The sequence below is a fragment of the Schistocerca americana genome, chromosome 5, assembly GCF_021461395.2.
Source record: "Schistocerca americana isolate TAMUIC-IGC-003095 chromosome 5, iqSchAmer2.1, whole genome shotgun sequence".
NCBI lineage: Eukaryota > Metazoa > Arthropoda > Insecta > Orthoptera > Acrididae > Schistocerca > Schistocerca americana.
In genome coordinates this window covers 354,412,766-354,556,944 of record NC_060123.1, presented here as the reverse complement: position 1 = coordinate 354,556,944, position 144,179 = coordinate 354,412,766, and the positions used below count along the sequence as shown (strand labels likewise).

Below are 144,179 nucleotides of genomic sequence, written 5' to 3'. Positions count from 1 at the left end.
GTTTTTGGAGGGGTTGTGTGTGGCTATTAATACACTTGTGATTAGCGCTAATATCCGTGACCAACCATTACTGGTAGTAATGAGGGTTCTTGGGGTCGGCGCATTCTAACTTCCTTGGACTTCACACATAGAAACGTTTTTCTTTGGGATTCTACTGCGGACCGCCGAAGACAGAAGACATGAAGTACAGACCAGAGATCAGTCAAGTTAAGAGTATTCACTGTCTCAATAGCCCAGACAGAGTTTTTGTAGGAAGTGATCGGGATCGCCGGTCAGCATAGCTCGAGTTCGATATCGCATTACCACTACGGCCGCAGGTTCGAATCCTGCCTCGGGCATGGATGACTATGATGTCCTTAGGGTAGTTAGGTTTAAGTAGTTCTAAGTTCTAGGAGACTGATGACCTCCGATGTTAAATCTCATAGTGCTGAGAGCCATTTGAACCATCAGGAACTCTCTCGAATACGAATCTACATTGTTTCACAATTGTATTCTGTTTTATGGCTAGAAATTTGGCTCCTTCAGAAATTGATTTTTCAGATTTTCCAAGACACAACAACAATAAATTCTCATGAATCTGAAAGTGTGTTCATGAATTCCTGCGTTTATTGGCTTTTCGGTTAAAGTTTCTTTGTCACTCATACACTGAAGGAAGCTCATGCCCATTCCTTTCCAATCCCAGACCGACCAAACAACATACATGTGTAACAATACAATTTATTTGGTAGACAGCAAACTATAAGCCAAGGATACTTTTTATACCATGAAAGTTGAAATTTTCTGATCTGTTCCCATCAGATATTTTAATGTCTAAGTGTGGTATGAATTTATTTTCTTTATAATCGCACATTGTTTCGTAACTCCACCTTCAAAACAATTTGTCATTTAATTCGCGAAGTAAACGTACAGGTATTCCTTCTGCACAAATCATAATGCAATCAGTTGTCACCTGCCCTTACGAATTCTACTACTGAAATACGTTTTGTTAAACCAGGACTCAACATCGAGCAAAATAACATACAATGTCACGGCTGAGGCAAGCCCCACTGCCACGCTCCGACGACACACGTGACTGCCTGACGCTTAGCCTGCTGCAGCGTGGAAACATGGGATTATTTCCGGAAGACGCCAGTCAACTGCTTAATGCGATAGTGTGCATAACGCAGCAAACTATTAACTCACAGACATCGAATGAAGCTGTAGCGACATAGAAAACAAACACTGTTTCCAACGCATTGTTATATTCTGACTCAAATTACACGTTTTATTCAAATTTTTGGGCATGCTAAGCCTCAAAAGCTTCTGAAGAGCTTCGCCACTGTTGAACATTTCAATATATTTGCCTTGATGAACTTAGTTCTTATGTGCCGAAGTTAAATTGGTATTGCTAATTCGCGATCACTCCGCGTGTACTAATTGGGCAGTGGGCTTACGCGTAACAAAATGGGAACTCATAGGTTGCCAATACTTAATTGAATGCGAGCTGATTACAGCGTAGTACATTACTTTCTGTAAGTTCACTCATATTATCCTCTCATTAAATACTAAATGGTTTACAGTTACCAAAGAACTTTGTGCGGCGAATACGGTGTTTCTGTTACTGGTCGTAATCCTAATTGCTGTAATTGTTGGTTTGAGTATCCCTATGGGGATGTAATGACTTTTACTTACATTCAGTTACACTAGCCTGTCTTCCTACGTCTTTCCGAGTTACTGCAAAATATTTTATATCATTCTTTGTATTATGCCACTAGTGAGTGCCACGTTGCTTGGGCAACGTCGTGTTGATGGTTCAAATGGCTCTGAGCACAATGCGACTTAACTTCTGAGGTCATCAGTCCCCTAGAACTTAGAACTGCTTAATCCTAACTAACCTAAGGACATCACACATATCCATGCCCGAGGCAGGATTCGAACCTGCGACAGCAGCGGTCGCGCGATTCCAGACTGTAGCGCCTAGAACCGCTCGTCCACCTTGGCCAGCCGTCGTGTTGAAACTTGAACGATAGCGCAACGGTCCACAATCACTCAGCAATATTGTAAATTAGTTAATGAACTCCGATTCAGTAATTCACAATTATAAGCGAATTTTCTTTGCATGCTATTAATTATTAGGTGCTGATCAAGTTAGGTCGACGGATACTGTTCTGCTGATGATTTACAAACACTGCGCTATGTAATCTGATTCATAAATGGGATATTATATACAAATGAAAATCAGGAAATACATGTTCACTCAGTTGAAATAAGTATTTTTTGATACCATCTCTAGTATCAGAAGATTGAGGAGCCATCTTCTTTGTATAGATGGACGCTGTTAACGGAAAGCTGACACATGCAGTATACATTTATTAGATATGCAGGCCGATTTGTTTTCGCTATGCAAAATTTTTTGAAAGTATGTGTGTGTAAGCATGTGTGTGTGTGTGTGTGTGTGTGTGTGAGGGAGAGAGAGAGAGAGAGAGAGAGAGAGAGAGAGAGAGAGGAGACTATTTCTACAAAAACACTCAATGGTCTGGGCAGCCACAGATCCAGGAATATATCTTGGTCTGTGGCAAAGCCGGCAGGGTAGCTCAACGTGTTTGATCAGATGGCCGAGTGCCCTCTGTATTAAAAGCAAACTGAGTCACGTTTTGAATAATAAACTTGAATGGATGTCATCTGACGTCCTCCCACACCAAATAACCAAATGACCACAACAATAATATAAAAAGCGGTAGGGTCTTTGGCTGCTGATCTAGACCTCTTGGGTCCTGGGTTCAAATCCAGACACTTCTTAAATTGTGAATAAGAATCATCAGCAATGGCTGCAAAGACCTCTGGCATAAGGAATCCCCGTCGTTCCGCCGACCTCCTTGTCAAAGAGAACGTAGAAAAGGACAGAGGTTCAGGATACTCATTCGTCCTTGCAGAAGTGGAAAACTGCTCTTAAAATGAGGAAGAACCATCAATGATTAGTTGCATTAGGATGCAGAAGGCAATGGCAACCACTGCATTAAATACACATAATGCGAATACACAGGATACGTGGCCAGCAAATTGGGAAACGTGTCATGATGATCTCTCCATTGGCAAATGATTCCGGATAACTTCCCCAATCCGACATCCATGTGGAAACTGCCAAGAGGGAACTGATTATGAGAAAAAGATGAAATAACCAATGACGTGATAACGTTCTCCAAGCCGTAATTTGCAGTGTTAATTATTTGAACGTTATCGTAAGCTAGAAAATCTGGAAAGGACAAACAAAGGATAGGTCTAGGTGAAGTGAGAGCCAGTGAAGTGCAACGGAAATAAGACGAGGTATTCCGGTAAGACGGACATAGGGTAATATCACTAGCAACTGGGAATGATGTTACAGGAGCAGGATTCGTTATGAGTAGGAAAGTAGTGAAGAGTGTGAGCTACCGTGAACAGTTCGTTGATAGGCTCATTCTTATCAGATTCGGAAGCAAACCAGGTGTACATGCCAACGTCACAAGCAACAGCTTACGATACCAGGAAACTATATGAAGATACTGAATGTTTAATTCAGTATGTAAAAGGAAACGAAAATGTAATAGGTGGGGGAAGGAACAGAAGAAAGGGTTACGGTAGAATATGGGCTTGGCATTAGGAATGAGAGAGGAGAAAGACTAACTGAGTTCTGCAATAAATTTCGGACGGTATCAGCGAATATTCAACTATCACAAAGAGAGGAGTTACACTTGGAAAATATCTGGAGATACAATATGGTTCCACCTGGATTACATCATGGTGAGACAGAGATTTCGAAAACAGATATTGGATTGTAAGGCATACCCAGGTGCAGATATCAACCATTCAGACCAAAATTTGGCAACGATGAAGCCGAAATGATCAGTAGAGGAGGAAGTTGGATAATGCACCAATGAGGAACGACGAGTTTGAGGTTCACTAAGGATAGGGGTACTTCCACATGGAGCACCAGAGCAGGCAGTTCAGTTGAAGAGTATTGGATAGCTTTAAGGGGAGACGGAAGGCAAGTGGGTTTCAAAAATTCGATTTTTAGATTTTAGCATATTGTAAATACCTGGTATTTCCTGCGTGAAACAGTTTCGGTTTTATATAAATACGGCAATTTTTCTGTGAGATATGATGGTTTTCCTGACTCTCTGTGCAATCTGGCATTTAAATGCCACGCCTTCTTTTTCACTCCATACACTGATAATGCACAGCATTCTTTTACTCCTTGTGTGTTATTTCATGCTTCTATTGTTTTATCGCTTCAGTGTTTCCTACCCTATATCTACTATCGATACTCGTTTTCCCGATCGTGTTTGTTATTGTTTTCGAGCGTTAATGGTTGTGCTTTGTGAAGTTTGTTGTGAGTGAAGTACGTGTTGATTTGTATATTTTTGGTTACGTGTGTTTTCATAAAAATATCGCGAATAAAGGAACTCTCGCCTAAGTTAAAATTCAGAGGAAATAAACACGTAAAGGTAAATGCGGTTAGTTGGTCAAAGGAGCCAAGAATGTTGACAAAGTAAATCAGCACACCAAAAAAGAAACTGCAGTGTCTTCAAGGCATTTCCTCCCAGCCAGCTTGTGGAGATGAACATTCGTTTGGAAATATTATGGTAAACCTCAGCGTGCTCTGTGATTTTATTTCCAAAAATACTGTGTGCAGAATATGTGATCGTGACGTATCTTTGGGTGAGAGTCAGTTTCTTCGTAAAGGGACTTTGTCAAACCTGACACTGAGTTGTACAAATTGTGGCTCAGTTGCTACAACAACGACATCAAAAATGGCAAATAATAATTTATAGACAACTAAACAAGGCTACTTCATGGTCTCAGATATATTGATAAAGGGATAGAGGCAGGTAAACTCTTATGTGCATTACTTGACTTTCCAAATCCTCCTGTAAAATTTATGACTTACAATACATCTCAGATATAAAGTCCCATAGTGTTCAGAGCCATTTGAACCATTTGAATTTACAATAAAGTTATTGGCACTGCTGTTGCTGAAGTTTGTATCATCTCAACGAAGGAAGCAGCTGAAGAAGCACTCAAGAAATGTGATGACAGTGAAGGTGGTGATATTTGTGCATGTTTTGATGGTAGCTGGCAGAAACGTGGACACACTTCACTAAATGGTGTGGTGAAAGCTACATCATTTGATACTGGCAAGGTAACTGATGTAGAGATTCTAAGCAAGTACTGTAAAACTTGTGGCAGTGGAACCGAGAACGAGCATCAACATAACTGTCAGATGCATTATACTGGTCCAAGTGGTGGAATAGAAGCGGCAGGAGTTCTCAGGATTTTAAATCGTTCAGTGGCAAACAGAGGTGTCAGATACACACATTACTTAGGGGACGGTGACAGCAAGGCACATGACCGGGTATGTACAGATCAACCCTATGGTCCTAATTAGAGTGCATTGGGCATGTCCAGAAGAGAATGGGGTCCAGGTTGAGAAGATTATTGAAAGGAAAGTCAAAAATAGTATTGTAAGATGGTAAGAAGGCAGGTGGTGAAGGTCGCCCGACAAATGTTGAAATAGATCGATTACAGAATTATTATAGCTTGGCCATAAGAAGAAATGTAGGGAAATGTAGGGAAAAAAGCTGTATGGGCTATCTTTTTCCATAAGCTTTCCACAAATGAAACTCCAGTGCACGGCCTTTGCCTGAATGATCCTGGCACTTGGTGGAAGTACAGGAGAAGCGCCAGATATGACCACAAACATTCTTTACCTGCATCAGTAATGGGTGATGTTATGATTCTCGTCGTCAGTTGTTATGTTGACAGGTGGCCAGTGCTAAACAGAAACATATATTGCAGGTTTGGCAGTGAAGTCGGTAAGGAGCTGGTTGCATAGTTTGTATCTGCAACGACTGAAATAATTAGTAGTCAATGGTAAAAAATAATACATATTTTATTTAACTTGTGGTACAGGCTTCTTCATATGCTGTTGAGGAAAAGACAGTAACATACCAAAATTAAATTAAGAGGAGCTTCAGGACAGCGTTGGGGAAATGACTGCAGAAAATATGTAAAGAAATAGAAAAAGGAAAGATCATTGGGTCCACTGACACAATATATAACAACTTTAGATGAAATTACAAGCCAAGATGACTTTAAGAGTGCAGTGAGAACATTGCTGTTAAAACAGGAGAGAGCAGAATGATGGAAAGAGTACATTGAAGGTGACAATGACCGGAACGACTTGTCTGATGACGTGATACAAAAAGAAATTTCAGTGGACATGAATGATATAGGGGATCCAGTATTACAGTCAAAATTTGAGAGAGCTTTGGAAGACTTGAGATCAAATGAGGCAGAAGGGATCGATAATGAGTTGCAGGACGAAGTATGTTCTACCCCACTCTGCATTGCTCCGAAATTTATTCAAGATGGCGAATCCAAGATGACGGCCTTAGATGTCACAGTGACATCATGACGGAAGTTCAAATTTTGGTGGGAAAATATCTCAATCGGACTACCTCCACTAATATAATCCTGTCCCGTCCCCACCTTCCTTTCCCCTCACCATTTGGAAGTTGGTGGGAAAAGAACTCAGTCTGTGCAGAGCTGAAGGGTAGGATGGACATAAGTCCTTTTTTTGTATGCATTGATCCCATCCCCATCCCTCCCCCACCAGAAAATAGGCATAAAAAGGACTCAGTCTGTGCTGGATGGAACCGATGTAAGTCTTTATTTTGCATGTATTACTAATTAAAGCAATTTGAGTCGTCACATGGATTAGCTCCATCCAATGTGTTTACCATGAAGTCCAGAGTCCAACTCACCTACCTCACAACACTGCCACTAGAGGGCGCTGTCGTCCCTCCCCCTCTCCTCTCTAATGACGTAATCAAATATGGCAGTCTGGGAAAATGGCGGGAAAAGACTCAGTCTGTGTCTAACTACTGGGCTGGGAGGATGGACGTAATTGCTTACTGTGTTCAATGGACCATATGTCTGAGCTGGAGAAGGAGTATTTTAGCATATGAGGACTGTGATGATAGCATTGACATTTGGTGGAGACGAATATGAGCTAAGTTCTGTTTCGTAAATCATACTGATAAAGTGTGGGCTGTAAATGTAGATCATTCGATAAACGTCCACAAATTTAGTCTTCTGATGCGGAAGAGGCAAGACGTTCACCCACACGGGCACATGGCTTCTTCAGTGGGCCCAAGGACTTCGGAGGCAACGTGCCGGGCTAGCTGCCCCAGGTCTCTGCACCAGCTGATCCCACAGTCACGCAGTAGCCATTAAACACTTCCTGTCGCGTTGGAAATACCCACGGGCTCCCCCTTCCTATCCACGGTGCACGGGTACCCTTTGTCGTTGAACACGAACCGTTTCAGATGTTATTACATCTTATGTTGCGGAATACTGTCACATACATAGATTGAAGGTATCACAGTAACTAAATGTACCATTGCACAAAGAGAGAGAAAAAGAGAGAGCTTTGCAGATGATGTGAGAATATTTAAACAATTACGCATTTTATTCCAAGGAATACCACCACTGCCAAACTTGAATGCTGACTCTAAAAAGATCACGACAGAGTTGTGAAACCGTCCCAGAGACACTTCGCCAGCTTTTTTGGGAAAAACACTTGTCTTTGAACGCGAGCTGCTTCCGGAGTTACTAAATCCGACTGAATTTATTTCTAACTGCACTTTCAAAAAGATCGATGCCCAGTAATTACCTCAATTTTGCGATTTATACCGCCACATTTGAAGACAGACTCTAAAAACAGATTGCAGCACACTTGTGAAACCATCCCTGACACGCTTCACACGCTTTTGTAGGAAATACACTTGTCTGTCTGCAAAAGCTCCTTCAGGAGTTACTAAATCCAAATGAATACGTCTGTATATACACTTTCAATGAAAAAGATCGCTGCAGAGTAGTTTATCTCAATTATGCGATGTACGTCACAACACTTGAACACGGACTCTGATACAGGTAGCGTCACACTAGTGAAACACCTCAGACATCCTACACTACACCGGAATGATTTCAAGTGTAAACAAATTAGGTAAAGCGTGTAACGCCTCAATACATTTGCAGATTTTCCTTTAAACAATTTGTATCAAATACACTCGCACACAGAGCACTACACTGTCCTCTTAGCAGAACATGGAATGGTAAAATTTTACGGCAATATGCACTCTAAAAGGAAAATACATCGCCAAAATAATTGAGTCCAGATACACCGCGTCGAAACTCTGAAGACGATCCTGCAAAGTATTGTTGGATACACCATCATAGTAGTTAAAATCTTCTGGGTTATTAGGCCGCCGTAAGTGCCGTCGAAACATCCTTGTTTCGTCTCCCGAAGGTGCTGGCCGAAGAAGCAAGACAAGATGTGTCGATAGTTCTACGGAAATCGAAATCTTCGAAAAGCATCATAATGGCTCAGGAAAGGAAATCTCTGATTGAACTCACGAGAAACGAAAGCATCCTTGTAACAAAATCGGCTAAGGGGCATGCTTCTGTTGTTTTGGACGCTGTGGGTTATCACAGGAAGATGGAAATGCTACTAGTTTATCCTGTGTATCGCAAGTTAGAAAGCGATCCGACGAACAGAATCGTTCGGAAAGTAAAAAATCTGATATCGGACTCCAGACTGGACAGCTCTATTACACCTCGAATACCTGTCTCACCCAGAATGTATCGGCTACCCAAAATAAATAAAGAATCGGTTCCTTTAAGGCCTTTCGTCAGTGGGATTAACTCACCGACTTATTTTTTAGCACATCATTTATCTGCTAGACTGAGACATCTAGTAGGTAAAACAAATACTTTTATCAAAGATTCGAAATATTTTTTAGAAATTATATGCACACTGAAGATATCTGCAGGTGACATTCTTGTTAGCTCCGATGTGACATCGTTATTTACTAACGCCCCAGTATCAGATACAATGGAGATCATAAGGGAGAATGTTGCTGCAAATTTTTCTGACTTCACTGAATTATGTCTTCGTTCGCGCTATTTTAAATACAATGGTGAATTCTGTGAACAGGCTGACGGCCTTGCTATGGGCTCACCCACTTCGTCAGTTGCAGCTGACGTTTTATGGAACATTTAAACAACAGGCATTAAGAAGTGCTCCTTTGAAGCCTTCTTGCTGGCTCCGTTATGTGGACGATACATTTCTTATATGGCCACACAGCGAAGAAGAACTTCATGCGTTCCACAATTTCTTAGATAGAATTCACCCCAACATCAAATTTACCTTGGAGGCTGAGAGTGAGGTCGGTCTCCCGTTCCTAGATGTGTTGGTATACAGAAGATCTGATAACACTCTTGGTCACAGAGTGTACAGAAATCCGACTAACACAAACAGGTATTTAGATGCCACTTCGGACCACCCAGCCCAGAAGCAAGCAGTACTCAACTCTCTGTCTTCTCATGCTTTCCGTATCAGCGATGACTAGAACTTGGAATCGCGGTTGATTCTCTTAAAGAGGACATTGAAGGCAAATGGGTATGACAGTTATTCAATCGGCAGGGCTTCAAGCGGAGTATCTATAACGCTAATAATAATAACGAGGAACTGCCTTCTCACTCCGTTAGGTTACCGTTCGTTTCTCAGGTCACTGAACGAATAAGTAGAATTCAGACATCTTTCTTTAGTCAAAACAAAATAAAAGATTTTTTCCAACGGAAAATGGATGCATCTGATTGCCTCCACAATGCAGGCGTCTATCAAGTGACATATAGCTGCGGCAAAGTGTATATAGGCAAAACAGGAAGAACTGTTATGGAAGGCATTAGGGAACACGAACGGCACATGCGGCTAAACCAAACTGCAAAATCGGCAGTAGAGGAACATCATGAGAACTGTGGCTCTGACATCGATTTTAATAACGTTCGTGTGCTGGCTCAGGAAACAAACATTTATAGAAGAGAGGTCCGAGAAGCGGTTGAAATTTACGAGAATGCAGCTAATTTCAATGGAGAGGACGGCTATAGGGTTGCAGCATCGTGGCTGCCCGCCATCAAGGAAGTGAATACGCGGCGGTGGTGTGCGAGCGACAGAAACAACGCGCTGCAAGTCACCTCAGCGGAAAACAATATTTTGAGTAAACATTCCTCCTCTCTTGCTCTGTCCTTTTCGAATGTAGCCAATGATGACGGCAAACCAATAACAGTAGCAGGAATTTCAACCAATGACCCTTCTCCAGCGAAAGTGTGGAATATTGCCGTTATATCCAATGACGTTTGGCCACCAATGGTATCAACAGGCGATTAGGCAACAACGCCCCTTCATCTGCATCAGAGAGCGAATATTAGCCTATGACTATGACCCACTAATGGTAGCCATAAGAATTTTAACGAATACTATCAATTCTCCACCACGAACGCGGGAAAACTCCCTTTATATGGGGACGCGACACTCGTCTCTGACCGTGTTCTAGCAGTAGTGGATACCACAAAATCTTGAGGAAGGTCCCAGCAGAGGGATCGGAACGTCGATCATTTTAGAAGAAATATGACACGGCCTAATAACCCAGCAGCTTTTAACTTCAGTGGCAACGGCCACGAAAGCCTGCAGAGTTACGTAACTATCATGGTAGCTTGGTACACGAGGCACGGCCGTAATTGGGGGACTCACAAACTGGCAGCACATCCACCAACAGCTGCTGCTCATCACTGAGTGTGCTGCATACCAGAAGCTGGGACCCTCCTGGATGGATCCATGAGTATGTGAAAACCATGGCTGGCACCAACTTGTCACACGTGCTCTGACAAACATTTATTTGCAGGCAGGGTAGAATGTTGCACTCCTGTGAAACTAGCTGTGACACTTCACACACTTTTGTGGGAAACAGATCCCGAAACCTATATCGGATGCAATATCAGAGTTCTACAGACCAAAACGAAAATATTTGGAAGTCGAAATAAATATCTCTGTAACTGTAAATAGGACGCTCACCACTTTTCGAATTTTAGCTGCGGGTTTGAAGGCGCTGTCAGTGAGAGAGAAAAATTTCTGTGTCCTATAGCTATATTTTTTTGAAACTATGAGTGTGCTTGGTTTATATTTGCTGCCGTTGGTGTCAGGTAGACTTTTGTCCCTTACATCTCGAAGCACTCGCTGGTGTCTAAGGACACACGTGAAACCACAGCAATTACACAAACAGAATTCGAAGCACTGTCCGTCAGATGAGGGGGTCTGGAGATGGTCTAAAGCCACAATGGTAGATGAGGGACAGCATCCCACCGGAGCAGGATGGTCTGCTTGAACTTGTCTCTGAACAGTCGAACAAATAAGACATCACGTGACTCTCAGACATCATGGAACTTTCAGTAGAACCCTTACACCTGTGTTGTATGACCCAGTCTGTAGAGGTTCCAGTGCCCCGCACAAATGATGTCTTGTGAATAGAGCAATGTGATTGGTTCTTTATGAATTTAGCCGCTTAACTGCTGCTACTGCTAGAGTGGGACCACTGGTAGCCATTCCGTGCAGACGAGACTCTCAATGTGATCAATAGTTCATGAAATATGGAAAGACAATTCATTAATTGAAGTGCTCTGCTACTGTCGCGGAAAGCTTGAATATTTCTGCGTGAAACCGAACTGTTGTAAAACGGATGGCCGGCCGCTGTGACTGAGCGGTTACAGGCGCTTCAGTCCGGAACCGCGTGGCTGCTACGGTCGCAGGTTTGAATCCTGCCTCGGGCATGCATGTATGTGATGTCCTTAGGTTAGTTATTTTTAAGTAGTTCTAATTCTAGGGGACTGGTGACCTCGGATGTTAAGTCCCATAGTGCCTAGAGCCATTTGAACCATTTGAACAAAGGTTGGGCTGGTGCTCCCCAGCACAAAGATGTTATCGTTTCTGGACCCGATCTGATCCCTTACGTGCCTTCTACACCCATCTCGAGACTCTGGAATTAACAGAACGTGTATATTTTCACATGATTTGCCTGAAAATCATATCTTTTACGAAATAGTTCTTAATATCAACATGTAGCATTGTGCTACCCATCGATTTGCACAGTAATCCAGATAAAGACTGGAAATTATATCTCTAGAAACCTGAAGCGAGGTGGAACATGCTGGAAACCACTGAGTAACTAGAAACCTATCTTGTCTGTGAAGGTATTTATTCGAAAACTCGAAAAAATAGAGAAACCTCATGCTTCCACTAGCGAAAACCGATGTCATTACTATAATAGATTCCAAATCGTCCTTCCCACTTTACAGAGTCAACTGACATGTTTCCATTTCTTGAGAGCCAGAAAACGTTCCTTCACCCGTCTTTCACCATCTAGGTACACACAGCACACACCACAATCGATGTTCTCTCAACCAAATAAAGTAGGTAAATGTGCAGAAGTAGTCAGTCGAACAATTTATGTCGAAAGGAATAATAGTCCAAGGCAAATACACGTAAATATTGAATCTTCTCCAATATCCAAGGAGAACACATGTGGTCACCAAGGGTGCCCAACACAAACTAAGTATTAGTTCTCTTTTCAGCCGTCTAGATGGCGACATTATTTGGTCAGCTATATTCCTGTAACCCAGTCAGGATTTCCATTCGGATGGCCCCTGCCGCAAGCTGGAAATGTCAATCGTTCTGTCGACAGGCCACTGCTGCCGAGCGCTCTGCACCCAAGAGAGAATCGTCTTAGGAAAGCAGCTATTTATATTTTATCAGTGTACTTACAATTAAATATTACGATTGCACCATCAATCTCACAACATTCGACAATGAGTGAAGTACCGAAAATACCGCCTCCTGACAGCTGTTGCTCTGGAAATATAAATATCTGGACCATTCTTACTACTGGATATAATTTTCCATGTAAAAGAATCTTTCATTTCCCTTATGGCTACAGCACTTTTCCACGTCAGATCCATACCTTCCCTTTCGTCAGGCCAAAGTCATTTTCTTTGCACATGTAGGAACACACACATACTTTATAAGCCCTGTGATCACAGCGAATCTATCAGGCATCCCCTATTACTAAGTATAATACTTCGCCAATAACTGAGTGCTAGCGAGAGAAAATGTCCGCAATGAGTGGACATGTCTCATTAGTTTTTCTTGTGAGTGGTACCAGCGTGTCTTAGGAAGAGAGACGTAATCGTCTTACAAGCCACCAGATAAGAAACACAATCGCAACAGCCATGTTACTGCCAACACTTGATTGAGGTCGTAAGAAATGTACACTATCTTTTCAGATCTACAGTGTTATGCTTCCCTGTAGAAATGTTGACTGTGATTTGGAATTATGTCTTTCGAGCGTATCTGCTGCAGTAAAATTCCAATGTGGTTTTAGACAGTCCGTATACATCTTGCAACTGTTCCTGAGAGTCTGCCACTCCATCCCTGCAGCTTTGTGCATCTGATCGTTCTAGTTTATATTGGGACTTAGGAGAAGTCGGTAAGGGGTATATTTACCACCTACTGCAGCCCATGCAGAAACAGGATGAGCTGAGTTTGCGACAGGGCCAGTTTTTGACCACTCGATGGAAATACAAAAATGTTGTCGTAGCTCTGCCAACGGTGTACAATGTGTAAGGTCAGCCCAAAATGATGACTACTACTGCAACAGGAGGTAGTATGAAAGACAGTAGAAGCAGTTATGGGAACTGGGAAAAGGACTAGGATTTTGCTACTGTATGTGGTACATTTCCAAACTACATACAGGTACTGCAGTCTGAAGCAGATGCGTTTCTCAGTGTCCATTCATGTCCGTCACCCGAACATTCTCTCTGTCATGTACCACCCAACAGAGATAAAATAACTGCAAACTATAGAAAGCTCCACTAACTTCGCCCCACAGAGAACTCAACGTATATACTGCTCTGTGCAGGCGGCTTAGTGGATCGATATCTATGTATTTAATTGATATCGGCTCATGTGTTCGATGCCAGCACAAAGACAGTATATATATATATATATATATATATATATATATATATCGTGCCATACCTCATTTGACATCCAGTTTCTACTGTACTACCACCTCGTTATCTTAATTCCAATTACTGGTGTCACTGAGTTGCCGCCTTGCCTGCCCGTGAGCGGCAGCAGCGGCGTTTGTCAATGTAAGCCCTGGCGTATTATCTTTGCTTTGCTGCCCACACCCAAGTATGCATAAGCTGTCAAAACTACACACGTGTTGGACAGCGACAGCACGGTGAGGAAAGGACACTGCCTGAAGATTACGTCAGTGGCCAGGGCAGGTAACCAGAATGCTAACGGCCACAAGGGAGAAAATATCGCTGGTGCACTTGGACTTCAAATAACCAAAATACAGTTAAACTCCACCGGATGGCGGCCAAACTTTTGCCAATTCGAACTCTTGCTGTTGCTCACGGGAATATCCCCAAAAGCCAACCATGAAAACCAATGGCACAATGTGAACAGTCTGGCTTAGATAATTAAATAACCACTCAACTTTGGTGTCTTGGGTCGGTGAGCCATGAACCCCGTAGCAATCGAAACAGCTCTCACACACTCCGACGCTGCGTAGAGACTGCCAGCGGGCCTGGCCCACTGCCTCGCGTGGAGATTTCCTTGCTGATCCAGACCAACCGACTGACTCGGTACACAACAGCACGCCGACAGCATTTGAAATAAGTTGTCAGTCGAAATCACACAAAGAACACACAGTTCCACGAACACTTGCACGAAGAATTAGACAACGGGAATGATAATTCAATAAAAAAGACGATTCACGAGTCAGCACATGCTGCCAACCCACAAGCGATTGCCGGCCAACATACACGTCGTCCGACAAGACGACTGACCGACGACCAACCAAGGCGGACCATACTCCAGTGATACGTATCAGCAACCATCAGGCGAGTCATGGCTGTTCGGACCTCACTGTAGCCATGCCCGGACTGAAATTCTGCCGCACACTGCCAGGTCCGAACTCCATTGCTAGTGCGTTACAGCTGACTGCCAAAGCCAAACTAATTCCGAACACACGACAAGCGGGAAGTAATAACAGTCAGCAAAGATAATACGCCAGGGCTTACATCGATAAGCGCCGCTGCTGCCTCTCAAGGGCAGGCAAGGCGGCAACTCAGTGACACCAGTAATTGAAATTAACATAACGAGGTGGAAGTACAGTAAAACCAGGATGTCAAATGAGATATGGAATATATAAGCATTCCGTCTTCAGGCCACGAGTGGCCTAACAGGACCATCCGACCGCTGTGTCATCCTCGGTGGAGGATGCGGATAGGAGAGGTGTGGGGTCAGCACACCGCTCTCCCGGTCGTAAGATGGTATTCTTGACCGAAGGTCGAGTAGCTCCTCAATTGGCATCACGAGGCTGAGAGCACCCCGAAAAATGGCAACAGCGCATGGCGGCCTAGATGGTCACCCATCCAAATTCCGACCACGCCCGACAGCGCTTAGCTTCGATCATCTCACGGGAAGCGGTGTATCCACTGCGCCATGGCCGTTGCTCATTAATTAAATATACAGGTATAGATCGACTCAGTTGCCTGCACTGACCAGTGTGAAGTGTCATCACGTGTACTGTTGCAGACATGAGGAGGACCATATGCCACAGACTATCAGTTCCAAGAGAAGGTCCCTGAGTCTCTGTATTGTTGTTGAAACATTGTTTCTTTCTACTGTAACATGTCCAAGCAGCGTATGACAGAGCTTTGTAAACTGTCATACATTTTGGTTTTTTCCACGACAACAAGGCCTGCGTTAGGTTCTAAGCTGACATTAACACATTTCGAGCCACTGATTCCAACTGAAAACTGGACATCACACAGAGTTAATCATGATGCTGCTGCTCCCACAACACATACACTGGAAAGTGGAAGAGTTTTGCCACGATGCGGAGCTTTTCCAAACAAGTGTCCATAGCTGATTGATGACCTTTACATTTAAACTCATACTTCACAGTGACGGGATATCAGATGGATTGGTGTTCTGTATTAACTGATTCCTCATATTGCAGTCATGTACATGATGACTGTTTTGGTGCTGGCTATTCCTAGAAAATGTTGTCCCTCCACCAAGACTCTTTCCCCATCTCAAAATAGTGATGTCAGTCAATCGTATGTGGTAATCAACAGCATATAAGTGGATGGATGGAAGAGACAACATCAATGTACTGTAATAACAGATATCACAGTTGATAGTGCAAACAATTTTAGGAATTTTACCGTAATTTCAGCACCGACCAGTGACACAGCAGCATGCTTCCCAATTTCTGTATCATCACTAAACTGCCGCTTCACTACTTTGCGTGGACCATATACTTGATTGCGAATTTAGATAGTGCAGTATGTTCATTCATTGTTAATTCTTGAATATATATCAAAGCATACCGTACAGTAACCTACATATTTCATGCACTTCGATCATTGCCGGCCAAGTGGCCATGCGGTTCTAGGCGCTACAGTCTGGAACCGAGCGACCGCTGCGGTCGCCGGTTCGAATCCTGCCTCGGGCATGTGTGTGATGTCCTTAGGTTAGTTAGGTTTAATTAGTTCTAAGTTCTAGGTGACTGATGACCTCAGAAATTAAGTCGCATAGTGCTCAGAGCCATTTTTAAATTTCGATCGTAGCAGGTAGTTTGTAATCTTTCCCTATGTGGATAGAGGTCGGAGAGCATTCTCTACATTCTTAGGATAAAGTTAGGGATTGAAAGATCTCCTATCTTTTATCAAAACTCCCTACAGCACTGTCACCAATTTAATCTGCAGTAGACTGCTACATTCCACATCACGTGAATGAATAGAGGGACCCAAGTCTGTAACTCCAATTCTTCAACAATCTTGCTCACGGTATCCATCCAAGTTCACAAGATTTCTCCAGATGTGTGCACGTTGAGGAGGTTAGCACCCATTAGCGGTGTATAGTAGTACATACGAAAGTGTTATGATGTAGTAGGAGACGGTTAAGAGAAAGTAGAAGTGGGTAATCTTTACACATGGTGGAGCTCCAGATGGATGGGGATTGAAGTATATTATGTAAATCAATTGTGCTATCATATTTAAAGTATTGTTATAGTATCTGATACCAGCACTAAGAAGAAACTGGTAAGAGAGAACATTAACACATACACTCCTTAGGCTACACGGTTCTGCATTTAAAACACTCTATAATGTTAGAGATGCGTGGTTTCTGACCTATTAGTCACGTGGAATGCAATCTGTTAATATTGCAAAGTAAGAAGTATATTTCCAGCTCCTGACATACATTCTCCTTGTAGAATTGCCTACGATAAACTGCGGTGACAAATTGTTACTTCCTTAAATAATCGATTCTTTGTGATACGTGCAGGATATAGCTTTGCAGAAATGTGTAGCGCTCACTGCTCATTTCCAATATGGTTAAGAAATTATACTAGTGTCAGTCCTACATAAAATGATCGTTAGTAATGGAGAATGCCTCTTACAGGGAAAAAGACAAACGCATGGCGGCGGAGTTTGACATGTGAAATTACACATCATGCCACTACTAACTCTGTAAGTACAAAAACTGGCAGGCAGATGTAAGTGTGGAGATTGCGGAACCTCACAAACACAACGTCGCTAAGTAAGGATCACCGTAGTTATGAAACTGAAGACTTGATTTTATGCCCAAGATGAAGCAGCGGAATGGAGTAAGCCGCATAAATCGTTCGTCTAGAGAAAAGCGCCGTAAAAGGATGGACATATTTCAACATCACCACAGATAGATCGATGTCCTCTGATTACTCAGACATTTACTGTTAACTATAGAGGGTACATAATGTTCTAAATCACACACGGAACATGCAGTTGTATACGATAGAACAGCAAAAAATGGTTAAATGACCTGTTGAAGCATCTCCCACTTTCTGTCTAGAATGCACCGTAAGTCTACCATTAAATAGTACCTCGTTGCAACTCCATCTCAACCGATCACTCCGTCCACTTTCTGCCATCCTTTAAGGCAGAAGCAAGCAAGTGTAGAGGGAGATGGTTCTCTTTTTCCAGGAAAGCATGAAAGACAGCAGTCAACGCACGTGTACCGCTATCACCTCAACAGACATTCAGTAGAATGACGCCATACAACAGCTATTTGTTAGCTGGCACGGAAAGGTTGTGATTGGCAGGGAGTAAGGGGAGCACATTGTAGATACTGTGTGTTAGAGTTTGAATCACCTAATCATTATTGTAGAAGGTCAACCACGCAATCCGTTCTGTAGTTGTATATTAAAGTCCCGCAACACTAGTTAGCTAAAGACACATAACACGTTAAATATTCTATTCTAGCCGTCTCGTCGATGGCCACGAAGAAATGACTGTTTCCCTAGTTCCCTGTGATTCCATGTCAACTGTTCCTCATATTCCTCTGGCTGTCACATTCAACAATTTTCTTGCACCAAGCAGAACACAAGCAAGTACTCTCACATTTGTGCGTATTTTTTCGTTCAATTTATACGTAATTTTACGTCACCTCGGCCCACACAATATTTGCAATGTGCTTCTCTGTACTCTTTGCCAATCACAACCATGCTGTCTCAGCTAACAAACAGTTGATGTATGGTGACATTCTAATGTATTTCTATTGAGTTGACTGTGATGCACGAGGACTGACTGCTGTCTTTGACGCTTTCCTGGGAAAAAGAGAACCATCTGCCTCTAAACTTACTTGCATCTGCCTTAAAGGATGACGGAAAGCAGATATACTAATCGGTTGAGATGGAGTTGTATTGAGATATGATTTAAGGTAGACTCAGGATGCATTCTAGAGCGATAGGGGGAGATGTTGCTGTAGATCATTTAACTATTTTTTATTTTTCTGCCTTGGTGCATCAGTTGTCTCTTTTCTTTCTCCAATGTTAACGATCATTTTATGTAGGACAACACGAGCATAATACATTTTCTGAACCGTGATCAGATGTGAACAGTGAGCGCTCTACATTTCTTCAAAGCTATAAGCTGCAAGTATCACAAAGCATCGATGTCTTAAGGAAGTAGTTTTTTAATTTTACAGTTTGTCACCAAAGTTTATTGTTAAGAAACCTGCAAGAAGAATTCAAGTCAGCCACTGGAAATATTTATTACATTGGAATATTAACAATGTTGTATGCCACGTGACTAATAGATCGGAAACCGCGGCGCCCTAACATTATAGCGAGTTTCAAGTGCACAACTGTGTAGCTAAGGACTGTATGTGTTTATGTTCTCTCTTACCAATACCTTCTTGGTTCTGCTTCCATATACTAGAACAATACTTTAGAACTGAAGGCGTATTTGATTTACGCAAAGAAGTTCAATCTCCATCCGTCTGGACCTTCGTCATGTGCAAAAACCACCCGTTTCTTCTTCTTAACCATTTGCTATTACATCACAACACATCCATTTGTACTACTATACATTGATAACAGGTGTAAATTATGCTCTATAATCGAAGTGTTAGAATTACGTGGATCACTGTATGGTATATTTTGGTGCATATATTCAAGAATGGACATACACCACAGTCATTTATCTACATTCACAATCAAGTATATGGTCCTCTCAAAGTAATGAAGGGGCGGTTTAATGATGATACAGAAACTGGGAAGCATGCTGCCGTGTCATTTGTTGGTGCTGAAATTACAGTACAATTGCTAAAATTGGTTGCAGTATCAACTGTGATGCTTATTACTACAGTGCATTGATGGTATCTTTTTCTCCCCATCCATCCACTGATTTGCTGTTGATTACCACATACAATTGACTGATATAAATTTTTTGAGACGGAAAAAGAGGCTCGGTGGAGGGACAACACCTTCTGGGGATGGCTAGCACTAAAACAGTCAACGTGTACATGACTGAAATATGAGGAATCAGTCTACATGGAGCACTGAGGAATCTGGTACCCCATCGCTGTGAAAGATGTGTTTTGTGGGAGCAGCAGCAACATGATTTACACCATTCAATGTCCAGTTTTCAGTCGAAAGCAGTATCTTTAAATGTGTTAATGCCAGCTTATAACCTGATACAGGCCTCGTAGTAGTTGTGGAAAAAACAAAATGTATGGCAGTTTACAAAACTGTGTCATATGCTGCGTGGACACGTTCCAGTAGGAAAAAAAAACAATCTTTCAACAACAACACAGGGTCCTTCTCTTGCAACAGATAGTTTGTGACTTATTGTCCTTTCTCCTACAGTACAGGGGATGACACTTCACACTTTTCTGTGGAGGCAACTGCGTGGATCAATAACTGTATTGTGAGCTTTTATGCTCGATGCCTGCACACAAACGATATATATATATATATATATATATATATATATATATATATATATATATACATTAAAACGTAAATTTGCGCCATCCTTTTTGATACACCCTTTATATACGGTATATAGGCTGTATCAAAAAGAATGGCGCAAACTTAAACGGCTTAAAGTACACGATAATAGAAGCACAAATGTCAAGTAAACATGGGCTCTAAAACGCATACCTTAAGAGCTATGAGATATTCTTGATTTTCAGTATTGTGAAACGAATCTCTTGTACTGTACGCTCTTTGCTTTCCATATTTTGGGAAGAAAAAAAAAAGTCCAGTAAACATGTGCTCTAAAATGCATACCTAGAAAGCTATGAGCATCTGTTCATTAGATGAGCTGTATTCCAAAGTACCCAAGCTGCTAAGTATAGATATTCAAAAACGGTTTTCACCAGCATGAACTTATGGCAGGGTCTTAGGAAACCAAATACTAAGCGAAATTTTGAAATGTAAACAAATACTATTTTTAACAAAAACTCGTGTATTTTTAAATGGACACCCCGTTTATTTCGTTTGTAATCAATAGTATGAAAAACCACAAAAGTAATGGCGTTGGTTGCATCGCAATATGTCAATTACATGCGGGAAATTGCGAAGCGAATTTGACGCTTGAAATAAATGAAGTGCACTGTTAGCGCACGTCCTGAGACTCAAGCGTGCTCCTCATTCTGCCGGTAATCGTGATGTGATTGGCGTACTACGTCAGTGGAGTGTTAATGCATGGTGTGGTATTGGCCCATATTTCATTGATGGCACTCCTAAAGGAGGATAGTTTAGCCCCTTCTTGAGCTGTACCTTACTTGAACCGGTCCACCTCTAATAATGTGTCAAATAATGCGGTATCATAATGATGGATATCCTGTGCATAATGTTTATTGTTGAGAAATGACAACTAGAGGTACAGTTAGTGGTAACACACTTGGTTTCACATTTCTAAACCTCGTAAGTTCTGAAATACATCTCGGTGCACCAAGAACTGTACGGGAATGACATTGAATCCTACATTGCAGTCTGCCGTTTTGCACTTTAGCAGTTGAAAGGTAATCCAGTATTCCTAAGCAATACGTTGTTTACGGACGAGGCTTCATTTACAAATCGTGGTAATGTGAATCTGTGGAACATGCACTACTGGTCCGTGCAACATCCCCACTGGATTCGCCAAGTTGCTCATCAACGACAGTGGAGTGTCAGTGTTTGGTGAGGTATCATTGGTAACTGTATTGTAGGTCCCTATTTTTACCGTGGAACACTGAATGGACAGTGATATGTATCATTTCTTCAACACACACTAGCGCTCCTAATGGAGGATCTAGGATTGAAAACTCGTCTATCAAAATGGTTCAAATGGCTCTGAGCACTATGGGACTTAACATCTGTGGTCATCAGTCCCCTAGAACTTAGAACTACTTAAACCTAACTAACCTAAGAACAGCACACACACCCGTGCCCGAGGCAGGATTCGAACCTGCGACCGTAGCAGCCGCGCGGTTCCGGACTGAGCGCCTAGAACCGCTAGACCACCGCGGCCGGCAAACTCGTCTATCAATGTGGTTCCAAAATGATGGATGTCTCTTACACAATGCGAAAGTTACCAGAAACGATCTAGATGCGACATTTCCAAATAGGTGGATGGGGCGGGGAGGTACTGTGCGATGGCCAGAACGGTCCCCCGACTTGACGCAATTAGACTACTTTCTCTGGGGCGCAGTGAGAGACAGAGTGTATCGAAAACCAACGACAGTAGAGGATATGCAACATCGTATTACTGCGGTGTGTGCGGCGATATCTGCAGAAACTATACAATCTGTGCAACACTTTCTCGTTACCCGTCTGCAAACTTGTATTGACGCAAACGGAGGCCAGTTTGAAGATATGTTGTCGTGGCAGAGTTTCGTTGGTCAAGATGTGAGTGTATTTCCTACGCTGGATTTAATACACAACAATACAATTTCTGTGGGTGACAGGGCATTAGTAAATGTGTTTAAAAAAGTGAATTCAAGTGTGTTATCTCTAACTGTAGCTCTAGTTGTCCTTTGGCTGGAATAAACATACATTTACAATTTGAAAAACGTAACTTTGCGCTGGACGTGTTACTTGTTTATTTTTATGGATTGTGCGTACCTTCCCATTGTATGAGCCCCTGACACAGGCAGCGTAAGGTGCACGCTTGTGTCTCAAGACGTGCACTAGCTGTGTGCTTCATTTAGTTCTAGCATCAACTTAGCTTCTCGGGATGTAATTGACGTATTGCGATGCAACCAACGCCTTTATTTTTGTAGTTGTTCATGTTATTGATTGCATACGAAATAATAGGCGGTGTCCGTTTAAAAATACATAAGTTTGTGTAGAAAGTAGTATTTGTTTACGTTTTAAAATTTCGCATAGTATTTGGTTTCCTAAGCCCCTGCTGAACGTTCCTGCTGGTGAAAGTCGCTTTTGAATATCTATTGTTGTTCCAGAGACATTTGAGGTAGCATAGTTACATATCGAGTTAACTGCTGGGCGAAGTTAGCAGAGCCTGTTATAGTTTGTAGTTTTTTATTCTCTGTAGGGTGGTACATGATAGAGAGAATGTTTGGGTTACAGAGAGAGATGATGATCTGCTTCGGACTGCAGTACCTGTAGGTAGTTTGGAGACGCATCCAGATGCAATTTCCTTGTCCTTCTCCCAGTTACTGCAACTGATTGTACTGTCTTTTATACTACCTTGTGTTGCAGGAGCAGGCTTCGTTTGGGGCTACGACAAGATGTTCGCATTTCCACCGAGTGGTCAAAATATGGTCCTGCCGCATTAACTCAGCTCAGGGTGTTTCTGCGTTGGTTGCAGAAGGTGCTAGCTTTAGCCCTCTCCGATTTCGGTTCAGTTCCGGTCTAAAGTGGAACGATTGCATGCACAAAGGCGCAGAGATGGCGGGGCAGAGTCAAAGGAACAGTTACAACATGAACAGGGACTTTCTAAAAGCATGTTGGAATTTTACTGTAACTGGTAGGTTCGAAAAAGGTGAATCATTTCGAGATTTGAGAGTGCCACGAATATGATTACCTAGTGACAGTAATCATTAAAAGACATCTCCATAGAATCCAATGCATGTGTGTGGTCAGATGGAAATACTTGATTCGAAATCACTGACAGCATTTCTGCTGGAAAGCATAACACTATAGACCTGAAAACTTAGTGTACAACTCTTACGACTTTAATCTAGCGCTGCATTTTTTTAAAAGTGATTTGTCGCATAGCACACCTGCTACTGTGCGTGAACATTCTCAGTCAGACACCGTCTATAACCCAGCGGATATATCACAGAAGCTGCAGTATGCCATCAGGACAGAATGCATTACCATCTATAGCTGTGGCATGAGGGAGTTGCAAATACCAGCTTCATACCTTGTTCCTTAGTCAAATCGCTTTCTAAATTCGGTGACTTTATTACAAGCTTGCACCATCGGCGACGTGTACCTGCACTGTCAGTCTCTTTATACACACCCCGGCGATCGCCGTCTATTTTCAATGTCACGGTATTTGTGTGGAAAACCATTCGGAGGCAATGTCACACCTCGATCTATAACACTTGTATAGTTTTTAACATGGGTATCGTTAGTGATACCTGTGTGCACGTGTAGAACCAAGACCGCTTATGACAGTAACATCTGATGGCTTGTAAGACGATTATGTCTCTTTCTAAGACAAAGTGGTACCACTCGCAAGAAAAACTTGGGACACGTCCACCTACCGCTGATTTTTTCGCTAAGTATTGTTTCGTATCTCCCGCATTCACTTATTGGTGAAGTATTACACTTTGTTGTAAGGGATGCAAGATACATTTGCTTTGATCAGTGGGCTTATAAAACATGTGTGTCTTCTGACATGTGCAAAGGAAATAACTTTGGCCCATTGTAACGGAAGGTATGGATTTGATTTGGAAAAGTATGATAGCCGTAAGGGGAATGAATGACATTGTTCCTTGGAAAATTATATCCAGTCATAAGTATGGCACAGATAGTTACCCAAAGCCGTCAGGAGGCGGTATTTTCGATACTTCGTTCATGGTCGAATGTCTTCAGATTGAGGGTGCAATCGTAATATTTAATTGTGATAAAATATGTGGCTGGTTGCTTATGGCGATTCTGTCTGGGGTTCGAGGCGCTCGGCTGCAGTGGCTTGTCGCCAGAACGATTGACGTTTCTAGTTTATAGCGGGGTCTGTCCGAATGGAGAGTCCGGCTGGGTTACAGCAACGTAGCTGTCCTAACATTGTCACCCTCTAGACGGCTGAATAGCGAACTAATACTCAGTATGTGTTGGGCAGCCTTCGTGTTCGAGTGTGTTCTCCGTGTTCGAGTGTGTTCTCCCAGAAAAGTGATGAACACCAGAGCAACTTAAGAAATAAAAATTTTTTCTTTCCTTCTGGCAGCGCCTTCAAACCCGCAGCTAAAATTTTAAAAGTGGCGAGCGTCCTGTTTAGTTACAGAGATATTAATTTCAACTTCAAAATATCTTCGTTTTGGAGTGTAAAAATCCTATATTGCAGCTGATATCTGTTCCTGGATTTGTGTACCACAATAGAGGCTGAAGTGTCACAGGGAGGTTTCCAGGAGTGCGACATTCTACCCTGTCTGCAGATGAATGTTTGTCGGAGAACGTGTGACGTGTTGGTGCCAGCCATGGTTTCCGCATTCTCATGGATCAATCCAGGAAAACCCCAGCTTCTGATCTGCGGGTGGATGCGCTGCCACTTTGCGAATCCCACAATTACGACCGTGCCTGGTGTACCAAGCTACTGTGGTAGTGTATTTAGCAATATGTTGCAGGCTCGTCTTCAGTCAATTTGCGTATTTGCACCCAATTATTTCAGTGATGTATTTTTCTTTACGAGCATATATTGCCGTTATGTATTCCCATTCCATGCTCATCTGACAGGACAGTGCAGTGTTTTGTGCGCGAGTGTAATTGAAACAAATTGTTTAAAGCAACATCCGAAAATGTGTTGAGGCGTTAAACGCTTTACCTAATTAGTGTAGCTTAGGAAGACTGAGAGGTTTCACAAGTGTGACGCAATCTATTTTAGAGTCCGTCTTCAAGTATGGCGGTATAAGTCGCAAAATTGAGGTAAACTACTCTGCAGCGACCTGTTTCATTGAATATGTATTCACAGGCGTTTTCAGTTGGATTTAGTAACTCCTAAAGCAGCTCGTGCTCAAACAGAACTGTTTTTACCACAAAAGCGCGCGAAGTGGCGCTGGGACGGTTTGACAACTGTGTCGCGATCTTTTTAGAGCCCACGTTCAAGTGTGGTGGTAGCGGTATTCCTCGTGGATTTTTTAAAATATTCTCACATCCTCTGCAAAGCTCTCTTTTTAATGTATGTTACAATATTCAGCACATCAGATCTAATAAGTCCTGAAGCAGTTCGTATTCAACGACAAAGGGTATGCATGGGAATGGGGAGGGGGGGGGGGGGGAGACGGTGGGCATTTACATTGCGACAGGAAGTGCTTAGAGGCTACCCCGTGTCTGTGGCGTAAGATGGCGCTGAGACTTGGGGCGGGTAGCACAGCACGTTGCCTGCCTCAGAGTCCATTGGAAGAGGCCGCATGCCCAGAGGGTGACCTTTTTGCTTCTTGCACTTTGGAAAGCTGACTGAGTGGACTTTAATTGAATGATCTACATTTAAAGCACACGCATTTATCAGTGTGAGTTGTGATGTATAACTTACCCCATATTCGTCTTCGCCAAATATCAATGCTATCCAAACAGATATCAGATGCCAATATGCTCCTCCTCCACCAGGCAAAGGCACCTTGTCCACTGAACACAGTGAACAATTACGTTCATCCTCCCAGTCCAATAGTTAGACACAGACTGAGTCCTTTTCCCGCCATTTTTCCTAGACCGCCATCTTATATTACATCATAGGAGGGGAGAGGGGAGGGACGACAGCGCCCTCTGGTGTTGGTGTTGTGAAGTAGGTCAGTTGGAGTACGGACCTCATGGGGAACAAACTGGATGGAGCCACTGCGTATGACAACTTAAATTATTTAAATAAACAATGCATGAAACATAAAAACTTTTGTTCATCTTGTCCAGCAGTTCAACCTTATCCCAGCCTCGGTCCTTTTCCCACCAATTTCTAGATGGGTTGGGTGAGGGAGGGTCGGATGGGGAGGGGACGGGGCAGGCTAGTGAAGGTAGCCCAGTTGACCTATTTTCCCACAAAAATTTGAAGTTCATGTGATGACATCACTGCAATGTTGTCACTTCTATGGCTGCCATTTTGGATCCGCTATCTTTAATAAATTTGGCAACAATGCAGAGCTGGGCAGAACATAATTTGTCCTACTACTACTCTAATGTTTCACCAGGATTTCTGAAATCATTAGAGGAAAAGTGGCAACTAAACGACTTTGTAGAACCTATGTGACTGGCGATGTACCATCAGGCTTTCGGAAAAATTTCATCTACAGGGCTTCGAAGATAGCAAGGGCAGACCATGTGCGAAATGTATCACACAACCAGCTTAACAGCCGATGCTTCCAAGTTGTTGACAGGAATAATATACAGAAGAAAGGAAAAGTAATTCGAAGATCTGATAGATGAGGAGTAGTTTGGGTTTAGGAAAGGTAGAGGCGCCACAGAGGCAGATCTCATGCTGCTCTTGATAATGGAAGACGGCTGAATGAAAATCAGTACACTCGTTGGATTCTTGGATCTAGGAAAGCTATTTGACAATGTAAAGTGGTGCAAGATGTTCGAATTTATGAGAAGAATAGCAGTAAGCTATAGGAAGAAACGGGTAATATACAGTTTGTACAAGAACCAAGAGGGAACATTACCACTGGAAGACTATGAACGTACTGCTCAGATTAAAAGGACGCAAGACATTGATACAGTCTTTCGTGACTACTGTTTATACATCGAAGAAGCAATTACAGAAATAGAAAGAAAAGAATCAATAGTTTTCGATTTATAATTTACATCACCAACAGGTCTTACGCGCCATGATGGCGGCTGATGTCAGTGGACGGAGCACTATCTGTAAGAAAACGTCCTGCTCTTACGAGTGTTGCTCTGTCTGCCACCACTATCCACCATTATGGGACATCCGTCCCCTTATGGGTGTTACTCTGTCAACTGCCACCGGCCACCATCATGGGACATCTCTGCTCTTATTGCTATTGGTCCATCTGCTGCCACCATGAAACATCCATGCTCTTATGGGTGTTGCTCCATCCGCCGCCACTAGCTACCATCATGGGATGTCTATGCTCATATGAGTTTTGCTCCATACACCGCCGCCAGACGCCATCATTGGACGTCTTTGCTCTTACACGTATTGCTCCATCCACCGCGACTAACTGCTATAATGAGACATTTGTGCACTTACAGGTGTTGCTCTGTCTGCCGCTACCAGTCACCTTCATGGGACATACTTGCTCTTACGGACGTTGCTATGTCCACTACCATCAATTGTCGTCATGGGGTTTATGGCCTAAAGATGACCGACATTATAGAATGAAACCAGTTACCAACATAAATAAACTTCTGTTGCGATAGAGACTGTTTAGCTAAATCTTATCATTTTGTACCAATCACTGTTGACGCTCCATTGATAGAATGTTTGCTAAAATTTCATTATATTTTGCCTTTGATTAATCAGCTATGTTGTCCCGTTAGGTTACAGTAGTTATGGCTTCTAACAGGCTCACATGGCTGCTTATAACCGAGTCCCCTTACTCTGGCCTGGCCTGTCTAGTCGGTTTCTTGATCCCACGCACTCAATGTTCTGCCAGAGTGCAGCTTTGGTTGTTCCATATACATAACATCTGCGTTTTACGTTCTGCATGTTTTTTAAAGCCACACTTCTTCAGTATTTCAGTGGCTTCTGGTTAGTCTGTTGTTCTACATCTACTCTAACCCTCCACCCCCACTCCCACAAACCTCTAGCCCGCCACTCTCCAACTTTTTTTTCGGAAAAAGCATTTTGTCCAGAGAGTAGTGATTAATCATTTTGTAAAACTTTTTTGTTTGTTTATAGACGCAATAACATTCTTATGACACAGTCATAACCAATTTCGGGCACAGCATGACCATCTTCAGATACTAAAGGTGCATACACTGAACACAGGTTCATGCGTTGTCAGCTGCTTGCCGTTCTCTTACGAGTACAATCTCTATCAGGAATCATTCATCGTCGAAACTTCGCAAGACCCGTAGTGGTTTTTCTGTGATTAACGTGGCTGTGTTTCAGAAATGCTAATGGCGGGAACTTCACCCACTTTGACTTTTCTGGGGATAAAGGTGCAGTGAGCAATTTCGGGAAAGTGTATGCTCAAATGACAGATTCGAGTTTATATTAAATGTCAGGGATGTGATTTGGAAGTTAATTTTTTAACATTTGCCCTCTTGAATGTTGAAGTGATATTAGGGACCGACTTCACGAGTTCCCACAACATTATTATTGATTTAGCTGGAGGTGTCATGAAGTTAAATGTCGAGGGAAAACCAGCGGATATAAATTTTAATAATTATGTGTTAATAAATGAGTTGGAAGCGAGCTGCCTGAGATTCGTCGTTGAATCGGAATCGCGAACGGATCCGGAGATCCTCGTCCATTACAAGAGTGGTGTAGGTTTTCCGTCTTCCACGTATGTGCTGAATTAAGTTTTTGTGAACATTGTGGAGAAAAGCATTGTTAGTGGGCATGCTGCGTCGGAGTTCGTCCGAACGGGATTGTCTAACAATCATTCAAAGGTGTTTTCTGAAGGGCCTGGTGGAATTAAAGGTTTCATTTATCAGAAGGTTTTTGTCAAACCATACTCTTTCCCGTTAACATACTGAGATAATAAAAACATTGGAAGAGGGCGACACTGAGAGAACCGTAATTTAGTTTAGTTCCCCTCGTTTGGTCATACCGGAACAATCACGGTAAATCATACCAGAGGATCTATTTCAGTCAGGGTGTGCTATCTTGTTCGGCATTATTTCAGTTATGTAACACAATTCATTGTCCAACAGCCACGTAACTATGGGAGAGTGCTTTGTCCAAACTATGTCTCGTTATAGTTACTGCGAGTCTTTTATGGCCGAATGCATGGGATGTTATCTGTTTGTCCCGTTAGGATTATTTTTCCAAATAAATTTTTCCAGAAAAAATTTAAAATTCATTTCACGAGTTCCGCGTTTCTTGTAAAGTGTGATTTACTAATAATCACCAATCGCTTCTGATGTGGCACACTGCAGTCTTCAGCTCTGTACATCTGATCCTTCTTCCTCTTATTCCTTTTTACAACCTTCTGTGGGTGTGTATAATTTTCCGTTATTCAGATAACGTTTCGTGCGTTCTGCGTTAATTGGTGTAATTATTTAACTCGGACTTGGTGTGCCTACAGCTCAATGTTATTATCCATTCATGCTACTTTTTCAAACAGAATTTCGAATTGTATTAATATTAGCTTTTATCCTAAACATTTCCACATTCTGCGTACCTCCGAGATGGAGAATGTCTACATGAGTTATCGACTATGCGGTTGATCAGTGAAATTAACATTTCTCAAGCCCATCATCCTTTCAATCTTGTGTATAAATGTATTCAAACAATTTCTTATTTCTGTCTGTGTCTCGTAAGGATAAGTCGCTTTGGGATGAAATAAATAGAAGTGCAGGGAAACTGAGATGAAATGGCTGCAAGCAAAATGTGAAGAAATCTAAAAAGAAATGACTGTCGGAAGGGCTGACTCAGCTTACAGGAAAATCAAAACAGCCTTCTGTGAAATTAAAAGCAAGGGTGGTAACATTAAGGGTACAACGGGAATTCCACTGTTAAATGCAGAGGAGAGAGCGGATAGATGGAAAGACTACACTGAACGCCTCTTTCAGGGGAAAGATTTGTCTGATATGATAGATGAAGAAGAAGCAGCAGCAGCAGTCGATCTAGAAGAGATAGGGGATCCAGTTTAGAATCAGAATTTGAAAGAGCCTTGGAGAACGTAAGATCGAACAAGGCAGAAGGGGTAGATAACATTTCATTAGAATTTCTAAAATTATTTGTGGAAGTGGCAACAAAGCGACTGTTCACGTTGGTTTGTAGATTATATGAGCCTGGCGACATCCCATTTGAGTTCCGGAAATGAATCATACACACAACTCCGGAGAATGCAAGAGATAACAAGTGCCAGAATTATCGCACTAGCAGCTTAACACTCATGCATTCAAGTTGCAGACAAGAATAATGCACAGAATAATGAGAAGAAAATTGAAGATGTGTTAGACGACGATCAGTTTGCCATTAGGGAAGGTAATGGCACCAGAGAGGTAATTCTGGCGTTGCGGTTGATAATGGTAAAAAGACTAAACAAAATCAAGACACTTTCATAGGATTTGTCGACCTGTAAAAAGCGTTTGACAATGTAAAATGGTGCATGGTTTTCAAAATTCTGAGAAAAATAGCCAAAGACGAGTAATACACAATGTGTACAGGATCCAACAGGGTAGAATAGGAGTAGTCGACCAAGAACGAAGTGCACGAATTAAAAAGCGTGTACGATCGGGATGTAGTCTTTCGCCGCTAGAGTTCAATGCGTACACCGAAGAAGCAGTTATGGAAACAAAAGAAAGGTTCAGGAGTGGAATTAAAACTGAAGGTGAAAGGATTCGCTAATAACATTGCTATCCTGATTGAAAGTGAAGAAGAATTTCATGATCTGCTGAGTGGAGTGAACAGTGTAGAGAATATGGATTGAGACTAAATCGAAGAAATACGAAAGTAATGAGAAGTAGCAGAAATGATAACAGCGAGAAACTTAATATCAGAACTGATGGTCACGAAGTAGATGAACTTAAGGAATTCCACTACCTAGCCAGGAAAATAACAAATGACGGACGGAGCAAAGAGGACATCAAAAGTAGACTAGCAATGACAAAAAGGGGAGTCTACTTGTATCAAACATAGGCCTTAATTTTAGAAAGAAATGACTGAGAATGTACGTTTGGAGCACAGCATTACATGATAGTGGAACATACGCTGTGCGAAAACCGAAAAAGAAGAGAATCGAGGCATTGAGGTGTAGTGCTACAGACGAATGTTGAAAATAGATGGACTGAGAACATAAGAAATGAGGAGATTCTGCGCATAATCGGAGAGGAAAGGAGTACGTAGAAAGCACTGACAGGGAGAAGGGACAGGATGATAGGACATCTGTTGAAACTTCCATAGTACTAGAGGCAGCTGTAGAGTCCAAAAACTGTAGAGGAAGACGGACATTGGAATACAACCAACAGCCGGCCGCTGTGGCCGAGTGGTTCTAGGTGCTTCAGTCCAGAACCACGCGGCTGCTACGGTCGCACGTTCGAGTCCTGCCTCGGTCACGGATGTGCGTGATGTCCTTAGATTAGTTAGGTTTTAGTAGTTCTAAGTCTAGGGGACTGATGACCTCAGATGTTAAGTCCCATAGTGCTTAGAGCCATTTGTACCAATACATCCAACAAATAACTGAGTACGTAGATTGGAAGTGCTACTCTGAGATGAGGAGGTTGACAAAGAAAACTAATTCGTGGCGGGGCACATCGAACCAGTCAGATATTTGATGACTCAAAAAGAAATAAATAAATAAATAAATGTAGCGATGTTTGTGTATGTGTGTAAATGAGATGAATCCTTCCTTTTACGAAAATGAGGCCCTGAGGCCCTTCCCACACTTTAAGATGTAGTTATTTGAAAAAGCTACTGTTTTCCTTTAGTGGCCATTACTCTTCGTAACAGAAGTTATTATGTGATTTTCTTCGTGAAGAAATATTAAATGGTTTCTAAATTGTGTGCCTAACGTTACTGGTGCGAACCGTCTAAATTAAGTTTGGCTCCCTCGCTTTTAATACGAAAACTTTGTTTTGAATTTGATCAAATGCTAGTCAGGTAGATAACATTCCAGTGATTCAGTCTAATCTTAATTGATTTAATTACTCATCAACCCACAAACAACTAATTGACGCTTACTCCATTCAAAAGAGCATTAGGTACTATTTCAATCTAATCATCTGTCTGGATGTGTAGTGGACGATGGATATGCACCATTCACCACGTTATCATACGTGAATATATTTTTAAACTTCATATGTAGTGGCATGGCCATCAGCTCAATGGCAGGTTGGAATCTTACTATTAAGTACTGACCTAAGTAAAGTGCCAAAAACAACGTTCCCATCTAGAAATAAGTTATCGAAGTACTCAAAGATTAAAAGAGTGGAGAAAGAATATCTGTCCTCAAGGTCACAGTCATGTATATGTGTAACTATTCGCAATCACGTCAACTGCATGTACCAAAACAAACTATTCATTCATTTCTCCCATTGTACTTGAAATGAACATTTCCAGTTACTCATCTAGATTTCCACGTATTTTCCTCAGTTGCCAATGAAGGATACCGCTCTCTAGGATTCTACATACTTTGCGCTTTTCATCCTTTTCAAATATCCATCCACTCAGAATATTAACAAACTTACCTTACACATCTCGACATATGCTCTCATTATTCCGCTCTGATTCATAATAGATACCTCATAATACACTTATTTTCTTAGCTGTACCAAACAATTCCATCGAACTTCTATTCAACATATATTGACACTTTTCCTTCTACATCTGCCCATAAATACGCACTAACACTCTTACCTCGTTGTACCTCTGCTAAATAAAAATAAATTTAAAAAATTAAAAAAAGAATTATGCCGTTAATCACGGCATAATTATGATGCAGAACTTGCATCATTCAGACTTTTTAAGCCCGCCTCAGTTACTGGAAGATACGCTGTACAAAAATCACTTCTTGTACTATCCTTACGGACAGGTAGAACTAATTCGCACTTTCATTATGAGTTTACCAATGAACTTGCACCACAACATTGATGACATAGAGGGATTTAGAACCATGCTACAGAAATTGCAATACGTTGCAGGTGATGGGCACGGTATAGCGGATCATATTCGCATGGACAGATGTGTCGCGAGCGCAGTCACTGCCGCAGCGAAAACAGGAGACGGGACTGCACTGAACGCGCCGAAAGATGAAAACAACCATGCATGAGCAGCGCCTATTAGACGGAGGGGGTCCGACACCGATCGGTTCCAGTCATTCCTCCAGGAACGAGGTATACGGCTGGTGTTGTCTGTGGTTCAACCAGACCTAGACGGTTAATACCGCGGTTCGATTGCGTCCGCATCATCACTTTGTGCCAGGAAGGGCTCTCAACAAGGGAAGTGTCCAGGCGTCTGGGAGTGACCAGAGCGATGTCGTTCGGATATGGAGGAGACGTTGATGACATGCATGGCTCAGGCCGCCAAAGGGCTACTACTGCAGCCGATGACCGCTACCTACGATTATTGCTCGGAGGAACCCTAACAGCAACACCACCGTACTGAATAATGCTTTTCGTGCAGCCACAGGACGTTCTGTTACGACTAAAACTGTGCACAATAGGCTGCATGATGCGCAACTTCACTTCCGATGTCCACGGTGAGGTCCATCTTTGCAATCAAGACACCATGCAGCGCGGTACAGATGGGTCCAACAACATGCCGAATGGACCGCTCAGGATTGGCATCATGTACCCTTCATCGATGAGTGTCGCATATGCCTTCAACCAGATAATCGTCGGCGACGTGTTTGTAGGCAACCCGGTCAGGCTGAACGCCTTAGCCACACCGGCCAGCGAGCAAAAAGGTGGAGGTTCCATGCTGTTTTGGGGTGGCATTATGTGGAGCCGACGTACGCCGCTGGTCGTCATGGAAGGCGCCCTAACGGCTGTGAGATACGTGAATGTCATCCTCTGACCGATAGTGCGACCATATCGGCAGCATATTGGCGAGGCATTCGTCTTCATGGAATCTTGTGAATGACTTCCTTCAGGATAACGACATTGCTCGTCTAGAGTGGCCAGCACGTTCGCCAGACATGAACACTATCGAACATGCATGGGATAGATTGAAAAGGGCTATTTATGGGCGACGTGACCCACCAACCACTATGAGGGATGTACGCCGAATCGCCGTTGAGAAATGGGACTATCTGGACCAAAAGAGCCTTGATGAACTTGTGGATAGTACGCCATGAGGAAAACAGGCATGCATCAGTGCAAGAGGACGTGCTACTGGGTATTAGAGGTACCGTTGTTTACAGCAAACTGTACCACCACCTGTGAAGATCTCGCTGTATGATGGCACGACTTGCAATATCTGGTTTTCATGAGCAATAAAGAGTGCAGGAATGATTTCAGTATTCTGTACAGTTTCCGTAACTCTCGGAACCGAGGTGATGCAAAACTTTTTGGATGTTTGTAATAATAGGGAACATAGGTATGATTCCGGTAATCAATAAAGTTATGTTAACAAACAAAATTACGCTAACAGACAGAATAATGGGAACTGAGAAAATGATGGAAACAATGACGATTACGGAAACTGGAATTAACGTAGTAGACATGACAACCGCCGCCGATCTCGTGGTGAAAGACGTGCTAACAACAGTGTATCAGATCCGTCTCCAGGAGTCAACATCAGGCAGGCAAACTCCAGGACAACCAGCCGTGCACCAACGATCACAATCAGGAATGAGGATTAGCAGATGAGGAGGATAAGGCTTTGGAGCAGACCGTGGCAAGGCCACTCAGACTTGTATATACGAAAGAATGACGTCAGGGAAGAACATCCGCAGAAAGATTCCATTGTGAAGATTACAGCAATCAGCCCGGTAGTTACAATTACGATTATGGAAATGCAACTTGAGTGCATTATCAACACTGGCAGCCCCTTCTCAGTTACCAGTCAGGCAGCATTTCGGAAATATGAGGAAGGCTGTGGTTGGTCTATTTTTCGGTATAAGGGATCAAAAGTAAAGGGAGCAATACACAGAGAGAGCATTGAAATACGCAGGCAGACTCGACTTCACATGCCAGGGGAAAGAATTTGAGTTTAATTTTCATGTTGTCCCTCTATTAAATGTGGCTGTTATATTGGGAACACACTTTATGCATACCCACCACGCAGTGATTGACGTGGTTGGAGGAACTATGATGGTCCAGACTGATAGTAAATTTGTCGATATGTATTTAATGAATGTGTACTGGGTCATGAATCTGCAGTTTTCGTGTTGAATCTGAGGCTCGACTGGGTCAAGAGGTCCTAGTTTGCTGCATTAATTGGTCGAGTTGCTCGAATAACGAACAGGAAAGAGGTGCTGTTCTGGTTGGTTATTTGAGTTAGAATGTTGACAATGTGGGTATCACAGTCGGCGCAGGAAAGAAGTCGTTTCTGATCTGGGGGGAATACGAGCGGGATTTCTCCGAGGCACCAGGTACAGTTATAGTATTTGTTTACAAGATTAGGGTAAGGGAACATCATAAGTTATTAGTCCTCCAGTATCCGATTCCCTTAGCATGTAAGAAGCAGGTTGAGCGTGAACTAAAGAATATGCTGGGCGATAGTGTAATAGAGCATAGCAGAAGTTCCTACAATTCTCTACTCCTAGTTGCACCAAAACGCGATGGCGTTGTTCATCTTGTTTTGGATTACAGAACATAGTTACTGTCGTCATACTGGAGATGGATAGGCTGAAGATCCTGGACGAATTGTTACAGCGCTTCGATGGTGTAAGACTTTTATAATCGATCTATGTCTGTGCAAGCTTGTGGCAGATCCTTTTGGATCTTTCGTGTAAACAGTGCACGGCCTGTCTCGGTTAAGGTAATTGTTACCAATTTCGGCGCCTTCCGTTCAGGCTGATCGCATCTTCAGCGCATTTTTAAGAGGACTAAACAACATTCTGCCAGACGTTTTGCGGGTATGGGTTACACTTTATGTCGATGATATTCTCATCACAGAAAAGTCATAGGAAGAACATGACGAAGTGTTACATAGACTATTGGAAGTTTTCAAAAATGAAGGTGTTACTGCAAATTTAGAAAGGTCTCAGACAGAAATAAACTTCCTAGGGCATATTCTATCGACTGATGGAAGGCGACACTACCCTGAGAAAACTGTGGTCCTAACGGTGTAGGCAATACCGCTAAATAAGGAGTTGAGAGCATATGCAGGCCTCTACAACTTCTGTAAGCGGCTTGTAAATATGACTGTACTTGCCACCCCTCGTCTTTACTCGTTGATGGGCAAAAACACCGTTTGGTATTGACACCATCAGGCACAAGAGGAATGTAACAAGAATGTAACAAGATAAAGAATGCACTAGCAAATGCACCCCTTCTGTCACACCCTGATCTGGTGAAGGAATTTTTTCACATGACAGGGAGTTCTTTGTCTCGCTTAGGTGCAGTTTTTCAAACAGATGGTGAGAATGACCTGTCTTCCTGGAAGAATATTTCCTGAAGCAGTAGTGCGCTCTCTTGCTTAGAGAAAACCTACTCTGTCACGTAGCTCGAGGTACTTACAATCGTCTGGGCATACGAGAAATTTCGAAATTTTTTGTTTGGTAGAACGACTAGAGTGTTCACGGGTCACAGCACTCTGCAAATTTTAATGTGAACTAAAAAGGGGTATGGGAGATAGTCCCACTGGACTTTATTTCTCCAAGAATTTGATTTTACTATCAAGCTTATCCCTGGAGAAATGAACGTGATCGCAGACACGTTGTCGCTCATGCCGTTAGGATTATACCATGTGGAAGAGGATGAGCTTGGAGAAAACAACTTCAGTGTTTTATGCTTGAAGAACGTTGCTTTCAAAAACTTCGTCTCCACGTTCTTGAGTAAGTCAGAGAGAGGCAGGACAAGGACAATGTATCGAAAAACATGAAGAAGAAATAGCATAACACGGGTAATGTGATTTGTCTGCGTAATTTAGTTCGGAACGGGATCTTGTTTAAACGACTTGCCCTGGACGACTCCAGGTGGTGGCTAAAATTCCTGGAGGAACTAATGAATACACTGGTTTGGTACCTGCATTTAACCTACGAACTTTCTGGCGCAAGTAAATGTTTCCTAAAGCTGCGGAAAACTTGCTACTTCAACTATGGACTGCGTCGTATTCCAAAAGTAGTTAGAGGATGCAGACCCTGAAAACCAGCAAAACCGCCCACACAGTCGTAAGCTGCACCACTGCTGCCCATTATCCCAAATATACACCGAGATCTAGCTACAATGGATATTTTCGGTCCTCTAGTGCGCTCTATGCCAGGTTTTAAGTATGTCTTCGTCGCAGTGGAGCTCACATCGAAATTTGTGTGCCTGGCCCCACGACGCAAAGCCACAGGGAAGGCAGTGGCAGCTGTATTCTCCAATAATTTCCCGCGAGAGTTGGGTATAGTGAAGATAGTCATCTCTGATAATGGACCACAATTTAGGTCGAAGTTTTGGGAGCGTATGGTGTCCAGCAGAAAAATTAGACCAGTGTGTATCTACTATACCATGCTTTCTCTAATCCTAGCGTACGCTGGATGAAGGAAATTGGGAAAGTTTGTCGTATATACTGCAATCGTGACCACCGGTCGTGGAACAAACATGTAAACAAATTTCAGGAGATAATGAATGAGTTGCCGAACGGGACGACTATGCTCCCTCCTATTTTGGTGCTCAAAAACAAAGAGCCACTAAGTGACGTAAAGGACGTAGTTCCTTGCCTTGCTGAACCGAGGTTGAGGCGTACTGAAATCGTCGACTTTGAAGTGATAAACATTAAACGTGCAGCTGAGACAAGAATCAAAGCTTACAAGAAAAAAAGAAATAAATTAGAAAGATTCGATTTCATATTGGGCAAAAGGTTTACATCCGGAACCATTAACTGTCCAACAAGCGATTTGCAAGAAAGTTTTCAATTTGTACAGTGGTCCATAGCCCGGGAAATGCATCCCCCATGGAAATGCACTGGAAGGAAGACGCTCCATACACGAAAGTTGAAAGGCTTCTATATCATTTCTAATATTAAATCACTTAACAAGTGAGCAGTGCAGCAAATATGCAAATATGGGAGAGAACATGGTAATTGGGGGTGGGGGTTATATATGTTGCCAGTTTTTCACGTGTTTATTTACAGTGACGTCTCCATGTATTGTGCATTTGAATTTTTTATGTATGAACAACCATAGTCTTTGCGAGATATTTAAATACAGGGGAACAGTCAAACAAACAATGGTACGAGGATGGTTTGAAAAGTTTTCGGAACGGAATGGAAAAAAAAGTAATTACATTACTGACACTTTTCTATTTTTCAATGTAGCCGCCTTGTAGATTAATGCACTTGGTCCAACGATGTTCCAGTGCCTTGATCCCATCTCGAAAATGAGTTTCCTCCAGGTATGCATAATAGTTGCCCAACTCCACCTATCACTTCTTCGTTTGAAGTGATACTTCGTCCACCGAGAAAATTTTTCAGTTTTCAGAAGAGATGGAAGCCTGCCGGAGCCGTATCAGGTGAATAAGGTGGGTGCGGCAACAATTCATATCTTTCTTCGTGTAATTTTGCCATGGCGGCGGCATGCCTTTTAGATCCAGCGTCAAGAGTCGCGGCAGATAATTTCTTCAGATCTAATTCTTCAGTTAAAATCTAATATACCCTTTCGATGACGTCTGGATACCGTGAGCAATTTCAGACGCTTTCAATCAACGATCCTCCATGATCATTTTGTGCACTTTTGCATGGTTTCTGGAGTAGTGACATATCTTTGCCGACCACTGCGCAGATCATCAACGAAGCTGTCCAAACCAAATTTAAATTCATTTGTCCGCTTGGCAACACTTGAATATGAAGGAGCAGAGTCCCTCAGTGTATGATGCAAATCGGCATGAATGTGCTGTCATACCTTTCTTTATGAATCTCTTAATCACTGCGCGAATCTCGATTTTTTCCACCCTCGCAAATCACTAAGCAGGAGCAACAGCAGAGCCACATCAACAACACGGCTCTCATCCAAGAGCACTGATGTGGCACTTGTTTTCAGGCAACAGTCCAATTAATATCACTTGAGTAGTAGAGCTACAAGGATACTAAGCCATCGTGTGGGTTGCCTACATCAGGGCCAGGTATCAACTCAGGGGCGAACGCATTGTTCTCCTTTTATTGATAGGTACTTAACCTATTGTCCTGTTAAGTGCTTTTCCATGTCACCCCCAAATTCCTTTTGATTAAAGGTACTTAACCTAGGCCACACTCCCCTGCCACACCCCGCTGGTGGGAAGTTCAAATTCCATCAGGACAATGCAACCTGCACCAACCTAAGAAAACGGCAGGGAAAGAAGGGCACTTCCACTAACCTAAGTCACCTGACTGCCACCTCTTCCTAGGAATTGGTGGGGAAAGACACAGTTGATCGATCATTTGGACAGTATTCGATTGTAGTGTATGGAATATCGTTTAAACAATTTAGACACTGTTTATTTAAACAATTTTGGGGATTCAAGGCATTGTATGGAATATATGGGAATTGGTGGAGAGGAAGAATCTCACAGCAGGAAATTCAAGGGTATACTGAAAAAAAAGATCTGTTGTGGGGGTTGGATTTCTCTTACTGATCATTCCTTGCTGTCTGGAAGCACGTAGGACTTCTAGGAAGTAATTACGTGGAGCAAACATAATGCATAACGTAATGTCTGGCTTTTGAATGCTATTTCTGGCGCGTTCTTCGTTGCCACACAAACCCCCTTAAACTTTTCTACTGCGTTTTACATAAAAATTATGCAAATTAACATGGTGTTATGCTCTTAGCCTGCTGTTCAGGTACATTTCGCCCACTCATGCATTACCTCCCATTAAGTACTTTACTGCTAACACCACACTGATATAAAAAATATGCAAATTAAATTGGTATTCTTCACATGTTTTTCTTAATTTGCAGCATCCTATTGGTTTGTGAAATCCATGGAATAGTCTTTAAACAAAATATTGCTAATAGAAAAAAAAATCCTACCACATGATTCATGACGCCACTGCTGCCCCTGCCACAGCCGCCACAGCCGGCGTGAGCCACCGTCAACGCAAGCCAGCATAAGCCATCAATCTCACACAGATCCAGGTGAAAGTTGGATCCATTTTCGTGTATACAATTGGAATTCTTCAAGTGTTATACTGACATCACAGAACTCCAATCTGCGCTCACACTGGTCCCATACGTGATGACACGTAGCTGTGGTACGGTCCAGCACTGAGAGAGATGTTCCAATGCTTCCCAGAGTAGCACAGGGCGACATGAGACACGTATCTATCCCTGCTTAGCCAGCCTTGGTGGCCGAGCGGTTGTAGGCGCTCAATCCGGAACCACACGACTGCTACAGTTGCAGGTTCGAATCCTGCTTAAGGCGTGGATTTTGTGTGATATCTTTAGGTTAGTTAGGTTTGAGTGGTTCTAAGTTCTAGGGGACTGATGACCTCAGATCTTAAGTCCCATAGTGCTCAGAGACATTTAAACCCTTTAACCCTACTTAACTGCCCAGCATGACTGACGCAACGCCGCTAAGTGCACGGACGTAGCTACTAACCTTTGCAACCACATCTAACAAGGTTCTCAATCTTATACTGATGTCACATGACTATGTAAAAAATAAGAACGGAATCGACCTCACGGAAATTGTATATTGTCCCAGAAATAGTTAACACTCGCTTTCTTGGTGTCTGAGCTTGTATGCACGGAAATACTTGCCCTAACAGAACCTGTTTATGGAACTACCACAGAATAACGTGGAATGCAGTCTTTTTCTCGGACCTAACGTGTTACCCTTCATGCTTTCAACACTCACAAACGTTCCATCTGCTATGTAGAGGCTCCTATATCCTAGCACAAAGGACGTGAATGAATCGAGCATTATCATTGGCTCTTATCCAATTTACCCACCGAATTACTGGTGCCGCCGGTATAGAAGCACCATCCACCTTTCTTCCTTGGGATTTTCAGCTGTTATTTTACACAGATCGCCATACTGCACTGGCAATTAAATCTTCCAAACTATTATACATATCATCAAATACAGAAGGACTCTTACTCATTTACACTGCTCTCCCACCAAGGAAAGGAGCCTCTTCCACCGAGGACAGGAGCTTGAATATTAGAACGTGAAACCAACCTGTGAACCATGGATACATCACTGTGTACCCTACATAACATCAAATACGGAAAGACACCAACTCATTTACACTGCTCTCCCACCGAAGACAGGAGCCTGAATATTAGTGCGCAAAACCAATCTCCAACCCATCAATGTATCACCATGTACTGTCTCAATGTAGGAAACATGCAATTCGTATCCTGCGCCAAACAAAATCATCCCTTTCACATGCGATCTAACATTATAGCCCGTTTGAAGTGCAATACATTGTAGCCTTAGGAGTTTGTGTGTTTATGTTCTCTCCAATAGCTTCCAGATACCGATTCTAGACTCGATAACAATACTCTAGAGTTGATAGGTTGGTTGATTTACGTGAAAATGTGTCAAACTCCTTCCATCTGGAGCTGCATCGTGCATAGAAACTATTCGTTTCTTGTTCTTCTTCTTAACTTTCTGCTATTACATCATGACACTATGAAATCTGTTACTATAAATTGATAATGAGTGCTAAAGCTCCTCGACATGGGCGCTTCTAGATAGATCTTGTGCACTTGGATGGTTGAGGAGTCGATGAGCTCTATTCATTCGCAAGATGCGGAATGTAGCAGTCTATATCTGGTCGGATGCAACTTAAATCCGTAGCGATGCTTCAGGGTGGGCTGGTCAATGACAGTGCGTGAGGGTCTTTCACCCTAAGACAGCGAGAATGCTCTGTGACTCCCATCGGCAGAAATTATGCACTAAGCTCAGGGTGTTTGAAAAATGTAGAGAGTTGTCTGGTGTACTTTGATGGTGTATGTGTTTGAGAATTAACATTGAGTGGATGTACTGCATAGTCATCTATCTACATTTGCAATGATATGCCTACTCGTAAAGTGGAGAATGGGTGCTTTAGCTATGATACTGAAACTCGGAAATATGCTATCACATCCCTGATTAGTGTTGAAATTAGTGTAAAATTGCTAAAATTTTTCGCACTATCAACTGTGACATCGATGGTGTCTTTCTCATCCCATCCATCGACTGGTATGCTATTACATAGTTACCACATAATGATTGACTGGCATCGCTTGTTTGAGTTGGAGAGAGAGTTTTGGCGGCTGGGCTATAACTTCTAGAGTGGATAGCACTGAAACAGTGATCACATACATGACTGCAATATGAGGAATCAGTCGAAATGGAACGTAGAGTTATCAGCTATTCCGTCAGTGTGAGAGATGAGTCTAAATGTAGAGCTCATGAATCACCTTCAGATTGTAGTCTGGAGACTACACAATGCGAGCAAACTCTTCCGGTTTCCTTATGTTGTAACTGTCTTTTATTTAAAATCAGCCAATGTGTGGTGTGTTATGGTATCTGCCATAAGAACATGATTTACACCATGCAACGACTAGTTTCCTGCGAAAGGCCATGGATCAGAACTTCTTAATGTCAGTTTAGAACCTGGCACAGGAATTGAAGTCGTGGCATGAGACTGAGATGTTTGGCATTGTACAAAAGCATGATAGAAAACAGTGTTTCAAACAACTAAACACTACCAAAGGGAGCCTCTTTCGCGACTTAGTATAGTCTGTGGGATATGATCATTCGCCTAGAGTATAAGTGATCGAACTTTAAAGTGGCCTCCGCAGTGCCTGTATATTTAATAGGATCATGCCCACACAGGCAGCAGTAGGAGCACCAGTTGGAAGTGTAAATTCGATGAGGGACGGGTTACACCGTTAGGAATGCTTGGAGGGCTGCACGTTGCGCTATTCTTAGAAGCATTGAGAAATCTCTCTCTCTCTGCACTGGACCACACTGCAGCTGTGTGTCATTGCGGCAGCATCAATGCCTAGGTGACTTCTATATCGGATGAAGATAGTGGGGCTTTTATATTTTGTGATTTTTCTCTGTTGGGAGGTAGAGAATGACGATCATAGCATGCAGGGACGATTGATTTGAATGGACGCGGATCTGTTCGGACTGTAGTATCTGTATCTAATTAGTAGGTGTATCACATTGCGCGCATTTCCGCCGAATGGTCAAAACATGGTCCTGTTGTACTAACGCAGGTCGTAATGTTCCTACATGAGTTGCAGAAGGTGGTGTATATGTCTTTCTCCGACTTCTGCTCAGTTCCGACTTAAATTGGAACGATCACATGCAGATGGCAGTAGAAATGGGAGCAGTTGCACGATATGTAGGGTGTGACTAAAACCATGTTGGAATTTTACTATTGCTGCTGGGTTCAGGAAAGGTGACTCGTTGCGAGATGTGAGAGTGCCAGAAATGTGACTGAGTAGTGGTTGTAATCATTAAAGGAATTATCAATAGAATTCAACGAAGTATGTGCTTGAATGGAGAAACCTGATTCCAAATCATGGACATCATTTCTAGCGGATAGCTTAACACTAAAGATCTCAGAAATTAGTGTACATTTTTTTTCTTACCACTTCAATCATCACATCATCTACTACTACTGTTTGTGTTCTTCTCAATCAGTCATTGCCTATAACTCAGTGGATATATCGCAGAACCTCTGATATGATATCGAGACAGAATGCGCTACAAATACGATACAATTATCTAGCTGGGGAGGTGTGAGGGAGTCGCAAATACCGCTCACATACCACGTTCCTTACCTGAATCACTTTCAAAATGCTGTAATTTTATCATGAGGTTGAATCGTGGGATACGTATTGGTCGCATAATACACATTCCTACGATCACCTTCATGGTATTTGTCTGGAAAAAACCACCTCATTCAGAGGTAATGTCGTACCTCAATTCGTAGAGTGGGTATAGCTTTTAACATGGATACTTGTGTGCACCAGTAGTACCAAGATCGCTGGTGACAGTAACATACGGTATTTGTTGCGACCGGTTTATTCTTTAACATCTGGCCGATTACATCTATCTTTCTAAGACACAGTGGTAGCACTCGCAAGAAAGAAACTTATGTGACATGTCCACCCATCGCTAATTTTGTCTCAGTGTTATTTCGTATCAAAGGCAATCAGCTATTGACGAAGTATTATACTTGCGTGATAGGTTCACGTTTGAGCATCAGGTTTATAAAGTATGTGTGTGCAGAAAGGAAATGACTATGTCCAGTGGTAAGGAGGGTATGGATTTTGTTGTATCTGCGACCGGGACGGTCGAGGAGTTGAAATGACGAAAATCGCGGCGGGACCCGCGGAGAGGACTGCGAACAACAACACAACGGGAGAGGACGGACACGACAAACGAAGGACAGAACGAACAACAACAAGATCGAACAACGGAGTCACAAGGAAACCTAACAAACACCTCTACTCGTACACAGAACAAGAAAGTAAGTAAGCTGTCTAACGCGAGGCGATGTGTCCACAGACGTACGCGAGATTAGGCTGGCTGGCGGAGCGAGAGGCAGACGCTAAAGTACTTTGTTGGGGGCGCCGCTATTGGCCGCTGGAACCACGTGTTCCACTGTGGCGCCCTCACACAAAAAGCGGGCCAGGAGGCGCGCGCCACCACAGCTTACAGCGTGATGGTGCAGAGACCTGTCCATGACGTCCATGACGTCTGGCGCGGATTCAAATTCCGCGGCGCGCGGTACCAGATCCCTCCCCCTTAAACTTGCGCTTAGGGGCGGAAACGCCCTGGATGGTGCCGAGGTTGGCGGCAGTGGGAAAAGGAACTGGGCGCATCAACCGCAATTGGCGGGGAGGAAGGGACACCCGAGGTATCCATGACAGCTGATCCCGAGTCCAGGGTGGGGGAGGGAGCCGCCGATCCACCCGGAGGCGGAGAGAGCTGGTGGCAGGCCCGCGGGGAGACAGCAACCATGGCAGGGGTCGTTACTCGAGGACCACGTCCGCACCTGAAGGAGGTAGGGAACGATGCGGCGGCGTGAGTCCCATGGCAGCACGAGTGCGGAGCTGATTATGATGGCGCTGCTCCAACCCTTTCGACGTCTGCACCGACGTCACCCGCCGCCCATGGGCCGCGACGACCGTGGCAGGTGTCCAACCCGACTTGTGCCCATACTCGTGGGCCCACACGACCGTGCCAGGGCATACCGCTGCGGAGGCAAGGAGTGGGGGCGGGAGGAGGATGGCATCAGCATGTGGAGCAGGGTCTGCAGCTGTCGCCCGTGAAGGAGCTCTGCCGGAATGTGTCCGTCAATTGGCATTGTGTGATAGGTGTTCAAAAACAAGTTAGAGATGTGTCGACTGCCTTAGTCAACTGGTGTTTAAAAGTTGTGGATAAGCCTCTCTGCCGCGCCGTTGGACGAAGGGTTGAAAGGGGGGCAATGAATACGTTTCATACCATTGGCCTGACAGAAGCCATGGAAGGAAGACGCCATGAATTGGGGACCATTATCGGAGACCAACATGTGTAGCAGGCCCTCAGTGGCGAGAACCTGGGCCAGGGCCGTGAGTGTAGCCTCCGTCGTGGTGGAGGGTATTTGGAGTAGGCATCAACGATGAGTAACCGCAAGGACCCCAAAAACAGGCCCACAAAATGGATATGGATGCGATCCCAGGGTTGGCTAGGCACACGCCAGCGTGCAAACAGCTGAGGGGTGCTTGCCTGGTGACACGCAGACAGTGCACCCAAGGACCATGCGTTCAATATCGCCATCGATGCCAGGCCAATACACATGCCGCCAAGCCAAAACTTTCTTCGGGACATACCCCAGTGCCTGCGGTGTAATAAACTGTGCACCCGAAGCCGCAATTCCCGAGGTATGACCACCCAATGGGCATCCGACTCTGTGACCAACAGAAGGACATCATCGACCATGGAGTGCCTGTGGGGCAGGTGTCGCCAGGGACTGAAATCGGACTGCATCCGACGAATATGGTTGGATGGCCACCTGTGGACCATGTAGTTGAGAACCTGCATTAGTAGGGTTGGCGGTGGTCTTATACCGCATGGTGTAAGCGTAATTACGTAAAAACAATGCCCAGCGCTGGTGTTTGTTGAGCCGTCCGCTCTGGCAGGTGAGAGTGGCGTCAAAAAAGTGTGACCAAGGGCTTTATGGTCCGTCAGGAGGGTGAACTTTGCCCCAGAGAGATAGGTGTGAAATTTTTGTTGGGCGAACAGGATCGCCATCGCCTCCTTTTCGATTTGGGAGTAGTTCTGTTGTGCTGGGGTCAACGTCTTAGAGGCATAAGCGATGGGCTATTTGGAGCTATCAGCATCCTGGTGCACGAGGACGGCCCCAGTGCCGTGTGCCGATGCATCAGCTGCCACAACCAAAGGGAGGTTTGGAGTGAAGGGAGTAAGGGGCAAGGGCTGGACTTCGGAATCGCCTTTAAACGGAAAAAGCCTGGTCACAGGCAGGAGTCCAAACAAAAGGTACCCCTTCGCGATGCAAGTGATGGAGGGGTTGAGAAATGGAGGCAGGTGGGGGCAAGAACTCTAAGTAATAAGTAACCTTGCCCAAAAACACCTGCAGTTCAGATAAGTCCTTGGAATGAGGAAGGACCTCAAGGGCCGTGATATTATGACCCGAAGGGTGAATGCCATCATTGCAAAGCCCGTGGCTTAAATATTCCACTTCCAGTTGAAAAAAACAACATGCTCCGGTCGACAGCCTCGACCAGCAGACTGCAGAGCATGGAATAAGGCGCTAAAGTTTTGAAAATGTTCCTGGCGGGATGGCCCGGTGACCAAAATGCCATCCAGATAATTCACACACGCAGGGATAGGCTGTGTAGGCTGCTCCAGGAATCACTGGAAAATGGCTGGCGCCAAAGAGGCACCAAAGGGAAGGCGCTGGTACTTACACAATCCTAAAAGCGTGTTGATTACCATGATGTTCTGAGATTTGGCATCCTAGGGCAACTGGTGCTATGCCTCAGCCAGGTCGATCTTGGAAAAATACTCTCCCCCAGCAAGTTTGGCAAGAAGATCTTCCTGTCGGGGAATGGGGTAAGTGTCAATGAGGGACTGAGCATTGACTGTAGTGCTGAAAACCCCACACAGCCGAAGGGACCAATTGGTTTCTGTATGACAACCAGTGGTGTCGCCCATGCACTGTAAGTTACAGGCTCCAGCACACCAATGGCCTGGAGCCGATCAAGTTTCTGCTTGTCCGCTGGCTGTCACGCCACTGGAAGGGGCCGGGCCAGGTAAAAGCAAGGCTGTGCATCCGGCCATAGGGTGATGTGCGCCTGAAAGCCAGAAGCACACCCAAGATCTGGTGCAAACAACGACGCAAAATCGAAGCACAGATCGTCCAAGTCCTGAAAGGGAATAGCCATGGAAACGGCCTTAAATCGTCGGAAATTGAAAAGCCAAACCGTTGAAACGCATCAAGACCAAAAATATTCGATGCCGACAGATGGTCGCCGACAAAGAGGGGATGGAGCCGGGGAACACGCTTGTACGTCGCCTGGACGACGAACTGCCCATGAAGGAGAATGGAACCGTCTCCGTAGGCGTCCAAATGGCGAGAAGGAGGTGGCAACGTAGTAGAGCCGAGCCGGATATATGTCGCCACATTAATCAGGGAGATGGTGGCCCCAGTGTCGACCTGAAAACTGACATCCTCTGTGGAACATGAGGAAATGCTTCCACGTTGATGGGTCATCCTATGGGACGACCGATTGCAGAGTATGGACAGTATCTTGAGGCCCAGGAGGGGCAGGACTGTAGCGAGTCGAGCGACTATGACAAACTGAATGCATGTGGCCTTCCTTGTTACACATCATACCTGTTTTCCAGCAGTGGGGACAATCAGCCCGCGAATGGGCAGTAAAGCACTGAGGGCAAGTTGGATGTGGGCCACGCGATGGGCGACAAGCGGCGACCGAAGGCGTCGATGCCTTAGAGACGTTGGACAGCAAGGAGTCCCAATGGTGCTGGCCTCTGTCAGCCGGGCCACGTCGACATGACGAGGGCGGAACCCGCCGTCATGCCGCGATCGCTGCCACCTGCGGTCGCGCCATAAGACGCTTGTTAGCTGCTTGAACAATTTAAAGGAGTGAGCATTGCGTAGAATCTCTTCCAAGGAGGTGTTGTCGAGTTTCAACGCCGCAGTACGGACCTCAGGATCGGGAGCCAGCTGAACCACCACATCCCAGATCAGGGAGTCGACATACAAAGCCTTACACTGCTGACTGGTGCATGTAAAATCACATCGACGCCTGAGACCCTGCAAGTCTGTGAGCCAGGAGCGATAGGATTGACCAGGCTGTTTATGGCACCAGTGGAGAGAGAGAGCCACAGGGTCGGACAACAGTGCCAACTTGTGGAGAACAAATAACTTGCCTGGAGAGGCCCAAGCCAGAAACAACGACCGCTGCAAGGAGTCGGTGTGACTTGAAAAAGAGTGACTTGAAAAGCCGTGAAATGTTGTTTCAGCTGATGTAAGTAGTTTTCCCAGTCCTCTTTAGCGTCGTTAAAGGGTGGAAACGATGGTGGACATGGGAAAGCATCAGACACCCGAGGACTCTGAAGCTGATGTGGTAACGCGTCCTGGGCATCGACTTTGTGTGTTAGTGTTGTGTACATAGTCCGCATAGTCAGCGCGTACACAAGTTTCCCAATGGAGCGCGCCCTGCTAAGCACAACAGCGGGCGCAGCGCTCGTCAATCTCCACACTACGAGATGGCACTGTCTTAGAGATGGACCAAATTCTGCTTCCTCCGATCTGCGTATTAGTATGTAACGCAGCCAATGAGATTGCTGCTAACATAGAAACTTTTCTCCTCGCAGATCACACTCATGCAGTGATACCTGAACACGCGAGGTATTATAACGAGTGTACGGACCTCCGATTAGTCGGTCTGCATTAGTCTGCATTAGTCTATAGTCAAGTTTCAGTCTGCACCTAACTATCATATTCCTGTACATAGCCATGAAGAGAAATGTATAGACACTTTGTCAAGTATCAGATATATGTGAGAATAAGATTTACATACCAAGACCAAAGGAACTTCAGACTGTCAATTGTAAATAGCATCCAGAATCAAGTTAAGTAAGGTTTATGTTTTTTATTATTTTAATAAATATGCGTGAAAATTAATCAAGTTATGTTTAAAATTGGTCACCATCAATCTGCTACTCTAAGCGTGCAAGTGGCATTTCTATCATCTGGCCTAACGATAGAAGATAAACACGCCATGATAAGACCACAAGACATATTGCTGACACTCGCCTACTTCGTTAGAGCGACAATTCAAATAATCTGATGGTGTGTGTACCAAAGGTCTTACAGTACGCACACCACAGTTAGCAACTGCAGCGACTTTTTTAAAATGTCTAACTGGAGCTGCTGCTGCCACATGAGCTGCTGCTGTTGCCCCTGCAGACAGACCAACTTCGCCTCCATACAAACAACGACCACTGTTTACCTCGTCGCCAAAATGTTTCAGCTGTGACGGGGACAGTCGTGAGGTTGAAATGAAGGAAAGCGCAGTAGGACCCATGGAGAGGCTCGTGAACAGCAACACAGTGGGAGAGGACAGCCACGACCAACAAAGGACAGAATAAACAACAACAACATCGAACAATGGAGTCACAAGGAAACCTACGATATATGTCCACTCATACATAGGACGTAAGTAAGCTGTCTAACATGAGGCGATGTGTCCACAAACATATGTGAGATTAGACTGGCTGACTCAGCGAGAGGCAGGCGCTTAAGTATTCTATTGGCCGCTGGAACCACGTGATCCACTGTGGTGCCCGCACACTAAAAGCGGGCAGGGAGGCGCACGCTACCATAGCTTATGGCGCGATGGTGCAGAGACCTCTAGGGGTCTCTGATGTCCATGTCATCTGGTGAGGATTCGAATTCCACAGCGCGTGGTACCAGAGATTTGACTTGGAGTAATGTGATAGCAAAGGGAAAAGTATGTCAAGTCGTAAGAAAAGTAGTGATATTTCTTTCCGATACTTCGTTCATTGTCTAATGCTGTTCAATTGAGACTGCGATAGTAACATTTAGTTGTAAGTATAGTGATAAAACAAATATGTGACTGGTTTTCTAAAACGATTCCATGTTGCAATGCCCGTGGTGGGAATCATTCACGTATCCAGTTAATGGCAGCAGCTGTCTGATTGCAGAGGCCTGTTGGAATGTAGGAAAGTATCTGAGTTAACTTTGCCAACCTCTAGACGACCGAATAGCGATCTAATACGTAGCATGTGTTGGGCCGCTTTTGTGATCAGGTGTAAATTTGAGAAGATTGTGTATGGAGGTGTGTTTGCAATGGACTGTTGTTCCCTCCCATGTAAATTGTTCAGTTAACTACTTCCGCCCATTTCATGCCTCTATTTGAATGAAAGAATATCAATTGTGGTGTGTGCATCTAGCATGTGGAAGACACATTTGCCTGTTCTCTAGACATGGGAAAGACCTTAGTTGTCTTGTAAATTATAGGGGTGATTTGGGATCTGTTACATCAGAGGCATCGGTATTCGAGGGAGGAAATATCTGTTTCCTCTATGTGTTTCTAGTTACTCAGTGGTTTCCAGCATGCTGCATCTCAGTAAAGTTTGGGGTTTGTAGAGAAATAATTTCTGGTCTATATCTTGGGAATAATGTTGCCCTAGCGTTCAGTAGGATGCTGCATAGTGCTTGATATCGAGAAGTACCACGAAAATGGTATAATATTATGGCGAACTATACAAAAATACATCGGTACTTGTAATCCCAAGTCTGTAGAAAAAGCAAGCAAGCAAGGAAGCAGGTTCGGAGCAGAAAGAACAATGTGTTTGTGCTGAGGGGAAAAGAGCCTGAATTTGTATATCACCTCTGATAGCGACTTCAGTGCTCTGAGGGTGCTCTGGTCGCGGGTGTGCGGTGGATGACTTGTGATTATCAACTGTGGGAAAATATCTAGTGCTGTGAGGAGTACATATGGTACTCTCTATCTTGACAGTATACATATGAATGATGTAAAAGGGACCATTTTGTATGGTGTAGAATACGAATTCTGTGTTTACGACATCAACACAGTACATGGTGATACATATTGATGTGTTGGAGATCGGTTTCACTCACTAATATTCAGGCTCCTGTCCTCGGTGGGAGAGCAGTGTAAATGTGTAGGAGTCTTTCCGTATTTGACATTATGTAGGATACATGGTGATGTACTGATGGGACACAGGTCAGTTTCACATACTAATATTCAAGCTCTTGTCCTTGGTGGGAGAGCAGTGTAAATGATTAAGTGTCTTTACATATTTGACGATATGTATGGTAGTTTGTCAGATTTAATTGCCGGTGCAATACGGCGATCTGTGTAAAATAACTGCTGAAAGTCTCGTCTGCAGAAGGAAAAAAGGCAGACAGGGCTTCGATACTGGTGGGAGCAGTAATTTGGCGGGTAAATTGGATAAGAGCCAATCATAATGCTCAATTCATTCACATCCTTTGTGCTGGGATATAGGAGCCTCTACATAGCAGAGGGAATCTTTTGTGTGTTGAAAGCACGGTGGGTAACACATGATGGACTATGTACCTTAAATCCAAGATGAAGACTGAATTCGACGTTAATCTGCGTTATTTCCATAAACAGGTTCTGTTAGGTGAAGAATTTCCGTGCATAAAAGCTGAGACATCAAGAAAGCGAGCGTTAAATATTTCTGGGACACTATTCAATTTCTGCGAAGTTGACTTGATTCTTATGTTTTACATAGTCACGTGACATCAGTGAAAGACTGGGAAACTAGTTAGATGCACATGCGGAGGTTTGTAGTTACAAGTATGCACTTCACGGCATTGTGTCAGTCATGCTGGGCAGTGAAGCAGGGTTAGGTGTGTGACATGTTACGCTAGGAACAATGTGCCCTATCCTCCTCTGGGAAGCGCTGGAACATCTCTCTCGGTGCTGGACCATACCACAGCTATGTGTCACAACGTATGGGACCAGCATGAGGATGCCTTGGAGTTCTGTGACGTCAGTGTAACACTGGAAGAACTATAACTGTATACACGAAAGTACACCCAACTTTCACCAGCAGCTGTGTGAGAGCGATAGCTCGTGCTGGTTTGCGTCTGGCAGTGACTCACGCTGGTGGTGGCGGCGGCATCTGGGGCAGGGCGGTTATGTCATCAGGCGTCGAGTGGCAGGATGTGTTTTTTTTTTAGCCATCTTTTGATTCAACTATATTCTATCGATTTTGCCAAGCGATAGGATGCTGTGAATTAAAACACTACCACATATATCTGGAGAATACCGAATTAGTTAATTGCATATATTTTTTATATAAATGTGATATTAGCAATACAGTAGTTAATGGGAGGGAGTGTGTGAGTGGGCGACATGGACCTGAACAGCAGGTTAAGTGCATAACACTAGGTTTATTTGCATAATTTTTATATAAAACGCAGTGAAAATGTCTAAGGGGTTGTGTGTAATACATATGAATGCACCAGGAATGACGTTCAAAAGCATGCGAAAATCAAAAAGTGTACCAGAAAATGGTGGGAGGACATAACTTATTACTTAATTTGGTATCAATTTTGGTAGGATATTTTAAGCAGTTGGGGGTGACATGGAAAACCACTTAACCGAACAATAGGTTAAGTGCTGAGAAAGACCCAAACACTAGGTTAAGATACCCAGACAACAGTGTCAAGCATTACGTTATGCATCACGTTTGCTCCATGTAATTACCTCTTACAAGACCTATGCATTTCCAGACAGCAGGGAATGATGAGCAAGAGAAACCCACTTTTTTTAACAGTTTTTTTAAATAAACAATATACCCTTGAATTTCCTGTTATAAGTTCCTTCCTCTCTACCAGTTTCCATATATTCCGTACAATGCCTTGAATCCCCTAAATTGTTTAAATAAACAATATTTCACAGTGTCTAAATTGTTTAAACAATATGTGATACACTACAATCAAATGCCCTCCAAATGATCTATCAACTGTGTATGTTTCCCACTAGTTCTTAGGAAGAGGTGGCAGTCAGCTGACTTAGGTTAGTGGTGTGCCCTTCTTACCCAGCCATTTTCTTAGGTTAGTATAGGTTGCATTGTCCTGATGGTATTTGAACTTAACCACAGGGGGTGTGGCAGGGGGGCGTCAGTCAAAAGGAAATGGGGGCACATGCAAAAGCATTTAATAGGACAATAGGTTAAGTACATGTCAATCAAATGAGAACAATAGGTAACTCAGACCTGAAACTGTATCTGTAGCAGCGAGGTGCGAAGGGAGTGGGAAGGGGTGGGGAGAACAAAAGGTTAAGTGAAGTAACATGGAAAACCATTAACAGTACAATGGGCTAAGAGCTTGTCCATTAAAAGAGAACAATAGGTTCGCCCCTGAGTGCATACCTGCCCCTGATGTAGGCAACCCACAAGATGGATCAGAATCCTTGTAGCTCTACTACTCACGTTGAAACCTCATTGCGCTAGCGCTAACCTCTTGTGGTGGTTCCAAGAACTTTTTGAACCAACCTCATTGTACTGCCATTAGCTATAAAAAAAAGGTTTTCCTCTTTGTTTGTATGTGGATATCATAGTGGCTACATCATTTTGTTGTAAATTGTTCTGATTCTGTAGATTGTTGTGTATCGGGATGTAGTCAGTGGTAAATAACGCTCTCTGTTTGTAGGTAGCACCGACACCGAATCCAACTCATTTACTTACCAGATTTTGTACAAAACATATCCTGACCAATTTCTCAATGTAGATAATGTGTTTCATTGTCTACATTTTGAGGCTTTCTCCTGTAATGTTCAAAGAACCTGTATATATGAATCCCGACATAATTTTGCTCATACAACAAACCGTGTCAGAAGCAATATTTTTTTTTTACAATGAAACATTTTGGAGAAACCTGACAATTTATACATGTAAGTTTTCTTCTTTCTTACATCTCGTTTTATTAAGAAGGCCCAACTCATAAAGCACTTTGGGGAAGTTTCTCATGTGTTAGTTTTAAGTCAGTACAAGAAATTTCCTTTGTAAATTTTGTAATGGGCCTAAGATGTATCTTAGTGCAGTTAAAAATAAGCGGAGTTTCTGCATGTCATCAGCAGCGGATTTCCCAGGCTCGCTAATAGCAGGCAGGGTCTGTCAAGTGACGATGCGATGAAAGCAAACCTGCTAGAGGGGTCCACTCTGTCAACCCCACCCCCACCCCCCCCCCCCGCTTCCCAGTATGGAACGAAAGCGGCAGACTGAAGGGTCAGGGCTAACAATGGAGCCAAGGCCTATGGCCTGGCCCGAGTCCGCAGGAGGGTAAGTCAACTGGCAGATATGCTCACCCAAACTCTGCATGCTCTGTGCCAAGAGGGCGTGCTGCTCAGTGGTGAAGTAAGTCAACAGGCGACTGCACCTCGATCGATGTCTCTGCTGCCGAGGGGGACATGCAGAAGAGGCAGCTCGTGTCTGTATTTCGCAGACATACTGTATCGAACGCGCACCACAGTTCGCTGACGACGCAATGAGACTTGCGCTGGTCCCAACAGCTGTTCCCAGGGGGTGCGCCGCTCGACGGCGGCTTATGTAATAGGGCGACTGCACCTTGATCAGTGTCACTGCTGCCACAGAAGAGCCAGTTCATGTCTCCCGTGAGCAGAGATAGTACAAGCGATCGAAGGCGTATTACAATTCGATGTTACTGACGACACATGGAGGAGGAATACCATGCGACAACGAGTTGCATGGTTGATGAATGAGGCGACGGAAGCAGCGATATTTCACACAGAAAATATGTGTATACTTCAGGAACTGCCAAAACGATGCGATCCTCTTGCTTCGGACTGTGTGACATAAACAAAATCTATATGCAAATATAGAAGTGATAATGACATACACATCAAATTTAATGATTCATCGAAATAATTATGTGTTTTATATGTTTGCCGATTTATTGACATTTACAAATGGCCTAGATCTGTATTTAAATCTGATTATTATCTGATCCCTTTTTTTATTATTATGCACCATTATGTCAGAAACTTCTCACATACATTTTCAACAAAATGCGACAATGGATGACATTTTGAATAATACATTACATTTTCAATGTAAGTTTATTTTCGTCTCAAATTATTTTTTGATGCTACTATCATTTCTCACATAGAACTTATTCCCTAAGTGAAGTATGGAACTGTGCACAATGGTACCATCAACAAAATTCTTTCTTATTCATATTTTTCTATTATTCATGATAACCTTTGAACTTGTTGTAGTACTTTTTTTAAGTTACTTGTTTCATTATTCGGTATGTAATTATGTCATAGATTTGTTTATGTCTTTTCCTAGTCTAATTTTTTTTATTCTGATATATTCTGATGTGTAGGAATCTGCAGTGTATTATAACTGCCATTTGTGGTCTAGCTAAATTCATTTTTTCTGTGACACTTTCATATTATCTTCTAACTTATTTTTTCTTAAGTTGTACATTTAAAATACTTGTATTATGCCTTGGCTGTTGGACCGAGCATGATGTGGTTGGCTTCACAAGGGTCACGTCAGCCTTCGTTTCTCATTTTAAGATCGTCAACTGAACATTATGTTAATCATGGTGACCAAATGAGGTCCATGCGTAAATGAGTATATTGCAAGGTCACAGAGCATAATCATTTTACACATATATACCTAAGCTTCAGATTACTGGCTACGTTTTTATTTTTTGTAGTCTGTTTCGCTAATTTATGCATAACTTGTCTACTTTTTGGGCTGTTATTTTGTTCCTGTTTTTTGCATTGTTTTTCTCCTTTGCTTTTGGAAGGTGAGTTGGTAATGCCCTAGCATGGCAATTGCATTTTATGCATAGTTTTTCATGGGACATAAGGGTTATGAAACGTCTCTGTAAATTTCGTTTCATATTGTTTAAATTGTACTTCGTACTGTCAGGTTCAATTATTTGTAATTTAGTTTTGCACTTCATATTTCTCCCCATTCAGTGGTACCCAATCACATTAAAGTCCCAATTCCATTAATGTATCAATTTTCCATTTAGCAGCTAATCCTATCTACATCACCTACATTTTGTACTCCAATATTTACTTTCTCTCTCTACCATCGGTATGAATGAGCGAGTGAATCGTAGCCTTCTCTCTCAAGGCATAGAGGTTTGTACCCTTTCGATAGTCATTCGACAGTAGTTAAGCTGGTGGCGGAAAAGACCCCTCTGGTCTCTTCTGGCTACCAGGGTGACGCTCGTTGCAGGGAGAGCACGCTCTCGGCACTCGTAACTGAACCTTTGTTGAGAGACTATGGTAATCTTAAGAGCGACTTGGCGATGGTGGGTGTGTTAATGTGTGATGGTGTGTAGCTATTCCAACTGATGTACACGTTTGATCTGCTAGTTCAGTTTCAAGTTCAATAGTCGAATTATTACATTTTTCAGCGTATGTTTTTCTGTATGTAATAAGTCTTTCCAGACCTCGCTTTGTGTAAGCAGAACACTTGGTGTAGGATATTCGTTATTCCAGCACAGGTTTAAAATTCCGTTGCAATACTTCTCTTTTAACTGGAATGTATGTGTGGACTTTCCTCCTGTGTATGTGTGTTATTGCTTCTATTTTTCATTTAGTGTCAATTTTAAGATTGTGTAGCTTTTTTCATACCACGTGGTGGTGAATTCACCGTGTGTAACTTCAGTACCATCTTGAATAAGTTTTTTTCTGAATTCCACGTGATATTTTATTGCTATCTGAGTCCATACAATTTACATTTGTGTCTTTGAAGTTTCCATGTCTTAATAATTATGTTTTTTTTCATGAATATTCACTGCACTTACGGGTGTTTCGGGCCAGCGTAGCTTAGATTGATGTGCAAGGTGACGCAGATGGATTTCTTTGTCAGAAAGTGTTCCATAGTAATCTTACTCACAACAATTCAATCACAGTGACTGGGATGAAACTCTGAACCCTTGACTTACTGTGATAGGCAAAATTCTTTTCATCTCTATGCTTGTGAGTGAATCGTGTATGTTTGTGTAAACGTTTCGCATGCGTGCCGAAGATTTCCTTTTCGGTTATCACCGCAATATACCACAGCACTCAAAATAATACTACTTCACGTGAGTTAATAAATTACGTGACAGGCAATGACAGATCATAGTTCAGAACTATTTAGTAAATTTTTAGTATGTTGTTGAAACGCGTATGTATTTAGTACAGCAATGGCGAGGCATGACAGAATCTCTGACCAGAGAGTTATTTATCGTTGCTAGTCTGCGCTTGACCGCGCGAGAGTGCAGTTGCATGTAGGGAGTCGGTAGTAGTAGTTGCTAGTTGCACTCAGTCAGTGATAGCAGCGCGCGAGAGACAGTCGGAGTTGTGTGAGGAGTCGGCGGGCGTCGACATGGCCCTCTGGTCAAGATTCAGGACGAGGTATATTTTTTAAATAAGGTAATGAAGGAGCATTGCGCTCATCTGATAATGTAGTGTATATTAACTGTAATTAATTTGTCCAAGAATCGCCCCAATAATAATTTTGTTTTCAAAGCAATTTTTTAAGAAAACAATCATTTGAATTGAAAGAAAGTGTCCCATGCATTTCCTTAAAAAAAAATTTACTTAAGTTCAAAGAATATTTGCGATGCATTTCCTCCAAGCTATGGCGAAAATAAGAGCAGATGCAATTTTACTGAGGTAAGAACAGGGCCTAAGTTCGACATTTCGGTCTATTTGCGTTTTCACTATCACTGAGATTTCATTTTCTTTTTTTAAATTGACTTTCATTTTTGTGGGGAGCTTACACATGGCTCAGATTGCTATTTTTCATTTATTGTCATTGTCATTAAATTCCATTGCTGGGAGGTTACACTTAGCTCTATGTCCATTTGCATTTGAATAAGAATAATTATACAAATTTTTGTGGGGAGGTTACACTTGGCGACATCCGGCCAGGATCGTATTTCTTTGGGAATCTTCTAAGAAACAGTCAGATATCTGCTCTTATTTGCTTAAATATAATTAGCATTTGGCGCAACGCATTTACTAATTTTATGACTTTCTTTCCTCAGATCATCGGCAGTTCGTTGCTCTGTTGTATTTGTGTGTTGTTTTGGCATTGTGCTTATTTGTTTTGTGAATAATTTTGACTATTGTAAAAATGCCGCGAAAGACTGTGAATAGTGTATCGCGAAGTATTATGAATGAAATTACCGACTTAAACAACGTGACCGATAGTAATTGTGACACGCAGTGCAATGATGACAATCCTGCGTTCACCGACAATCAGTGCGTTCCAACCACTAATGATGATTTTTGTCTTAATGATGAACAAACGAACTCAGTTACGTCCTCTGTTGATTTGACGACAATCGATGACGCGGGGCACCCTATTGTAATGAGCGCTGCCCAGCTTAACACACCGGTTTGGAAAATTCAAATAACGTACAGACAAATTTTTCTAATGAAAATGGACAGTGTACTGAAAGTACGACAGATCCATTTAATTTCGAAATAGTGACCGACAGTGTACATCCGACTGGCAAACCTTTTTGTAAATTACAGAATGACCAAATGGTCACACAAAATGCGACAATTGCAGGTACGCAATCAAACAGCACACAGAATGCAACAGTTACTTTTGGCTGGGATCAATTTATGGCAGTTTTGCTACAGTTTAAGAACGAATTTAATGAAAATACCAAACAACAGAGTGAAGATAACAGACAGTCTAATGAAAATTTCAGACAACTTAGAGAACAGAACAAACAAGATAAAGAAAATCTCAAACAACACTTAAATGAAAAATTAGACAACAATTCCAGGCAGCTTAGTGAACAGATTGGAGCCGTTGCCGCACAGTGTCATGATACTAAGGAACAGTTACGCGAGGAAATTGAGGCTTGTTCAAGAAAAAGTGGCAAAGAAATTAGATCTGTTGCGCAAGAATTAAGGGAAATGCAAACAGCTACAACAGAAACACTTAGAAACGAAATTAACAGAGTCGCTAAACAATGCTCTGAAAAGGCTACACAATTACGCGACGAGTTTAAAGCAATGACAACAGAACTTTCGCACACAATGGATGAAAAGATTGACGCGAAATTCGACCAACAGAACACTCAAATTGACGAACGTTTTAGTCTTCACATACAAAACAGTGATACGAGTTTCCGCAAATTCATACAGGATCAAAATAAAGTGGAACGAAAAGTAATGGAAACAATCACTGCACAGAGACAAGAAGATAAACGTAAAATGTTTGCGAAGGCAAAAATATACGTAGACAACAATATTGCTACAGTGTCGGACAAAATTAATACTATCGAACAGTCGAACACAGAATTACGTGATGAAATTTCTGATCTTAAGTCAAAAACAGATACACACACAGTAGATATTCAAACAGTGGCCGACAGACTCGAACAATTAGAACTAACACAGGATTCCGATGTCGTCAAAGCTGATGTTAAAAAATTGAACGAAACCACACATAAATTACTAAAACAGATTAATCCTTCTGACTCTAAGTACGATGATCAGGTAAAAATACTGACTGAGAAATATGATGAATTGGCCAGTCGTATTGACGTCATTGAAAGTAATAATGACAGCAAATCGGATGATACTTCACCGGTTTCATTTAACCAAACACCTGAATTTCAAAATTTACAGCAGACAATTAATGAGATCGATTCGTCTAATAACACGTTGCATAGAAAATTGTCAAGTTTCCAGCAAGAGGTAACCGAGATAAAAAATGTTTCAGCGTTTAACACATCACAGCAGTCGCCACTTTGTGAACATTTGTCAGACTCACGCAGTGGGTATAATATGGGTAATCTACAGAGAGTACGGGACTTAGATTCAGAACAGACACAGACAAATAGATTCTCTTACAATCATGAACCTGTTTCATCATACAGAGACGATAATTTTGATTATAAACATTTTCTGTCAGTGAGAAAATTTAAAGTGTTTAAAAATGACAGAACACAGATTCACCCACTGGATTGGATACAACAGTTTAGCTTTGCTTTTTCACCGACTTGGTCTGTAATGCACAAACTTGAATTTATTTGCAGTTTTTTGGAAGGCGAACCGGCAACTCGTATGAGACCGATCGCGAGGCAATGTTACTCAGTAGAGGAATTTCAGAATGCTTTTCTATCAGCGTATTAGTCAAAAACGACACAGCGCGGAATTAAAGATCAGTTAATTAGTTTACCGAATTTCGAGAACTCAAATTTTTCCAGTGTCACGCAATTTTTTGAGCACATGGTCCAACAAAACCAGTACTTAAGTGAACCATATAGTGAATCTTCACTCATACAATTATGGATTTCTAAATTATTACGATCATTAAGAGTGTCACTTCTAACAGGTCAGCAGAAGGAAAGCATTTCGGCATTCAGGGATCTGTTGCAGCTTTTAGAAGTGCAGCAATAAGATTATTCCTTCATAAACAAAAATTTTTCACATAATAATCAAGGTCAACAAACTTACAGTAATTATGATCAACCACGTAATTTCAATAGTAAAAGTAACAGACGCTTTAGGAATGACAACCAACAGAACTTTAATAACAGGGAAAATTCTAATTATCAATATCGTCAAAACTTTCAGCAACAGGAACCACATTTTAGTAACAATAGACGTTTTCCACCACAACAGCATGAAAGCCAGCCGGTTAGCATACCTAACCAACAATGGAATGCACAAGGTCAACCAGGCTTTAATGTTTCGCCGCGTGCACGTGTAGTCCCTGGTACAACAGATAGTAACGCACGGCAGCAAAGAAACAACTACGTACAGAAAACACAGTATTTCAATTCCTATCCCAATGCACCGTATAGGAATGACTATCACGACAGACGTAAAAACGATGAGCACAATTATCAACGTACATATAATAACAGTCGGTCTTACCAACAGCAAAACCATCCGCAAGAACATATTCTCATGAATGAACCCGACAGTAGGTATCATCCAGAGCGTAACACGTCTGGAAGAAGTAATAGAACAGTTCAAATAGTAGAAATGCCACAACATCCTCCTGACAATAATAAAACGTTCAAATGGCTCTGATCACTATGGGACTCAACATCTTAGGTCATAAGTCCCCTAGAACTTAGAACTACTTAAACCTAACTAACCTAAGGACATCACACACACCCATGCCCGAGGCAGGATTCGAACCTGCGACCGTAGCAGCCCCGCGGTTCCGGACTGCAGCGCCAGAACCGCTAGACCATCGCGGCCGGCTAATAACACGTCAGATAGAATTTGACTAGATACAGTACAGGTCGCATCTTCCAGTAACATAAGCACTACTTTTGACACGCAGAATGTTGTTCAAGAAAATGTAATTACTTTTGACGATATCACTCTTTTGCAGGAAAGACCAGTTGTTCATAAAACTATTTCACATCCTGTCATCGAAATTAAAATTTGTTCATCGAAATTTTCAGCAGTAATCGATTCCGGATCACCTAAGTCAGTAATAAATGAAGAAACTTATAACGAGTGTAACAAAGAGAATACCTATCCTACATTACCATTAGGCAAAACGAAAGTGGAAGGAGCAGTATCGAGTTAAGGTGTAGACGTTAAATTACAGACGCATTTATCATTTTGTATTACAGGTCACACATTTCACTCAAACTTTTGGATTGTTCCTTTATTGACAACAGACGTTATTTTAGGTACGAATTTTCTGGTACAACACGACGCAGTTATCGATTTTCAGAATTCCTATTTAATGTTGAAGGATGAAAATGTGCAATTGGCTGTAGAGTTTCAGTATTCATTATCTGCGGAAGAACAAACAATTAACCGCACAGAGGTCATTTCCGTATCACGTAACATAGACTGTAATTCCACATTGTTCACGGATACGTACGTACATAACTATAATACTCCAGAAGAAGCTGACTACGACGTAATGCAAATGATTACTGATAAAGTTAAACAAAGTAGTGCAAATACAGACGACGAACGCACGCAACTACACAAAATTCTTTTACAGCAAGCTCCAGTTTTCGACAATGTTCCTGGTACTATGTCCGGTTTTATGTATGAATTTCAAGTCAAACAGCACGATACATTTAAAGCTAAACATTATCCCATTCCGTATATCCATAGAGAACAAGTTAAGAAAGAATTGCAGGATATGCTTAACCAAGGGATTATAGAACCAGCAATTAGTCCGTACATAAACCCGCTACATATCGTTAAGAAAAAGGATGGCTCACTTCGCCTCGTACTTGATTCACGTCACATAAATGACATAATTATTAATGAAACAGATCGACCACAGACATTAGAAGAACTACTACAGAAATTTCCCGGTACTGCTATTTTCTCTACATTAGATTTAAAATCGGGATTTTGGCAAATTCAACTTCATCCGAATTGCAGAAAATACACAGCATTTCTCTGTTTTGGCGACTGTTATCAATTTTGTAAATTACCGTTCGGATTAACTATTTCTTCAGCAGCTTTTATTCGCGGTTTGAACACAATTCTTCCGACAGAACTTAAAGACAGAATCACGACATACGCAGACGACATTCTTATCGCAGAAGCTAACTGGTCTGAACACAATATGATTCTTGAACGACTGTTGCAAACTTTTCATGCACAAGGACTTACAGTTAATCTTAGTAAACCGCACTTTGGGAAAACTTCTATACAATTTCTTGGACACGTAATTTCAGCAGAAGGCATTGCGCCTGATCCGGAAAAACTTCAAGCTCTACGTGACATTACTGTTCCTACAACGAAGAAGCAACTACGCAGTTTTTTGGGCTTAACTAACTTTTTTCGTAAATTTATTCATCACTCTGCTTTAGACACACCTAGACTATGCCAATTAACAGGTAAAAACTGTATTTGGTCTTGGGATAAGCAAGCACATTCTGAATTCGTGAACCTGAAACATGCTTTGTTGAATGCACCACTTTTATCACACCCAGATCTTACCAGAAATTTTTCCATTGCCACCGACAGTTCCAACACCGCTTTAGGGATACATATTTTTCAGGAAATTGAAGACGATGGCTCTACAGTAATTAAAAACATCGCATTTGCAAGCCGCATTCTGTCACCTGCTGAACGAAATTATTCCGTTACAGAACTGGAAACATTATGTGTTGTATGGGCTTTTACGAGATTTCGGCACTTTCTTTATGGCAGACATACCACCGTCTACACAGACCATAGAGCTATACAATTCTCACTTTCGGCTAAATTCACTCACGACAGATTAAGCAGATGGAAACTTTATTTACAGGAATTTAATTTTACGACTGTTCACATTCCCTGCACACAAAATGTTATAGCAGACGCACTATCGCGTTCTCTCAGCAACAATCAGCAAGACGTAGCAACCAACTTCTGCAAAGCAAATTTCAGTGTCATGTACATTCAGCAAGTTGCATTTGGAAATTTTATTTCATCGTAATTACAGGACATAGCACAAGAGCAAAGTAAAGACAATGTGTGGAAAGAAATTAAACACCTCTGGCAAGATAGGAATAATGTTACGATTAGAAACCACTACACTGTACGCAATGACATTCTATTTCGCCGATCTCATCCTGACAGCAACAATTGGTTATTATGCGTTCCTGACGAACAGGTTAACAAATTAATCTGGTACACTCATTTAAGTTATGCACATTACGGAGCCAGAAAATGTTTTCTTATACTGAGACAGAACTGTTAGCTTACCAACATGGAGAAACGTATACGACGAGTTTTAGCGTCATGTAAAATTTGCCAGAAAGGTAAGTCAGACACCACTTCACATATTCCTCCATTATATCCCATTATACCTGTTAAATTAAGAATATGGCCGCAGTAGACATTTTTGGTCCAATTCCGAGAACTAATAGAGGTTTTTGCTACATCTTTGTCGCTGTTGAACTCACTTCAAAATTTGTTATTTTCACTCCGTTACGCAAAGCTACTGCTAAAACTGTTTCGAAAGCATTTGTAAAACATTTTCTATTTCATGTAGGGCATGTGATGAGAGTAATTTCCGATAATGGATCACAATTTCGTTCTGCTATACGGACACGAATGTTACGAGCTAGAAACATTTCTCCCATCTATATATATCCAGGTACCATGCTTCCTCAAACCCTTGTGAACGATTAATGAAAGAAATTGGTAAACTGTGTAGAATATACTGCCACAAAAGACATATTGATTGGGACACACACATATTCTCATTCCAAGATGTAATAAATTCCATACCAAATGAATCCACTATGCTATCTCCATCTGTTATACTGAAAAATGCTGAACCACCTAACAAAATTAAAGAATTAGTACACTTTCCTACATCTCGTCGATTACGACACCATGAAATAATTAACGTGGCGCTGAACAACATCAAACGTGCCGCAGAGCGCCGGAGAAGACAGCAAAAACAGGTTTGTACACGCCGTGAATTTCACATTGGACAGAAGATATTAGTACATACACACTATTTATCCAGCAGACTAAAAGGTAAGTGCAGTAAATTTGAACTCCTATACGCAGGTGCATATCGGATTCGCAGCATTCCTCACCCCAATGTTGTACACGTCGAAACTTTCAGAACCAGGAAAAGGGCAACCACCATGTGTCGAACATTAAATCCTTTATTGAATGAAACCACTTTATGATGTAACATGCTATGATGCGATTTTCTAATTTTTATGACCACTTATGCAATTATAATTATGTGACTACTTATTGATGACTATCGTATTTTTTTTGGCAAGTGCCCGGCAAGGTAAGGTTAGCAGGTCGCTCTTCTTGTCGTTACACATCAGACCGTGCATATTTTTCCAGACGAATTTACACATTTTATGACCACTTAGGCAATTATATTCACATGATTAATTATTGATGACTATCTAATTTTTTCTTGGCAAGTGCCCGGCAAGGTAAGGTTAGCAGGTCGCTTTCCTTGTCAGACAAACTTACGTATTTTATGAATAATTATGCAATTCTATGTAGTGACGTATTAATTTTATGAAATTCTCTCTCCATTAAAGTCTTTAATTCTCGCCTCTATTAACTACACTACATACAAGCTGAACACAACGAACGTCACATTTTGTCTTTTTTATGTATGTACGATTGTTTTCATGTTTTGTTTGTATGCACTGTGAAATAGTTAAGGTATAACACACACCAGTTGACTTTGACATTTTTTGCCCTATGATATCTCAACATCGTTACTGTTTTACATTTTTCTTTTTTTGCTGCTGCTGCATTGTGATATTCTCTGTACATTTTGCCTTTGAACACTGTCTATGCTTTTGACATATTACGCTTTCTGTCATGTTATGCTGTTGCTTAATTATGTCACCATAAACCAGTCATTATTTAGTGAGTATATGATGTAAATGCAAGACATTAATCTTTGTTCATCATTTTCAGAAAGAAATAACCTGTAAAGGAAATAAATTAAACAGAAATGGGAATTTCAACTGCGGAATAGACGAAAGAAGATACAAAAACCTTATGACGAAGAGTAAATGGATCAGAATTAACAAGCATTAACAAGAATATACTATACATCGTAGAATAGCAGTCTTAACTAATTTTTCCTTTCAGAATACAAGGCGATTGATGCAGGCTGTCAGACAGAACTACACATCTTAGTTTTAGTGATGAAATATGCTACAGATAAGGAATAGTTGTGTTATGAGTAATGAAGTGATTTTTTGCAGATGATAATGAATGCTGATGAAGAGTAATGATGAAGAATATGCTACTATGAATAATGAAGTTTTCCTTTACAGGTGATGATAATAATGAAGTTATGATAATATGGATAATGAAGTGATGGATAATGAAGTTTTTTCTTTACAGATGAGGATGATGTTGAAGTTTATGTATTTATGCTATGTAGTTATTTAAGTATTTGTTGCAGTTTGTTTTGACAGTATGTTTTATATCGTATGGTATGATGACTGAAAGTTTTGGAAAGGGACGGTTATGGAACACATTTTTTTTATACACATTTCACTACCTGTTAATTCGAAGTTCACTACTTTCAGCATAGTATGCGTTTCTTCTTTCAGCTCAATAATCCATTTTGTATTTTTTCCAGGAGAAGCTTTTCATGATACTTACTAAACTTGTTACTTATTAAACCTATACTAGTACTTGCATTTTTTTTTACCCAGTTGTGTCTATCACTTATAAATGTGATCACATATACTTCCTTGTTTCATAACCTTGCTACAGCTGACTCATGACAAATGACGTTACACAATTTTCATTTACAGGAACAACGCAGAAGCAATTGTTTTTCTTTTTTTCTTCTTGCTTTCCCTTATAATTACCCAAAGCAATGCATTGCTAACAAAAAAAAATGTATCACCAGTTCCAAATAATGCTACCCATTTAAGAGAGTTCTGAATGATACTGAATGATGAACAATGTTTTGTACTATTCAATACTTGCTGGCCAATGAGTGCCAATAATTAGTATAACTAAATGAATTATGTTAATACTATGCCATTCATTAGCTCCTGTTTTCAATGATGACTTCTCATGTTTTGTAACTGGCCAATGACTGCCAATAATTAACAATGTTTTGTACTATTCAATACTTGCTGGCCAATGAGTGCCAATAATTGGTATAACTAAATGAATTATGTTAATACTATGCCATTCATTAGCTCCTGTTTTCAATGATGACTTTTGATGTTTTGTAACTGGCCACTGAATGCCAATAATTAGTATAACTAAATGAATTATGTTAATGCTATGCCAATAATTGACTCTCCCTTTCAACGATGACTTCTGATGGTTTGTAATTGACCTACAAGTGCCAATGTTCACTATAATCAGTTAATTTTATGAACATTATTCTGTCATACTAAATATGCTTTGTAGTTGGCCAAGGACTGCCACTGTTTATTGTAATACGATTACCCATGATGCCAATAATTGCCATAGTCAGTTAGTTTTATGAACATTATTCTGTAATACTAAATACATGGTACAGAAATGTTCAATAACTGGGCTATGAATGCCACAAACTACTACTGTAATTCTCAATGAAGACTACTATGTGACTTAATGTCCTTCACCTTCTGAGCTACCTACCCTGAATTACTGCAATATCCATTTGTCCTGTCCATCCCCATGATCATGGAGCACTATATTTGGTTTTTGCACTAATTCTACGTTGGTGTGTCTTGTAAGAGCGTGGTGTTGACACGACATGCTGTCCACCACCGTGAGCGATGAAGACGTTATTATGGTCCCACTGTTTGGTGTACCTGATGTACTGCCAAAATGATAACAGGGAATATTACTACGACATTTCAGTGTCTTGGAGACGCTGATAAATACTTCTGGGAAAAGAACTGCAAATTGTCTCACTTGGTGTTGTATTTCTGTGGAAAGATATGGACTTTCAGTGCAACGGCGTGCAACCTAAGTGCTACAACCATGACGCAATCCTTCCTATTCCTTCCCTAATTCTTGTAAAATGAAAAAGTCATATACAGTGCATGTGCACTTCCTTTCATTTGTTAATAAGATCAGTTATCCTGAAATTACTAAAGACTTCTATCGTGCATGTGCACTTTATTACACTCCTTGAGTTGTTTGTTTATTGTAAAAAAATACTAGAGAGTACTACAGTGCGTGTGCACTTTTGTCATTTGTCAATATGATTTGTACTCATTAGGTTTATTTGTCGTAAAAATATTAGAGAGTTTTTCAGTGCGTTGCACTTTATGCCATTTGTACTCTTTATGTATATTTTTTGTAGTTTTCTGATATGTTCTGTACTACAGTGCGTGTGCACTTTTGCCATATATTAATACATTTTGTGATTTGCTGATATATTCTCAACTGCAGTGCATGTGCACTTACGTCACTTGTCAACATGATTTTTTTACCATTGCGTTTATTTGTTATGAAAATGCTAAAGTGTTTTTCAGTGCATGTACACTTACGTCATGTGTTAATATGTTTTGTGCTGAACGTCAGTAACTGTGCACTTATGTCATATGTTCTGTACTCATTGTCATTGTCTGAAATGTTTTGTACTCGGTGCATGTGCACCACATTTAATTCATGTACTACATCTGAATATTCTGTAAATTGTAAAAGTTAATTAATTAAGAAAAAATTTGTTGCTCATGGCAAGTCCAAATGACTCACCATCGCTGCCAAATTTTTGCCCCCACAGTGGAGGGTTATGAAGCGCGTATGTATTTAGTACAGCGATGGCGAGGCATGACAGAATCTCTGACCAGAGAGTTATTTATCGTTGCTAGTCTGCGCTTGACCGCGCATGTAGGGAGTCGGTAGTAGTAGTTGCTAGTTGCACTCAGTCAGTGATAGTAGCGCGCGAGAGACAGTCGGAGTTGTGTGAGGAGTCGGCGGGCGTCGACATGGCCCTCTGGTCAAAATTCAGGACGAGGTATAATTTTTAAATAAGGTAATGAAGCAGCATTGCGCTCATCTGATAATATAGTGTATATTAACTGTAATTAATTTGTCCAAGAATCGCCCCAATAATAATTTTGTTTTCAAAGCATTTGAATAAGAATAGTTATACAAATTTTTGTGGGGAGGTTACAGTGTTTAATTTTAATAAACAACGTTAAACCGTGAAGACTGTTTCTCAGACAAACCCATCCCATTTTGTAGCATTATTTTTAACACACCCCACTTGGCGTTTCGGAAGCGCAAAAGGCAGGCCTTATACTTGTAGACTTCATGTGATTCCACTACTCTTTTTGTTGAGTCTGAAGCTAACTTTTGTACTTAAATTGTTCTCATATGCTCATTCCATAAATTTACTTGGATTTTTTTATTAATATTAACACATTGGTTATATTTATTAAGGCAGTGATTAATTCAGATCTTATATTACATTTTCTTAATTTTAATTGAACTGGATGGTCACCCAGAAAAAATTTGTGGTACATGAAGCTTAGCGTAGACTGCAGAGTTCCACATTGTCTAACTTCCTCCAGTTTCTGTTTGCAAATCAATCTCCCGATATCTGTTCACCCATTAAAAACCAATTATATGGCGACCCTGGAAGCGAAGATAACTGGAGCTGTAGAGAAACAGTCAGCAAGTAGTATGCATTAATCGCATTTCTTTTCTTTTGCGCTCGAACAACTTACGCCTTGTTCCGAGACGATTACTTCTTATGATGTTATAGATTTGTTCTTGACTCGGAGTTACTTTGTTCTGCATCGTATATATATATATATATATATATATATATATATATATATATATATATATATATATATATTTTGTAAGGTAGGGAACACGTTTGTTTTAATGTGTTTGGGTATATATTGCATGTGTCGATTCCATGTGTCAGGTCATGTGTGATACTTGTATTTAGACTGTGTGTGAAACTTATATTCTGATTGCTTTTCTAGGAAAGTAGACGTCTGTTATTTTCTAGATTTCTGTGGCTGCAGATTTTTGATAGGTCATATTTTTCGGAAGAGAGATTCGCTTATGATTACTCGTACCCAATCCAAAAGCAGTAATAGGCCAATCCTTACACGTTGACAGTGTGAATCGTGTATGTTAGTGTGAACTTTTCACATGCGTGACGAAGATTTCCTTTTCGTTTGTTACCACAATGTACCACAGCACTCAATATAATAATAATATAAGTGAGTTAATAAATTACGAAATAGGAAACGACAGATCATAGTTTAGTATTATTTTGCAAACTTTTGTGTGATGTTTTAATTTTAATAAACGATGTTAAACTATGAAGACTGTTTTTCAGACAAACACATCCCCTTTTGTAAGATTATTTTTAATACATTCCACCTCTCGTTTCTGAAGCGCAATTGGCAGGCCTTATATTTGTAGATTTCATCTGATTCTACTGTTCTTTTTGTTGGGGATTAAGCTGCAGCTATCTCTAAATTATTAGACTTAATGATTGTACTTAAATTGTTCTCATACGTTCATTCCATATATTTACTTGGATTTCTTATTAATATTAACACATTAGTTTTGTGTATCAAGTCAGTGATTAATTCAGTTCTTACATTACATTTTCCCAATTTTAATTAAACTGGGTGGTGACCCACAAAAAATTTGTGGCAGACGAAACTTACGGTAGACTACAGAGTTCCACAATGGCTAACATCCCCCAATTTCTGTTTGCAAATCACTCTCCAGACAACCATTCGCCGATTAAGAACTATTTAGCGGGCGTTAAAGAAGAACTAGAATGAGTGAAGAAAATATTGAGAAAAGTGAGAGGACGCGAAAGGTTGAAAATGCGCTGCCAGAGCTACAAGATTAGTAGTACAAGGTGCCCTCAAGGACACCTTGTTATCTGAATGTCAAGTAAAACAGGTCAAAACCGGAATGAACAAAATCCAAAGAGTACTTGCCTTGCTCCAAAAACAGGGAAGAAGGATCGTCCAGGAAACGCAAGCAAAAGTTAGCGAGAACGTAAATTGCATCGAACAGATCGACAGAAACATGCAGAATATCATTGGTTAGAGCAGAGCAGACTCGTAGCACGTCACATCAACATGAGCTAGCAAAAGACGTCCTGCAAGCACGTCAGCGGTTTGCGTAGTAAGAATCACCGTCTAGTGGGGCAACGCTCCCGCATCATCAGGTAAAGAGAGAAGAGCATGTATCACAACATTTCGACGCACAATATGAGGCTACAACACCAGCACAAAGACGAATGCCACAGGAGAACAATCCGACTGTCATGGGGCACACGACAGAGCTCGCGAAGTCTGAGACACAAAGTATGGCAGGAAATTGTTGGCCTGGAACTCAGGAGGGTGCGTGAGGTGGGAGTGAAACGGAAACATATCTGGAATAGAAAAGCACGCTTCGGCGAATTCCGCATTGGTCAAAAGGTGTTTTTCAAAAGTTTCTTTCTGTCCAAAAAGCAGAAGCAGCTGTGGCACAAATTCCGCCTTCTCTAGAGCGGAGCCGTCCGAATCCGCAGGACTGGTCACATTAAATCAAAGAAATCCCTTGTTATACATCCTATTTGTAATGTGAAACCATTTATAGAATACATTTTTATAGCAGTTCAGTTACGTTAGACTCAATTTGTACATAGGTCTTCAATGGATTAGCATTTTTTCTTCAATGGATTAGCAAGTGCGAGATGATATTGTGTAATGATGTCTACATTATGCGTTTACTGAATTTGAGATTTATGTATCTTTTATGGTCATTCATTAACTTATGGTACGACTTCTTGAGGAACATGCCAAATGAGTAGCGTCGTTGTTACTTTATCGCATCAACGCGTTCACTGCCCGCTTGAAAATAAAAGTCAGTATTGAACAGAAATTCGTCGTACGTGACAGCTCTTCGAATTAACTGACATCTTTGTGTGGCATGATAACCTCTGCACGTTGATTGAACTTAGCCCAGGGTCCATCCTGCGTTTACCTTTGTGACAAATGGCCGTTATGTCTTCGGACAGCACTGTTGTTGGTCATTATAATGCTCCAAGGATTATTAGGATGTTGGTCAAGAAACGACTGCATTATGGACTTCAAATTCAGCTGTACAGTTCTTGTAGTAGTATCTTCCATAATATCGCTATGGTCTGTGAGAGTATTTCGTACCCTTTTGCGCGGTACCTTATGCACTGCCCAAGAGGTGAGTGTTCATTAGTTTCCGCTATTTAGCGATGACGAGATTGCGGCCGTGCCACTGTACATGTTTGTTTCGATTCTCTGGTGCGTTGTGAATGGTATTAGTTGTGCACACACTAGGTGCGTGGAGACCGTAAGCTTGCTGTGATTCTGTGCCATCGCCAGTCTTACGATGAAGCCTTTCTCGAGGTCTTTGTGTTTTAATGGCGTCTAGTGAGCGCCGTAGGCAAAGCACAATATGAGGGAAGAGCACGTACAGTACGAGTCACGGTGGTGTGTCATACCTCAGGTTCAGGAGAAGGAGAGCAGCAGTGAGAGAGGGACCATTGGTAAGGTTGACAGACCTACATCGGAGAACTGATTTAAATTTTTGTATTTTATTACAGCGGCCATTCAATAAGACGAAATTGGAGGCGTTTTTGTAACATTTGTACCAACACGTAGGCAGGAACTAATGTCATTGTTTAAATGCAATAACAGGTGTCATGAGACAGAGTATGTATGCAGACAAATGGGAGCATAGTTTCAGACCACTTGAGCGTTGAGTGACAGTGCAGCCGGAAGTGCCAAGAACAGGAGGGGTATAAGTAGTGTAGTCATAATCTAAGAGTAGAGAGGGTTTAGAGGTAAAGTTGACAGGTATTTGAGACAAGTATAACTGTTAAGGATGTCATGTTTAGTCTATATGGCAACACTTACTTCTTCTTTTAATTTTTATTATTCCGATCACTTAAGTAATTATATGCGTGCTCTCAGTGTATATATTCAGAGAGCATATTTTTTGGGTTTTGTTGCAGTCATAAGAAACTATGTACATAGAACATTGTAAAAACATTGGCACTGACATATACTACGAAGACTGTGCAGATTTTGGGAGCTGTCAATAGCACTATCGATACATCCTGTGGGGCGCGTGAGGCAACACTCTGCCGCCGGCGACGATCACCAGGTGGCATCCTGAGAGAGAATGCCTGCATATTGGTAGCCCAGAGACCCGACCTGGAGGGCTGGTCATCAGCGCTGAATGAGTGCCAGGATAGCTGGGGGTCTGTGCGCTGCCTTCACATCGCAGCGGAAGTAAGAGTGAATGGGGAGCTATGTCGCATGCCGCAGCTGCCGTAAACCAGTCTGGCCCAGGTGGCTGTGAATGGAGGCGTCCCACCATTGATGCCACATCACTGCCTCTATAGCCTGGCGGACGGGCTGGGTGCCGAGTAAATGAAGGTGGCAGCAGCCATTAACTGAGCAGTAGTGATTGGGACTGCCGGTCTGGAGGCTCGTCCCTGATGTCACGACACACGTTTGAAGGACTCACAGATGAATCGACACCACAAGAAGACCCAGAGGTTTTCCACAGGTGGACACACCCCCCTCTACAGGTAGTGTGTCACGATCCGGACGAGCTGCTCCTGAAGTTTTGTACGAATATGAAGACGGCCAACTGCGACTATGAGACATCATAAGTTATCCACTGGCCGAGTGGGAGAGAGTGAGTTTTCACTAAGAGACATGTTGTACGCGAAATGTAAATCCGAGAGAAGACTGTACTCTTTCAGTTGCTGGATCAAGAGACGAGACAGGGGCAGATACATCACTACCTGACGTCACTACCTGAGATGTTGGGCGCTGTGCAACCAGACGGGTGTCTTATACACTCCCTCCAGATATCAGGTCCACCACGCCAGACACCACGCCAGTCTGCCAGTTGCTGCCAGGTCAAGACGATGCCAACAGCCTAGCTGTCTCCCTCATGCTGCCATGGATCAGATTGGGGCCAGAGCCACCCACTGCAGCTCCTGCGTCCAGCGCTGAGTGGAGGGTGACCATCACCCTAGCATGACCTTGCTGTAGCTCCATACTTTAGCCAGTCCAGAGACCAATTGAGTGCTTAGTGCCATATTCTACCAGTGTATCTATATAAATGTACACTACTGGCCATTAAAATTGCTACACCACGAAGATGTGTTACAGACGCGAAATTTAACCGACGGGAAGAAGATGCTGTGATATGCAAATGATTAGCTTCTCAGAGCATTCACACAAGTTTGGCGCCGGTGGCGACACCTACAACGTGCTGACATGAGGGAAGTTTCCAACCGATTTCTTATACGCAAACAGGAGTTGACCGGCGTTGCCTGGTGAAACATTGTTGTAATGCCTCGTGTAAGGAGGAGAAATGCATACCATCACGTTTCCGGCTTTGATAAAGGTCGGATTGTAGCCTATCGCGATTGCGGTTTATCGTATCGCGACATTGCTGCTCGCGTTGGTCGAGATCCAATGACTGTTAGCAGAATATGGAATCGGTGGGTTCAGGAGGGTAATACGGAACGCCGTGCTGGATCCCAACGGCCTCGTATCACCAGCAGTCGACATGACAGGCATCTTATCTGCATGGCTATAACGGATCGTGCAGCCACGTCTCGATCCCTGAGTCAACAGATGGGGACGTTTGCAAGGCAACAACCATTTGCACGAACTGTTCCACGACGTTTGCAGCAGCATGGACTATCAGCTCGGAGACCATGGGTGCGGTTACCCTTGACGCTGCATCGTAGACAGAAGCGCCTGCGATGGTGTACTCAAAGACGAACCTGGGTGCACGAATGGCAAAACGTCAGTTTTTCGGATGAATCCAGGTTCTGTTTACAGGATCATGATGGTCGCATCCGTGTTAGGTGACATCGCGGTGAACGCACATTGGAAGCGTGTATTCGTCATCGCCATACTGGCGTGTCACCCTGCGTGGTGGTATGGGGTGCCATTGGTTACCTGTCTCGGTCACCTCTTGTTCGCATTGACGGCACTTTGAACAGGGAACGTTACATTTCAGATGTGTTACGACCCGTGGCTCCACCCATCATTCGATCCCTGCGAAACCCTACATTTCAGCAGGATAATGCACGACCGCATGTTGCAGGTCCTGTCCTGGCCTTTCTGAATAAAGAAAATGTTCGACTGCTGCCTTGGCCAGCACATTCTTCATATCTCTCACCAACAGAAAACGTCTGGTCAATGGAGGCCGAGCAACTGGCTCGTCACAATACGCCAGTCACTACTCTTGATGAACTGTGGTATAGTATTGAAGCTGCATGGGCAGCTGTACATTCACACGCCATCCAAGCTCTGTTTGACTCAATGCCCAGGCGTATCAAGGCCGTTATTACGGCTAGAGGTGGCTGTTCTGGGTACAGATATCTCAGGATCTATGCACCCAAATTGCGTGAAAATGTAATCACAAGTCATTTGTAGTATAATATATTTGTCCAATGAATACCCGTTTATCATCTGCATTTAGCCTTGGTGTAGCAATTTTAATGGCCAGTAGCGTAACTAATCTCCCCAGGTACCATTGCGTAGGGAGTGAAAGGATGATTTCTGTTTCAGACATTCATCTAATCCAGCATATTTTCTTGTGAAACTAATTTTTTACTGCTAATCTAGTGAACTTAATTTGTCAAGCATTTCTGTTATTTTCACTTAATGAAGATCGTGGATGTATCTTCTGTCCCCTGGTAATTCGATAAATATTAAATGAAATGCAAAGTAAAGTTCTGTGCAAAGAAAGAGCGTGTGACAGTGACACTAGTATCACAGAACATCGAAAGTAATGTGACAGGTTATTATAAACCTAAGCATGTTCGAATGATATAGCAACTGTTAATTTCAAGTTGTCATGGTTTCCTTTGTCTTCACTTCCCACTTGTGATGTAGAATTGAATAATAAGAATTTTTCTAGCTTTGCCAAGCTGTGCCGTTAAATAATTGTTGGTTAGTAGCCATCAGCCGCCATTACGCCAGATTTACTCAATTTCAAAGATTACGGGCTTCACCCAACAAATAAAGAAACACTATTTATGTTATTTAAGAGAGGAAGCTATACCAACCGCCTTTTGATAAACAGAATATTAACTGAAATGAGTTTCTTTGACGAGAATACGTAATGCTCCGACATGGTTAGTCTTGCTACGAAATTAATTTGTAAAATAATCTCTGAACGAAGCTATATGATAAACTAAAGGATTAATTAACCATATGGAAGCATAAAGTAATATTTTTAGCCAAAGATCAGCATATGCTCCCCATAAATTTCTTTAGTTATATAGTGCGAATGTTTATGCCAGGAAAAGCACAGTGCTTATTACGTGCTGCAATTAATAACACATGCGACTTACTCGCAAACAGTGTCGCACGTATTAAAAACCTTAAAGAATTTTCCTTGCCTACATAATGAGTGATTATTAGTCTTGGATGTTGTAAACTGCTCATTGGTACGAATACTTTCAGGTGTAACTTGACGCAACTAACATTATCACACCAGGCACTGGCTGCATGCGTGACACCGAATCACTATGCACATTCGGCTATTTGTCGCCATCATTGAGGAGAAGCGGGAAGCGGCGTGTACAGATAGAAGAAACAATATTACACTGCCCTAGGAAATAAGAACATCAAGACAGTGAAAGTAGTATCACATATTTGTTTAGATTTTGAGAGTGAGTGTGCTTCTTAACTTAGAATTGTCCACTTATGTTTCAAACTTAGTGTATTATTGAGCTGCGGTGAAATTGTAATATGGTTACAGACATTAGTCGTCCCTGATCTCAGAAACTTTACGATCGAGTAAAAAAAAAAAAAAAAATTATACTGCAAAGCTTTCCAACCGTCTGAAGGCTGGAGTGTAGCAACGACCCTCCGGTCCAAAAAAATCATATTAGACTCAGCAATGTTCACCACACACCTTGCAGGGACGCAGTTCCGTGTGTGTGTGTGTGAACCCTGAGGTGAAGGTCACGTTAAGATTTTTTTTTTTTTTTTTTTTTTTTTTTGGTCTATGTTGCAAAGTCGCCCCCATCATGCATATCATCTTTGTGCGATTTCAATTCTATTTGATAATGCCCTCTGTTCTTTGTCACACAATGACATTATGAAGCGAGACTCTGCGCTCAACTATGGTGGGGCGCGGGCGGTAGTGAGAAAGGACTAGACATACTCTCACTATTCTCCATATTCGAGGGTACAATTTAATGTTGATTTTACACCCAAGATATCGATTTTGTAGGATGAGAGGAAGTTATCCGCATGAGCACGCATTGATAGGAGGACGTACATTATTAATGCATGCAGGATCTTTATAGTTGCCCTCCTTCAACAAGCACTTTTCTGGAGCTCAGAACAAGACAGGCTGTTGATTATTTAGCAGTCAATCTTGCAGTGGACGTTTGGAGCTTGAAAGACACGCGCAGCTATTATGAAATGTAACATCTCGAAGCACTTAACGGGAACAGAATGCTGGGCCTAAGAATTTCCCGCACCAGTGTGCAGACAAAGCGTTATGTCGAAGACGTGAAAAAACGGCCTACCTGAATCTACCTGTTAGCGCCTCTTACCACAGCAGTGACAGGGGCGTGAGTTTCAACGTTCACTGTGCACCAGTCACTATCGAGAGAGCTGTCAGGTAGTGTCATCCCTCTGCCTGCCCAAGCCTTTAAAACAATTTTAGAAGCAGTGCAACATTTATGGAAGCTCTGAAATGATCTGTGTTGGGTTACAAAAGCACTTCTCTTTATTTAGCTGGGGCCCTGGTTGGACACGCAGTATTGTTTGCACCATTCAGATAATGATCTCCATGATAAATGTGTTGTTCACTTTAGAGCTATACTGCAACTCAGATAACACACTGCCTAAAGTGGCCATCAGAAAAAAAGTCGGGAACACAATGTCTCTTCCTCTCTATGCAGGAATTCGTGAGTAAGGAATTGGCTGCATCTTCTGAAAAAAAAGGTTATTGTTAACTTTGATTAGGAGTGGCCGATGAGTAGAGCAGACGAGTTAGAGGGGAGATATGGAACTCGTGGGGTCTTGTGATTGGCACTAAGCTTCTGCGGGGAAGGTTGCAAGAGTGCTTTTGTGAAATTTAGTGAGGTTCCATGGAAAGTGAGGAGAGGAGAAACTTGGTCTTCTGATTCAAACTCCAGTCTGAAGAGGATTTTCACCTTGACTTTTGTTACGAGTGGATTGCACTAGGGACATTTGTCAGGGCATGACTTCACACTATTACTGATCTTAACTGGGGAGCCTGTGGTGGTGACTCAGCTGTACCGACAGTTTAGACGAGCTTGGACAGCTTGCTGCGCCGAGGGCAATCCTGCAATCTTATTTGTGAAAGGTCTACTGCCTTAGCAGATCTCCTTGTGCACACCACTGTATAATTGAGTCAAAATGGCCCATAGTGAGAAAGGTGAATGGAAGTGTCACATGTTGGAATCTGCCAAGATTTCAGGGCTCCATTAGAGAGTAATTGCCTTCCATGTGACAGATTGCCAGATCACATTTCGTGCCCACGATAGGAAATAGCAGATGCTGCACATGGCTTCTCTGCAGACTCTTGAACACGACCGTCACCTGAGAAAGTGCCACACATTGAGAAAAGGGGTATGTATTGCTGCTCCAGCTTGTTAGGCCGAAAAGGGCCATAACCGCGCCACTTGTTCTCAGCCGCACCAACGTAGTATAACTTCTGTGTAGAGTACATCCATCAAATTCTATTCAGTGTTAGGTAATTTCAGATAACGTATCCACATTTTGAGCGAGAGTAAATAGTTCAGTAAGGCAAACGTTAGTATTTGCCATCCAGCCGGTATACAGGGGAAACTTAACTGCTTGTTTCATACTTGTGGTGGCAATAGTTAATGTTCTATTTTGTCATCACGCTTAACGCTTTCGTGGGCCGTGGCGGATATGCTTCCTACTAAATGTATTTTTGTACAGCGATTAAGGAAATAAGTCTTACCACTTCTGTACGCTCATAGAATCTAGTGGCAGTCCGCTGCAGCAGCTGTTGTTTCTGTTTGTTGTGAAATATAGTCTTCAGGACTGTGGGAAGTATATACCCCAACAAACGGGTGTTTTTTTGTTTATTGGAAGTGTGGTTATCACCAAAGGAGTTTCTGGAAGGGGCTTGGGAAGTATACTTACCACCGACTTAGAGGTATACCAGAGCTTTTGGGAATACGTCTTACCACCTTTGTCTATGTCTGACACCTTGTGGTGGCGCACTGCACCAGGTGTATGAAAACTGCTACAACCATCAGTTTCTGTTAGTCGTGGGATCACTATTGTTGTTGGAACATATTGCATTGCTTCTGAAGTGTTCATTACTCTGACCTGTAACAGTTCATGCCTTTATTGTCAGATAAAGTTTTAAGGATTGTTATCACATGCTGGTGAGTAAACTTCAGTATTATATTTTTTAAATCTACTGAAAGGAAACATAAAATAAAAACAGAAAACACTGTTCATTATTTTTATGTGTAATGGCAACACATAACAGCAGATAAAACGGAAGTGGGAAATCCATTTACCACCACAATTCTGATACCTACAAAGGTGCCGTGCTGTCATATGTATCACCATAATTGCTGGTCCAAAATCAAGAAAATAAAATTATCAAAAAATAAATGTAGTCAGTTGACCACAATTCTAATAGTAAACAGAAAAAGAACTATCTTCGCTAAGATGGTACAAAAATGCGCCCGAGAAAGGGTTAAAATGTAATTTTGTCCTTTTAATAAACAGATTAATAAACTTGTGCCATAACATTTGTAAAAGATCAATCCCATGCTGGTATATCAATTATCCACCAACAATTGACTAAAATAACGACGGGACGACTATTTCATTAATATGATTTCAGCATTCAAGTTCATTCACGTTCTGATAAATGTGACAACTTCTATTGCAGGCTACCAACAACAAACACAGTCCAAGGGCAAAATCAGTTTGGCAGACGCGTGCGTCAGGTAGTACTGCGGAAGGTTTATTAGTTAAAGTAATTTCTGTCAGCGTGCTAATTCATAGTCGCCTGTATCATTCCAAAACATACCACAAGTCCAGTGCAGTCTTGCAGCGTGCGAGTAAATAACGACTCATACCACATGTATACACGCTAAAATCCCTGATTGGTATGTGATAAACCTACTTGCTCTGAAACGCTGTTGGAACAGTCATATAAATCTGGTTACCCAGAAGTGCGAGAACTTTATAAATGTCCTGAAAGCTGTGAAATGGATGAAACAGAAGTTGGGGATGTGGAAAAGTCGAGCTGAACTGTTGAACTTTGACCTTATTACGATGACGGTCGCCTTTGATAAGATCCAGATGCGAATGTGCTCTGCCACTTTATGGATATAAGACACATCGGATGTTGATGGACTATAGATCTGACATCTGTCCTCATGTTGGAAAAGAAAGAACCCTTCCATTCTTCTACTCTGCTGGTGATACGACTATGGCACTTTGATTCAAAGAAAAGAAAGTAATGCTCCGTGTTCTGGCCCTAGACGGGCCAGTCAGACGGTACAGACCGCCGTGGCATCCTCTGCCGCTGACGTCATCAGATGCGATATTGAGGCGCATGTGGTCCGCTTTTATTGACCGTGTAGCCGCTACTAAACGGCTGAGTAGCTGCCTGGTTATCCTAACGAGACTGAGTGCTCCCCATACCAGTCCTTCCACCAAGGAAAAATTCCTTTCAGCTACGGGGGGGGGGGGGTGGGGGGGGGGGTAATATAAAAGCGCGCCGTCCTAAATACAGCCCTACTTTGGCTCACACTATCTAAACAAGACCCTGCAGATTTGGTTGTGTATTTGCAGCCACAGATGGTCGCCCTGACGTGGAAGAAGGCAATATCCAGCCATGTTTGTCTTACGACCTACGTCATTTCGCTATAATCGTTGCTGTTTGATGAGACCTGCTGATCGCTATTTTTCATAAAAATATTTTTTGCGAAACAGTATTGCAATGTTTATCTGGTACTTCACATGATCATTGTGCAAACAGATTCGCGTCTATGTGGTACATCATAAGTTATGGAGCCTTTTAAATAACAAACGATATACGTTAGGGGACTATCTGTTCATTGCGTTTCAACGTGTGTAATAATGTTTAAAGAAGGAGTGTTTCCTCAACAGTGTGTGCGTATGCTTGTGTGTGTCTGTGTGCGCGCGCGTGTGTGTGTGTGTGTGTGCGTGTGTGTGTGCGTGCGTGTGTGTGTGTGTGTGTGTGTGTGTGTGTGTGTGTGTGTGTGCGTGTGTGTGTGTGTGTGTGTGTGTGTGTGTGTTTGTTTGCGTGCGTGGAAGAAGCACTGAAGAAAGGAAGATGAGATCGAGAAGTTTTAAGGCGGACTTGGAGCGTAATTGGAGCTTTTTCGTGCGGAAGGAAGGCTGGGAGGGGAGAGATGGACAAAAGGGGAAGTCCATCGTGGCTAAATTGAACAACGAATTCAGATAAATTTAAAAGAGTGTGGATTTGAGGCCAGCGGCTCACGGATGTCAACATATTATATACTGCGACCATTTATTTGGCCGTTTGGAGGAAAGCAAGAAATTAATACCTCGACTTCAGTAATATACGTGTTCTTGAACAATAGTCGATAAATACCATCAGGATATTTAGAGTAGCCACTCCACTTACAAGGAACCCCTTGAAGGCGAAGTCGCTAAGGACCAGTAATGCATTCGACGCCCCACGCGTTGTCTACCATTCAACCACAATATTGGTTGCTAATGGTAAGAGAGGTTGACTGAAGGTACCCGAGGGTGAACACAGCGTGATGCTTATGGAGCGTAATCCAACTGCTTAATCTACGCGTAATTCACAACAATGGCTACGGTGCTAGTTATGTTGATACTAAGCAGAGCAATGGTAATGATAAACAAAGCAAACATTCCATTATATCTACATCAACAATTGCGAAGTTGACACTTCGTCAGAAAGAAACACAACGAATTTCGCCGAGTGAGAAATAAGTGTAGGATGACGTTCAAATTGTGAATTCCTAAGGGTCCAAACTGCTGAGGTCATTGGTTCCTATACTTACACACTACTTAAACTAACTTTACGCTTAGGACAACACTCCCAACCATGACCGAGGGAGGATTCGAACCTCCGGCGGGAGGAGTGTAGGACAAAAAATAATTTTTTCTGCAAGATGAGTCAGTGGAATGTGTGGAAAAAAATGGCTCTGAGCACTATGCGACTTAACATCTGAGGTCATCAGTTGCCTAGAACTTAGAACTAATCAAACCTAACTAACCTAAGGACATCACACATATCCATGCCCGAGGCAGGATTCGAACCTGCGACCGGAGCGGAATGTGTGGACAATGTATATAAAGAGTCCAATGATGACAATACGTGCTTAACAAGTGAAAGTGATTCTGGAACAGGGGTCGAGCCATGATCGGATAGGAAGCAACAAATCCCGTTTCCAGTGAAACTAAGTGAAGGATAATCGTTGTCCAAGGAACGAGTACTAAACATGATTACGTACATGGAAGACTATCCGCAGTACAGTAAAAAGACAATTATGAACATATTTCGTATAATTCCGCAAATGATGGTCTAGTGCATAAGAAAAATTACGGATATTCAGGGGAGGACAAGGCGCACTTGTTACAAGAACTGGTGTTTGTGTGTTTCAAGGTTGCGTGACACCTTTACATTATGTGCATAATGCTGACCTACTGCGTTATGCCCATCGAACTGAGCGCGATATAAATTAGAGTGATTTCAAGGGAAGCAGTGGATGGTTGCATAATTTCATTGCAACAGAAATGGAAGACGTAAGATAACGTCATTCCAAAGAAAACATCAACTCGACGATGCACAGCAAACTGCGGAATTGGCCAGAAGATTTGCAGATGAGGTAAATAAACATCTCATTGTTCAGTGAGGAATTTGTTTTCAGTTTCGAACATCAGGATTTGAAGAGGAAATGCATATGAAGGAACGCCTGGAAATTAAAGGTGCCAAGAGAATTCTGTCAAGATCAGCTAACATCACCGCCTTATCGCACTTGCATACAAATATGTCGACTGTTAATCGGGATAATAAAGGGTCTGGAAAGTTATTTATTGTGCTGCCAGAACATAGATGTGTTCTGCCCCTACGATTCTTGCTCGTGTGTGGTATTGCAAGGGGAGTAGGGTGTGTTTACGTCACAGCAAGCAACAGTGGGAAAATGGGGGTAAAAGAACTATAACTATGGTACGAGCACTGCTTTTGGCCATTAGCTGGTGGAAACAACTTGCTTTTCATTGATTCCTGGTCTGCGTAAAAAAAAAAAAGAAAAAAAAAAGAAAAAAAAAGAAAAATCATTCTCCTTTAGAGCAAACTATCCCTTCGGAAAAATGTGTGACATTGTAATCTATACCACCTGGATCCACTGGCCAAATTCAGCGCCTGAATGTATATCTTTTTCTGTGTCTATAAAACATATTATCGCACTTCCTGCAGCTACGCCTTAAAGGATAGCCGGTTGGACGATAAGACTGTTTCGCATTCGGTCACATGCCATCACAGTAAATTATTGGTCATGATCCCGTTACACTAATATGATTCTGTATGCATTCTGTAAGAGTGGATACCTAGCTGAATGTCCCGCACAGTTTGTAACTAACGTAGGAGTTCGCCTTCGATCTTGATGGTGCGAACCTTTGTGATCACTGTGGTGCGATATTTTTCATTCGGTGGTAATGGTGCAAATTAATCGTTTTTTGAATATTTCTTGAATGTCGATCACATCCATTTTTCCAGTGCAATACACACATCCCACTGAAGGTTGATCTCTGTACCTCCTGGACACTGATTTTCTGTCACCCTCCTGATGCACATGGTGAGTAATTGGCAGATAAAATTTTTCTTGTCATATTTTTTAAGACATCATTTTCAAATGAGCCTTATGAAAGATTGAACTTGCAACTCGCCCTCAAGGGATTCCTTGTTGGTTTGTCTATTGTTCTTTCTGTAGTCTGGAGTATTTCCGTCTTAAAGGAAACGCAACATGTTTAGTGTTTGAAATGTATTTCCACCTTGAAGGTGTGTTTGAAAACCATGACTCGTTTTTGTTTTGTAGAAACCTGGTCCCCACGTATACCTGTCACTAGTAGTTGTGCCTTGCGAATGCGGCTGTTGCGGGGACTTGACAGACGAGATGACTGCCGTCCGCAAACAGCAGGTTGGGGCTTAGCAACTGCAGACCGGTTTGGTGTGTCCTTTGCGAATGCTGCTGAGTGGCAGGGCAGACTCCCCTTGTCTCAGCACATGCGGTTTTCCTCGTTTACAGCTGGTATATACAGAACGCCAATTTCGACTTGTTGGACATATGCACAAAAGCCTATATGGTTAACACGCTGCAGAACTGTGGAAGCTAACTTGTGCTCACCCACCTCACGAGTACTTCTTATACGGCATTCACCACGCATTCCACAAAGCAGAAATTTGTGGAAGTCAGGTAGCTGTGTCTGTCCGTATGAGCCGTATATAACTACTCTCAGACTGACGCCAGTACAGCTCTGCAGTACCACTTAGTAAACCAAATACGAGCCTTACCTACTTAACTGATGCACGGACTGGCAGTTGATCCTCAACATGCATCAACGTAGCGTACAGCACATTTTAAGTAAAGTATATGATTTAATCAGGAATGAAATAGCGAAAATTGCCAGAACACTGCCTAATTACTCTTCTGTTTTCTGCGTTTTAATTATCGAATTACGGTTTCGAAAGACCACATAGAACGCGAAAAACCCAAAAACTGTATTTGCACTAGATTACTTCATACCGATCGATTTCTGCTAACATTAGCTTGCTTGCCAAGTTTTGATAACAGAGGGAGACTGAGTGGTCTGCTTATTTTTCAACATTGGGTATGACTTTCATATGATATAACTACGTATAATTCCACGACTGGTTCTATGATGATTAAAATTCTACTGCGTCTAATACTGCGTCATTATATACGATATTTTAATTATAAAGGTAATACGATCGTTTCCACCGTACACCCTTCCTCAGGGCAAGACTTGTTTTGTGGAGGAGATGTGACTCTACTGTATGTGATCGGTGTCAATACGTCATGTGTTTTGAATCATTATTGGCCCCAGAATAAAATAAGCTACTCATGACGGAAGGGGGATGGTAGGAAGGAAGCTGCTGCTGATCTAGCCAGATTGTCAGTGATTGGCGGCAGTTTGCAAATCAGCGCTTAGCTTCTGGTGATCACGTTTTATTTTCCTGGTGTGCGCGGAGATGTGCTAGCAGTTCCCCTGTAGCTATTTATTTAGGCTGTCGCGTCCGTGCTCGGCGTGGCTTCTACCACGTGACCGCTCGTGGCACGTCAGACTGGGATAGCCGGCAGCGAGGGCGGCGGAAATTTGTACACGTCCACTGAAATGATGTTGGTAATATTATTATGTTTCATGAAAATTTCAGTCGCCTCCCGAATTTTTCGTTAGCGCATCTACGACTCTTTCGTAGAACACGGGCTTCCTGGAATGGGACCGGCTGTCCACAATAGAGGTGGTATTCCGCTATCGCCTATCTATTATGCCGTGCTAATCGTACACAGCGTTTATGATCTACTACTGGTGTGCTAATTGGTCTGCCTCTCTCACCTATGTAGGCAGATATGCACTCACTTCTGCAGTATTTAGTTTGTTGACTCCCTCCTTGGTCGAACCTACCGTGTTGTGGACGCTTTGGCTGCGTGGAAAATAGGTTTCAGACCGCGTCGGCGAAGGACGTTGCCTAGCCGTTCACTGAAGCGCTTCACATGTGGAAAGGCAGTGGCGGAAACTTCTCTTCCCGCCCTTGGTCGCTTTTCTTGTAATGTTGTTGTCATAAGAGTTGGCATAAGCACACCACATAATGTGTATCAAGTGGGATCTGCTCCTGTAGATACGAATGGTTCTCTCTATAGGAATGCTGATAAAGAGACACTTGAAAACGTAAATAATCATGTCAGTTAACTGTATCCGTTGCTCCTTAAATGTTTGCAAAAAGTGGGAAGAATCCTTCACCTCAGTTTGTCGCAAAAGATGGCGCAATTTAGATGTTCCACTAGGTAACAGGTAGGTCCGTCGATTCCGTGCAGTACAGGTCTCAGTGGATAGTATTCCTTATGGAGCTTAGGTACACCAAACATTGTAGGGGATACGGGAATTTCGGCAATGACTATCAACGACGTACTGGTGGGGAAAAAATTTCGAGCAATGAGATGGAATGGCAAAAGGCTCTCCACTCCCCCTCAGTGGCTGCGGACCTCTTCATGGAACCTTTTGAGCAAACGGCCCTAGCTTCTGCACTGTTACACCCCCAGTTGTTGGCAACGGTATGTAGACGACACATTCGCTCATCTGGTCACACAGTGAGGCGGAGTTGGGAAGCTCCTTTCAAGAGCAACCAAAGTAAAACTGCTGAACGGGGCAAGGAAGAAAAGTTTCCTCCGGTGCGCTTACCACGTGTGTAGGGCGTCACTGGACGGCTAGGCAAAGTATTCCGCCGATGAGGCTTAAGACCGATTTTCTGCAGCAGGCACGAGATCCACAACATGATAGGCCCCTGATAACGCGGAATTTCCCGCTGCAACTGACAGCAATTATCCACTTCAATGTACATGTCATGTTTCACAGCTGCAGATTCTGCTCATATAAATGATAGATTCGCCCAACGATTCAGTCAACAAACTAAATACTGCAGGAGTGAGGGCGAAGTGCCTACATAGGTGAGACAGGCAGACCAATTAGCACACGAGTAGCAGAACATAGTTGCCATGTACGATTATCACAGCATATTAAATCGCCGATAGCCGGCTGGTGTGGCCGAGCGGCTCTAGGCGCTTCAGTCTGGAACCGCGTGACCGCTACGGTCGCAGGTTCGAATCCTGCCTCGGGGATGGATGTGTGTGATGTCCTTAGGTTAGTTAGGTTTAAGTAGTTCTAAGTTCTAGGGGACTGATGACCTCAGATGTTAAGTCCCATAATGCTAAGAGCCATTTGAAGCAAATCGCCGAAAGCGGAACACCGCCGTGACTGTGGCCAGCCTGTCTCGTTCCAAGAAGCTCGTGTGCTGGCCAAGGAGTCGCGGACGCGCCAAAGAGAAATTCGAGAGGCGAATGGAATTAGACTGACAAGTTACGGCGTCCTGGCTGGCGGCTATTCTAGTTCAAAGGGCCACGAACGGTCACGAGGCAGAAGTTTCACCGGGAAGGGACATCATAGCCTAAAAAAAAAAAAAAACAGCTACAGGAGTAAAACGTGCTCACCAGAACACAAGAGCTGATTTGTAGACTGTCGCCAATCACTGACAAGCCGGCTAGACCAGCAGTAGCTTCTTTCCTACCTCCTGTCTTGACTAGCCTGTTACATTCGAGGGCCAATAAATTTTCATTGACAATAATCGTCTGCAATAGAGTCACCCTTCCTCCATCAAAAGCAGTCTTTCGAGACACTGGTGTTTGTTTATTAGTATTTTACTTCAGGTGGTTACTTGACGGATTGCAGAGATGGAAAAACGAGCAATGCTATAACACTCGGTTGGAATAGAGTGCAAATATAAAACTTTTATGTATACCGTCAATCCAGTCAAATAATTTCATTCATTTGTGTTAGGTCTAAGCCGTAGCGGACCTGATATTCATGGGAAGTTATCTATCACGTGAACCAACCTACGGCGTACGGGAAGCTACAACTGGCGAGTAACTCACTCCTTTCATACCAATTAATAATTTACTGTAAATGCCAGGTACAAGGGTGCAAATCTCACTTCAGCAGACTGTTTTAACTTGTTATAAATGTCCAATGTATCATCAAGACTAGAAAATTTCATGTCGAAAGATGATTGTCATTATATACATAAGCTGTTGCACTCATTCTCATACGTTCAAGGGTCTTAGAGATCAATATTAAAAGAATGCTTCATTTGACAATGTGAGGACGGAATGTGTCGGGCTAAGAACGAATCACTTGACGTACATAGCACAGCAATCCGAGTCCTCTTCGTGTGTCTGCGTCATTACGTATGGGTATAGGGGTTCCGAGAGTTATGCGTGCACTTGAAGAACATTTGAGCCACAGGATGGAATCACAAACACTTGGATAGCATTAGGCTTCGCTAAATCGTTGCCATAGTACAACAACTTTACGAGTAGGATATCAAGGCCGCTACTAGCGCATTCCATTCTTATCACATTCAGATTACCCTCTTGGCTGACTTATATCCAAGGACTCCCCATTCCCCTCCCCCAGGAACCACTTGGAATCAAGGAATTGATCAAGGCCACTCAGGGATCCCCAACACCCTGGACCGCTGAGACTGAAGCACTATCTCCCCAGCTTCACCTTTTATAACCGTAGGTAGCGTTCACCCAGGTTCTGTAGATCATAGAGTATCAGGCTGTGTCTATTTGTTAGTAGCAAATTACGGTAAGTCACATCACTCGAGGTCGGCTTGTGAAGAGTTATATAATATTACCTGATATCTGTCATTCGAAACTCCAGCAGAGAACACATTCCCATTCCGCCACAGTTTTATGTATTTATCCGTATTTTCCACATTCATGTATTTTTACCCATTTTCGCATCTATTCCGTTTTCCACGAATTTACGTATTTTCCCACATTTCCTTCGAACTTTGTTCTATTACAAGATCTCCATCCCGCTGTTCCCGTATCGCTTCGAAGTCACGATGTTCTGAGCCACTCACAATGCAGCATGTTTCCAAATTATTTATCATGGCTATTTAAGCACTTACTCTCCATCTTTTACAACTGAGACACCTGAGTGGATGGTGTTTACGCTGGAGCTGGGCAGCGTAGGGACAGGATCATGTTGTATCTATCTGTTGATACCAGGTTACACTTAAGTCACGTAACTTGAGGTCAGTTTATTAATGGGCACCGCCAGAAACCCACCTAGGCACATATGTAAACGTTCTACTTCTTTAACGTTTTCCAGAGTTTTATATATTTCCAATCTTTAATAAAAGTATCGAATTACATGGATAATGTCTCCAAATCACGCCAACATCAGGTTGCGTCGATGTTATGCCCGAATTATTCATCATTGCTAAGGCAGCACTACATTACCACATCATATGTTATGTATTAGTGTATGCGTTGTATATTAGTGTATGTGTACTGACGAACACTTTGTTAGACATAATGGCGTGACATCAAATTATTGACGTCAAGAAACACTGCTGTTTCACTGATTTCCAGTGAGAGACATTGTTTGTATAAGAAATACCACAACGTGACAAATGAACCCCCTTCTCAGACATTGTCACATTACTAGATTGTAAGGCCCACAGCAATCACACCAAAAAGATACAAACACGTTGGTGGAAATATCAAATACACACGTAGAGAACGAGAAATTAGCCCTGCATGCGCCAGATAATGCAGGTCAAACAAGCAATGCCAGTAGCGAGTAAAGTAGGGAATTCCTCAATTGGCCGTGGCCACCACCGAATCCTTGGCCGCGAACGACGGTCCTCCATATGCCTGTCCAGCACTATGCCAGACCATGTCCCCCAGCAATGGTAGATAAAATGCAATATTTAAAGACGGATGTGTAATCGGAGCAAGGAGGACATCAAAAGCAGATTGGCCCTGACAAATAGGGCATTTATAGCCAAAAGAAGTCTACTTGTATCAAATGGTTCAAGTGGCTCTGAGCACTATGGGACTTAACAACCGAGGTCATCAGTCCCCTACAACTTAGAACTACTGAAACCTAACCAACCTAAGGACATCACACACATCAATGCCCTAGGCAGAATTCTAATCTGCGCCGTAGCGGTCGCGCGGTTCCAGACTGAAGCACCTAGACGTGGTGCTAGCGTAAAACGCACTGCATCAAACTCTGGCATTCAGGAAGGAAGCATCCCGACTCCACAAAACCAGTTGTAACTCGCTGATGCCTACACGTTCACCAACCGAAATCTGTGGGCGACTTTGCAGGTAAGCACTGTTAATATTTTAAGATCCAAATGCTCCCATTCGTCCTACCTTTCCTCTCTGGACCAATCGAAATATAGCTTTCAAAACTAGCGATAAAGCATTAGTGTTGTCAGTCTCCCTGGTGGAATGAAGACACATAACATGGCATAAACTATTGCACAATTATTAGAGATTTGCTTCATTGCTGGAAGACACTTAAAAAGTTCCAGTAGGAGAGCCACGAATCCTTCTGCAGTCATGCCATTGGTAAGGTTAGTCTGGAGTTTCCTACAAATGTTGGCAGAATTGGTGCAACTGCTACATTCCTCACTGCTACTCATGAGCCTCACTAGGAATATTGGGCAAAATTTAATGACAAAAGTGGGAACCTTCAAGTACACTGACTTTCGGCAAGGGATTACCAGGGCTTCCAGGCAGAATAGAAAGTCATGTAACCCTCACAATATAAATGTGCGACACCACTATACGTCTCGTAAGTAGATATGGAGGTAACAATGTAATTCTTTTAGACAGCTCATGTATGTCGTTGAACGTAACTGTGAGGTCCTGGACTTACCAATACAGTCGTGTTAGCAAAAATACGTGATTTATTAGCAAAAACATTCCCACATTACTCGAGATAACAATGAAGTATATTTGTCGGAAACTGAGATTTCACCACAAATTCACCTGTCTAGCCTAGTTCCCATATGTCGTTAGAGGTCCAACATCGTCGGTCATGACGAAGCATAAAACGTTTGAGTCAAGTGCTGTCTAATTCTGCCGAAAGGAGAAGAACGTAGACGGATCATTAATAAATCTTTTATTTCCTTTTCGTTCTCTTGCAAGGCGGTAATTCCGATAATTGGATTGGAAAATACGTGTAATCCTTATTAATGTTTTCCTCTTACAGCACCCTGCTGGATAATTTATTTAGGGACGAATGTTTGAGATACGGTGCGCCATACTTATGTCCCACGTCTATTAGGAGTAACCTACCTGGTATTGGTCCCAGACTGACGTGAAAATTGCGGCGGGCGGCGCAATGGACTGGGACTGCAAATGCTTCTGCTCGCTGGCTCTCGTCTTCTTAGTCAGGTATGACCTTCTACCATTTCTACCACTAGAGACGTGCGCTTAATACCAGTTAAAGTTCATAAATAAAATGCTCTTTGAGCTGTAGACCGATAATTACAGACCAGGATACAGTACAAGAGGCTCATGTCAAATGACGAATCGAATGTGTGCGTTCTGTTCCTTAAGATTTACTAGTTTTTATTCATAACTTAATACAGTTTACTGGTGGTATCTTCCAGAAGCTTACGTGATGTTTTTACTGTTGCTAGAGCACCCAATTGATAAAACGAAGACTTATAAATTTCAATAAAAGCTGTCGAATGCAGAATAACATCGATTGATGCTTAGCAAATCGATCAGTTCGCTGAAACACGGCCTAATCCCAATGATCTAAAGTTCACTCGACACTAGTGCGATGCCACAAAATATTCAAAGTCCCGTATAGTTTAAACACCGTTAAAGCTCAATGGCACTGTTTCAGAATGAATCAGCTTAACGCGGTGAAAATAATTAGAGTCCAGCCTGACCATATTAGAAACTAAGTCCGGTTGGTATTCCAAAACACAATTCGTAATGCTCAAAATTAAACACAGTTCCACAGTAGCGCTTTAGTGGCTAAGTGTGGCGGCACTCGAACGGAAACAGAGTCTCACAGCTAAGATTTTCTAGAAAAGTCCCGTTTGATTAAAAAACAGTCACCAAAAGACACAACGTGCGAAAATCAAAAGTCCCTGAAAATATCTTAAGTTTAGATTCTTCGTGAAAAATTCTGTTTGTGCGCACACGAGAAATTTGGCTAATTTCATTACTTCCGGTAGCGCAAAAACTATCAGCAAAGTGCTGAGGTCCGGCGTCGGCAAAGACCCGCAGAACTTTGTCCCTGAGCTTGCTCGCTCGCTCAAAAGCACTGGCTTCATCATCAGGTGTGGGGGCAGGATAAGCAGCCAGGGTGCTGTTCTTGCATAGACCTAATCTGTGGGTTACTGGCCTGTTAGTGTGAATTGGTCTCTGTGAGTGTCTTCCAGATTTAGAGACACTGTTTGTGTCGGTATCTGTTCTGCTGGAGACACTACTCCCGTAGCAGGTGAGGCCCAGGAGTTGTCGGCCTGTGGTGGACATGGGGGTCCAGCTCACGAATTAAACGGCTGCCAGACAGTTCTTTTTTTGTTGTAGCAGACCCTGATGGACTGTCGGAAGCGATCCCGCAGGAGTGGAATGCCGGCTTCCTCGTGCACTAGCCTCGTTGAATGACGAGGCGGCTTGTGCAGAGCGAGACTCAGCGCCCTGTTTTGGACGCGCAGGAGCGCCGCGATGTGCGACGTTCCTGCATTGCCTGATACTACGGCCTTATACTCGAGCACCAGCAGAACAAGGCCAGGTACTCGGTGAGGCCATGCCGTGGGGGAATGTCCCGGAGCTTTGTGTCAGCTCCCCTTAAATACCCTCTATCTGTAATTCCGCAACCTACTTCACGTGACTGCTTTCCATTAACTACCACTTCTTTACATAACATTTGCTTATAAGAACAATCTTAATTTTGTTTGCACCATTATATACCCACTCCAATTCTCATCATAAATCATATCTTACGCAAATCTGTGGCTGCAATAGTTTGCCCAGATTTAATGTTTTAATGCTCTGCAATTATCTTTGTAGAGTGCGAAAATAGTTTGTGTCCTGTTGTGCCACTAAATAACATTACAATTCTTTATAAGGCCCCATTTTCCATATGGATATGAAGCGCTCTTTCTGATGCACTGATCAGAATTTATGTATGTACAAAGGTTAAACAGATATGGGCAAAACTATGCTAAAATTATTAATGAACAAAGGCAACATATCATAATAATTATAAGTATCACAAACTAATGATGATGAAATGTGTATAACGACATCCGCTATCATACACTGTCTCGCCGTTCGTGTATCAGCCTTATATTAGTTGTCTTAATTAATTATTAGCAAGAAATTAATAAATTGGTGTTTTATCAATGAAATATTAATGCTGCAAGTTATACAAGTATGCCAGTCGTAGCGTTTCGACGAGACGTTTAAAATGTGCCTTGGCTCAAAAGTTATTAATTATTCAGGTTCAAATGGCTCTGAGCACTATGGGACTTAACATCTGAGGTCATCAGTCTCCTAGAACTTAGAACTACTTAGCCGAAGAGCCTAGAACCGCTTGGCCACCGTGGCCGGCTATTAATTATTCAGTAAATTGCAAATATCGCAGATTTGTTTGTTTAATATCTTTTGCTGTAAGATACATATAAATCATATCAGTGTCTCGGCTGATTCGCCTCAAACTCCTCTTTCATTTGCCATATCGTACTTGGCATACCAATTTGCGTTTGCGTGTAGTCAACGCAAAAGTGTATGAACATTGTCTTAAAGTTGTGCACTGGAATGGGATAAACCCGCGGCCGACTAAAGACAACGTCCTGGGCACTGAAAGCCGTTTTAATTGCGACGTAGATCTGTTGTTCGTAGGCCGTGCGCCTCGTCATACGTTGTTAAGTACTAGCTGGTACAATCTTCTCTTAACAAAGAAATGTTTACGAATTTACAGTTCTCTGAACAGTAAGTACTTCACAAATGCTAATATAGTTACTTTGTGTGACGATTTAATAAGCAGAAAACACTTGTGCTTGATTGTGAGACTATACCCAAAGCTGGATACTAAACTAACTAAATGTGTGCAAATACGTTTTGAAATGTGTGTATGTACCAGTGGTTTAGGGGTAGCGTCTTTGATTCCAAATTAAAACGTCTTCGCTCCCGGGTTCGATCCCCGCCACTGCCTAAACTTTGATAAATAATCAGCATTGGCGGCCGAAGACTTCCGGCATAAGAAGTCAGCCTCATTCTGCCAACGGCTTTGCCAAAGAGGGCGGAGGAGCGGATAGAGGTTCAGGGCACTCTCTTGTCCTAGGGGTGGGAAATTGCCCCTAAAGGCGGAAGAATCAGCAATTATCAACGACATGAGGATGCAGAAGGCAATGGAAACCACTGCATTAAAGACACGTAACGTGTATCCACAGGACATGTGGCCTGTAATTGAAGAGGTGTCATGATGATCTCTCCATTGGCAAAAGATTCCGGAATAGTCCCCCATTCGGATCTCCGGGAGGGGACTGCCAAGGGGGAGGTTACCATGAGAAAAAGATTGAATAATCAACGAAAGGATAACGTTCTACGAGTCGGGACGTGGAATGTCAGAAGCTTGAACGTGGTAGGGAAACTATAAAATCTGAAAAGGGAAATGCAAATGCTCAATCTAGATATAGTAGGGGTCGGTGAAGTGAAGTGGAAGGAAGACAAGGATTTCTGGTCAGATGAGTATCGGGTAATATCAACAGCAGCAGAAAATGGTATAACACGTGTAGGATTCGTTATGAATAGGAAGGTAGGGCAGAGGGTGTGTTACTGTGAACAGTTCAGTGACCGGGTTGTTCTAATCAGAATCGACAGCAGACCAACACCGACAACGATAGTTCAGGTATACATGCCGACGTCTCGAGCTGAAGATGAACAGATAGAGAAAGTGTATGAGGATATTGAAAGGGTAATGCAGTATGTAAAGGGGAACGAAAATCTAATAGTCATGGGCGACTGGAATGCAGTTGTAGGGGAAGGAGTAGAAGAAAAGGTTACAGGAGAATATGGGCTAGGGACAAGGAATGAAAGAGGAGAAAGACTAATTGAGTTCTGTAACAAGTTTCAGCTAGTAATAGCGAATACCCTGTTCAAGAATCACAAGAGGAGGAGGTATACTTGGAAAAGGCCGGCAGATACGGGAAGATTTCAATTAGATTACATCATGGTCAGACAGAGATTCCGAAATCAGGTACTGGACTGTAGGGCACACCCAGGAGCAGATATAGATTCAGATCACAATATAGTAGTGATGAAGAGTAAGCTGAAGTTCAAGACATTAGGCAGGAAGAATCAATACGCAAAGAAGTGGGATACGGAAGTACTAAGGGATGACGAGATAAATTTGAAGATCTCTAACGCTATAGATACAGCAATAACGAATAGCGCAGTAGGCAGTACAGTTGAAGAGGAATGGACATCTCTAAAAAGGGCCATCACGAAAGTTGGGAAGGAAAACATAGGTACAAAGAAGGTAGCTGCGAAGGAACCATGAGTAACAGAAGAAATACTTCGGTTGACTGATGAAAGGAGGAAGTACAAACATCCAGAATGAAATTTTCACTCTGCAGCGGAGTGTGCGCTGATATGAAACTTCCTGGCAGATTAAAACTGTGTGCCCGACCGAGACTCGAACTCGGGACCTTTGCCTTTCGCGGGCAAGTGCTCTACCAACTGAGCTACCGAAGCACGACTCACGCCCGGTTCTCACAGCTTTACTTCTGCCAGTATCTCGTCTCCTACCTTCCAAACTTTACAGAAGCTCTCCTGCGAAACTTGCAGAACTAGCACTCCTGAATGAAAGGATATAGCGGAGACATGGCTTAGCCACAGCCTGGGGGATGTTTCCAGAATGAGATTTTCGCTCTGCAGCGGAGTGTGCGCTGATATGAAACTTCCTGGCAGATTAAAACTGTGTGCGAGCACTTGCCCGCGAAAGGCAAAGGTCCCGAGTTCGAGTCTCGGTCGGGCACACAGTTTTAATGTGCCAGGAAGTTTCAAGTACAAACATGTTCCGGGAAAATAAGGAATACAGAAATACAAGTCGCTGAGGAATGAAATAAATAGGAAGTGCAGGGAAGCTAAGACGATATGGCTGCAGGAAAAATGTGAAAACATCGAAAAAGATATGATTGTCGGAAGGACAGACTCAGCATACAGGAAAGTCAAAACAACCTTTGGTGATATTAAAAAAGGCAACGGTGGTAACATTAAGAGTGCAGCGGGAATTCCACTGTTAAAGGCAGAGGAGAGAGCAGATAGGCGGAAAGAATACACTGAAAGCTTCTATGAGGGTGAAGAATTGTCTGATGTAATAGAAGAAGAAACAGGAGTCGATTTAGAAGAGATAGGGGATCCAGTATTAGAATCGGAATTTAAAAGAGCTTTGGAGGACTTACGGTCAAATAAGGCAGAAGGGATAGATAACATTCCATCAGAATTTCTAAAATCATTGGGGGAAGTGGCAACAAAACGACTGTTCACGTTGATGTGTAGAATATATGGGTCTGGCGACATACCATCTGACTTTCGGAAAAGCATCATCCACACAATTCCGAAGACGGCAAGAGCTGACAAGTGCGAGAATTGTCGCACAATTAGCTTAACAGCTCATGCATCGAAGCTGCTGACAAGAATAGTATACAGAAGAAAGGAAAAGAAATTTGAGAATGTGCTAGGTGAAGATCAGTTAGGCTTTAGGAAAAGTAAAGGGACGAGAGAGGCAATTCTGACGTTACGGCTAATAATGGAAGCAAGGTTGATAAAAAAATGAAGACACTATAAATAGGATTTGTCGACCTGGAAAAAGCGTTCGACAATATAAAATGGTGCAAGCTGTTCGAGATTCTGAAAAAAGTAGGTGTAAGCTATAGGGAGAGACGGGTCATATACAATATGTACAACAACCAAGAGAGAATAATAAGAGTGGACGATCAAGAACGAAGTGCTCGTATTAAGAATGGTGTAAGACAAGGCTGTAGCCTTTCGCCCCTACTCTTCAATCTGTACATCGAGGAAGCAATGATGGAAATAAAAGAAAGGTTCAGGAGTGGAATTAAAATACAAGGTGAAAGGATATCAATGATACGATACGCTGATGACATTGTTATCCTGAGTGAAAGTGAAGAAGAATTAAATGATCTGCTGAACGGGATTAACAGTCTAATGAGTACACAGTATGGTTTGAGAGTAAATCTGAGAAATACGAAGGTAATGAGAAGTAGTAGAAATGAGAACAGCGAGAAACTTAACATCAGGATTGATGGTCACGAAGTCAATGAAGTTAAGGAATACTGCTACCTAGGCAGTAAAATAACCAATGACGGACGGAGCAAGGAGGACATCAAAAGCAGACTCGCTATGGCAAAGAAGGCATTTCTGGCCAAGAGAAGTCTACTGATATCAAATACCGGCGTTAATTTGAGGAAGAAATTTCTGAGGATGTACGTCTGTAGTACAGCATTGTATGGTAGTGAATCATGGACTGTGGGAAAACCGGAACAGAAGAGAATCGAAGCATTTGAGATGTGGTGCTATAGACGAATGTTGAAAATTAGGTGGACTGATAAGGTAAGGAATGAGGAAGTTCTATGCAGAATCGGAGAGGAAAGGAATATGTGGAAAACACTGATAAGGAGAAGGGATAGGATGATAGGACATCTGCTAAGACATGAGGGAATGACTTCCATGGTACTAGAGGGAGCTGTAGAGGGCAAAAACTGTAGAGGAAGACAGAGATTGGAATACGTCAAGCAAATAATTGAGGACGTAGCTTGCAAGTGCTACTCTGAGATGAAGAGGTTAGCACAGGAAAGGAATTCGTGGCTGGCCGCATCAAACCAGTCAGTAGACTGATGACCAATAAAAAAAAAATATATGTACGTCGCAAAAGCTATACGGAATTTCTGTTTTCTGGTACTGGTACAAGAAATTCCAAGGGTCTGTAGTGTGACTGGCTGTAAAAGTAATTGCAGATCTCAAAACGAAGCTGTCAGCACATTTTCTTTACGAAGCGATCAGGAACTAAAGAAAAAGTGGCTAAGGAAAGCTCCCACCGATTTCTCAAAGCTAAAGAAACCAGTAATATTAATAAAACATTTTACTGAAGAGTGCGTATCAAGACATTTGAAAGAAGGTATCCCAAGCTGAAACCAAATGCAGTGCCTTAAATTTACCAGAATACTTGACAACAGGTGGACCCTCACGTGTAAGATTATGTGATGTAGGACGTGGAAATGTTGGGAAAACAGTGGCAAGAAATTTGAAAGATTACAGGCAGTATGAAGAACAGAGAACTATTAAAAATTTGGGGGACATACGCAATTACCTTTCAAGTGCAAGCCGTATCAACAAGGAACAGTGGTGCTGTGCTTTATTGATGTCAGTGATGATTTACCAGATATTTTAAGTTCCGTAAGTGTTAATAGTGATTTAAGTCTCCAACTTTCTGTCAGTAGATACGAAATTCCCCAGCAGAAAGTGCCCACTGAATACAAGTCAGTAAAACCAAGCATGTATTTGACATAATATTGAAATACGTTGAGTCAGTAGTGTCCGAAGGACACAACGCGTGCTACGTTGTTGAAAATATGGTGAAAGAGCTAGAAGATAAAAATTCAGGTACTACATGTTCACAGCTGCAGCTCATAATTGAACAAATTCAGTTCGTGGCAAAAAATGACAACAGTCGTAGATAATGTGAAAATACATTATTACCGACAACATCTCTGTATGTTCACTCTCTGTCAGCATACACAGCTGCGCACAGTAGTGGTTATCTATATTTGTCACATACATTCACTGTCAGAAAGCTAGTAGGTAAGTTCAGTTTAAATAATTAAACGTAGATGACAGTGTAGAGTATTTGAAAGTGGAGAAAACAATTTTGAAAGATCATTAACTTTTGACAAATGGGTTCCTCTATGAAATTTACATCGAGCCTCATTTGATCTTTAAATCAGGTACAGTTTATGGTGCTAGTAAGACTGACACTAATGACCTTGCCAAAACAGCTCAGGTTGTTACCGTATGCAGTGTATTTTCAAATTTTAAAGACGTTGTGACTACTGTACCAGTTAATAAATTGACTGCTCAACAGCTAAGAAATATGTTACTACATATACTTACTGAAGTAGAGAAAGTTGGGTTTATTGTGTTGCCTTTAATTTCAGATAATAATGCAGTAAATCGAAAAGTTACATGTTACTTACTCCCAGTTTATTTTGTAGCCACATATTTAACATCCTAATGGTAGAACTAGAGAGCTGTTCCTAAGTTTTGACAAAACTCATATGCTGAAATGTATCTGTAATAACAGCTGACAGCGTCTTGAAGTTTCTGGATTCTGATAATTTTAAAGTTGTAGCTGCTGCAGGCTAAGTACTTAGAATTGATGTACAAGAAGGAAAAGGTTCGTTGATGAAATACAGTTGTTTATTGTCATTTCCTCCCAGTAGTCACAAGCAAAATGTTAACCTGGAACTCAAGATTTTTGCTGATTGCTCAGTTGGTGCTTTAAAAGCCTAGCTTCAAGAGAGACAGATTTTTCAGGCTCTGAACATACTTCAACTTTCATACAAATCATTTGTAAGTGATGGGACACGTTAATGTGAAAGCTGCATATAAAGGTGAAAGGTTTAATGATCAATATCGGCAGCCTATTAGGGCAGGTTTCTTAAGAAAAATGTCTTTATGGTTAAAGAATTGGAGGCATACTGTTCATAACTCCCGTGAGTTGAGCTCTCAGACTTTTCAGGCACTAACCAATTCTCTTGGTGGGCTTTTACTATTGATTCTATGTGTTTTTGAACGATATGAGCCAGATTATATACTGTCGAGTAAGTTTCAGAATGACAATAACGAAGGTAGATTTAGTAGTTACTGTCAAATGATTGGGGACAGTTATTTGGTAAATTACGTTCAGATACTTGAGCGTGAAAAGAAATTGAGATTCAAATACATTGAATAAAAATACTCCTCTGCATACATCGCTTCCATGCGTTGGAATATTCGATAAACGTGTGAATGTTGACAAATATTCCACATTGTTTCGGGAGAAATTTGAAGTGTCACAGATACCAAAAAATTTCCTGTAAGTGCTGATGTACATTCTCGGTTATGCTGTAAAGAAGAAGTTTTCTCTAAAAATTGGGTGATAAGTAAGTTGAAATGTCTATCCCAAATTACTTCATAACCGATTATGAGCATGGAAAGATGACAATTCCCACTGTAAGTACTTGTACGGTGAATGGCCTTGATTGGTTCATGCTAAAGGCAATATTAAATTGCTTTTCAGGTAGTTTAATTCTTGATTAACATCAGTTTTATGTCTTACATAAAATATGTTGCTTAAAGTGGGACAGCTCTGATCTTGATGAATCTGACTTATGTGATGTTTGCAAATGCCAGAGAACTTTGAAGAACATACTGCAAAATATTGACGTTCCATCCTGTAAAGTAATGATAAACAATATCTGTAAAAGTGTCATTGATTCTGTAAGCAGTTGTAAATGTGGCAGGCAGTTAAAGAAACTGAGGACAACATACAATATTTTAGTGTACAATTGTTTTTAATTTGTTTAATTTGTTATCAGTGTAGAAGTGTTTATTTTTAATTAATATATGGTGAAATAAATACAAATATAACTCAGCCATTATACTTTCCACCACAAAATGAATTATATAACTAGCAAGGTAATACTGAACACATTCCAAGGAAAAACGTCAGTGAGAGGTGCAAATATCGTATTATACTACTTTAAAAAATCATGGAATGTATAGTTTTTCACTAAATTACTATGTAAATATTTAATTTATTTCTTTAAAAATTATTCATTTTCCTTTATTTCGAACTTTTTAACTCAAATTTTGATCAAGTATCTGCTAAGGAAAGACAGAAGATTCCACTTTAAGGGTTGTATGTTCGACTTGTACAGTTTTTGGGGTTAGTTCATTCACTATTTGGAGATGAACATTCCAGTTCCACAGAGTATGAGTGAAACTTAGTGGTGAGACAGAATTTGAAGTTCAATGTTCCACATTAAATTTGCTATACTGAGATATTAAACAAAAACACTGATTAACATTTATGTATGGCAATTTCTTTGAACTGTTATTCTGTTATCTAACCATGCTCTCTCTCTCTCTCTCTCTCATTCTCTATCTATCCCCCCTCCAAAACTCTGTGTGTTTGTGTGTGAAAGAGAGAGACAGAGACAGAGAGAGACAGAGAGAGAGAGAGAGAGAGAGAGAGAGAGAGAGAGAGAGAGAGAGGCTGAATTTGAAATACAATGATTGACTTAATATGTGCTTTAGTGGAGTACAAAGTACTGTTTGCTGATATCTGTGTGTCAAGATAGTTAATGGTGAGACTGAAAGACAGTGTTTGATAAGCAAATTGCAGTAGTGAAGTATAAAATAATTATTTATGAGTATCATTGTGAGTGAGTGTCACGTCTTTTCTTTTTATAAAATGTCGAAACAGTACAGTGTGTTGTTAAACTGTATTAATGAATCTCTTTTGAGGCCAAAGATTCAAAGTTGTTTAAAGATAATAGCCTTACTGAGAGTGGTATTCTTTTAATACCAAGAGTAAATAATAATCAATGAACAGTAACTTCGTTTGTAATTTTGAGAAACAGAAACGACAAATACGTGAGAGTCAGTGCATAGGGAGCTGGGTCACTAGAGGGCTGTGTTTCAGCCATAGCACTACAAAGCTGACGTCATCAAAGCGCGCCCAGTCCAGTGTTGTCAGTCGACCATACGATAAATACTCGTTACGTCAGGCAACCGCCAGCTGTTTAAAAGTGAAAGTTCAACGTGGAGCGTACTGCCACTGACCATTCGCTCCCCACCGTCTTCCATCCCGCTCTCGCCCGCTGCCTGGCTGATCCGGCCTCACCAGTGGCTGTGCGGGAGCCCTTTAATAGCGACTTGTAAACAAACTTCTCTCTCCAAATGACAATAAATGACAGTCGTGTCACAAAAGCATGTAATGTTGTTGCACACCGTCCAGTCCCAGTAATATGACCACCTTTTAAAAACCTCAATAACCACGTTTTGCAATGTGGACCACTGCAGGACGCTTGAGAAGAGAGTCAATGATGTTCTGGAAGGTACCAAGACATATGAGAAACCATGCCGACTTCAGCGTCATGGCCAGCTGCACTACGTTTCTTCATTGAGGATACATGGCAGGAACAGCCTCCTTGAGGTGGTCCCACAGATCCTCGAATAGGTTAAAATTCGTGGAGTTTCGTGGTAACGGAAATATGGTGAACTCATCCTGGTTCTCTTTGAACTACACAGGTACACTGCAGGTTATATGACACACTGCGTTCTCCTGCTGATTAATGCCATTGTGCTGAGGAAAAACAGGCTGCACATATGGGTGGACATGCTCCCCAAAGTTGTCGTTGTTGTGGTCTTCAGTCCAGAGACTGGTTTGATGCAGCTCTCCATGCTACTCTATCCTGTGCAAGCTTCTTCATCTCCCAGTACCTACTGCAACCTACATCCTTGTGAATCTGCTTAGTGTATTGATCTCTTGGTCTCCCTCTACGATTTTTACCCTCCACGCTGCCCTCCAATGCTAAATTTGTGATCCCTTGTTGCCTCAAAACATGTCCTACCAACCGATCCCTTCTTCTAGTCAAGTTGTGCCACAAACTTCTCTTCTCCCCAATCCTATTCAATACCTCCTCATTAGTTACGTGATCTACCCACCTTATCTTCAGCATTCTTCTGTAGCACCACATTTCGAAAGCTTCTATTCTCTTCTTGTCCAAACTGGTTATCGTTAATGTTTCACTTCCATACATGGCTGCACTCCATACAAGTACTTTCAGAAACGACTTCCTGACACTTAAATCTATACTCGATGTTAACAAATTTCTCTTCTTCAGAAACGATTTCCTTGCCATTGCCAGTCTACATTTTATATCCTCTCTACTTCGACCATCATCAGTTATTTTACTCTCTAAATAGCAAAACTCCTTTACTACTTTAAGTGTCTCATCTCCTAATCTAATCCCCTCAGCATCACCCGATTTAATTTGACTACATTCCATTATCTTCGTTTTGCTTTCGTTGATGTTCATCTTATATCCTCCTTTCAAGACACTGTCCATTCCGTTCAACTGCTCTTCCAAGTCCTTTTCTGTCTCTGACAGAATTACAATGTCATCGGCATACCTCAAAGTTTTTACTTCTTCTCCATGAATTTTAATACCCACTCCGAATTTTTCTTTTGTTTCCTTTACTGCTTGCTCAATATACAGATTGAATAACATCGGGGAGAGGCTACAACCCTGTCTCACTCCCTTCCCAACCACTGCTTCCCTTTCATGCCCCTCGACTCGTATAACTGCCATCTGGTTTCTGTACAAATTGTAAATAGCCTTTCGCTCCCTGTATTTTACACCTGCCACCTTCAGAATTTGAAAGAGAGTATTCCAGTTAACGTTGTCAAAAGCTTTCTCTAAGTCTACAAATGCTAGAAACGTAGGTTTGCCTTTTCTTAATCTTTCTTCTAAGATAAGTCGTAAGGTTAGTATTGCCTCACGTGTTCCAACATTTCTACGGAATCCAAACTGATCCTCCCCGAGGTCCGCTTCTACCAGTTTTTCCATTCGTCTGTAAAGAATTCGCGTTAGTATTTTGCAGCTGTGACTTATTAAACTGATAGTTCTGTAATTTTCACATCTGTCAACACCTGCTTTCTTTGGGATTGGAATTATCATATTCTTCTTGAAGTCTGTGGGTATTTCGCCTGTCTCATACTTCTTGCACACCAGATGGTAGAGTTTTGTCATGACTGGCACTCTCAAGGCCCCAAAGATAGATGCATATTTCTGTTGAACCACTGTGCCTTCCAGAATTAAGAAACCACTCAGGGAATGCCCTCCGGCCACGACTCTTCAGACGATTGTTGTAGATTGTTTGCTTTCTGACGTTTTGCGCCATATACGCCAACATCCATCTCGTCGTTGGAGCGGGAAACGAGATTTATCATCATCATCATTTAAGACTGATTATGCCTTTCAGCGCTCAGTCTGGAGCATAGCCCCCTTATAAAATTCCTCCATGATCCCCTATTCAGTGCTAACATTTGGTGCCTCTTCTGATGTTAATATTACTTCAAAATCATTCTTAACCGAATCCAGGTACCTTCTCCTTGGTCTGCCCCGACTCCTCCTACCCTCTACTGCTGAACCCATGAGGCTCTTGGGTAACCTTGCTTCTCCCATGCGTGTAACATGACCCCACCATCTAAGCCTGTTCGTCCTGACTGCCACATCTATAGAGTTCATTCCCAGTTTTTCTTTGATTTCCTCATTGCAGACACCCTCCTGCCATTGTTCCCATCTACTAGTACTTGCAATCATCCTAGCTACTTTCATATCCGTAACCTCAACCTTGTCGATAAGGTAACATGAATCCACCCAGCTTTCGCTCCCGTACAACAAAGTTGGTCGAAAGATTGAACGGTGCACAGATAACTTAGTCTTGGTACTGACTTCCTTCTTGCAGAAGAGACTAGATCGTAGCTGAGCGCTCACTGCATTAGCTTTGCTACACCTCACTTCCAGTTCTTTCACTATGTTGCCATCCTGTGAGAATATGCATCCTAAGTACTTGAAACCGTCCACCTGTTCTAACTTTGTTCCTCCTATTTGGCACTCAATCCGTTTATATTTCTTTCCCACTGACATTACTTTAGTTTTGGAGATGCTAATCTTCATACCATAGTCCTTACATTTCTGATCTAGCTCTGAAATATTACTTTGCAAACTTTCAATCGAATCTGCCATCACAACTAAGTCATCCGCATATGCAAGACTGCCTATTTTGTGTTCACATATCTTAATCTCACCCAGCCAGTCTATTGTTATCTACATATGATCCACAAATAATATGAACAACAGTAGAGACAGGTTGCAGCCTTGTCTTACTCCTGAAACTACTCTCAACCATGAGCTCAATTTACCGTCAACTCTAACAGCTGTCTGACTATCCACGTAAAGACCTTTAATTGCTTGCAAAAGTTTGCCTCCTATTCCATAATCTCGTAGAACAGACAATAACTTCCTCCTAGGAACCCGGTCATATGCCTTTTCTAGATCTATAAAGCATAGATACAATTCCCTGTTCCACTCATAACAGTACTCCATTATTTGCCGTAAGCTAAAGATCTGGTCCTGACAACCTCTAAGAGGCCTAAACCCACACTAATTTTCATCCAATTGGTCCTCAACTAATAGGGGAAAGTGGGGGAATTACACGCATTTGGGTAATCCTACGCAGGCTGATTTATGCAGTTTGAATGGCGCAAGCTGTTCCCAGTTGGTGCTACACCCTGTCGGCAGGAGCAACAACTACTATGCAGCTTATGCCAGCCATTTTTCAGTGGCATTGTTGGAGCAGTGAAGTATTGTTTACTTCCGGCGTGTCTCATGTAATTTTGGTCAGCTGTATTTTGCAAGGTAAGTGCTACTGTAAGTTGCTTTAATGTAATTCTTGCGTATCAACTACTAACCCTAGATGAAACCTTTAATTTCATCGTAGATTTGTCCCGCTATTTGAATTAGGCGCCGAGTTATGCGTAGGTTAGTCATCGAACTTACGGTGGGGTAGTGCCACGCAGCTGTTGAAGTGCGTGGTATTCCCCCTTGCTGGTTATATTTTCAATAATAACGAGGTTTTTTTTTTTAATTTCAAATGGGTAGATATTATAAAAGAAAAACCCAGAAAGCAAAATGGACGCAAGAGGAACTTTGTAAGGTTCTTGATGCCATCAAATCTGGAAGAAAAATAAGAGAAGTATCAAGAGCTTTCAGGATTTATGAAGCTACACTGCGAACGAGAATGAAGGTTAAAAATACCGAGGGTCCAAAACTTGGAAGAAACCCAACATTTTCGACAGAAATCGAATTTGAGATTAGGGATCATGTTATTACAATGGCCAAGCTGTTCTATGGCATTACATGCATCCAGCTGCGAATGATTGCATTTGAGTATGCAGAGGCTAACAACATTGCAAACAATTTAGGTAAGTCATCTAGGTTAGCCGGAAAGGATTGGCTAGCTCTATTTTTAAAAAGAAACCCAAGTACTAGCATGAGAGAACCTGAAGCAACTAGCATTAACAGAATACAGGCATTTAATGAAGAAGAGGTTAATGCATATTTTAAAAATTTAGAACGTGTCTTTGAAAAATATAAATTTAAAGAGGGCGAGTGTTCAACGTCGATGAAACGGGCATAAATACTGTATAAAAGCCCGACAGAATTTTGGGTCCTAAAGGTGTTAAACAAATAGGTGGGGCCACGTCTTGGGAAAGGGGGAAAAACGTGACTGTGATATGTTGTTTCAGTGCTGCTGGTACCTACATCCCCCCTGTGTTTATCTTTCCCAGGAAGAGGATGTCAAATCTCTTGAGTAAAGGTGGACCAGTTGGAGCAATATATGGTTGTTCCGTCAATGGCTGGTCCAATGAGTCATTATTTTTCGAATGGATCCAACATTTTCAGAAAAATGTAAAATCAACTATTGATGACCTTGTGATGCTGATTTTAGATAATCACAGCAGCCACATTTCACTTGATATTTTTGAATTTTGTAAAAAACATTCTATTGTCATGGTAACCATTCCTCCACACACTTCTCACAAGCTTCAAATGGCTCTGAGCACTATGGGACTCAACTGCTGGGGTCATAAGTCCCCTAGAACTTAGAACTACTTAAACCTAACTAACCTAAGGACACCACACACATCCATGCCCGAGGCAGGATTCGAACCTGCGACCATAGCGGTCGTGCGGTTCCAGACTGTAGCACCTTTAACCGCTCGGCCACTCCGGCAGGCACAAGCTTCAACCACTAGATGTTACATTCTTTTCCTCTTTGAAATCAGCCTTCAATCTTGAATGCGACATGTATATGAAGTCACAGGTGTACCAAAAAATTACACAATGTGAGTTAGCAGAACTTTTTAATAAGGCATATATTAAGGTCGCTACCATGGACAAAGGGCAGTCAGGGTTTAAGGCATGTGGGATTTGCCCTTACAATCCAAACAAATTTCAGCATGACTACTTACAACAATGTGAGATCTTCAGAGATGTCCTTGAAGATGAAGAGGTACCGACGCAACAAAGGGAAATGAAGTGGTTGCATCTACAAACCAGCCACGTATCCCCAAATGGAGTCAAGAACAGATTCCTGGATCTTCAGCAGAAGATGTTCCATTTCTAGCAGGCCTAGAAGAGGTCACAACAACATCAACTAAAAGTGCATGTGTCAAGCACGTTAGTGTATTTGACATATCTCCTGTTCCAAAACAAAAAGAGTTCTTCCTAAAACGAAACAAACCAAGGGAAAGGCTAAGGGAAAGTCAGTGATCCCTACAGCAACTCTAGAGAAGAATAAATTGCTAACGGAGTTATCAATAAAGAAACAAAAAGAAGCCATGAAAAAGAAAGCTGAAGGAAACAATAAAAGAAATCTTAAGGATAAAGCAGATATGTGCAGAAATCTGCAACTTAAAAAAGTCTCAAAGAAGTAACAGACCTTATTTAAGAAGAAACACCATCAAGAAAGTGAAAGTAGCAGCGAGGATGACGTAAATCTGGACTTGCAGAACATTTGTGTTGACGATGAAATGGATGATATTGATCCATTGGCGATTTCAGAAGATGTCTGTTTAGTTTGTGGAGAGTTTTGGAAAGATGGAGAGCTATGGTACCGACGTATTTCTTGTAGCAGATGGAGTCATGAAGAATGTAGTGGCTGGAACATTCCAAAAGGTTACAAGTGCGATCTTTGCTGTATGAGAAAATGAACTCTATTCACATAAATAAAAATGTAAAAAACGAAAATTATAGGAGATGTTTGTAGAATTTCATTATTTCGTTCTTAAATTTACTGTTCACTACTTGTAGTAACTAATAAGCAACTAAAAATAGCAATTATTGTACATTTTTATGGTTTGTTTGTTTTACGTGTTATTACCCAGTACTTTACGTGTCATTACCCTCAGGGGTGGGGAATACCACGGATTTTCACTTTTTTTTATTTTAATGTTCAAAATTAAGGTACTGTTTATAACTATTTACAGACGATTGGAATATGTGGAGAAATGTCCATTGTATGGTATGTACTTATTTTCGTAGGTTTTAATGAAGTAACGAATGGTTCACATAGATTTTTTCTTAGGTGCGTGTATTTCCCCAACTCTCCCCTACTCGCACTTTCCTTTCAGCAATACCTGAGAAGAGTTTAACCACAACGCTGATTAAAGAGATACCTCTGTAGTTGTTACAATCTTTTCTGTTTCCATGTTTAAAGATTGATGTGATTACTGCTTTTCTCCAGTCTGTTGGAACCTGTCCCGACTCCCAGGCCATTTCAATTATCCTGTGTAGCCATTTAAGAGTTGACATTCAACTGTATTTGATGATAAAATTCTTCAGGGTATCAGACCGCATCGTCGTAATTTAATATGCGCCAACGTTTCGGCCAGCGTTGCAGCTAGCCTTCATCAGGGCCTTACGTTAACTGCTAAATGAACACACTTGGTTCCTTAAATAGCTGCACGAGAAAACCGTGTCGTTACTTGATTGGCTGTAAAAGGAGGAGGAGGAGGGGTGAAAGGTATGCTTTATTGGTGTTTCCTTTATTATCTGTCATTGGCTGAAATAGCTGTTTTCTATTGGTCTTTATATTAATCCACCCCATTGGAGGAGACGGACGAATAGCGAACAGGTGATGGCTGTGACGTCACACTGTTTCCATGCTGTCCAGAAGCCGGCTGCGGCGTGCCATTGCTTTGTGTGCTCGCGACCACTATTGCGGCTCTCTGCGTGTCTGTATGGGCCGCCACGGCTCTGCCGCCGCTCCGTAGCCCTGCTATTGCAGGCAGCCAAGACCTCGGAAGCTTGTACCCGTCCTCTCTATTCATGCTGGCGGGTCTTTTGGCTATTTCTATCGCCTCTCTAATCTTTCTTTTGAAAGTGAGAGGCTGTTTCGCCAGGACGCGGGCTTCTTGAAAAAATATTGGTCTCCCGCACTCGTCTCGGTGTTCCGCCACTGCTGACTTAGTGAGTTGTTTCAGGCGGATATATCTTTCATGTTCCGAGGGCCTTGTGCTAATCGGACGTCCCGTCTCTCCTATGTAGACTAATCCACACGCACAACCGATTTCATACACGCCAGCTGTGTGTAGTTTGTCAACTGCATCCTTGGTAGAACCGAGCATGTCTGATAGTTTGTTTCTGCTTCGGAAAATTGGTTTGATGTCGGCTTTTCGTAGAATTTTGCCAATACGTTCGTTGACCCCTTGTACATATGGTAGCACAGCAATGCTCTGTGCCTCCTTCTCCTCTTCCCTATTAGTCTTCTCCCTTGTCGACTTGGTGCTGTCTATCATCTGCTTCCCATAGCCATTAGTTCCGAAGATGGACCTAAGGCGTTCAAGTTCTGTCTTCAGATGTTCTTCGTCGCTTATCCTGTACGCTCTCTTCGTTAGCGTGTGCAGGGCGGACTTCATCTGCGTGGGGTGATGGTGGGAGGAGGCGTGAAGGTACCTGTCCGTATTGGTTGGTTTCCTGTACACTTTGTGGCCAAGTTTACCATCAGGTTTTCGATAAACTTCCACGTCGAGAAAAGGCAGCACCCCATTCTTCTCTGTTTCCATTGTAAACTGAATTTTCCTATGCTGTTGGTTAAGGTGCTTGTGGAAGTTCTGTAATTCCTCTACTCCGTGGGGCCAGATGACGAAACTATCATCGACGTAGCGAAGCCAACAATTTGGACGTAATGGTGCGGACTGGAGGGTTGTTTCCTCAAATGCCTCCACGAAAATTTCTGCTGCGATAGGCGATAGGGGTGAGCCCATAGGTACACCGTCAGTTTGTTCATAAAATTGACCTCTCCACTTGAAATGGGTGGTCGTCAGACAGTGGCACACAAGCTCACATATATCAGGTGCCACGCGTTCTTCTAGGATGTTCACAGTATCTGACACTGGGACATTCGTGAATAGGGATTTGACGCCGAAACTAACCACCAGATCTTGGTCCGTAACACGCATTTCCTTTAGGAGAGACACAAAGTGAGTGGAATCCTTAACGTAGGACTCGGTTTGATGCACTAGGTGTCGGAGCCTAGGTGCCAGTTCTTTTTCTAGGTAGTAGGTCGGCGAATTTATACTGTTTACTATGGGCCTTAAGGGGAAGTCGGTTTTGTGTACCTTCGGTACACCATATAGCCTTGGCGCCTGTGTCACTTGCGGGATGAATCTTCTGGCCTTGTCGAAGTTGATTCTAAAGTGCTTGAGCAGTGCCTGCGTCGTTTTGATTACCTTGGCCGTCGGATCTCCCTGAAGTTTCTTGTAGATAGGTTCTGCAAGAATATCTTCCATTCGTTTGTTGTAATCAGTTGTGTCCAAGACTACAGTGGCGTTGCCCTTATCTGCCTGTACCACTACTAAGTAGGGGTTGTCCCTGAGTTCCTTGATGGCATGATATTCCTCAGCGTTGATGTTTTGCTTCGGTGGCTTTGCTTTATTCAGAACTCTGACCGTTTCCTGCCGAATCTTCTCCGCCTCGGCCTGTGGCAGATGACGTACCGAAGCCTCTGCGGATTCTATGATATCTTCTTTTGGAACTCGCTTAGGTGCGACTGCGAAATTCATCCCCTTGGCCAGAATTGCTGTCGTTGCTTCGCTCAAGGTGTGGCTGGAGAGGTTGACCACTGTCCGTCGCCTGTCCAGCGACAATGTTTCGTCCGTGGCTTTCTGTTGTAGTTTGTCGTACTTTCTCATCTGGCGGTTAGTAATACTATTGCTGGTCCTTGATGCTTGCTGAAAGGTTAACCTGTCGACTTTATCCCAGTCTTCCATCTGAAGTTTTCCGGCCAGAAATAGGTGCAGATCACACAAATTCCTGTTGTGAGCATCGAGACTTATGCAGATGTGGCGGATCCTTTCCCGTAGCAATGCTTTACTGGCTTTAACACAGATATTCCTCGCCTTGTTCGTTTTTATGTGAGACGTCAACCGCAAAGAATACGGCACAACACTCGTGTCTCTGCATCTCTTCAAAAACGCAAGGTCATTCAGCAGTTTACATCTTTTTAAACGCAGTGCTTCTAACTTCTTGATGTTTCCGTGGATTTCCTGCCCATACAGGTTGGTTAAATGTAAGTGTAGGCTTCCGCGGCTCTTGTCTTCTTCAATAAAATTCTTCAGGGTATCAGACCGCATCGTCATAATTTAATATGCACCAACGTTTCGGCCAGCGTTCCAGCTAGCCTTCATCAGGGCCTTACGTTAACTGCTAAATGAACACACTTGGTTCCTTAAATAGCTGCACGAGAAAACCGTGTCGTTACTTGATTGGCTGTAAAAGGAGGAGGAGGAGGGGTGAAAGGTATGCTTTATTGGTGTTTCCTTTATTATCTGTCATTGGCTGAAATAGCTGTTTTCTATTGGTCTTTATATTAATCCACCCCATTGGAGGAGACGGACGAATAGCGAACAGGTGATGGCTGTGACGTCACACTGTTTCCATGCTGTCCAGAAGCCGGCTGCGGCGTGCCATTGCTTTGTGTGCTCGCGACCACTACTGCGGCTCTCTGCGTGTCTGCATGGGCCGCCACGGCTCTGCCGCCGCTCCATAGCCCTGCTATTGCAGGCAGCCAAGACCTCGGAAGCTTGTACCCGTCCTCTCTATTCATGTTGGCGGGTCTTTTGGCTATTTCAATCGCCTCTCTAATCTTTCTTTTGAAAGTGAGAGGCTGTTTCGCCAGGACGCGGGCTTCTTGAAAAAATATTGGTCTCCCGCACTCGTCTCGGTGTTCCGCCACTGCTGACTTAGTGTGTTGTTTCAGGCGAGTATATCTTTCATGTTCCGAGGGCTTTGTGCTAATCGGACGTCCCGTCTCTCCTATGTAGACTAATCCACACGCACAACCAATTTCATACACGCCAGCTGTGTGTAGTTTGTCAACTGCATCCTTGGTAGAACCGAGTATGTCTGATATTTTGTTTCTGCTTCGGAAAATTGGTTTGATGTCGGCTTTTCGTAGAATTTTGCCAATACGTTCGGTGACCCCTTGTACATATGGTAGCACAGCAATGCTCTGTGCCTCCTTCTCCTCTTCCCTATTAGTCTTCTCCCTTGTCGACATGGTGCTGTCTATCATCTGCTTCCCATAGCCATTAGTTCCGAAGATGGACCTAAGGCGTTCAAGTTCTGTCTTCAGATGTTCTTCGTCGCTTATCCTGTACGCTCTCTTCGTTAGCGTGTGCAGGGCGGACTTCTTCTGCGTGGGGTGATGGTGGGAGGATGATAACTATTTTTAAAACTATGCTCCGTATGTCCGAAATTTTAATTCTTTAACCTGAATCTCGGTTAGGCAAACTTGTGCTGACGTTGCGTTCATATACAGCAATGTATTCTGAGCCTTTTGCTGCTACAACAGAGAATGCATAATCGGAGGACTAATCAGCTACCTCTAGATCGGGCGTATTATTTTATCAAAACACAACCCTTAGTTCCACCTGACACAATATCAGAATCATCCACACCTTATGGAAACCATTCATGGCAGTGTAGCGATATCATGTTGTCAGATTTGGGAGTGGCACCTCGCAATTTTTTATAAACATCGGGGCCAATTCTTAAATAAATATACAATGCTAAGTACGTGTTTTTGGTGTGCAGAGCTACACTGTCCATGGTACTTGATGTTACTGGACCCCGCGCCCTACCCCATGGATCTAGGATAGCCTCATCGCACACACAGAAAATAATGTAATTGGTTTGCTGATCCAATCACATTTAGAAGGTATGACTAAGATAATCATGTGACTGGAAGTATTGTCTTCCTGACCCTTAACGGATGTGTTTTGCCTCTTCTATGAATAATCATCAGTAGAAAATAAATGATTTGGTGCTAGTGGTCGTATTGCTACGCTAAGACACGTTCCAGTGTTTGTCCTGTATATTTATGATGACTAAGACATAGTGACATGCGGTCTTAACCAGTGGCGGATTTAAAAATCTTGCGTCCCTACGCACACCATATTATATGTGCGCCTCCCCCCCCCCCCCCGCCCAAAAAAAACATGTTTTAAATAATAACTATTACCCGATCACTTCACAATCGTCGTTTTGAGTGGGAGCACTGTGAGATGTTTCCGTACTCTGCTGTTCATTGTTCTGAAGGACGCCTCAGCGATCTAGTCACCCTCAGTCAAAATGTAATATGGTTCCTGAACTGTACTTTGTATACGGCAGCGGATAAAACGAACTTAAAACTGCATTTTGTTAACACATTCTTCCGTCGAAAATCAACAGAAACAAACACAAGGAAAATAATTTTTCTTTTGTGGCCTAAAAATTCAGCAGAGCTTGTAGGAGAGAACGGATGTTTCTTATACATTCACTTTTAATGTGTACTTTTACACGAAACAGTTGAAAATGAAAATAAAAAAGTTGTCTTACGATCTAAAAATTGAAGCAAACGTGTCATACATAAATTAACATGTACTTCTACAGAGATGCGTTCAAAATTAAAATTAAACTGTTGTCTTACGATTTAATACCTTGAATGTGTAGCAGTTAAAAAAACACGTTCGGTATTAATACCTGAATCTATAGGAAAGAGTAGGAAATGAAAATGAAACAGAGATTTCATAACTAAATACAGGCGAACAAAGACAGAGCTGAATCTGCTATTACAGAATTTTACAGACTGGTGTGGAAAAGTCTAATTTGTTTATAATCTAGTAGTTAACGTGTAAAGCGTTAGGATCTGTGTAGCTAGATGCTGCATAACAAGTGTACACAATACCTGTAATCCGTGGAATGGCTGAACAGTTTTGTGCTGCAATTACTGCTCTCACCATAGCTCTTTCTAATGGTACGTATTTATCGACAGAAATGAACTACGTTATATATTAACACTTTTTCATCTGAGCGTACTCTCCGATAACGTATTTTTCTGCGAAAACTATACATTTCAGCAGACGCCAAGAATACGCATCAATTATAATACACTACAGTATCAGTATGACTTGCTTGTACAGCGCCGAGCGGCCCGGGTCATTTCGGTATTGTTTAGTACTGTCGGGCGCCTTCCGTCACTTCTTCACGTAAAACGAGGTTTAGTTCCGCGTTGTGCCATCGGAAATTGTAAAATAATAAGGTAATATGTAGTTTGTAAATCGAATGAATGTGCTCTATGTTATTGAAAAAATCACACTATAATCTTAAATTTTAAAAACTAATGTGAATAAATAAACAAACCACCAGTCAGCAAAGTTTGCGTCTGCTTTAACAGCAGAAAACTAGTTGATCATATCTTCATAGTTGAAAAGGTTATCTGTTAGAAGGTCTGCTTCGATGTGAAGAATGGACAAGGCGTTCAATCGCTCCTCAGACAGCGTAGAACGTAGGTATGATTTCAGTATTTTCCGAGCCGAAAACGAGCGTTCTGCTGAACAATTTGTAATTGCCATACATAGAAATATTCTAAGAGCAATGTCAACATTCTAAAACACGAACTACAACCTCTCTTTTCGTAAAAAATTACTCATTTCGACTTGTATATCACTAATCTCAGAAGATTTCAAAAATTCCGCGAAATGTACACATTCAGTAGGGTCGGAAGGCTATAAATCTGTGTCATATGAGGCTTGGAGTTCTACTGCACATTCAGCAATATCGTCAGGTGAACAGTTCTTAAGGTTACTGAAAACAGTGTTCTATAACTTTCCTTGCTCCTCACTAACTCGCGTACAAGTTGTGGAGTACTGGGAGAAATGTTTCGACACTAGATTTTTTGCTTCCAGTCTGAAAACTTCTTCAGAGTCTGCTTCTTCATCATCATGAAGTTTGCGTTTTCGTGGTCTTTTATAGGCGCATTCATTGTCTATATCAGTCACAATCTCCATGGATTTATTTTCATAATAGTCGCACATGCAGTGATTAGATGCAATAAACCCTACAAGTGATTCATATAATTCATGCACTATTTTAGTATCAATATTTACACTCTGCAGTACCAGGTTTACACTACTAAACATCTGGTGTATGTCCTTCCAAACTGTCATCACGAATACCGTTTCTAGTCTGCTGAGTTGATTCAGTAAAGCTGAAGCCTCATTTCGCACAAGTGGTTTTTGAAACGCATTGTTGGCAATATGTGTGAGGGCACTGACAACGCCCTCCCAGTTTTATATAGAGTTATACATGCTTCCTCTCTTGCTGACCAACGTGCTTTGATAAACATTTTACCGATTTCCTTCCTGGTTTCATGAAAGAAGGAAGGTTATCCCAGGACTGTGTAGAAGCAGAGAAAAAAATTGTAAAGGATTTGCATTTGATTGAAAAATGAACATGCATCCCAACACTTGCTTGCAGCACTAGTGCCGACTAAATTCAAAGAATATGCTGCACAAGGCAAATAACGTGCTTCCGGATTTCGTTCTTTAACGTGTGCCTGAAAACCAGTGTAGATTCCAGACATATTGCTTGCCTTGTCATATGACTGTCCTCTACAGTAAGTAATATCAATGGAATTTGGAGACAGGATATTTAGCGGCCTCAGCCGTGTCCAGGGTTTAGTAAAAACAGAAAGAAACGTTCAAAAGGGTCACCGTTCTCGTTCAAATACCTTAATATGAAAGATATTTGATCAATATGTGAAATGTCGGCAGTAGAATCTACTGTTATAGAGAAATATTTCGCCTGTTTTATTTCACTTATGATAACTCTCTTTATTCGTTCAGAAAGAAGCTCTATTATTTCATCACAGATTGTTGAAGAAAGATAACTTGTATGTTCCTGCCATTGATTTCCGTATCGTTCAATGTGATCTGCGAGAAAAGAATCAAACTGGGTTATAAGTTGAAGAGACATCATAAATTGACCATTATGCAATGAATGGAATCTTTCAACATGTCCACGTAGTGGAAGTCCACGACTTAGCCTCTTAACTACTGCAAACATCCTTTTCAACACACTGCGCCAGTACAACAAACGACTCTATATCACTAATCTCAGAAGATTTCAAAAGTTTCGCGAAATGTACACATTCAGTAGGGTCTGAAGGCTATAACATACAACTAGAAATGCTTTTCTATTGGTCCAAGTGACTTTTTTCTTGTTAAGAGTGATAACTTAGAATTTTTGTGTTCAAGTGAATTCGCATGATGAGATAAAATATTAGAAATATTTATCGAATCTCCAGTACTATCAGTAGCAATCGCGGCCTTACCTCCGAACAATTTACACGGTGCACAAAAAACAGCACCGGTGCTACAGGAGTATACTAGAAAATCACGCAAGGTTGATTCACCATTTAAAAGTTTACGGTAAAATACATTTCTGTTCAAATATCTGGTTTTATCGCCTATTGATCTTCTTGTGTTAGAAAAATTACCGTTACAATTTTGATTAATGCTGCGTAGTTGATTCATTCACACACTATTCTGCAGGATCATCACTAATGAGGTTATTCCTTTTTATAATGTCTGACTCGACACTTAGTTTTTCTTTAAACTTGGAATCAGGAACAATTTGCTTTTTTTCATTTTTTAGCTTCTGTTTCGTCTGTATTTACTTCTTTTAAGATAGTAGCAGTGCCAGAAATATCATCCGTACTACTTGAACTCGAAGTCGAACCAGCAACATTTTTCGTGAAAAATTTATCTACTCTGCCAAGCGTTTTTAGAACATTGATTTCTCGGACTACTCGACGTAACTGTGTTATGAAAGAAAGACAATGCAGAATAATTTAATTTCACTGTCGCCTGTTTCTCTGTTGTCAGCGAACAGTAGAAGCACACCTGCCGTCTGGTTCAAAAATGGCTCTGAGGGCTATGGGACTTAACATGTGAGGTCATCAGTCCCCTAGAACTTAGAACTACTTAAAGCTAACTAAAGTAAGGACATCACACACATCCATGCCCGACGCAGGAGTCGAACCTGCAACGTGCCGGCTGGAATTCGTCTCGTAAAGAATACGGGACAGTCCCTTTTTTGGCTTCTGTTTCCCGCGTCGCCGGAATTTTAGCTGGGACGCAAGTATGTTCTGAATACTCTTGACACTATCTTTCTAATTTAAAAAGCAAATAATTTTTGCAATTCCTTGCAATGAGGTGTGCTGGATCGACTCTTATTCCACTTATTCTTATGGCATTTTAGCGGTTTCTGTGGGGAGAGAAGACACAAAATTTAAGGAGTCTTGTTGGCAGTTGATGTGGTGTGTTCTCATTTGTGTTAACACTGCTGTTATGTCTACACGCAAATTTACCTTTTGTACCAACATAAAATAAAAATAACTTTTCCTCGAATAAAAGAGAGCCTAATTAAGAAGTTTAATATGAAGTTAGTAATGCCACGTACTATTCGATTGCACAGACTGGAAACTTTCATATCGTGCAGGCTGCAACACAATAAATGAGACCAACGAAAGCTGGTTTCTTCTTTTTTTCGCCAAAAAAAGTAACTAAGTAAATAAATAAAAATATTTGAACTGTTGTGAAGTGTATTTCACACATTATTAAGTATTCTGTTTATGTTCTTTCCGCATAAACATGTGTTTGAAAATGTAAAACATTTACAGTATCAACATGTTTTGTTAAACGAGTGTCATTAAATAAAAGCTCAGATATTGAAGACCACAGAGATTTCACATTGATTACAGTACTGAAGGGTTGACTTGAGACTTCCTTTTAATTTCTACAAGAAATTTAAGTAGAATCAGGTTTTACATACTAAGGCCCCCACATGTTACAGTATTTAAGAAATTGCTCATCAGTTTATCACAGCTTTTCAGGGGTCCTGATATTTTCATTGGGAAAATATGGCACGGTTTAAGTAGAAACCGACAACATTCTCGGAATAATAAAGTTTCAAACATTGTATTGTAGATTGCCATCCTGACAGCTTACTTAAAAATATTTTCAACAATCATGAAGATGATACCAGACAGAAACCCAATACTAAATTTACATTCAGTCACCAAGTAAAGTATGTATATTTCCAAGCTTGTATTGTTGAATTTCGTTCTTAAGGCTTATTTAAACTATGTAGTTGTTTAGCAATATTAAAAAATTTTGCCGTTTGTAAGCGGAGTTATTCAAAAAGGTAAAAGGTTAAAATGAGTACGGAGCAAATAATGCTGCCCCCTTCAAGTGCTGCCCCTAGGCCCGTGCCTAGTGGGCCTATATGTAAATTCGCCTCTGCTCTTAACCAGCATCTCCTAGAGAATTAAGGCAAATATTGAAAACCGTTGACTTGTGTGGATATAGGTGTATTCCACCTAATGGAGACCGACAAATGGTTATAAAAGTATGGTTTATATGTCTATAATTTTAATTATTTAATGCGGAAATTTCTTACATGAGCTATCAAACAGCGGATTATCTCTAGATGGATTACCGTCTATTCAACGTAAACAAATCAGTATGGGATACAAAACATTCTAGAGGCTTTTCTTTTGCTAGCGTTATGAGTATAGGAAATTCTAGTGACAGTAAATATGAGAATGTGAAGAACAACTATACACCTCCAGGGGACCTGACTGTCTTGTTGGGGGAGATGTAGCACAGATTATGCCTTGCGGATACGTAGACCGTTTGGCGGCAAAACTTAGATCTTTACCCCTGAGTATTAATGCTTCCCTGTACTCCTAAAATGATTCTGCAGTTTTGTCTATTGGGATGACTTAAATCATTTCGTCTGCTCCGCTCCTGTAGAACCAAGAATGGGAAACATGCTCTTTTGTGCATTTGTAACTACGTCTTCCCAGATGTGTGCCATAGTGTTTTCTTTTTATGTTTGTCCATACTCTAGGTCACTTATAAGAGGATCAGCGCACATGCCATTTCTTACTAAACTTTCTTAGAACGCACACATCTTGTGTATGTTACAGCGTGCCACTGACAAAAATGGGCCTACAGGTAACAAGACCAGCACTATATTATTGCTTTTGCAAGGAGTCTTGTACTTGGTAATGAGTCCGTTACAGCATTTTCACAAGCAAGGAAAGGTACACTCCTCGATATGTAGCCAGCAACCTTATAAAACCACATTACGCGATTCGCTCATCAGAAAATGGTTCAAATGGCTCTGAGCACTATGGGACTTAATATCTGAGGTCATCAGTCCCCTAGAACTTAGAACTACTTAAAGCTAACTAACCTAAGGATATCACACACATCCACGCCCGATGCAGGATTCGAGCCTGCGACCGTAGCGGTAGCGCCGTTCCAGACCGAAGGGCGTAGAACCGCTCAGCCACACCGGCCGGCGATTCGCTCATCAATCTGAGACACATACCAAGTTGGATAGATAGATGTCGCATATAAATGGATTTGTGGCAAAATTTTAACTTCCGACGCTTTAAACTTGATGAAGTTATTTTATCGAGTACACTTAGTAATGTGGTTGCAGGATTCTGTTTTTTCGGCTAAATTTTTCGCAGTGTGCCTAGTAAGCTTCACAAGTAGGAGTGAGGACTGTCCTGCCCTCTTTAGTAGGAAGCTATAGACTGGCTGCTGAAGGACTGGTGGCTCTCCTATTGGAACTCTTTAACGGTCATCTAGCAATGACACACACTCCTTAGAAATTATGCAACAGCTTATACCACGTTATGTGCCTTCATGCCACCTGAGAACTGTGGCTGACCGAAAGGAGAGATTAGCGCTAAAAGTGTCAGCAGCAGTTATTTGCAAAAGTGTCCACAGATTTCTGTTGGTGAACGTCTGAAACTTACAACTGGATTTGCTAGGGTAAGACGCTTTCTCTCTAAACGCCAGATTTTGTTGCAATACCTTTTGCACCAGTCACCTGGTCAGTCACGTCGGAGATTATCACACTTTTTTTGTTTTCCAGCCGTCAGTTTCTGACTGGCTTGATGCTGCCCGCCACGAATTCTTCTCCTGTGCCAACCTCTTCATCTCAGAGTAGCACTTGCAACATACATCCCCACTTACTTGCTGGAGGTATTCCAATATCTGCCTTCCTCTACAGTTTTCTCCCTCTAAATCTCCACTGAAGTCGTTCCCTGATATTTTTACAAATTTCCTATAATCCTGTCCCCGATTCCTGTCAGTGTTTTCCACATATTCCTTGCCTCGTCGATTCTGCGCATAACCTCCTCATTATCAGTCCACCTAATTTTCAACAATTGTCCGTAGCACCACATCTCAAATGCTTCGATTCGCTTCTGTTCCGTTTTTCCCATATTCCATGTTACACCACAATACAGCGCTGCGCTCCAAACGCGCAGAAATTTATTCCTCAAATCAAGGCTTACGTTTGACACTAAAAGACATCTGTTAGCCAGGAATGCCCTTTATCCAGTGCTAATCTGCTTTTGATTTCCTTCTTGCTCGGTCCGTCATTGAATATTTTGCTGCCTAGGTAGCAGAATTCCATAACTTCATCTATTTCGTAACCATCAATTCTGATGTTACGTTTATCGCTGTTCTCATTTCTGTTATTTCTCATTACTTTCGTCTCTCTTCGATTTACTCTCAATCCATATTCTGTACTCATTCCATTCAGCAGATCTTGCAAATCTCCTTCACTTTTTCTCAGGATAGCAATGTCATCAGCGACTCATATCATTGATATCCTTTCACCTTGAATTTAAATTCCATTCTTGAATCTTTCTTTTATTGCCATCATTGCTTCTTCGATGAACGGATTGAACAGTAGTGACGAAAGACTACATCCCTATCTAACATTCTTTCTAATCCGAGCACTTTATTCTTGGTCGTCCACTCTTATTAATCCCCCTTGACTGTAGTACATATTGTATATCACCTGCCTCTCCATACAGTTTACTCCTATTTTTCTTAGAACTTCGAACATCTTGCACAGTTTTACCTTGTCGAACACTTTTTGCAGGTCGACAAATTCTATGAACGTGTCTTGACTTTTCTTTAGTCCAGCTTCCATTATCAAAGGCAATGTCAGAACAGGTTCCCTGGTGCCTTTACCTTACCTAAATTAATCGTCGTCTAGCCCATACTCAATTTTCGGTTCCATTCTTCTGTATGTTATTCTTGTCAGCCATTTGGATGCGTGAGCTGTTAAGCTGATAGTGCGATAATTCTCGCCAGTGTCAGCTCTTGGAGTCTTTGGAATTGTGTGGACGATATTTTCTCTGAAGTCAGATGGTATGTCGCTAGACTCTTACATTCCACACACCAATGTGAATAGTTGTCTTATTGACACTTCCCCCAATGATCGTAGAAATTCTAACGGAACACAATCTATCCCTTCTGCCTTACTTGATCTTAAGTCTTCCAAAGATCTTCTATATTCGGGTTCTAGTACTGGATACTCTATGTCTATCGACTCTTGTTTCTTCTTCTATCACATCAAACAAATCTGCCAGTAGCAGTGGTATTGCCGTTGTACTATTAATGTTTCCACCCTTGGTAATTAACCAATGGTTATTTTGACTTTCCTATATGCTGAGTCAGGACTTCCGACAATCATTTCTTTTTCGATTTCTTCAAATTTTTCATGCAGCCATTTCGTATTAGCTTCCCTGCACTTCCTATTTATTCCATTGCTCAGCGACTTGGATTTCTGTTTTCCTGAATTTCCCTGAACATTTTTGTACCTCCTTCTATCACCGATCAACTGAAGTATTCCATCCGTTACCCACGGTTTCTTCGTAGTTACCTTATTTGTACTGATGTTATTCATTCCGACTTATATGATTGTCCATCCCTCTTCAACTATACTTCCTACTGAGCTATTCCTTATTGATGCGTCTATAGCCTTAGAGAACTTCAAGAATATCTCGTCATTCCTTAGTACTTCCGTATTCTACTTCTTTGCGTATTGATTCTTCCTGACTAATCTCTTAAACTTCAGCCCACACTACATCACTACTAAAATCTGATCTGAGTCTGTATATACTCCTGGGCAAGCCTTACAATCCAGTATCTGCTTTCAGAATCTGTGTCTGACCACGATGTAATGTAACTGACATCTTCCCGTATCACCTGGTCTTTTCCAAGTATAGCTTCTCAAATGGTTCAAATGGTTCAAATGGCTCAGAGCACTATGGGACTTAACTTCTGAGGTCATCAGTCCCCTAGAACTTAGAACTACTTAAACCTAACCAACCTAAGGATATCACACACATCCATGCCCCAAGCAGAATTCGAACCTGCGACCGTATTGGTCGCGCGGTTCCAGACTGAAGCGCCTAAAACCGCTCGGCCACTCCGGGCGGCTATACCTTCTCCTCTTGTGATTCTTGAACAGAGTATTCGCTATTGCTAGCTGTAATTTATTACAGAACTCAGTTAGTCTTTCTCCTCTCTCATTCCTTGCCCATATTATCCTGCATGCTTTTCTTCTACTCCTACCACTACAACCGCGTTCCAGTCTCCCACGGCCAATTAGATTTTCATGATCCTTTACTTATTGTATTATCCTTTCAGTATCGTTATATACTTCCTCTACTCTGCGCTTTCAGCTTGCAACGTCGGCATGTATACCCGAACTATCCTTGTCGGTGTTAGTTTCATGTCGATTCTGATAAGAACAACTCTACCACTGAACTGTTCACAGTAAAACACTCTCTGCCCTACCTTCCTATTCATAACGAATCCGACTACCGTTATACCATTTTCTGCTGCTGCTGAGATTATGCTATACTCACTAGACCATAAATTCCTGTTTCTTTCAATTTCACTTCACTGATCCCTTCTATGTCTAGATTGAGCCTTTGAATTTATGTTTACAGATTTTCTAGCTTCCCTGCCACGCCCTAGCTTCCGACACTACACACTCCGACTCGTAGAACGTTATCCTTTCATTGATTATTCGATCTTTTTTTCATGGTTACCTTCCCCCTGTTAGTTCTCTCCTGGAGATCTGGAGGAATGACTATTTGAAATCTTTTGCACGTGGGGAGATCAACTTCAAGCCACGTGTTCTGTGGAGAGACGTTATGTGTCTGTAATTTAGTGGTTTCCATTGCCTTCTGTATCCTCATGCTATTGATCATTGCTGATTCTTCCACCTTTAGGGACAGTTTCCCACCCCAAGTACATGAGAGTGCCCTGTACCTCTGTCCACTCCTCCACCCTCTGTGACAAGGCAGTTGGTAGAATGAGGGTGACTTCTTATGTAGGAAGTCTTCGGCCGTCAATGCTGATTGTTAATCAAAATTTAAGTGGTGCCTGTTTTCGAACATGGGACCGAGAATGTTTTCATTACTACTCAAAGACGCTAACCTTAGACCATAGTTACACGCACAAACGTATTGTTTAAACAATGCAAATTTCTGTACTCTTCTTTAGGTAGATTGTGTGGTATAGTGTTTGGTAGCATTCTATTTTTATATAAGGAGCTAATAGGTTACACATCTCGCGTCAGTGGAGCTCTGTCATTTGCGAACAACGATTCCTTGGTGGCTGTGGGCATTCAAGGATTTCCATACCCAACCGGCTACTCAATTGGCTTATTTGACCTGCATTACCTTCATAGAGGCGGGGGGGGGGGCTAATTCCTTGTAATGTAGTTATACACTTGTAGCAGCGTCCGATATTTCCACCTTATTGTTGGGATCTATTTGTCATTATAGTAGTAATGAGATACACAACCTGGTAATGTGGTGGTGAATGAGAAGGAGGTTTATCTATCATGGTGAGGTATGTTATATATGAATATTTAGTTTCTTTGGTTGGAAATAAGTAAAACTGCAGAGCTTATAGAATTTGCTATGATACCGTTAATATGATGTGGCGTCATCATCTCTACCAACGTGTTCGTTCCTAACGTATATACCATGACGCCACATACGCACAGTAAAGTTGTGGTGCCTTAGTAAAAACAAATAATTCTAGCACATGCTGCATTGTAGTCGCTTGAGATCATCATGACGTAGACGTGATGTAGGGAACAGTAGAATGGAGCTCTTGTGACTGGATAAAATACGGAAAAATGTGGCGGATTATACAAAATTGTGGACAGTAAGTGAAAAATACTAATAAAATGATGATATCACGAAAAATGAGGAAATCATTGATAAATAAGTAATATTATGAACAGGTAGACCTCTAGTGACGTACTTAATGTAATTTTTGCTAACATATGGACAGAATCTGACACTCTCACTATGATGTACAGTTCCAGAGTGAAGTCCACACACTCTAGTGTCCCAATTATAAAAGATATGAGGATGTGGAGGAGGTGCTTAAATCTCAGACTTTCTATGGGTGGGAAGGAGAGACAATTAAAGGGGAGACGAAGGAAGGTGGTGGATAGTGTTGGGGTTCCCGTGCATGACGTTAATCAATTCCCAGTTGTTCCCTTGGGTAGGGTAGTAACCCGACGCGAGGTGTATAAGCTGGTAGCTCCTTATATTAGAATAGAATGCTCCCGCACAAGCCTTGCTATCCTAATCGTATACTTCTCAATCCAATTCGGACTTTGCTAAGCCTAATGCTATCCAAATGATTTTGATTCATTCTATGCTTAATTGTGCTTCAAACGCATGCACTCTGTCAGGTTCCTTGCTCCCACATGAAACGATGCGGACGTAGAAAGATGCCATGTAGGTCAAGAGATTTATTGTGTGGGGTCTTGTATAGGGTGCCTAAAGGAGCTGCGTTCTCGGAATGTTATACAACAGTTCAAGCAAAATCACATTTAATAGTTTTTATTACAACTAAGAAGATTGACAATACTTGACTTTGAATTTACAGTGGTGTCACAAGCGATGGGTGACATGCACAGAATCAAAGTCCTTTGCTGGATACAAAGTCCGTGTGACCAATTGATGTGGATCACACGTCACTGCTGTCGTAGTGCTCTCCTAGTACTATGCTAATACTCCACCAATAATACCCAGATGAGGCTGGCAGAAGCGGCGCTTGTATTCACTTTGTCTACAGTAAATGCCGCTCCTATCACGGTGACGTCCTGGTCAGCGCGCTATTGGCTGACGTCGTCTCACCGCCTTCTCTGGTCTTGCGATCTTCGTCTTCGTGCAGGCGCTTGTCGATATGCCGGAACACACTCTTGGCCCAACGCATTCCGTCCTCACACTGTCACAAACGCAATCTTTTTATGTTGACTTCTAAGATCCCTCAAAATATGTAGATGACGGAGGCGCCCCATTGTTATAATGACAATTCACTTCTCAGATAATTTTTTATTTTTATTTTTGATGATGCGTTCAACATTTGTAAAAGTTAATTAAAAAGTCCGTGAAATTTAGCTGTAGTGAAGAATATTTTACGAGAAGTGGAAACGTTAAATTTGAGTACAGGCAGCGTTGAAAACACGTTACAATCCAGTGCCACAACCGGTATCTTATCTTAAGTACCCAAAGGTAGCAGACTTGCAAACCAACGGTGTGCCCTTGGCACCATGGAGTTGCTCTACAAGCTCCACGAACTGCAGGATGCATTCGATTCACGCGGTGGCAGTGCATTGTCCAGGGAATGTGATGCTATGCGCAACGTGAGTGCATCCAGTACGAAAAGCACGCTGCCCTTTTCATGAATGAAGGATTAATTTTGCTGTTTGTTCATCTGTCGCGACCATGAGACACGCTGCAGTTCCGTCATTGTGGTACAAAGGGCAGTATTTGGCGAAATGTGGATTCAGGACAATACTCCGAGTATAGGCGTGACGTGCCCATTAAAGAGGTAGATCGCCTTATAAAGTTTTATTGCTGGGAAAAATGGCGACTAGAGACATAGTTTGGTAACCTGAGAATGCTTGCGGTGACCTCAGAACCTTTTGCTACTCAGACCGGATATTAATTGTAGGGTACGGTAACTTTGAACCTTGGATACCTGCGAGAATGTCTTCTTAAGAACATGTGATAAAAATTTCAACCTTATGCCAGGAACAGAAATTATAGAAGTATCTATCCGTACAATTTATGCTTTTGGTGTTCTCTTAGGATCCATCCATGAACAACTAGTGATTTTTTAAGCTATATAAGGCCCAACAAAGACCTTGAGTAATGCAAATGGACCAGTTGATTTGCTCAGTTTCCCTGGAATGGAAGAAAAGTATAATTTTTAAATTTTGAACCTGTACAGTAGGACAGATACGGTATGCTCGATTTGGTCGCTAGGCCACTCCTGAACTCTTACCTCAGTGGTCTACAGAACCCGAGTTATGACTGCCTGAAAAATCGCATTTACGTGCGCAGCTCTTTGGAACATATAGGTATGGTGCACTGTCAAGGACAGACCATAACACATAAATTATCGCAAGACGAAAATCGGATATTTTATAGTACTCCATAGTGATACGCTTGAAATTAAAAAAACTATGTCCAAAATTAACCACGTGCTTGTTCAAAGATACTGAACATGTGAAAACATTAAGTTAATTAAGTCTCATGTCTTTGGAATTCTCATTATGAGACTTTTCACTACCCCAACGCCAAGCAATTTGCCTATATCAACATGTAGATGTCCAATGATGACTAATTATCATTTGTTGTACAAGGATCATTAATTAACGCTAAATTCAGGACTTAGAGACATCAAAAGGATGGTACAATAGTGACACTTTAGTTTAATTTTGTGGTCAGGTGAGATATATCTGTAATGACAGTGGAAGTTACCTTACGTTCTATTGTTTATTATAAATCCACACACAAAAAGAGAGCAGAAGTTACTCTAAAGCATAATACGAACATGTTTAATAACATCCTAGCCATTGACAAACTATCACAACAATATCAAACAGCTGTTAGTAACTAAGGTTGGCGGAAATTCAAGACAGGGAGCCAATAGATAGGTTACTAGATTATTAGCACAGTGATCCGTTTCCGCTATCTGACTACAGTTATCGCCAAAATTTGAATTCGTAAAATTATGGGTGCCAGAAGGGCGTCTTCCTCCTACTCATTAACACTCTAAAGTTTACTGATTACATTGCAACCTATACACAAAAAAGCCTTTTGCATGTTCTACCATTTCTTAACAGCGTCGTACTGTCAGGCAGTGCTGCTGTCGGCGGTCAGTGTGTGAGATATTATTTAGTGAATCCCGAAAAGCTACCTAACACCAACTTTGCAGCATGCTCGAATTGAAGCTGCAAAGTGAAATGATTACTTCTCACACCGAATTCTCCGAGCAGAATTCGAAGTGTTTCTCTCACTAGCAGCAGACGAAATGTCTCCTTAATTCCTCCTACTTTCCCTCATAACATTTGCTCCTTCTTCGAGAGAAAATCCTAGTCTCTCACAAACAGTCATCTAGTGCCAGTGTCAATTCTTCTGGAACGTCCTCCCACTTCTCAAAAATTTCCGAAAACTACTACGCCAGACCAGGCCGACCAATGAAAGCCCACTTTTTCACAGCCATACCGACATCTAAAGAAAAGAAGTCGTTTTGGCTCTGTCCTGTCGGTGCCTCAAAGGAGTGCGATATTGTATTACAGCTTGTTGTTGCCTACGACCCTTCTACGATTACAGTCTGCTTTACCCATGTGAGGGGCCAGCTACAGGTATTCTTGTCATGAGGAAGTTGCAGTCTCAAGAGTCCTCACACCTTGCCTGGCGTGTTCCGCCAAGACCCTAGCGCAATAAATACCTGTGGTTTCCACAGAGCCTGCATAGTGTCCATCAGTATTTTTCTCTCCTATCGGCAGACTGGCGCTGTCGTCTCTGCGTTCTCCGCCTCTAAGGCTCATTTTTGCCCACATTTCGGGACCTTTACAATACTATCAAAGCAGAAAAACGCTTTATGAACGTGAGAGCTGTGCTCATCTCATGCATAATTCCAGTGACTGCAGCCATCCGGACTGTCGCGGCTTTACTTGCTCTCAGTGTTGTGTCGGCTCCTGATGGGTTTCCCCTCATCCTGTCTAATAAACACAATGGCCTTTGACGAACACTGTCCTACCTTGGCTCGGCGTCACTTTTTACAATCTGCGTGAAATTAATGGTGCCCTTTGGCCCGCTTCGATCTGGCCTGTCTGTAAAATTGCCAGCCCATCCAAGCGTAATTCTCAAGAAATAAAACGGCTGTAGGTAATTTATGTATTGGCAATCACTATCACATAATTTTTCAAAAATAGGAAGAGATACAGAGTTTTCAATTAAAATTAATTCGATCTATGGACGAATGTATCTAATTTGCATATCAGGTACCGATAATGTGAAAGTCGACGAAACCATCAGTTTCACAATGTTTCACTACGTGTCATTCACGTTTGAAATTTTGCGAGGTCTGTGGCAGACTACATTGTGTTATAGACCGAAGGAAAATTTGAGAATCCGTACCTTTCGGATATTTGGAAACAAAACTGACTATGACTATGCGGAAGGCATGCATTGCCAACTCATAAGTGAATGCTCAGTCTATAAGTGAATGCTAAGAATTCAAGAACAACATAATAATTTTAATCCCAAAGAAAGCAGGTGTTACCTGGTGTGCTAATCACCGAACTATCAGTTTAATAAGTTTCGGCTGGAAAATCCTAACACGAATTCTTTACAGACGAATGGAAAAACTGGTAGAAGCCGACCTCGGGAAGATCACTTTGGATTACGTAGAAATGTGGGAACACGCAAGGCAATACTGATCCTACGACTTACCATAGAAGGTAGGATAACGAAAGGCAAACCTACGTCTATAGCATTTGTAGACTTAGAGAAAGCTTTTGACAATATTGACTGGAATACTCTCTTTCAAATTCTGAAGGTGGCAGGGATAAAATACAGGGAGAAAAAATAAATATCTTGAGGTTTGCTGATGGATTTATAATTCTGTCAGAGTGACCAAAAGACATGGGAGAACTGTGGAACTGAATGGACAGTGTCTTGAATGGAGGATAAAAGATAAACACCAACAAAAGTAAAACAAGGATAATTGAATGTAGTCGAATTAAATCAGGTGATGCTGAGGGAATTATATTAGAAAATAAGACACTTAAAGTAGTTGACGAGTTTTTATATTTGTGCAGCAAAGTAACTGAGGATTGTCAAAGTAGAAAGGATATAAAATGTAGACTGGCGATGGCTATCAAAGCGTTTCTGAAGAAGAGAAAGTTTTTAACATTGAGTATAGATATAAGTGTCAGGAAGTCTTTTCTGAAACTATTTTGGATGGCGCCACCCTCCGCTACCAATTCTTAAGCCAACCGGCCAGTCTTATTGCCAATGACTGATTCAACCTTACGTCGTTCCAGACCTGCGTCGGGCAGCCGGTGTCCCGGGAAAGCCACAACTTGCCAGCCACGTTCCCCTCAGCCAGCTCTCCTGCGCAGGCCCCGCCAAATCAACAACACGCACAGCTCGACCAAAGATCTTAGTTGGTGACACAGGATCGAATCGACATTGGCAACCTAAGCAGCTAGTGTCACCAGTAGAAAGCCATACCGCCAATTTAGAGTCGCCACGGCTGAAGAAACACAAACTATCATTTCTGATTAATTCCAATGTGGCGTTGAACAAACGTTAGACAGAATAACTGTAAATATAAATTAAAAATATAGAGGACACTTTCTCTGTACCTGTGCATGTTTCCTTTTCAAACCTGTATCTTCTGTTACACGTACCTCTTCTGCACTCTGATATGTCATCAATACGTATTTCCTTCCAATCTTATTCCTCCTTTTCACCCTTACGTCAGTGGTGTCGTATTCACCTGCCTACGAAAATAAATTCATTAAAACATAAGTCATCCTTTGTTTACATTGGTGTACGTATGTTTATTGCATAATTAGTGGTTGCTAGTCATGCAGCTTCTGTCGATCAACTTTGTATAGCCTTTGTTTCTAGATATGACTGGCATTCCACATCTTCTAGCATCCAGGTGCTCCTAAACAAATATAAAAAAATGTTTCCAACTTCTTTCCTCCAGAATTCGTACAATATTCAGCAAAAAGGCATCTTCCACCGCCTACTTAACTTGTTTCCTTCCCTACCTCCACCTGGGTGTAAACACTCGAACCCTACTACCGAATGCTAATGTTTTCTTAACCATTCTGCTATCCTCTACGTATTCTTGAAAGACCTCCACACCAAGCTCCTTTCTTACCGAGTCTGTGATTATGCAGAAATCTTGCAACAGATGTAGATGGGCCAGAACCGCTGCGTTAATCAGCGTTGACTTTAAGGCTTGGAATTCTACTTTTGCCGCCTCGTCCCATACCCAAGTCGTGTTCTTTCCTGTGAACATACACAGGCGTGGGGTCGCTAATGTTTCAGGCTTCAAAAATGTTTTATAAAAAATAATGACACCAAGAAAGCTTCTCAATTTTTTCCTGGCGTAGGGGAAGGGATTTTAACAACTGATTAAATCTTCCCTGGATCGGGTTCTATTCCTTGTGATGAGATACATTACACACAGCGAGCCAAAAGGTGACTTGTCTAGAGTGACAGTAACGCCATGATTTTTCGGGGTGGTAAAGAGTGTCCTCAGTATCTCATTGTTCCCTCCTCAAGAGGCATTCAGCTATCAACATATCATCCATGTAGCTAGTGATACGTTGCTTTAAGGTATCATCAGTATGCTATCCAAACTCCTACAAAAGCAACTGTCGATGTGTTTAATCCAAATGTTACACATTTGAATTGGTAACATCTACAGAAAGCAATAAATGCCGTATATTTGGAGCTCTATTTTCCAGAAACTTGCTCATAAATGTTTCGTCGTAAATAATGACGTTCTATGAAACTTCTGTAATAACTTTTACAGCTTCTCCGCCCTGTCTGTCTCTGGCCCAATTATAGTGTTCACCTGCACAGATTTCAGCACAAGACAGGTTGATTGATCCTTCTTTACTACCACATGTAAGTGGCTGTTGTAAGGTGATAAGCCACACGGGGTAGCCGCGTGGTCTACGGGTCTTGTCACGGTCCACGCTGCTCCCCCCGTCGGAGGTTCCAGTCCTCCATCGGGCATGGGTGTGTGTGTTGTCCATAGCATAAGTTAGTTTAAGTTAGGTTAAGTAGTGTCTAAGCTTAATGACCGATGACCTACGCAGCTTGGTCCCGTAAGATCTTACCACAAGTTTAGAAGTTTTTTTTAAGGTGATGATCCATGCTCGATTATTCCTTCGATCTGCAACTTGTTCAGTTCTTCACAAGACTTCTTTCTATGACAAATGCTATTACGTACGGAGACGCCCTGATAATCCAGCAGGACATGACAGGTGGTTGGAATTGTGGAAAGGGGCCAAAATGAGCGGCTGTCAGTTACACTCGAACTCAAATAACTTTATTTATTTGTCCAAACATTACAGTACAAATTCTTGAACTTGGTTATTTGATGTATACGCCACACTATCTTATGCCTTAAGGGCACAACCACTTTAATTAAGAAACAAAACAGCTAAAAGGCATTAACTCAAAATTCAGACGCCAAAAGAATATTTAGAAGGCAGAAGGCCTCACGTTAAGTAAGTTCTATAATTTGGCTGAAGGCCCAAAAATCTAACACTTGTAAAGCAACAACCTTAATTTAAGGACGGCTGAAGGCTTATGATTTAAGACTCAAGGTAAAATTAAATAAAAAGCACAAGACAGAAGGCCTTATCTTCAATTAGGCTGAAGGCCCCAAACAGTCTGATGCTCGAAAGACTAAGATCCTTATTTTAAAAACGGCTGAAGGCCCCATGACTTAAAACTCAGGGTAAAATAAATTTAAACAGCAAATCTTATCTTAAAATAGGCTGAAGGCCGAAACAATCTAACACTTGACAAGCAAGGAACATTAATTTTAAAACAGCTGAAGGCCCATGACTTAAAACACAACTAAAATAATTTTTAGTAGGCAGACGGCCCAAGGCTTTATCTTTAAACAATATATAAATTAGGCTGAAGGCCCAAACAATCTAACACCTGACGAGCAAGAATCTTTCAATTTAAAAACGGCTGAAGACCCATGATTCAAAACACAGTTAAAATAATTTTTAGTAGGCAGAATGCACAAGGCTTTCTCTTTAAACAGTATTTTAATCATGCTGAAGGCCCAAACAATCTAACATTAGAAAAGCAAGGAACTTCAATTTTAAAGCAGTTGAAGGCTCATGACTTTAAACAACACTAAAAACAATTCAACTTTAATTCAAAACCATCAGCTGTGAACCATACAAATACACATAATAGAAAATAAGAAAAGTCAGAGCCGCTAACGGCGCTCAGAAGCTTCGATGGTCGGTCAGCACTTGAAATACTAACGTTCAGTTAGGTGAGACGGGCAGTCGGCCCAACCATTCTCGATCTGACGACAACCCAACCAACAGACAGTCAATGGTCCCAACGACATGGTAACTTGCACTCCACGCGACCAGCACACAACTGGGTGTTCAATGCAAAACATAAAAAGGCATGGACGCCCACAACCAAGCACACATTAAGCTGCCGAATTACACACCATGTTGGACAGCGACAACACGGTGAGGAAAGGACACTGCTTAAATTTACGTCAACGGCCAGGGCAGGTAACCGGAACGTTAACGACCACAAGGCAGAAAATTCCGCTGGTGCACTTCAATTGCAAATAACCAAATACAGTTAGATTCCACCGGACAGTGGCTAAACCTTCGCCAACTCGATCACACACGTTGTTGCTCGCGGGAATCTCCCAACAGCCAACAACGAGAACCAAACGGCACAACGTGAACAGTCTCGAATTTCTGGTATATTAAATCCAAACTCAACTTTCGTGTCTAGGGTTGTTGAGCCACGGACCTCGTAGCAGTGGGAGCAGCCCCACGCACTCCAACACTGCGTAGAGACCGCCAGTGGGCCCGGCCAAACTATGCCCCGTGGTGATTTCCTCGCTGTTTCATGCCAACATACCGACTGCCACACATCAGCACGGAGACAGCACCAAAATAACTGATCATTCGACATCACAAGCTACACACAGTTTCACAAACACTTGCATGAAGGACTGTTGTTGTTGTTGTGGTCTGGGTGGATGCAGCTCTCCATGCTACTCTATCCTGTGCAAGCTTCTTCATCTCCCAGTACCTACTGCAGCCTACATCCTTCTGAATCGGCTTAGTGTATTCATCTCTTGGTCTCCCTCTACGATTTTTACCCTCCACGCTGCAGTCCAATGCTAAATTTGTGATCCCTTGATGCCTCAGAACATGTCCTACCAACCGATCCCTTCTTCTTGTCAAGTTGTGCCACAAACTCCTCTTCTCCCCAATTCTATTCAATACCTCCTCATTAGTTATGTGATCTACCCATCTAATCTTCAGCATTCTTTTGGAGCACCACATTTCGAAAGCTTCTATTCTCTTCTTGTCCAAACTATTTATCGTCCATGTTTCACTTCCATACATGGCTACACTCCATACAAATACTTTCTGAAACGACTTACTGACACTTAAATCTATATTCAATGTTCACAAATTTCACTTCTTCAGAAACGCTCTCCTTCCCATTGCCAGTCTACATTTTATATCCTCTCTACTTCGACCACCATCAGTTATTTTGCTCCCCAAATAGCAAAACTCCTTTACTACTTTAAGTGTCTCATTTCCTAATCTAATTCCCTCAGCATCACCCGACATAATTCGACTACATTCCATTATCCTCGTTTTGCTTTCGTTGATGTTCATCTTATATCCCCCTTTCAAGACACTGTCAATTCCGTTCAACTGCTCTTCCAAGTCCTTTGTTGTCTCTGACAGAATTACAATGTCATCGGCAAATCTCAAAGTTTTTATTTCTTATCCATGGATTTCAATACCTATTCCGAAATATCCTTTTGTTTCCTTTACTGCTTGCTCAATATACAGATTGAATAACATCGGGGAGAGGCTACAACCCTGTCTCACTCCCTTCCCAACCACTGCTTCCCTTTCACGTCACTCGACTCTTATAACTGCCATCTGATTTCTGTACCAGTTGTAAATAGCATTTCGCACCCTGTATTTTAGCCCTGCCACCTTCAGAATTTGAAAGAGAGTATTCCACTCAACACTGTCAAAAGCTTTCTCTAAGTCTACAAATGCTAGAAACGTAGGTTTGCCTTTCCTTAATCTTTCTTCTAAGATAAGTCGTAAGGTCACTATTGCCTTACGTGTTCCACTATTTCTGCGGAATCCAAACTCATCTTCCCCAAGGTCGGCTTCTACTAGTTTTTCCATTCGTCTGCAAAGAATTCGCGTTAGCATTTTGTAGCTGTGGCTTATTAAACTGATTGTTCGGTAATTTTCACATCTGTCAACACCTGCTTTCTTTGGGATTGGAATTATTATATTCTTCTTGAAGTCTGAGAGTATTTCGCCTGTCTCATACATCTTGCTCACCAGATGTCAGGACTGGCTCTCCCAAGGCCGTCAGTAGTTCTAATGGACTGTTGTCTACTCCCGGGGCTTTGTTTCGACTCAGGTCTTTCAGTGCTTTGTCAAGCTCTTCACGCAGTATTGTATCTCTCATTTCGTCTTCATCTACATTCTCTTCCATTTCCAGAATATTCTCCTCAAGTACGTCGCCCTTGTATAGACCCTCTATATACTCCTTCCACCATTCTGCTTTCCCTTCTTTGCTTAGAACTGGGTTACTAACTGAGCTCTTGATATTCGTACAAGTGGTTCTCTTTTCTCCAAAGGTCTCTTTAATTTTCCTGTAGGCAGTATCTATCTTACCCCAAGTGAGATAAGCCTTTACATCCTTACATTTGTCCTCTAGCCATCCCTGCTTAGCCATTTTGCACTTCCTGTCAGTCTCATTTTTGAGACGTTTGTATTCCTTTTTGCCTGCTTCATTTACTGCACTTTTATATTTTCTCCTTTCATCAATTAAATTCAATATTTCTTCTGTTACACAAGGATTTCTACTAGCCCTCGTATTTTTACCAACTTGATCCTCTGCTGCCTTCACTACTTCATCCCTCAAGGCTACCTATTCTTCTCCTACTGCATTTCTTTCCCCCATTTGTGACAATTGTTCCCTTATGCTCTCCCTGAAACTCTGTACAACCTCTGGTTTAATCAGTTTGTCCAGGTCCCATCTCCTTAAATTCCTACCTTTTTGCAGTTTCTTCAGTTTTAATCTACAGTTCACAACCAATAGATTGTGGTCAGATTCCACATCTGCCCCTAGAAATGTCTTACAATTTAATACCTGGTTCCTAAATCTCTATCTTACTATTATACACTCCTGGAAATGGAAAAAAGAACACGTTGACACCGGTGTGTCAGACCCACCATACTTGCTCCGGACACTGCGAGAGGGCTGTACAAGCAATGATCACACGCATGGCACAGCGGACACACCAGGAACCGCGGTGTTGGCCGTCGAATGGCGCTAGCTGCGCAGCATTTGTGCACCGCCGCCGTCAGTGTCAGCCAGTTTGCCGTGGCATACGGAGCTCCATCGCAGTCTTTAACACTGGTAGCATGCCGCGACAGCGTGGACGTGAACCGTATGTGCAGTTGACGGACTTTGAGCGAGGGCGTATAGTGGGCATGCGGGAGGCCGGGTGGACGTACCGCCGAATTGCTCAACACGTGAGGCGTGAGGTCTCCACAGTACATCGATGTTGTCGCCAGTGGTCGGCGGAAGGTGCACGTGCCCGTCGACCTGGGACCGGACCGCAGCGACGCACGGATGCACGCCAAGACCGTAGGATCCTACGCAGTGCCGTAGGGGACCGCACCGCCACTTCCCAGCAAATTAGGTACACTGTTGCTCCTGGGGTATCGGCGAGGACCATTCGCAACCGTCTCCATGAAGCTGGGCTACGGTCCCGCACACCGTTAGGCCGTCTTCCGCTCACGCCCCAACATCGTGCAGCCCGCCTCCAGTGGTGTCGCGACAGGCGTGAATGGAGGGACGAATGGAGACGTGTCGTGTTCAGCGAAAAGAGTCGCTTCTGCCTTGGTGCCAATGATGGTCGTATGCGTGTTTGGCGCCGTGCAGGTGAGCGCCACAATCAGGACTGCATACGACCGAGGCACACAGGGCCAACACCCGGCATCATGGTGTGGGGAGCGATCTCCTACACTGGCCGTACACCACTGGTGATCGTCGAGGGGTCACTGAATAATGCACGGTACATCCAAACCGTCATCGAACCCATCGTTCTACCATTCCTAGACCGGCAAGGGAACTTGCTGTTCGAACAGGACAATGCACGTCCGCATGTATCCCGTGCCACCCAACGTGCTCTAGAAGGTGTAAGTCAACTACCCTGGCCAGCAAGATCTCCGGATCTGTCCCCCACTGAGCATGTTTGGGAGTGGATGAAGCGTCATATCACGCGGTCTGCCCGTCCAGCACGAACGCCGGTCCAACTGAGGCGCCAGGTGGAAATGGCATGGCAAGCCGTTCCACAGGACTACATCCAGCATCTCTACGATCGTCTCCATGGGAGAATAGCACCCTTCATTGCTGCTTAAGGTGGATATACACTGTACTAGTGCCGACATTGTGCATGCTCTGTTGCCTGTGTCTATGTGCCTGTGGTTCTGTCAGTCTGATCATGTGATGTATCTGACCCCAGGAATGTGTCAATAAAGTTTCCTCTTCCTGGGACAATGAATTCACGGTGTTCTTATTTCAATTTCCAGGAGTGTATAATCTATCTGATACCTTGTAGCATTTCCAGGATTCTTCCATGTGCACAACCTTCTTTGATGTTTCTTGAACCAACTGTTAGCTATGATTAAGTTATGCTCTGTGCAAAATTCTACCAGACGGCTTCCTCTTACATTTCTTTCCCCCAATCCATATTCACCTACTATGTTTCCTCCTCTCCATTTTCCTACTCTCGAATTCCAGTCACCCATCACTATTAAATTTTCGTCTCCCTTCACTACCTGAATAATTTCTTTTATCTCATCATACATTTTATCAATTTCTTCATCATCTGCAGAAGGACTAGACAATATTAACAGCAGCGACTGTGCAATAACAAGGACGAATCATGAGTCGGCACAAGCAGGCAAACCCATAAGCTATCGCCGGCCAACATACATGTCGTCCGACAAGACGACCGTCCGATGACCAACCAAGGTGGTCCGCACTCAAGTGATACGTATCGGCAACCGTCGGGCATGGCATGGCTGTCCGGACCTCACTGCAGCTGCGCTCTGACTGAACTTCTGCCACGTCCTAAGTCAAACACTGCCAGGTCTGAACTGCACTGCTAGCGCGTCCCACCTCACTGGCATATCCGAACTAGTCCCAAACACACGACAAGCGGGAAGTAATAGCAGTCAGCAAAGTTAATACACCAGGGCTTATATCGATAAGCGCCACTGCTGCTGATCATGGGCAGGCAAGGCAGTGACACCAGTAATTGAAATTAACATATCGAGGTGGTAGTGCAGTAAAAGCAGGATGTCAAATGAGATGTGGCACGAACACGAGCCACTCACAGCTCACATATGGTGTTGCGCAAAAACGTGTGATGGTCACTGAATTCGAAATTATATTGGACATTACTTACTGTACATGCCTTGCGAAGAAAACTTCCGCATTATCCAGGAAAATATCATATAATTTTTGCTTGTGTTTGTCCCCGGCGTCGCGCTTTGCCTACACTATTTCCTTAATCTTCTGATCTGTCTCATACTTCACCTCTGTCGCCTGTTTTCGGAACTGCCGCTGTGGCCGGGCGGTTCTAGGTGCTTTAGTCCAGAACCTCGCTGTTACTATGGTCGCAGGTTCGAATCCTGGCTCGGGCAGGTTTAAGTAGTTCTAAGTCTAGGGGACTGATGACCTCAGATGTTAGGTCCCATAGTGCTTAGAGCCATTTGAACCATTTTCGGAATTGCCGCAGCTTGTTCCGATGAAATTCTTCGAATCTGCCATCATTTCTAGTTCCATGACCTCTCCTAGACAGCTCGCTTGTACCTAAAACCAAATAGCTTGATCCTCACAATGTATCACCTCTCTTCTTCTTCTTTTGCTGACGCCTTTGTCCTACGTTTCCGCAGGGTCAGCGTGGCTACAATCGGATTTGGCAAGGTTAATTTGAAGGAGTGGCCAGATGTCCTTCCTGCTGCCACCTCTTAAACTCCTCCCCCCCGGGATGGAATCAGTGTACCCCAGTTATCTGCTTCTAGTGTAAATTATGAAACTGTGTGAACATGTTGCAAATGTCTGCTAGTCATGTAACTGATGCGGGACGTGGGGACCAACCCAGTATTCACCTAGGGGAATGTGGAAAACCACCTAAAAACCACGTCCAGGATGGCCGGCACACCAGCCCTCGTCGGTAATTCGCTGGCCGGATTCGATCCGGGGCTGGCGTGCATAACCGAGTCCAGGAAGCAGCATATTACTGTTCTCGGGTAACCCGGCAGGTCGCCACTTCTTTCTCTCTCTGGATTGTAATAACGCCACGTTCCAGGTCTAATGTGGCCTGATTTTCCTTCATGAAATCTAGGCCGAATATAAATTCTATGGTGAGCTACCTTCCCTATTATTATCATTACCACTGGGAGTATATCCTGATCACACAACGTTTTCTTTTCTTCCAACAGGATCTCCGACACGTCTTCTTACTTGAGTAAGCTTATAGCGTTTATCACTTCCTTTTTCACCCTATGCTGGACCTATATTTCTGTGGGTTTACCTCTTGAGTCATAGTTTGCTTGGTAACAGAATCTTCCGTCGGTTCTTGGTAGAACAACATTATAATAAATGAAAAGCTCCAGTGTGCTTTTCATTTATCATAGTTTGCTTCTTTGCCACCTCTTTTGAAACGACAGTTTTTCCACTACCTTTGGTCCAGCCGGCGTTTCCGAATTTCCCTCATGATACTCAAAATTTTCATTCAGATGTTCTATACATGATTCTTCACATTCTTGTTCATGGTCTGCAATCGACTCCCAGTCTTCCTCGTTGTCTTCTCCCCCATTTTCCTCCTTTTCCAAAGCATAGCTTAGCGTATAAATGTTTATTCTCTCATCCCCATCATTATTCACAATTCGTTCCTCTTCATCACTGCCGTCACCCTCATCTTGTACATATCTCCCAACGTTTTCGTCTCTTCTTTGTTACTCCCCCCCCCCTCTCCCCCCCATATTTATAATATTATCCTGGTCACTTCCGAGTTGTTCTGTGGGTGTTATAATGACCGATACAGCCTCTGACATTTCTCATTGTTGATTTTAATTTGCTATATTACCTCTGTCGCGAGCATCCGTGATTCCCGCTTGCTACACCCTTTCATTAAGTTGTGTCCGCGTTGCTATAAATTGCCTCTGTTTGGTGTTCTGCAATAGCCATGATGGTCATAATGATAAACTGAATTGAGATATCCACACGTTGGGATGGATAAATTTGCTGTTGTCTATAGACGTTTGGAATTTCCATATGGACAGTAAGTGCTTGAAATGAAATGCTTCTTCCTTCCGAGTATGCGTCTCGTAAGCTGTTTGTGTTTCTTTGATCCTGCTACAGAGTGTTGACGCACTGCTTCTACTTTCCATTTCTACATATAGTTCATGCCTGCTTCAAACGTCATCTTGAATTGAGAACAACTATTTCGATGGTTGCCATCGTCTCCAAACGTGAACGTCGCTTGAACGGCTTACGAAAACCATTCTCGTTACTAATTCTTTTTTCCTACATGGTATTCGGGTGGACAAATGATTTATTTTCCTCATTTTCCCTGGTTGCAGCTATATTCGAATTTCCAAGATCCTCATGTCTCTTCTGCATTTCATATGACATTGATATCTCCTTGCGCAGTTTTAACTGTACTGTGGCTTTATGTAATTTTGTGAATATCAGCATCTGTATTGTCCAATCTTCTTCCTATTTCTACCATCCGTATTTCTGGTTCTTTCTGCCTCCTCATTACATTTTCTAATGCCTTTTAGAGGACTTGAAGTTGTTGTGATTGCGTTGCGTATTTAATCCATACCGTGCTTTCTCCACGTCTTCTGGCAACTGCTGGGCTGATTGCATTATATTCTTGGCATCAATAGCCTCACCCTTTTCTTCCGTCGCTAATCCTTTCACATCTTGCAAATTTTCACCCAAAATACCAACTTTTCCTTTATATCGTTCCTAGTTATCATCATTTCAAGTAACATTTGATTTCTCGTTGCTACATTCTTCTGTTCTTTTTTTTTTTTTTTTGCAACAATTATAGTAAAGCAAATTCAGTGTTACTTTGTTTATCTCTACTACTCGGAGTTGACGCCCCTTCACTCAACTGAGACTGCATTTGCAATGGTGGTACTGCCCTGGTGCTCCCTTCTAGCCAGTAATCTCTGATGCTTTTAAAGGCGCCTTCGAGTCGTGAAGCGACCTGGCGTCCTCTTTCTTGTTCTCCTTGACATATCCGATAGCTCCCTTTGACTCGAACTCGCTCTCTGTTCAGTTTGAAGCAAGAGTGGAATCCGAATTTTAAGTTCTGTGGGGAAGATTATGTGCTCCTCCCCCATACCTGATAATATCCTATCTCGACTACGGTGCACATTCGAAATTTTCTCAGCTGCTCTCGTCTGACTCTTCCTCATTCAAACACGTGTTCAAGACAACTCACTTACAGGTATGTAAAATACACTGAAGCTCCGAAGAAACTTGTATAGGCATGAGTATTTGAATACAGAGATATGTAAACAGGCACAATACGGTGCTGCGATCGGTAACGCCTATAAAGACAAGAAGTGTCTGGCGCACTTGTTAGATCGGTTATTGCTGCTACAATGAAAAGTTGTCAAGATTTAAGTGAGTTTGAACGTGGTGTTATAGTCGGCCCACTAACGCTAGGACACAGCATCTTCGACGTAACGGCGAAGTGGGGATTTTCCCGTATGACCATTTCACGAGTGTGCCGTGAGTATCAGTGAATATCAGCAATCCGCTAAAACATTAAATCCAAACGATCACTGAAGAGTATCGTTCGCAGTGACAAAAGTGCCACCCTTTGCTAAACTGCTGCAAACTTCAATGCTGGGCCATCAACAAGTGTCAGCGTGGGAACCATTCAACGAAACATCATCGATATGGGCTTTCGGAGCCTGTGGCCCGCTCGTCTACCTTTGATGACTGCACGAAAAAGCTTTATGCCTCACCCGTCAGCACCGACATTGGGCAGATGAAGACGGGAAACACTTTACCCGGTCGTTTCAAATTGTACCGAGCGGATGAACGTTTACGTGTGTAGAGACATCCTCATGAATCCATGGACGCTGCATGTCAGCAGGGGATTGTTCAAGGTGGTAGAGCCTCTGTATCGGTGTGGGGCGCGTGCAGTTGGAGTGATACGGGACTCCTGATACATCTAGATACGCCTGTGACAGGTGACACGCACGTAAGCATCCTGTGATAACATGCATACATTTATGTACATTGTGACTTCCGACGGATTTAGGAAATCCCAGGTGGACAATGCGACACTCCAAAGGTCCAGAATTGCTACAAAGTGGATCCAGGAACACTCTTCTGAGCTTAAACACTTCCGTTGGCCACCAAACTCCCCAGACACGAACATCATTGAGCATCTGGAATGCCTTGCAACGTGCTATTCAGAATAGGTCTCCAACCCCTCGTACTCTTTCGGATTTATGGACAGCCCTGGCCGGCCGGAGTGGCCGTGCGGTTCTAGGCGCTGCAATCTGGAACCGCGCTGCTGCTACGGTCGCAGGTGCGAATCCTGCCTCGGGCATGGATGTATGATGTCCTTTGGTTAGTTAGGTTTAATTAGTTCTAAGTTCTAGGCGACTGATGACCTCAGAAGTTAAGTCGCATAGACCTCAGAGCCATTTTCTTGACAGCCCTGCAGAATTCATGGTGTAAATTTTATCCAGCGCTACTTCTGACTTTATTCGTGTCCAGGCAACTTCGTCTTGCGGCACTTCTGCGTGTTCGCCGGGCTCTGCAGCATATTAGACTGGTGTACCAGTTTCTTTGGCTCTTCATTGTATTAATAAACGCATCCAAAATAATTTCGACACTGTACCAACGCTGACCGATCGATAGATGTAGAGTAAAATCCACACAAACTGGAAAAAACTGAATTACCACATACATGGATTATTTAATTCAGGAAAGTACACGTTCTATGACTAACGCTTATTTTTATCTCCAGAAATGAGATTGTAAACGAGTTTAAGTTCAATTGTCGAAAATTTTACTTCTGTCTTTGCTTTATGAGCGTTACGGTAGGTAAAATGTTTTAAAAATGTTCCTGAAAATTTAAAAGTCTAAGTTTCTATTCCTGACTGCATCCCAAAGCCTGCAATCACTGTCGTGATCCTGGATCTGGTACGCCAAAAATGTACCTCCCCAGCACCTACACTTTTAGGTAATTCATCTGTGTCGGTATGTAGATGCCCAATGATGACTGTAAACTATAATTTGTTACACAAGGACTTTTAATCAGCGCTAAATTCTGGCCCTACTAATTTCGGAAGTGTGGTGAAATGCGACACAGTAATTTTGTGAGCAGGTGAGATACGTATGTGACGAATTCAAAGTTACCATAAGTTTTATTGTTTCTTGTAAATCCACACACAAAACGAGTTCAGTGGTTACATATTTAATAACATACTGATCAGAAGACAATAAAAATAATTAAGGTTGGTGAAAATTAAAGACAAGGAACCAACAGGTAGGTTACTACATTATTAGCACAATGATAAGTTTCCGCAATGTCACGACAGTTACTGCGAAAATTTGCATCCTTAAATTTTTCGTGTCAGAAGAGCGTCTTACTCCTACCCATTAATAACATTTACCGACCCCATCGCGACCTACACATGAAAAAGCCAGTAGCAGATCTTATAATTTATTAATAGCGTCGATGTGTTACCTGCTAGCGCTGCTGTTAGTGGCCACTGCACTGGCTACGATGCCTGAGAATCCTGAAAATCAGCCTAGCGCAAACTTTACATCATGCTAAAGTTGGAGCTGCAAAGCGTAATGACTACTTCTCACACGGAATTCTGCGAGCATAATTCGAAGTTTTTCTCTCACTAACAGTGGACAGACTGTCTCCTTAATTTCCCCGTTCTTCCCCAGTAACATTTGCACCTTCTTCGAGAGCCAATCCTAGCCTGTCACGAGCAGTCATCCAATGACACGTGGCAAATCTCCTGGATCATTCTCCTCAATAATTTTCCAAAACTACCATGTAAGACCAGGCTGATCAATGAAATTCCTGCATTTTCAGGCCCAGACGCCTACATCTAAAACGAGGAATACTTCTTCGCTCTCTCCTGTCGAGGCTTCAAAGGAACGCGTTATTGTGTTACAGCCTGTTGTTTCCTACGAGCCACCTAATTGATTGAGTGATTAATTGAGGAGTCTATGGAACTAAATGGCGCTGTCATCAGTCCTGTGATTCCAAATTTACACGCGGAAGAAAGATTATCTGCTAAAAGTGGACGGATCCAGTCAGAAGAGTCAAACTACAAAAACGAGGAAGTTGAAACACACACACACACAAAAGAGAAGGTATAGAAGGATATTCCAAATCTAAAAACTGGGGAAATAGAGGGATGAAAGAATGGTCTTTGCAAGGGGAATTGGTCTTGGGTCCCAGATCGAGAAAACACGAAGATAGGCCCCAACCACAAACACCCAGCCTCTGCTCCAGAAGTAAAACAAAATCCTACATCTGAAAACAAAAAATATTTTCGTGGAGGAAACTGAGGACCATTTCAGCCATCCGTCAATCATCTGCTAATATTAAATTTAAGGAATCTGGACGATTATACTTAGTATGAAGGGCCAATAGAAGGGGACATTCCACCAATATATGGGACACTGCCAGTCTGGCTCCACAACCACATTGTGGGAATGGTTCGTTATACAAGAGGAGACAGTGGGTGAATCTGGTATGACCAATTTATAGACGGCAGAGGCCTGTGGACTCCTTCGGAGAGGAGTGGAAGGAAGAATGCCAACCCACAGTAGACTCCTTAATTGTGTGGAGTTTATTATTGTGAGGAGTAGCGCACCAGATGTCGTTCCACTTTTGGGCAAAGAGGTTTTTACGTTGACCAGCATATCTGCAGCTGGAACAATGAAAAGGAATTGGGGGGGGGGGGGGGAATATCTGCTTCTCTAGTCAAACAGTCAGCCAGTTCATCGCCTGGGATGCCCACATGACTTGGAAAAGCTGAGGAAGCGGCACAGCTAGGTTCAGAGAGACGGTCATGCAAAAAGAAAAGGTAATATATAACAGAAACCAACGGGTGATTAGAGCATCATCGGTCAGTACCCTGCGGGCTGCTCATTGGGTCGGTACATGTTAAAACACTGTGGAGGGAGGCCTGGGAAACAAAATGGGGGACCTTGGTGATGGCTAGTAACACTGCTGTGAACACACTATGTGATCCCAGCAAGAAATGCAATGCAATCTGGAACTATGAAAGGATGGAACATACAAAACGCCAGAAAACCTTAGAAGTGACAGAGACCTTAGGACCCTGGAACAGGTCAGTTCTACAATATGAACTAGGCACCATACAAGGCAGGGAGGGGGAGGGGAGGAAATGCATGGGGCACTTTCCAGTGAGTGGTGATGGAGATCTCAACAGAGGGAAGTGAGACACATCCCAGCCAGCAATCCCACCTTGGGCAGTTATCAGAAGGAAGACATCCCTCCTTTGCAAAGAGGAGAGGGAATCGGCGAATGGCGATGGGATAATAAACTAGGAGTTGGTTCCGTTGTATTTGTAGAGGGGGAATCCCCGCTTCTGCAAGGAGACTGTCAAAGGGACTAGTGCGAAAGGCATCAATAACCAGACGCACCCCACAGTGACGAATAGGGTCAAGTATTTTCAGAGTGGAAAGAGCAGCTGAACTATAAACCTACCATAGTGTAGTCTGAAAAAAAATCAGAGCATAGTAAAGATGGAGAAGACTAGCATGGTCTGCACCCCAAGATGTGTGGGCCAGGAGGTGGAGAGCATTAAGGTTCCGCTTGTA

At 42.2% G+C, this 144,179-nt stretch overlaps 1 protein-coding gene across 1 annotated transcript; it reads right to left on the bottom strand.

Moving 5' to 3' along the window:
• Window positions 1–49,458: 49,458 nt before the first annotated feature.
• On the bottom strand, window positions 49,459–110,112 carry LOC124616374. Its single transcript, XM_047144684.1, has 2 exons — window positions 109,651–110,112; window positions 49,459–49,551 (listed from the first exon to the last, which is right to left on the bottom strand). Exons 1-2 carry the CDS (start codon window positions 110,110–110,112, stop codon window positions 49,459–49,461), a joined length of 555 nt encoding a protein of 184 aa, XP_047000640.1.
• Between the last annotated feature and the right edge of the window lie 34,067 nt (window positions 110,113–144,179).

Bases quoted from the DNA above. Each gene is read 5' to 3' on its own strand.
- LOC124616374 (XM_047144684.1), bottom strand. From the start codon at position 110,112: ATGAGAAAGTACGACAAACTACAACAGAAAGCCACGGACGAAACATTG. The intron at 49,552-109,650 runs GTAATCAAAACG...GTCTGTCTGCAG, and splicing joins AGGGAGATCCGACGGCCAAG to GGGCAACAGCAGCAGCTCAT.